This window comes from Panthera tigris, chromosome A2 (genome assembly GCF_018350195.1).
Source record: "Panthera tigris isolate Pti1 chromosome A2, P.tigris_Pti1_mat1.1, whole genome shotgun sequence".
In the NCBI taxonomy this organism is placed as follows: Eukaryota; Metazoa; Chordata; class Mammalia; order Carnivora; family Felidae; genus Panthera; species Panthera tigris.
The window spans coordinates 155,344,722-155,466,617 of NC_056661.1; the positions used below are offsets into that span (position 1 = coordinate 155,344,722).

At 48.7% G+C, this 121,896-nt stretch overlaps 5 protein-coding genes across 7 annotated transcripts; 2 read left to right on the forward strand and 3 right to left on the reverse strand.

Moving 5' to 3' along the window:
* Window positions 1-2,867: 2,867 nt before the first annotated feature.
* Window positions 2,868-18,705, forward strand: EPHB6 (EPH receptor B6). Of its 3 annotated transcripts, none has more exons than XM_042974081.1 (18): window positions 2,868-2,945; window positions 10,866-10,937; window positions 11,234-11,433; window positions 11,708-11,772; window positions 11,960-12,713; window positions 13,445-13,600; window positions 13,977-14,333; window positions 14,450-14,574; window positions 14,702-14,864; window positions 15,133-15,247; window positions 15,495-15,547; window positions 15,761-15,880; window positions 15,996-16,243; window positions 16,509-16,682; window positions 16,912-17,061; window positions 17,326-17,519; window positions 17,640-17,795; window positions 17,904-18,705. In XM_042974081.1, exons 3-18 carry the CDS (start codon window positions 11,334-11,336, stop codon window positions 18,010-18,012), a joined length of 3,039 nt encoding a protein of 1,012 aa, XP_042830015.1. In that variant the 5' UTR covers window positions 2,868-2,945; window positions 10,866-10,937; window positions 11,234-11,333; the 3' UTR covers window positions 18,013-18,705. The 3 variants fall into 3 exon arrangements, with proteins under 3 accessions (XP_042830015.1, XP_042830009.1, XP_042830023.1); XM_042974075.1 differs by lacking the exon at window positions 2,868-2,945 and adding an exon at window positions 3,993-4,108; XM_042974089.1 differs by lacking the exon at window positions 2,868-2,945 and adding an exon at window positions 3,993-4,108 and having other exon boundaries at window positions 14,462-14,574.
* A 101-nt stretch (window positions 18,706-18,806) lies between these two features.
* Window positions 18,807-32,712, reverse strand: TRPV6 (transient receptor potential cation channel subfamily V member 6). The gene is made up of 15 exons (XM_042974098.1): window positions 32,464-32,712; window positions 24,780-24,877; window positions 24,508-24,630; window positions 24,055-24,192; window positions 23,659-23,757; window positions 23,381-23,556; window positions 22,863-23,009; window positions 22,568-22,780; window positions 22,167-22,253; window positions 21,991-22,067; window positions 21,613-21,778; window positions 21,171-21,237; window positions 20,530-20,798; window positions 19,425-19,531; window positions 18,807-19,132 (listed from the first exon to the last, which is right to left on the reverse strand). The coding sequence occupies exons 1-15, from the start codon at window positions 32,589-32,591 to the stop codon at window positions 18,853-18,855; spliced, it is 2,175 nt and encodes a 724-aa protein (XP_042830032.1). The 5' UTR covers window positions 32,592-32,712; the 3' UTR covers window positions 18,807-18,852.
* Window positions 32,713-47,399: 14,687 nt separating this feature from the next.
* On the reverse strand, window positions 47,400-79,433 carry TRPV5 (transient receptor potential cation channel subfamily V member 5). The gene is made up of 17 exons (XM_007090837.3): window positions 79,348-79,433; window positions 75,468-76,275; window positions 74,922-75,131; window positions 72,602-72,699; window positions 72,325-72,447; window positions 69,660-69,797; window positions 69,264-69,362; window positions 68,986-69,161; window positions 68,468-68,614; window positions 66,407-66,619; window positions 55,380-55,466; window positions 55,205-55,281; window positions 54,794-54,959; window positions 54,568-54,634; window positions 52,216-52,484; window positions 48,675-48,781; window positions 47,400-47,991 (listed from the first exon to the last, which is right to left on the reverse strand). The coding sequence occupies exons 3-17, from the start codon at window positions 75,047-75,049 to the stop codon at window positions 47,685-47,687; spliced, it is 2,202 nt and encodes a 733-aa protein (XP_007090899.2). The 5' UTR covers window positions 75,050-75,131; window positions 75,468-76,275; window positions 79,348-79,433; the 3' UTR covers window positions 47,400-47,684.
* A 402-nt stretch (window positions 79,434-79,835) lies between these two features.
* LLCFC1 (LLLL and CFNLAS motif containing 1) lies at window positions 79,836-81,379 on the forward strand. Its single transcript, XM_007090889.3, has 3 exons — window positions 79,836-79,964; window positions 80,080-80,200; window positions 80,785-81,379. The coding sequence occupies exons 1-3, from the start codon at window positions 79,929-79,931 to the stop codon at window positions 80,961-80,963; spliced, it is 336 nt and encodes a 111-aa protein (XP_007090951.1). The 5' UTR covers window positions 79,836-79,928; the 3' UTR covers window positions 80,964-81,379.
* A 218-nt stretch (window positions 81,380-81,597) lies between these two features.
* On the reverse strand, window positions 81,598-99,731 carry KEL (Kell metallo-endopeptidase (Kell blood group)). Its single transcript, XM_007090838.3, is given in 19 exon segments — window positions 81,598-81,836; window positions 82,959-83,054; window positions 83,395-83,564; window positions 83,777-83,844; window positions 83,987-84,097; window positions 84,284-84,384; window positions 84,825-84,902; window positions 85,139-85,237; window positions 86,408-86,518; window positions 92,434-92,563; window positions 93,664-93,812; window positions 94,055-94,243; window positions 94,330-94,392; window positions 96,250-96,396; window positions 96,741-96,865; window positions 98,343-98,519; window positions 98,797-98,959; window positions 99,229-99,301; window positions 99,303-99,731. Coding segments are annotated over 19 exon segments (2,271 nt in total). The 5' UTR covers window positions 99,362-99,731; the 3' UTR covers window positions 81,598-81,674.
* Window positions 99,732-121,896: the final 22,165 nt, after the last annotated feature.

The following is a 121,896-nucleotide window of genomic DNA, read 5'->3' on the forward strand; positions in this document are numbered from 1 at the left end:
GGAAATCGTATGAAACTGTGATCATCTTTGCTCATTCGTAGCAGAGGCTGCTGGTCGCCTAAACTTCTCTCTCTTCTCCTCTCTCACAAACAGAACTTGAGTTTTATTTGGTGAAGCACACACTTCCCTGTCCCTTTCAGGTAGGGGTGGTCATGCAACACAACCCTGGCCAATAACATACAAGGACAGGTCAGCGGGTGGGCCTTCCGGAAAGGTTCTTTAAAGGTGCTAACGCAGCCGAAGCTCTGCTCTTGGTTCTGGGTCCATCCTCTTCTTGACCAGAGCTCACAGGCATTATAGCTGGAGCAGTGCTGACATGCTGAGAACCCGGAGAACGAGGCATCGCCTGAAAGATGGAAGGCAGGAGCCTAAGTCTTGCTGACCAGGAGCTGCCCCCGTATTCCTGAATCACTCCATTTGTTTAAACCACCGCCCTGCGACTTTGCACTTGTTCGGTGCAACACTGCTGCCGTGTCATGCAGCTGAAGTCAGTCTCTAAGTGAGAAAACATTCTGTTGTGAGACAAGAGCCCTCCTTTTTCTCTCTGCGCACTGATACTTCTGAATGTCTTTTGATTATTGCTTGGTTAAAGTAATGTCATAGTGTAAGGCTCTCATGGGGAAACTTTGAAGATCACTCACTTTCAGTGAGCATCCAGGATATCAATCACCATTGGTCTAAAAGTCAGTTGCAAACTGGGTTTGTCCTTCAAACAAACCTGTACTGTAGGAAAACCCTAGAACACTCTAGAAGTTTCTGAACGGGGAGAAAAAGTATGAGTTGTATAAATGGGCACTTGGCATTTTTATGGGGCACAATATTTAGAGACCAGACACCAGCTTTTGGCAAATAAGACTGTATTTAGAAGCCACAGGACCTTGGGGCACCTGCCTGGGTGGCTCAGTCAGTTAAGCATCTGACTTCAGCTCAGGTCATGATCTAACAGTTCGTGGGTTCGAGCCCACATCGGGCTCTGTGCTGACAGCTCAGAGCCTAGAGTCTGCTTCAGATTCTGTGTCTTCCTCTCTCTCTGTCCCTCCCCTGCTCGCACTCTGTCTCTCTCTCTCTCTCTCTCTCTCTCTCTCCCCAAAAATAAATGAACATTAAAAATTTTTTTTTTAAAAAGCCACAGGACCTCGGGACAGGTCAGGGAAGTGACTGGGCCCCTGTAGGGTTTTGTATCTGGAACCGTAACTAAATAACTAATGTCTTGGTATGAGAGATCTGGGGGCTCTGCAAATTCCTTTATTGATTTTTACTAGAATGCTTATCCCAGAAGTTACTTATAAAGCTGTCTGTAATAACATAGGCTGCATCCATCATCCTAAAGGGAAATAAGGAAGAAGGAAGAAATTGAGCATCCTTGGGTACTGAAAGCCTGAGAAGGAGGCAAAAACAGAAAAAGAAAAGAGGCAGAATCAAAGATCCATCCCAAGCCACCTGGAGTTTTGTAATCTGGCTCCAGATTTACATGATAGAGGGCTGTGTCCCAAGATAATGAATTCTGTGAGCCACAAACGTTAGTAGGTCCTGCCCCCAGTGCAGAACAAGTTTAAATACTATTATGTTTGATTCACTTATTCTAAAACACTTCGGAGCACCCAATGTGTGCCAGGCACTGAACAAATTATGGCAAAGATTTATGTTCAACTTTAAAAAGAGATTCATTACGTTGCTTTTTAATAGCTGCAGATGGCAGCATAACTTAACAATGCATTCTGTGCTCTCCACCTACCTTTAAAACGTGGTTTAACACACAGATGATGATACAGGGCCAATCGGAATCACCTCTTTGCTTGCAGAGTACAAGGGTGCTTTCTCTGAAGATTGGACCCCTCGCAAATGTTATCAACAAGAGAAAAAATACTCATTACATAAGCCTCACACAACAAAAACTTAATTTCAGATCATAGGCACCTAATGGGCAGTGTTAACAATGGGATATATCAGGCAATAGAAAAGAACAGATATTTTTACTATGCTGTCAGCATATACCATGCATTGCAAATTACTACTGGAATTTCTGGGTTTTATAAAGTAACTTCTGTTTTTGTTTTGTTGCTGCTTTTAACATAATTTAATCCTGCGCTTTAAAGAAAAAAACAAAAGTTTCCACTGCACCCAGAGCTTTCTGGCAGTCATGTTGTTACTGTAACTAGGATAATGAGTTATATAATATCACATACAATGTAAATTCAGGTTTCTTCACAAAAGTGTTTCCAGGCCTCGGAGATGCCTGGTTTGGAAAGGAAATGAAAGCAGCTCTCTACCAACTGGATTTCAGAGCAAGGGGAAGAAACAAGATCTGGTGAGGCTCACCGGTGCAAGAGGACTTATCCAAGCTGCCCAAATGCAGAATCATTCAACATCATTAGGCTTATTAATTGACTGCAGATATCGAGAGGGAACAACCCCCTTGCCAAGTGGGGACTAGTTCAGTCGCCTTTCAGTTTCCATCACTCATTCAGCCAATTCATTAAAGCCGGTTTGTTTCTCCCAGGTGCCTTCTAATGAGTTGCATTGTTTCCTTTATTGTGCTTGTTGGCTCACAGATCTCTTTCACAATTTTCCTCAGTTTCTGAATGCTCCTTAAGTACCACTTTTGTGATCAGCCCGTTTGCAGCTAGCTAGCGCTTTCCCTCGTCTTGGATAAACGAAGTAAGTAAGTGGGAGAACTGAGATGCCACCCGGTGATACGGGAAGGAGGGGGGAAAGGCCAGAGGGACTTCCACCAGTCGCCTGTGTTCCTTGAAAGAACCAGCAGGTGGTAGCAGCACTTCGTGGGAAAGCCCCGGCTCAGCGCTGCAGGACCGGAACAATAGACCCCCCAAATCCTGTCCCCGGTCGGAGGAGAGGCTCGGGGTGGGCGGAAACATTTTTCCTCGCGGCGCCCCCTCGGTTCCTCCAACCTTCCAGGCACCTCCCAACGCCTCAGATCCCTGTGGGTAGGTTCTCCCTGGGGAGCGGGCAGAGGTGGAGCCACCCAGGGGTGCACGACTTGCCCGGGCAATGCAAAGCCAGGCACCTACATCTGGACTTCCCCTTTCAGACCCAGGCTTCCCAGCCCTTTGGGGAGGGTGGAGTCAGCAGCCCCAACGTTGACCAAGATCCAGGGTCACGAAGAGGCGGAAGAGTTTAAGGCTAGATCACAGACACTTTCATAACCCAGATGCGCCCCCCCCCCCGCCACCGCTCCACTGCTGCCTACCCATCCCCACCCCACCCCCGTACCCTCCGAGATTTCTCAGTTTGTCTTTCCCTCCACCCCCTTCTTTTCCTTCTTTCTCTTCTTCGCAGCTCACGCCCACCTTAGTTTAAACCTGAGTAGGAACTAAAACAGCGGGTTTAGTTCCTAGAGTTGAAGCCGAAAAGCAGGGGTGGGGAGAGGGCGCGGGCGTTCGGGCCGGCTGCCGCGCTGCCCTGCCCTGCCCCGCCGTGCCCCGCGGTGCCCCGGGCGTCGGCCGGCCGCCCGTGCGCTTCGCTCCCGGGGACCCGAGCCCGCGCCCGGCCCGGGGGTCTAAACACCTCGGCCCGCCGCCCGCGCCCTCCGGGCCCCGCGCGCGCGCCTCCCCCGGCGCCCCGGTCCCCCCGCCGCGCGCGGCCGGGAGGAGGAGGCGCCCCCGCCCCGGCGCACAGGCGGGCCCAGGGCGAGCCCCGCGCCTCCACCCCGCTCTCCCCCGCGCATCGCCGCCCAGGCCGGGAGGGCGGGCTCGGCTCCCCGGAAGAGGGGAGAAGGAGGGCGGCCGCAGGGGCCGGAGAGGGGCGGGCCGGGCTGGGAGGGACGCGGAGGGGGCGGGCCGGGCTGCGCTCGCCCCTGCCGCCGCTCCAGAGCCGAGCAGCGGGCGGCGGGACCCGCGACCGAGCGCGGCGACGGCCAGCGCGACGCGGGCCCCGCGCGATCCCCGGGCGCCCCGCCTCCAGAGCAGCCCCCGCCGCCGGCCACCGCCCCCCGGCCGCCCCGGAACCCCGGAGACGCGCGGCGGCGAGCGGACCCGGGCCGCGGGCAGCGGGGTCCCCGCACCCGAGCGGAGACGCGGGCGCCGCGGCTCCACCGCGGGGCCTCGGAGGGTGGGGGGCGCAGACCTGCGGAGCCTGCGGCCGGCGGAAGGTGAGCCCCGGGGTGCCAGGCGGCGTTGAGGGGGTGGGGGGGGGGCGGTGTGCCTGGGGACAGAGGCGTCCAGGTTTGCAAAAGTAGAGGGGCCCTCCAGACCGGGCCTCTGCAGATCCTGGGGGGCCCCCTGGGGGAGTGCTGAGTGTCCTTCCCCAAGGCGAAGGTGGGTTCGTGAGGGGTGCGAAACTGTCCACGCTGGCTGCCCGACCTCTGACCAGCCATCATTGACACCACTGTCACCCTCGCTGCTGCGATCCCCCACTGTGTCTCCCGAGGCGCTGCTCTGGCTCTGGCTTGGGGGTCCTGAAGTAGGGGTCCTCGCCAAGCCGGGCCCCCAGCGTTCCGAAGAGGATCGCCCACCCTTCTGACTCCCGTGGCATCTCTCCAATCCCCACGGAGCTGGGAGGGGCGAGGACGTTGATCCCACGCCTGCCCCCGGCTCCCCCACCCCCATTCCCACCCGTAAGCCGTGGAGCGGAGAGAAGGCTCCGTTCGTGCTCCCCGTAACCCCCAAGTTGCAACCAAAGTCTGCTGCTTGCTTCTGCCCCAGCTCCACCCCCTCGCTTTGCATCTGGGTGCTTGGCCCTACCTGCCCCCCACCCCCACCCTCCAATCTTGGCTGTCTGGCACCCTCGCTCCTCCCATCCCTGGGGGAGCTGGCCTGGGCCCAGCATAGCTGATGTTGTAATGTCCCTGGCGGTGCCGGTGGAGAGAAGCGGCTGGGCCTGTTCCCAATAAGTTAAACCGGGGCCAGGCCCTCCACCCGCCAGGAGAACTTGACTCAGGTTCTAGAAGGGGAGATGCTGGCTGGGTGGGAAGGTGCTGTGGAACTGTTGGCAGTGCGGGGAGATGTCCAGGTAATGGGCATTGCCTGATTGCCACTTGTCGTTTGTTGAGGGTGCTGTTCTGAGGGGCTGCTTGGTTCTTTCAGAGCAGTGGCCCTTTTTCCTTGCAGGAAGGCGAGGGTGGGGGCTTCTGTGTACCTACCTAGTGGCCTAGAGAGGGGACTCCTTGGGAGTCTGTTGGTTCATTCAGGGCTCAAGAAGATGGCTGGCAGTGACGATTATGACACCAGAGTGCCTAGGAGCAACAGGCACCAGCGGTCTGAGCATGTGAAGGGCTGGAACATTCCTCTTCTCTGCCGGCCGCTTTTCCAGCTCCTCACCTTCTCCTGAGCTAGGCCCCAGGTCCCATGTCCCGCACTCCCTCCCACTAGGTGGAGGCAGGTTGGCGGGGTTGGGGAGTTGAGGCAGCCTTGGTTTCCCTTTCTCTTCTTTCCTGTTCAGCTCGCACTCTCCCAGCCCAGATGTTTCGGCAACAGCGACTCCTGGGGTAGAGAGCAGTTGACAGGCCCACTGGGGGTAGAGTGGGGACAGACCCAGGGTGAGGAGAAGGGCTCGTGGGCATCAGTATGAGGAGCACTCTGGATCTGCTCTGATGTGCATGCTCACACACACACGCACACACACGCACACGCACTCCTCCCAGCACGCGTGCTGCCCTGCACCCATCTCGCCTCACACACATTGCCTCACACGCTCTCGCACTTGCTCCCACGGGCACTAGTCCTGGCTCTTGGGGACTTCTACACTCTTCCATGTACTCATCTCCCGCGGACACGTACTGACAGCACCAACATCCTCCCTTCCGCCCTTTTCCAAAGCCATGCGTGTGTCCATGGTCCCTGCACAGCCAGAGTGGCTCAGTCTAAGTGGCTGTCTGCCACTCCCAGACACTGCCTGCATCTTAAAAGCCTCCCCCAGCTCCACAGCCTGGGAGTGGGAGGCACATTCGTCTGCATCTGCGTGCTCTGGGGGACATTCTTGGAGGCTGGAGGCCTCAAGGGACACAGGACTCTCCTCTGCTAGGTAATCCACAAATTGGCTTCTCTCAGCAGGGCAGCAGGGGCCAGAAGCGCCAGAGGAGAGCCACGTCCTCACTGTGTGCTCTGGATGCCGCTGTAAGGGCTGAGGGGATCCTTTTCAAGGCCGGCAGCCAGAGCTCCAAGAGACAACGACTGAGACCATGTCCAAGGTGGAGATTAAAGGGTAGAGGCAGCAGCATTAAGCTGAGCAAGGATTATCCTGGAATTTCCTGGGCGTTTAACAGCTGCAGAACAGGACGAGGACAGGGACTGTGCTTCTGACCCCTCCCACGCTGACCCTGTGGCTAACAGGTGTGAGGACCTGTCACACCACACATTAACCATTGGCCCCTTTGCCCTTGGGACCTCCCTCGCCCTGCTGGGCCCCGCAGCCTGCTTTGCCTCTCCGAATGTTCCCGTCTGGGCTCACTTAGTGACGATGATGCCCTTGTCTTGTGCTTGAGTGTCCAGCCACCTTGGTCCCCCCTTGAAAGCTGCAGTCCTTTGCCTAGGACCGAGTAAGAGAAGCATGGTACTATCAGTGGGGCAATTTGAACTTCTTCGGAGAGAAGCTTAAAGAAAATTCAGGGATAAAGTTATTTTGCTCATTTATTCCCAACTCCTACTGCCTCTTTCTCTCTGCTTTCTTCTTATAGATGAAAATCTCTAGATTATTTTGAAACCCAGAGAGAAAAAGGGGGTGGGGGGAGGATCAAATGTAAACATACGCTAGGTTAGTCTGGGTTTTGAAAATCTTTTCCTTTTTTTTTTTTGTTTCGATGGTCATGATGAGATTTTGTTTTAATTGTAAAAATGAGATATGCTCGTTGTAACAAGGAAACCCATTGGAATATACGTAAGACAAAGTTAATAACCCCCCACCTACCATCGTTCATTTCTCCCTCCTACAGGAACCAGTCTTAACGGCTCAGTGTATTTTCTGCCATACCTTCCTTCAAGCTTATTCATAAGGTTTATATCACTTAATGTTTTTAAGACTCATTTTGTGGATTGAGGTGCACAAACTATATTAAGCCATCTCAGTTTGTTCATAAAATTACCGTATTTAACATTTCAATTCGAGGACAGTTAATTTGTTAAATTCTTACAGATGTACTCATTTAATGTATTTTTAAGTCTCTCATTTTTAAAGATAACAGAACTCAGAAGCTATGATTTATAAGCTAAGAGTCTACACATCTTTCGTCTTTGCCAGTTTCTGGAAACAAAACACAATTCTGATGCCTACGAACTGTCCTATTTTTATAAACCAAAGAAATGTAGCAGGCTTGTGGATGCAGTGTGTCTGCTATAGCAAAACGATGTAAAGTGATATATGTAGAAAAGAAGCTGAGAAAAAAAAATGTGAAGTCATAGAATGCAATTTTTGTCATATGAAATTTTGTCTAATCAGTCTTCTTTTCTGAGCTACCATTGTCCATCCACATTTCTGCTGCTTCTGGGGTTCTGTTTTTCAAACCATACACACATCTGAAATGTGAATGTTTCCCTGATTGAGAGAAGTTTTCTGCTCTTTCATGGCTTAAAGGGTTGCTCAACATGGACCAGTTCCCTTCACAAGCTCAAGAAGTTAGAGGGATCCAAAGCAGGCCCACCCTCACACCACCCCGCCCCCCTCCCGCCCACCCCCCCCCCCACCCTCACACCACCCCAACCCCCTACCCCCCCCACCCCCCCACCCCCGCCTGTGTTGCAACAGGGATGCCCTTGACTGCTTCTAGGACACACTCCTAGACTAAATGCGGAAAGATGTCCTAGTCCTCAGCCACTGAAGGCACCTTTGAAAATCAAGTTCTAAGTCCTGCTTGTTTAGTATTCCAGGCAGGTGGATGGAGCGCGTGTTCTTGTCACTTACATTTCTGCCTTTGAAACTTCTTTCAAAAGAATCTGCGGTGGTAGGAATTAGCTGACAGCAGTTTCTTCCATATCTTAAAGTTTCCTCTTTCCTAATTTTTATTCTTGCCATAGAGATACACCCAAGTTCTTTTTATATATTAAAAAGGAAAAGACTTGAATTTATCTGTCTTTTTTTTTGATAAGCAAGAATTGACCTAACCTCCTAGTCTCACTCAACCAGTTTTTGTTTTCTGAAGGAACTCATTTATAACCTTCAGCCTTCTGGATCCACATCGAAAAGAGGTCCCTTCGGACAGCAAGGGACACTTCTGGGTACTTGAAGATCCTCAACCATTTTTTAATGAATATCTTTGTTCTTGGCAAAAAATCTGTACAAAATTTGGAAAGTGGCAATCCACACGCAATGTCTCCATTTAATTCTTTTCTTCCTGATGCCTCTTGAGGACAGAAGCTGAGTGGCTTTAACGTGTTCTCTAATTGCTTTGCTTTTGCTCTTTTCTGGATCCTCTGGAGACAGGCCAGCTTCATGTTGTCATTAAGATGCACGCTGAGGCTGTGCATACACGCCCTATTGTAGCCACAAGCGACTGTGTTGCTTGTATTGTGGGTCATCAAAGCAAATACTTTGCCATCCCTCATCTTCTAGAATGTTCCATATTGCGCAGCTGATATGATCTGCAGTATATCTCTTCCCTCTTGTTGTCTCCCCCACCCCCCCCCAAAAAATTCATTGAGATGCATCCAAAGTGTTTATTATTCCTTCTCCATGATTATTTGTCTAGTTATAAGTTGAAGAAGACACAGTGCTTACAGTTTTTTCTTTGTTACATATTCCAAAATCCATCCATCTTCTGCCTGAAAGAGGCTATTTTGGAGAATATCTGCTGGGCAAATGATATAATAGCTTTCCTTGTTTAAAGACATTTTGCTGGCATTTTCGGTTCTTGATAACAGCATTCCTAAAGACCCTATAGCTCTGGACAGAGTCTGGTCTGCCTTGGTGTGACAAGCATGTCTCCAAATTAAGCCACAGAGAGTTTGGGTGATGCAGCCACAACATGAGTTCCTTCAGGATATTTATTGAGCAGCCATTGGTGGTGGGGCCCTGCTTTTTTACTTCACGGTCTCCCTGTTCTTTGAAACATTTAGTCTGTGAATGATTCTAGCAGCATTGAGGACAGTATTTGCAAAGAACCTCTGTTTCTCAGGAATCATTTGCCGTATGGCAATGCTTCCTTTTTTTTCTGGGTTTATTGAGAGACCATTGACGTATACCGTCGTGTAAGTTTAAGGTGTACAACCAGGTGATTTGGAAATGCTTCTTACTTGCTATATGCTCTAAGTTAAACTCTATCTCACAAGTAGGGTTCTAGTGTCATGAAAGGGAAATTTCAGTGGCTGATGGGCAGATACCCATTATGCACCAGCCCACACAGCTGCAAAAGCTGTGCCCTTTCATGACAACCACATGGGGGTGACACTGAAGGCTTCATCTTGCAAGACAGCCAGCGTTGCCAGGAGAAATTAGATTAGCAGGAATCAAATTATGACTTTCTTATTTATCGAAGTTAAATAGTGCAGTAGTTTGATTTTGACCTCATTATGAAATGTACAGTTTTCAATGATGGTGTGGATCACCTGGCCACGACTGTCCTGGAGGAAATAGGTTCCAGTTTCCAATGGCTTTCTTTTTGCTCTCTCAGTTTGATGGCTTTGAACAACCTGCCTCTTATTTTCTTCTTCACAGAAATAAATGGAATGTACCGCTCTGGTCCATGCAACTTGCAGACTTTTGAGACTCAGTCACAAGGAGAGAAATGGGTCCCCACTAATCTCTAGACCAATGAGCAAAGGCAGGTCTGAGCCCACTGGTCTTCATCGTGACCCTGGAGGCAGCCATGCCCCCTCGTCATGTGCTTGTGAGCCGTGGGGGTGTGCTTGTACAGGGATGGCCTTTTTAGGTTCCCAATTGGGAACACACTTTATACCATTCTGCACGTACTACTTACCCTTAGAAATTATTTTTGTAATCAGTGCATAAACTGTTGTCCTTATTCTTTTTTAAGGTTGCGCCATAATTTATTAACCATCTTTCTCTTGATGAACAGTTACTTTACAGGTTTTTCCCTTCCAAACAATTCTGCAATAAATATCCGTGTTTGAACTTCTGTGCAACCAGATCCAAGGATAGAGTACCGGGGCGCCTGGGGGGCTCAGTCACTTGAGCATCCCACTTCAGCTCAGGTCACTATCTCACGGTTCACAAGTTTGAGCCCCACGTCGGGCTCTGTGCTGACAGCTCAGAGCCTGGAGCCTGCTTCAGATTCTGTGTCTCCCTCTCTCTCTGTTCCTTCCCTGCTTGTACTCTGTCTCTCTCTCTCTCAAAAATAAATAAAGGTTGAAAAAAAAAAAAAAAGGATACAGTACCTGAAGGACAAACTCTCAGAAGTGAAGCTGCTAGCTAGACATTGCCAAGTGTCCTTCCAAGAGAAAACACCAGTTTGAACTTACAAGCGCCGTGAATCTAGAGAGCCTGTTTCTCACATTTCCTTCAACCCAGGGCACTTTTCATCTCCTAGGACAAGATGGCATGCTACTGTTGTTTCCCCATTCTGTCCTCTCATTGTGAGCGTGCTAGAAGCATTTTTTCCTATATGTGGCATACATTTATTTTTCCGCAAGCCATAGAAGCGTACCCCTTGTGGACAGGAGACCTCTGTTCACAAATGTAGGCATGCCAGTCCCCCAGAGCTCAACCCCTTCTCCACTCCTCAGACGGCATCTTTATGCCTGTGTTCTTCTCATGTCTGTTCCCCCACCCTCCCTCCCATCATACCCCACAGCTCTTTCCTGTGTTCCCTCTTGCTTCACTGCCTCTTTGCAATGTCTAGAGTGTCCAGGTCTTATGTGGGTCAGGAGGTGCTGGCGAGGGGGAGTCGTGTGTCCTTAGGGAAGGAGCAGCTTTCTACTCTGCTTGTTTTAATGAGAAGAATCTTCTGACTTCCAACGCAGGGTGGCCGTAGGAGGAGGAGAGGAGAGGAAATGAAGAGAAAGAACTGAAATAGCTCCTTCCAGAAGAAAAGGGTAAGACTGGCCCAGAATTACCCTGTGCTCTAAGGGAGGGCCATAAGAGATGCTCAGAGATGGGTCACCTGTGGGAAGTAGGGAGGGAGTGACCCATCACAGGGCCCTCTAAGATGGCAGACTTAGCGCAAGTCAGGAGAAAGTCGGCTTCCTACAGGCCTTTACCCCTCGGTTGGTGCTGGGGTGGTTTGAGAGCTATCGGACAAGACACAGAGTCAGGTTTTGGGGTCTGGGCCATCTGTGTAGCCGTGGAGTTCCCTGCCACCTGCCTCTTCTGGTCCCATGTGTCTCCCTAGGAAACAAGTTCGGCAGCAGACCCCCAGTCTTACAAAGCAGCAGCCCCGCCTGGGAGCAGGGTGGTGGCCAGGGCAATGGTGGGAGCCCTGAAGATGCCCCATGGCTGCTGAGGGGGCCGCCCGGTCAGGGAGCGGAGTGGCGGGCATGGTGTGCAGTCTCTGGGTCCTGGGGCTGGCGTCCTCAGTTCTGGCTCTGGAAGGTAAGAGGGAGGGGAGACTGGAGAATTCCCTACCTGCCACCATGGGTGGGAAATGGGAAAGATTCAGAAAAGGCAGAAAAGAGTGAAGACGTCAAGAAGGGGAAAAGGATGGGGAAGCTTTCTGAGAAAGGCTCCCGGCAGACAGCTGTGCCCCTGCTGGTGGATTCAAAGGACCAGGGAGGAGAATTCTTGTTTTCCTCATGGGAATGTGGTGAGGGTTAGCAGCACCGGCTGGAGGCTTGGCCGTTGAGTGTCCCTTCTTATCTCTGGGCAGAGGTACTTCTGGACACCACTGGAGAGACATCCGAGATTGGCTGGCTCACCTACCCACCAGGCGGGGTGAGTGGCATTCCTGACCCCAGTGCACCTCCCCCACCCTGCTCCTAGAGTGTGGAACTTGGGAGGGAGGCCCTGGGTAGAGACCAATGGGGTAAGACTCATTCTCCTGAGAGGAACAGGACTTCCGCGTGTTCTTACCCTGCTCTGCATGCAGCTAACAGTGTCTCCCCGGCCACCCTCCCTACAGTGGGATGAAGTGAGCGTTCTGGACGACCAGCGACGCCTGACTCGGACCTTCGAGGCATGCCATGTGGCAGGGGCCCCTCCGGGCACCGGGCAAGACAACTGGCTGCAGACACACTTTGTGGAGCGACGAGGAGCGCAGAGGGCACACATCAGACTCCACTTCTCCGTGCGGGCGTGTGCCAGCCTGGGCGTGGCCGGAGGCACCTGCCGGGAGACCTTCACGCTTTACTACCGCCAGGCGGAGGAGCCCGATGGCCCCGACAGCATTTCCTCCTGGCACCTCAAACGCTGGACCAAGGTGGACACGATCGCAGCGGACGAGAGCTTCCCTGCCTCCTCCGCCTGGGCCGTGGGCCCGCGCGGCGCTGGGCAGCGGGCCGGGCTGCAGCTGAATGTCAAAGAGAGGAGCTTTGGCCCCCTCACCCAGCGCGGCTTCTACGTGGCCTTCCAGGACACGGGGGCCTGCCTGGCCCTAGTGGCGGTCAAGCTCTTCTCCTACACCTGCCCCTCCGTTCTCCGCGCCTTCGCCTCCTTCCCTGAGACGCAGGCCAGTGGGGCCGGAGGCGCCTCCCTGGTGGCCGCCGTGGGCACCTGTGTGGCTCACGCAGAGCCAGAGGAGGATGGAGGTGGGGGACAGGCGGGGGGGAGCCCCCCCAGGCTGCACTGCAATGGGGAGGGCAAGTGGATGGTAGCTGTTGGGGGCTGCCGCTGCCAACCAGGGCACCAGCCCACCCGCGGAGACAAGGCCTGCCAAGGTGAGATTCTGCCCCTGTGCACGTGCCCAAGATCTCCCCACCTGTCTCCCGACCTTTGGGCGCCTCTGCTGAATACCCCAAACTTTACTTTGTCCTCCAAAAGTTCAGGAATAAGCTATTTTAGGAAAGGACTCTTGTTTTCTCCAGACTTATTTTCTAAAGCACACAAATGTGGTGTCATAGGCTCATCTCAAATTTCTAGAACCTTCTGGAGACTTCCACATTGCTGAGCCTCCTGGGGCTGCAGGCCTGGGAAGTGATGGAGATCACACTCCTAGGTTATCTTGGGGTGGGTCCTTTGTCCCTATATGCCATGTAATTCGGAAGTGATCCTCACAGGGCCAGGTGACCAGGATGCAGGTAGGAGAAGGCAGTGGATACCAGCCAAGGGGGATGCTTCTGTTGCAGGGTAGAGGCTGCGGAAGGCCTCTGCAGAGGGAGGTTACACGGTCGAGCCAGACACCTATATCAGGGGCTTGTCCTGCCCATAGTCCCCCACTGCACCTCACTTTTTCCACCCAAGGAAATGCAGTTCCCACCCCAGTCACCTGGTGGAAGTAATCTGCCTGAGTGAGGGAAACAGGGAACAGGGGTGGGGGGTAGGTCTCAGGAGGAAAGGAGAGACCTCCCTGGGGAGTAGAAGGCTGGGAGGATGCCTGTGTGACGCACGTGGGGCTCCGGAGGCGGTGAGTGGAGTGAGCCTGAAGTCCTCACCCGGTTCTGCCCCTCAGCCTGCCCCGAGGGCTCCTACAAGGCCATGGCTGGGAACGCCCCCTGCTTGCCCTGCCCAGCCCGCAGCCACGCCCCCGACCCTGCGGCGCCTGTTTGCCCCTGCCTTGAGGGCTTCTACAGGGCCGGTTCCGACCCCCCAGAGGCCCCCTGCACTGGTGAGTCTCCCACCAGCCTAGGGGGTGGAAATGGACTGGGGGCGGCAGAGAAGGGGAGCCTGAGAGCTACACATGGGGTTGGTGTGCATTTGCAGTGACTTTTCTCCTGTTCCCTCATTTTCTCCCTCCCTGCTACACACCTCCTTCTCACCTTGACTCCATCTGCACTGGCCCACCTCCTACCCCTCCTCCCACCCACCTCCGCTTTCTGGTCCCCACCCCATGCTCTTGGTCTCCTCCCCTCTGGGCCACCTGCTGTCCCCTGCTTCCTAACTTCCTCCATCATGCCCACCCCTCCTCCCCCACCTCTACCCCAACCCCAACGACTCCTTTCCCTGGCCCTCCTCGCTGCCCCCACCCCCGCCGGCCTCCCCAGGCCCGCCTTCGGCTCCCCGGGAGCTTTGGTTCGAGGTGCAAGGCTCAGTGCTCATGCTGCACTGGCGCCTGCCTCAGGAGCTGGGGGGACGCGGGGACCTGCTCTTCAATGTCGTGTGCAAGGAATGCGGAGGCCACCAGGAGCCTGGCACGGGCACCCCGGGCGCCTGTCGCCGCTGCAGGGATGAGGTGCACTTCGACCCCCGCCAGAGGGGCCTGACTGAGAGCCGAGTGTTAGTTGGGGGGCTCCGGGCACATGTGCCCTACATCCTGGAGGTGCAGGCTGTGAATGGGGTGTCAGAGCTCAGCCCCGACCCTCCCCAGGCTGCCGCCATCAATGTCAGCACCAGCCACGCAGGTGAGCCTTTTACTCTGCCTGACACCTGGCCTGGCCTCCTTACAGCCCCCTCCCCCACTCCTGCTGCCAGCGGGGGGCGGCCCTGGAGACCCTCCTACTAACCCCCCACACCCCAGTTCCCTCTGCAGTCCCTGCATTGCACCAGGTGAGCCGGGCATCCAACAGCATCACGGTGTCCTGGCCACAGCCAGACCAGACTAACGGGAATATCCTGGACTATCAGCTCCGCTACTATGACCAGGTGGGGAGGAGAGGGGGTGACCCACAGTGGGGCCAGGGGTGGGGGAGAGGTGCCAGGAAGCCTGGGGGTGGGAGCAGGGCTGAGGGGCCAGACTGGGCAGCAGGGAGTGAACGGCTGTCACCCCCAGGCAGAAGATGAATCCCACTCCTTCACCCTGACCAGCGAGACCAACACGGCCACCGTGACCCAGCTGAGCCCTGGCCACATCTATGGCTTCCAGGTGCGGGCGCGGACTGCTGCAGGCCACGGCCCCTACGGGGGCAAGGTCTATTTCCAGACGCTGCCTCAAGGTGAGACGAAGCCTGGATGGGGAGGGGGCAGCACCAGGGAATGGTGAGGAGAGGCCCGGGGGCCCTCCAGGCCTTGACCCCTCACCCAGCACCCTCCAGACTAGAGATCGTGTGGGCCAGGAGGCTGAGGATAGTCTCATGGCTGAGCGCCTGGCCTTTGGGTCTGTGGGTGGGTCTGAGCAGGTGCACGGTGGGGGGCAGGGGGTATGTAGGTGTGCGTGCAGGGAAGGCCTTACCCACGAGTGATCCTGGGTGGCTGCTTCCTCAGGTGAGCTGTCCACCCAGCTGCCAGAGAGACTCTCCTTGGTAATTGGGTCCATCCTGGGGGCCTTGGCCTTCCTCCTGCTGGCGGCCATCACCGTGCTGGCTGTCGTGTTCCGGAGGTGAGCCCCTTCCGGCCGTGTCCGAGCACTGCTCACCCCGCAGCACAGCCCCACGTCCTGCAGCCCCGCAGCCCACCGCAGAAACCCCCACCGGCGCCCACCTCCCGCCACCCGGCCCCTTCCCTTGGGGTCCGTGCCCAGGTGGGAAGGAGGGATCACAGACCCCCGGCCGGAGGGTGGCCGGCGTGGGGGCCGAAACGGGGACAGAACGGGAGGGAGTCATTCCAGGACTCTGGTTTGTCCTCAGGAAGCGGCGTGGGACGGGCTACACAGAGCAGCTGCAGCAGTACAGCAGTCCAGGTGTGGGGTGGGGAGGGGCGGGGCCAGGAAGGGGGGGGCTCCCAGACCAAGAGCTGGGGGCTGAGCACAGCAGGCAAGGCTAGCTTCCCCCGAGGCTGAGGGGAAGCCCTTGACCCTGCCTTTGTAGGTAAGAGGGCACGCCCCCCCCCCCCACCGTGTGCGGGCAGCCTGGCCTTGCACCGCGCCCTCATGACGCGCCCCATTTGCCCACAGGACTTGGGGTGAAGTATTACATCGACCCCTCCACGTACGAGGACCCCTGCCAGGCCATCCGGGAGTTTACCAGGGAGGTGGATCCCGCGTATATCAAGATCGAGGAGGTCATTGGGGCAGGTGTGCAGGGGCAGAGGAAGGGGATGGGAGGGACGGGATCCCTTCAAAGTGGGGCAGGACACCGTGAGCCTGCAGTCCTTCCTCCATACTCCCCGACCTGCCCCTGTCCTCCCAGGCTCCTTTGGTGAAGTACGCAGGGGCCGCCTGCAGCCCCGGGGACGGCGGGAACAGGCTGTGGCCATCCAGGCCCTGTGGGCTGGAGGCACCGAGAGCCTCCAGATGACCTTTCTGGGCCAGGCTGCAGTCCTGGGCCAGTTCCAGCACCCCAACATCCTGCGGCTGGAGGGCGTGGTCACCAAGAGCCGGCCCCTCATGGTGCTGACGGAACTCATGGAGCTGGGTCCCCTGGACAGCTTCCTCAGGGTCAGTCCAGCCTGGGGGCCGGGAGGCGCGGCTGGGGAAGCCTGGGGTCCGGGGAGGTTTACAATTCTCAGCTGTCCCGGAGACAGGAGACAGAGCCCTATATCTTTGCTCCCCCACCCCCGCTGGTCTTCATCCTTCGTTCCCAGGCCATTTTCTGATTCCTTAATCCCCGCTCCCTCTCATGCTGATACCTGCTGGGCTGTGCAGCGGGTCAAGGCTTCCCACCCCGCTGCTGGAGGCTGAACTCTGCCCCCCTGCCCCTCAGCAGCGGGAGGGCCAGTTCAGCAGCCTGCAGCTGGTGGCCATGCAGCGAGGAGTGGCCGCAGCCATGCAGTACCTGTCCAGCTTCGCCTTCGTGCACCGTGCCCTCTCTGCCCACAGCGTGCTGGTGAATAGCCACCTGGTGTGCAAAGTGGCTCGTCTTGGCCACAGTCCTCAGGTGAGAGCACTGCCTGGGGGGCTCAGGCTTTTCCAGAGGGCGCTGGAGGCCCAGCTGGGACCCAGGGTTGAACCACCCGTGGCATATCACAGTGTCTGAAGGGATGGGGCTCACCAGGGCTCCATCCAGGAGAGAACGCTGGGCAGACATGTGAGCACATAGCAGTCGCTCAATAAATGCGGCCACTGAGATCATTATTGCTGCTGTGATTTCTAACCCCACCCCTCAGGGCCCAAGTTGTATGCTTCGGTGGGCAGCCCCAGAGGTCATCGCTCACGGAAAACATACAACGTCCAGTGACATCTGGAGCTTTGGGATAGTGATGTGGGAAGTGATGAGTTATGGAGAGCGACCCTACTGGGATATGAGTGACCAGGAGGTGAGCTCTTGACCTAGACACTGCTGATCCCCCGCCCCCATCCTTCCAATCCACCAGCCTCACAGACTCATAGGTTCTATGAGAAGCCTCTAGTCTCTAATCCGCTCACACCGGAAGTTCTTTTGGCTTCCATATCGTTAAGTCCCTTCCCCGCTCCAGCTTCATGCTCCGCCTGATCCCAGCCCACCCGCTGACCTAACCAACAAGATACTCCTTTCCACTAGCAGTAGCTTCTCATCACCACGGTCTTCCTCCAACCCCCAGGTGCTAAATGCAATAGAACAGGAGTTCCGGCTTCCCCCACCTCCAGGCTGTCCTCCTGGACTACATCTGCTCATGCTAGACACTTGGCAGAAGGACCGTACCCAGCGGCCCCATTTTGACCAGCTGGTGGCTGCGTTTGACAAGATGATCCGAAAGCCAGACACTCTACAGGCTGACGGTGGCCCTGGGGACAGGTCTGCAGATTGGGGCTGGAGCCTGGGACAACCAGGGAGGGTAGATACAAACTGAAAACAAACTGAGGCGAGGGGGCTAAGATGAAGGGGAGACTTTGACACCCACCTCCCCTCACTTAGACCTTCCCAGGCCCTTCTGAACCCTGTGGCCCTGGACTTTCCTTCTCTGGACTCACCCCAGGCCTGGCTTTTGGCCATTGGACTGGAGTGCTACCAAGAAAACTTCTCCAAGTTTGGCCTCTGCACCTTCAGTGATGTGGTCCAGCTCGGCCTGGAGTAAGCAGGGAGAGAGGTGGGGTGGGGATTCCTCTGGGCCCAGGCCAGGGGTCATGCCTGGGATCTTAGAGAAGCGGGCCCAGACTTGATCCACTCCTTCCCCACCAGAGACCTGCCTGCCCTGGGCATCACCCTGGCTGGCCACCAGAAGAAACTGCTGCACAACATCCAACTCCTTCAGCAGCACCTGACGCAGCCGGGCTCAGTGGAGGTCTGAGGCCTGGGCTCCAGCTGTGCGTGGGCGATGCCCTGGACAGCCCCGGCCGTAGGTCCCAGGAGCGATATGCGAGACCAGAGCCAGTCTCCGTCCTGGCCTCCTCGAGAGGCGCCTGCCTCACTACACCCAACCCCCTGGACGCTTCGCTCCCTAGTCCTCCTCTGCCCTCCTCCGCCCTCCCCCGCATTAAAGGGAAAGAAGAAACTTTGCAAGTTGGAAGTGTGGTGAGAGCTGAGTCTGCGAGGAAGGGCTGGGAAGGCCTCGGAGAAGGAGCGCAGGGCCATTGCCGGAAGGGGACACGGCAGAGCCAAATGCACAAGGAAGCAGAGCAGGGAACGGCTTTATTGGAAGGTAGAAGGTGGCAAGACTCAAGCAGCTTTACCCCACCCCCAAAGCGGTTCCTGTCCCCCTCACTCCTGTTCTCCACGTGCCTCCCCCCACCCAGCTGTCTGGAGCACCCTGGGAAGGACTGTCCCCTTCCCACCATGACCCTGGGACAGAGGCGGCAAGCCTGTCCTTAAAGTGCTTTGCTCTGACAGTGCAGAGTACTTCAGTAAGGCCGAAGAGCCCACAGCCTCGTCCTCACTGGCACCAGCCCTGTGCTGGGGGTGAGGCGAGGGCCACCTCCCCCCTTGCTTTCTATTGGCCCCCTGAGCCTAACGAGTAGTGGGGACCTGGGGCAGCGATTCCCCCGCTGCATTCCTCAAGGGGGCGGGGGGGGGGTGCCTTCTGCCTTCCTCCCCCACTGGGGAGAGGTGTTTGGGTTTTGCGTGTTGATGTCCCCCCCCCCCCCCCCGGGGAAAATGAGAGCAGCTGCTGGGGCCAGACGGCAGAGTGGGCTCAGATCTGATACTCCCAGCCTTCCCCGTCTTCCAGACCCCTGTTGACCAACCCCCTCAGTTCCCTCCTCAGGGTGCCTTGCCGAAGCCTCTCCCAGTTGGCGCTGCTGCGGGAGGTACTTCGGGACACCGAGGGGGTGGACGGACACAGGTGGGGGCCAGAGGGGTGGTCCAGCCGCAGTTTCTCCGAGGCTTTGTCCGAGTCCTCGGAGCCCGGGATGTGGAAGGCATGTGCGTAGCGCCGCATCCGCTGCCGGTTGAGATCCTGTCTGTCTTCCACCCTGTGGAGCGCAAGGCCGTGAGAGGCAGCCGACGACGAACGGGCTGGCCCGGACCCGCGCCCGCGTCGTGTCCTCCGCTCACCCCATCCCACCGTGACCGGCCTTTTCCCACCACTGCGGCTAGTGCGCACACGGGGGCTGCCGGCATCTCAGCGGCGGCTTTCGGGGGCCCGAGCATCTAGCGGGGCCCCTCCCTTAACAGCAGGGATCCCTTAAGGGACCCCCGGGCAACGCGGGTCAACGGGCGCAGGGCCCCGGGAGCACGAGGCCGTCCAGCCCGGCGGGAACTCACCGCAGGAACCAGCGGTCCCCCAGCCCATACTCGCGCCCGCAGATCCCTGAGCGAGGCCACAGGCAGCGAGGCAGCTTCCGCTCCAGCATCACCGTGGTGGCCACCACCTGCGTGTGGGGGCCGAAGGGGCCATCAGAGGTGGGGTGCTGACCGAGAAATCGACTGAGGAGGGCGGGAAGAGGAGAGGGCGTCGGGCGGAGGAAGGACAGTGTAGCAGTAGCTAGGAAACGCAGGAGCTCATGGCCTCCAAGAGGGGACAACACCCCCAAGCTGGGGGGTGCGGGGTGTCAGCTTGGCTGACCCTCTTCTGTGGGACAGAGTCCATGGGACATGAGCCCACAGCTCTTTACCCCGGGACCCGACATCCGCGCAGATCCTGCAGGAGGTTGAGGGACCCCGCCCCAAGGAGACAGGAAGGAGGGCAAAGCAGACAGAAAGGGATCCTCAGGGCCACAGGATATTTTGACCCTACAGACGTAAAGGCCACTTATAAATGCTACCACCCTACTGAGAAATCGAATATCAGGACATGTGCATGGGAACCTATTTTCCCGAGCAAACCCCATTTAGCCAACCTAGGGCCTTTTAACTCTGTTTTCTACACAGCACAGCAAAGTGCCATTCAATTTGGGGGGGTTGCATTTTTATTTTTGTGGAGAGAAATTATTTTCTAAGTATATTTTTAAGCGGTGCTTTGACTCATTTAATGGTCTTCTGTCTCCATCGTGATGATCTGACCGAAGATGACTTCCGCTCCTCTGGGAAGTTTTTGTAGCATTTTTTTAAACCTGTCCAAGTTTTCGGCGTCAGGTTTTACAGACTGATTTCCTAAATGCACTTTCAGCCACCATTAGTTGTATTTCTTGTTGATTCTTCTAGAAAAGCCTGAGGTTTGACTTTTTGGGAAAATGATGAGGAATTCTTTTCAGCTGTTCAGATATTAGTCCGTTGTATTGCGAATACTCTGCGTTATTTTGTGTCCTGCGCAGTAAAACCGTCTAAACCTACGTGGGGTCAAAATATCCTGCTTCTGTCTGAGTTCAGCTTGCTCCTTGGCTTGGGGGGAATGGCCTGCACTAGCCCTCCCGGCCACCAGGGGGCTCACCTGCGCCCTCCAGAGCTCATCCCGCTCGTGGGCCACCCGCCAGTGAGTGTCACCCATCATGGCGATAAGGAGGTTGAGCATGAGCAGCGTGGCGATGATGGCGAAGGCAGCGTAGGTGATGCTGTACATGAAGGGCAAATCCACATCATAGTTGGCAGGCCCGTCGATGACGGTGAGGAACAGCTCGAAGGTGCTGAACAGCGCCATGGGGTAGTCGTAGAAATGGCCCAGCTCGTCGGGGTCCTCTGTCTGGAAGATGATATAGAAGGCTGCTCCACCCAAGGGGGTGAGAGTTACCATGGCAACCACATACCAGACTGGACCACGGCCAGCTCTTTGCTGCCCATTCCAGCCCTGTTTCTCTCTTCTCCATCCAGTGTCCCCATCCAGCCCTCCATGCTCCATGCTTTGGGTTCTTATATTCCCTTATTTTCAGTATGGCTTATCCTGATCCCAAGAGGCACGTCTGAAAGCACTCCCAGTTTTGTCTCACCTCCAGGCATGTTCCATCCTCAGACCTGACAGCCTCCTATCCCTGTCTTCCCTCCCAGCTTCCCCCACATTTATCCGCAGGCATTCTGGGCTCTCCAGCCTCCTCCAATCTCCCCTTCCCACGGCCCCTTCCCGGCCAGATGATTTACCTGAGGCAAAGCCCAGGATGACCACAGCCATCAGCCAGCAGAATCGCATCAGGTCGCCAAAAATCATCTAAAGGGAGGAGAGGAAGGAAAATACCTCCACATGGGTCCCCTGAGCAACTGCCCCTTGCAGCCTCTCACTGGACTCGCCCCGAGAAGTCCCACAGTTCTGCCCTCCAGGGGTTAGCAAGCTGTGGCTGCATGGCAAATCTCCTTGGACTGTTTGGGTATGGCCCTTGAACTAAGAATGCTTTTCACATTTTTCAAGGATTGAGAAAACAAAAAGAAGGAGGAGGAGGAGGAAAAGGAACGAAAATGCAATAGAGACCCACATGTGGCTGCAAAATCTTCCATCTATTATCTGGTCTTTCAGAAAAATGTTTGCCACAGCCCCCACTCCAGGACCTTTCTCTAGAAAGCTTGGGGGGGGGTTGGGGGCACGGACCTTCTGGATCATGATGGTGAAAGGGCCCAACATCTGGAATCCTCGGGCGAAGTACATGACATTGCACCAGCCCAGCACCAGGGCGAAGGACATGGGCACCACCTCCCCATTGGCGTTCGTGAGCCGCATCACCATGGTCACCAGCACCATGCAGGCGTAGGTGATGCTGGGGGTGGGGAGCAGAGGGGGAATGAGAAGAGACCAGGATTGTCCTGGGGACTGCACCCACACACTCACATTTGGCCTCCCCAAGTTCAGTACACAAGGGCACACAATCACTGGAGAAGGATCTCTGGAGTTAATTTTCTCCAGTGATTGTCCAGGGGTCGGGAAACCAGGGAGTGAGTGGGGGCATTGGTGGAGAGCAAGGAGACTCACATGAGGACGTGGAATGGCCCCCCGAGGATGGTCTGTCCAAAGAAGCGAGTGACCCCCACCCTGAAGATGTCTGGAATCTGGAGAGAGGCCAGGAAGACACAAAGGCACTTGTAGACTGGGGCTCGGGCTGGATCCCTGGGGCCAACAGCCTCACCCTAGATCCTGACCATCCTCACCTCTGCAAGCAGAATGAGCACAGCTCCGATGACGGTCACCAGCTCCCCCACCAGGCGGAGGTCATCCTGGGGGCTCACATAGGCCTCCTGAAGGGGAAACAGGGTCAGAACACTCAGGGACCCCGTGCATCCTGCCTGTCTGTCCCTGGGCACGAGTCCGTGTCTCCTGTATAAAGTCACCAGCCCTGTAGGATTGTTTTTAACCTGGTAGGCTGGGATCTCTCAAACTGCTCTTTGAGCATATGTGTGTTTCTGTGTGCCTGTACTTTGAGTTTGTGCCTACGTAATTGAGAGCTGGGTGAGGGGAGAAACGGGGGCTGGAGAGCAGGTAAGCGATGCGGGGCTGAGGAAGGACAGAGAGCTGAATCCTGCCCTGAGCTCAGCCGCCCCTAGGGCGTCACCTGAAGTAGCTTCTGCTGTAGGAGCGTGTTGTCCCGGGGACCAGTGTGGTTATTGGTCCTGGGCTTGAGGGGGCGGTAGACGCAGCACATGGTGAAACAGATGATGTACAGCAGGTATATGGTGCCCAGCACGCAGAAGTACGGCCGCCCGTATTTCTTCCACTTGAGGCTCACCAGCTCTTTCACCGGGGTCTGGTCCAGGATCTGGCGAGCCTGCGGCAGAAAGAAAATAGAGCGGGCACCTCGGAGACCCTGACTTCCCTCGCCAGCTGCTTTCTGACCCTACGACCCGTACCTCCCGCTTCTTGGTGGTAACAATAAGTTCCAGGAGAGACTGCTCATCCCCTGAGGAGTCAATCTCAGTGAGGTCATAGAGAGTGGAGGTCAGCGGCCCGTAGGTCCACTGGATGTGCTTCCGCTTCTGCATCAGGTGCTGGAACATCTGAGAAGACACGGTGGTGAGTCGGAGGGTCAGCGTGAGAAGCTGGGCCGGGGGGTCTCCACCGCTGACGAGGGCTACGGCCCGCTCCTTGCGACTGATGGACAGTTAGTTGCGTGAGCCTCCTTTTTTCTGGTTGTCTTTCTTTCCCACACACCCTATAAGGATCTGAAAGAGGAGGACGGGCAAAGGGAACAGAACACCGGGCTCCCAGAGCAGATGTCCTAAAGCGACATTCTCAAAGCCTCCCGCCCAGGGGTCCCTGAGGCTGAGCATTTAGCGAGGGAGTATGGAGGAAGGGGCCCCACCCTCCGGGCAGTTGGGCACCAAGGGTCTTTGAAAGGCCGCCATGGGGCCAGGGGAGTGTCCCTCACCACGGTGTTGCCCTCCACTCCGGCCAGCTTGAAGGGGGTGAGACCCTGGTGATTGGGCACGAGGTCCAGGGACTGCAGGTGGTCCCTGCGCCCATCATAGGACAGCAGCAGGTTGTACATCTGGCAGGCAAAGGTCTTGTTGGGCTGCAGGACGAGGATGTGCAACACGGTGTTTCCTGGGGGAGGACGCGGGCGTCACGAGGCCGTTGCGCTGAAGTCCCCGCTGATGCCCTGCCCGACCTGGGGTGGCCCCTGCCCTCCCGGCCCCCAGCTCTTACCCAGGGAGTCCTGGGCCCGGATGTCAGCTCCATGCTCAATGAGCAGCCTCACCATCTCCTCACTGCCCACGCAGGCAGCAAAGGACAAGGGGTGCTCCCCTGTGGACACAGAAGGCTCGCTGCCGTGAGGGCCCGATGGGCTGGGGGATGGGCAGCGTCCCCGAGTGACTGCCTCCTTGCCCTCGCGTGGCAGCTCTGGGCTCGGGGACGCTCGTCAGCAGAAGCAGAGGCAGGGATGGAGCACGCGGCGCGGGGAGGCTTGGCTCTGGCCTGAAACCCTGGAAGGCCCGGCCGCTTCCGGCTTTTCCGGGGGCCGAAGCGCTCCTCGGCCCGCCCTCCCTTTGCTCTTGCCCACCTCCCCATGTCCCTTCCTCCCAGCCCCGGCCCCGCTCTCACCAAAGTAGATGAGGTTGCGGGGGCTGCGGCGGAACGCCGTGCCTGTGGCTCTCGCAGACACGCTGGCCCCGTGGGCAAGCAGGGCTCTCACCAAGTTCACGTTCTGGTTCACGATGGCTATGTGCAGGGCGGTCTGACCTGGCCCAGAGAGAGCCTCAGTCATGGGGTCTGTCCCCAGGATCCTGCAAGGGTCCCTCCCATATCTACACCCAGTCCTCCTCACTCCCGCAGCCTGAGGTGGCAGGGGAGTGTGACGGAGCCCCCGGTCTGGCAGGGTACCCAGGGAAACCAGCTGCTGCCTCTTCTCCCCTTGCATTTTGGGGGGTTGGTGTTCTAACGGTGCGCGGTGAGGATGACAAGAACACAGGGAGAGGGGGGGAGGAACGAAGCCCTCTTTGGTCGTCCCGAGTTAATCCACTGCAGAGACTGGCTTAAAACACCCAGCACCCTCACCCTCGTACAGCTCCGATGTCATGGGCTCAAAGACCAGCTCCGGGGCAGCCTCCATCAGCACCACGGCGGCCTCCAGGTTGTCATAGAGGGCCGCTATGTGCAGTGCTGTCTCCCCCATGGCTCCTGGTGTTGACAGAAAGAAGAGTCGTATGGCTTCCATGGGGCAGGGGCATGGTGACCATAGGCATTTAGGGGCCCACCACAGAAGGTCCTGGGCTATACTGGGAGCCACATGTGTAGCTCTGACGGGTGTTGAGGGCTCTGCCCCTTACCTCTCTGGTGCACCTCACAGGCCTCATACTTGAGTAGCTTGTTGAGAACCTGGACGTTGTTCTCCTTGGCAGCTAGAAGGAGAGGAGACTCCCAGATCCTAGAAGGGAATGGGATCAGAAAGGTGGCGATGGTGAGCGTGCCCAGTGGCGCAGTGAGGGCTGATGGCTTGGCTCCTTCATATACAGACACGTGCACCTCATGACCCTGAACTTGATCCAGGGAATTGAGGTCAGCAGCGTCCGGAGGGTTGCCGGATTTTTTCTTGACCGGTTAGCTACCCCAAACCAACTGTTCCCCCTTTCAGCTTGTGTGGGAGAAGCATCAGTGACTGGTTTCCCATCCCCTGAGTGCTGGGACCAGAATACGTGTGTGTGTGTGTGTGTGTGTGTGTGTGTGTGTGTGTGTGTGTTATCTGTGCATATCGGGTATGGAGGGGAGGAGTTAAAGTACTCATTCACCTCCTGACCTACTGACCTCTGGGGCAACCCTGTTTAGCTTCACTAAGTGCCCTGTGATTACCCCCGAGATAAGCCTTGTTTTCATGGACTAAGGGTACAAGGAATTCCTCCCTCATATTTGTGAAGAAAGTCAACATGCAGAGGCTAGATTTCCCCAGCGGCATGATGCTTGCCTTTCCAGACCTTCTCAGCAAAGCCCGTTGATCCTGGCACTTCCTTTCCAACAACAGCATCCTCAGAGCTCAGTCAGAGAGCAACAGTGGATCCTTTTTGTTCTGACCCCTAAGCAGAGTATAGTTTCTTTCTACTTCTGTCTGCTTCTCACTTGTTTCAGGCACACACACACACACACACACACACACAAATCATCTTCTCTGATTCACCAAACCCTTTTGACTTTTATTCCTACAATGATCTAAAAACCTGTATTACTATAAAAACTTAGCCCAACTAAGACCCATGGGCCCCCCTTTGTTCAATTTCTCTCTTGGCCCAGAGCCATTTGGTCTTTCTATGGGATCTAAATGAAATAACGCCACTTACCCATAGATGGCCAACTATGTGAATGGAAGATCACACACTGGTGCTGGCAGGAAATCAACTCCAAGAGCTGGGACGGAAGGGTGATCGGGAGAGGAGGAAGGACCACAAGACTCACATCCCCCAGAGTGTTGGCCCCAGCTTCCCCGCCCCCGTTTCCATGCCACCTGGATGGCCATCAGGCTTTGTCAATTCAACATTCAATCCCTACATCCTCGTGCCTACCTACCCTCATCGTTCATGTCTTCATTCTCTATTCTGCCCCTCGTTTGCAAAATATTCTAGCTAGTTTCCCGTGCCCTATTTACCCCCAATCCGTCCTTCTCCATGCTGCCAAGGTACACCCTCTAAATGGCATTGCCATCACCGTTTAGAAAAGTCTGATGGGAGGGGCGCCTAGGTGGCTCAGTCGGTTGAGCGTCCGACTTCGGCTCGGGTCATGATCTCACGGTCTGTGAGTTCGAGCCCTGCGTCGGGCTCTGTGCCAACAGCTCAGAGCCTGGAGCCTCCTTCGGATTCTGTGTCTCCTTCTCTCTCTGCCCCTCCCCTACTTGTGCCCCGTCTCTCAAAAATAAATAAATGTAAAAAGAAAAGAAAAGAAAGGTCTGATGGGTCCTTAAATGCCCACGGAGAAGGAATACAGAGATCCTTTCTAGCTTCGGTGACCTTATTTTCCCCTCTTTCCTCCTCCCATTCACTCCTTATCCCAGCTATTCTGGCCCCACCACTGCCACCCCCCGCCCCCGAACACTCCATTCTCCGGAGGCTTGTGCCATATGTAACTTCCACCTGGAATCCAGAGCGTCTGCCTCACCCTGTTCGTTTCTGTTCTGTAGCCCCAATGCCTAGGGATGTGCTCTGCATATGGTAGACACTCCACCACCATCTGCAGAATGAATGAATTTGTAGCAGTACCAGAAGGTAGTGTGGCCTCACTGCCCCTGCTTATTATCTCCATTGGCCACCCTTTAAGCCAACCTTAGGCGAACATATAATCTAAGTAAAAAACAGTATGCTTAATATACAAACACAGCTGCAAAGCAAATTTTCCACACCCCCTTCACCACCACCACTGCCTTTCCAACAATTTGCCCAAACCCCTCCTCTGTAAATATTCTAGAGCCAGCCCTATTCCCCAACACACATACACACCCTCCCAGGAAGTTTTCCACACTGTATAGTCTGGCCCTTTATTTTTGCATCTTTCACTGTGTGTTGTGATTAGTACTGTCTTTCCTCTACACAAGGGACACTTAAGGGCGGAGGTCAGCCGCTTTCTCCTGTCTGTTTCCTTTCCCTGCTCTCTTTCAATTAGCTTCTGGCTCTATGGCCTATTTTGACTAAAGTTAATGGCAAAGTTACAAATGGACCCAAGGGAGCTTCTTACCCAAGTGCAGGGTTCTGCTCCCTACTTCCTAAAATATGAGTGGGGAGGCTAGTTGGTGGAAGGCCTACAGACACCCCTTTGGGTCCCTACATGTCTCTGAAGGCCACAAATGTTCCCCACAAGCCTCCATTCCTATGTGCTCTTTTTCTTGCCTTGCCGACTACCCTAGTGGGCTGGAAAACAACAAGGAGTTACTGTCCATTGGGGCTTGCCAGATTTACCAAATAAAAATGCAGGATGCTCCTTTAGATTTTAATTTTAGATTTCCAACCAATACTTTTTTAATATAACTATGTCCCATGTGACATTTGGGACATACTAACAACTTGTTAATCATTTATATGAAATTCGAATTTAACTCCATGTCCCATATCTTATCTGGCAAAGTTTGTAGAGAACTGGTCTCTTTTGGGTGGCAAACTCCAGAATTCAGCGAAAAAGGGGGCAGTGTATGAATGGTTCGGAGGGGATCAGATAAAGCAATTACTTGCAGTGGCACCATAGGGCCACAAGGGGACAGCAGAGAAAGCCCTCAGTCAGGATCTTGGCAGTCAGCCGGAACCCCAAAACCTGACTACCCTTGGGACCCAGAAAAAAGGCACAAGAGCAGACCCATCCAACAATTTTTGTGCCTGAGACACGAGTGTTTTCTACCAGAGCAACCCAGCACAGACGTTTAGATCTGGAGCAAAATCTACACGTCTTTACTAGGTCTCTACCAGGCACCTCCCCAAGACAGGAAGAGGAGATACTGATAACATACCTTCTGGTTTGAATGGTTACATTATACTTGGTCCCTTCCAGGAGGAAATTTTACTTTATTTAGTAGATTAGTTAACATCGCTACCAGAATCTCTTATTTACAAATGGTGGTTGAGAGCTGTAGCTCTCAACCAGGGGTGAACCCCCACCCCCGCCCCCCCCCCCCACCAAGGAATTTGGCAACACCTGGAGACATTTTTGGTTGTCACAACTGGTGTAGGGTGGAGAGGTGCCACTGGCATCTAGCGGGTAGAAGGCAGGGATACTGTTCAGGAGGATCTTATGCAGGCCAGTCTCCTACAACGAAGAATTATTCTGTCCAAAATGTCCATCTGCAAGGTAGGGAATTCCTGACCTATAGCTTGAATTGTTCATAAACGATTTTTTTTTAAAGAGGACTCTTCGCATTAAAAAGAATGAGAAACTCCCTATACGTGTTTTCTTACAGATTGTTAAATATTTAAGAGAGAAACAAAAAGGTAAAGCCTTTGGAGCACTTGCTGATTAAGTAGCAAAAAGAAATTACAGACAAAATCTGAACTTATAGCAGTATGAAACCTGTTTTCAGAATTTAGCATGCTTTATTTTGCTGAACAATAATTATAAAATTGAAAGGTTTTGCTCAATATTAGACTGGTGAAAACCATATTACAAAACCTACCCATTTTTTACATAGTCAACAAATCACTGATCTCCTCCTTAAGATTCCCTCTGGGCCAGCAGAAAGGATCTCTCACTCCCTTTCTCCCTGTTTCCTGCACTCTGTCCTCCCCTCCTCTTCCTTCTTTGTTTTTGTTTTTGTTTTTGTTTTTGTTTTACTTATTTTTGAGAGAGAGACAGAGTGAAAGTGGGGGAAGGGCAGAGAAAGAGGGAGGCACAGAATCTGAAGCAGGCTCTGAGCTGTCAGCACAGAGCCCCATGTGGGGACACGGGGCTTGAACCCATGAAATATGAGATCATGACCTGAGCTGAAGTCCCACACTCAACCTCTTCCTTCTTGAGAATGTGTCCATGCCTACGTGCACATGAGCAAAGTTCTGCATTTGGTTGCTGGAAACGAGACAAGATCCAGAGCGCCTTTGGAGGAGAATTCAAACCAAAATTTTAGAGCTAGAAAGTTGCTAGAAATCTAACCTATCTGTCCATGTCCCAGATGGAGAAAGAAGCCTGGAGTCCCGAGGTGACTTGTCCAAACAAGTCAGAGGCAGAGCTGGGACTGGGACCCCACTGGCCATTTCCCCATCCCTCTTCTCTGTGGATCAGGCTTTGGAGAGGGCTTAGAGGCACAGGAGCCATGTCCACAGACATGGGTCCCACTGGTCTGTCTCCAAGCACCCTGTCACACGAGCACGCCATTTGGGAAAGGGAGGGCACACGCGACGTGGAGCTCAGCGTACAGGTTCCCAGGAGGATACAGCCCTGATAGAAAGGAGGTGCCCAGCCCCTCGAACTCCTGCCAATGTTGGGTGTTGCCTTTGACTGTTGTATTTTTGGTTTTTTTCATCACAGTAATCCCATTTGTTAAATGTGCTTTTCAGCTTCCAAAAGGGTATAGAGGTCGTAAGGATATGATCACGTTTGCTCCTTACAACCTTGTGGCATGGGCTGAATGAGTCTTTCACTTGTCAGAAAAGGAAACTGAGGCAGCACAACCAGATTGTGGCTAGATCACACAGAGTTAAAAGCAGAACGGTTGACCAAGAACCTAGCCCCAGGCTCTCACCGCTAAATTATGTGGTTCTTCTAGTTTTATGGCTCTTCCTGATTTCTCTCAGGGGGAGGGGGTCAGCCCAGAGCAGTGACCACAGATGAAGGCAGTCGTGTGTGGGGAGGAAGCATGCGTGCATACGCTGGCCACTTGTGGGCTGTCTCCCTCCCGCTCAGGTTCTTGGCGAGTGGATGAGGAAGCCAAAGCTGGGAGAAAAGTGGTTATTTGCAGACTTGGAATCGGTCCGCCCCTCCAAGTCCTGCAGCTTTAGCACAAGTGCCTGCAACATGCATGTCTGCTGTGCTTCCTGAGGCAGGGAGTCCCAACACACTGGAGAGGCCCAGTTTACTTTTCACAGACCCATGGCTTCACGTGTTTATACAGCTATCTATTTAAGCAGAGGAGAACCTTCCGTGTTCACTGCCTTGCCACCATCTAGTGGGAGGGAGAAAGTGCCAGCAACGGGGTCATGTGAGAGCCTCTGGGAGCTGCCCAGCATACCGACACCAGGCAGAATCAGATACCGCAGTGTCGTCCTCTCTGCTCCCATGACACGTGCTTATGCCCTTCTTAGGACACTCACCAAGCTCACTTGTCACCCAAGTAGCGGCATCCTGAGGCATTTTGACCATGAGAACGTGAGCTCCTCGAGGGCAGGGAGGTCATGTTCATTTTCTACAAGTCTGGCAGAGTGCTTTATGCTCCATAAGGGTTTAGTATGTTGAATCTCAGGAAACAAGACAAGTCAAGGTCCAGGGAGAGATGACGAAGAAGAAACGGGAGAAAGGTAATGGTTCAGCTTGGGTCCAGCATTGTGGATTTAAGCAGAGGGGGCAGTGGGACCAAGACCCAAGACACATCTGCTAGAGAGAGAGGAATGCTGGGTTCCTGGTCATCCTGGGGAGACCACGGAGCCTTTCCCTCTCACTGAACTACGCTCCACTCCCTGGAATCCGCCAGCCCCACCCAGAGGCCCCTCTGAGCTGTTGGCACCAAGCTGACTTCACCACTTGCTCGCTTTGGGCCAGCCTCACTCCCAAGGGGATACCGGCACTGCCCCCCACAGGTTTGGGGTTATAGAAGACAAGATAGGTACTCATTACATCGTCTGCTGCTTTCTGCCATCAGCCCACCTCCTCACCTGTCATATTGTCCCCACTTACATGGTCATCTCCTAATTGCCCAGTTATGGGCAGGTCTCCCCTAAGGCCGGTTGACTGCAAAACCTAGGACGCTTCCCTTTCCGGCAATTTCAGTGTCCTTCCTGGAAGTGCCCACCCAGAGGGGAATCAATACTCCAGGCTCTGGGTGGGAAGGAGAGGGCTGAGAAACTATGGAACCAGGCAGGGAGATCAGGAAAGGAGGGGATCCCTCAAAGTGACATCAGGCCCTCCTGGCCCAAGGCTGCAAGAGGAGGCCCACCAATGGTCTTCAGAAGAAATAGAGGCCGAAAAGATGAGTGGAAGCAGCCAGACTGTGGTCCCTGCCTCTGCTTTGCCCTGTTGGCACGCAGAACGACTCTGCCACCCCTTCCAAGCCCCAGGCCTTTCTGTGATCTGTGTCTGGCTCCCCCAGCCCCGGGGTCCTGAGTGGGTAGGGAAGAGTGGAACCAGTGACGGCCTATTCTCCAACAACAATGCCATTCTGTGCCTCAAGATGTCATCAGTCAAACATGCGCTCAGCCCCTACTCTCCCAGGCCCGGGGGGAGAGAAGTGGGCGGCTGGTGTGAGAGAGGGGAAGCCAAAGCTCAAAAAGGAAAACACCCCCAGCCCAGAATCCTGGGGCAAAGGAAGAAAAACCACAGGCGCTCCCTGGCAGGCTCAGGCAGGCCTCTGCTCTTGGAGATGGAGAAAGACCCTCAGATACAAAACGTTTGGGCTTTCCTCTGTGAAGAGACATGTGCTAACTGCCTTCTCAGGGACCCTGAGAAGGTGCTCCTTCTGGTGGGGTGCTCCACCCCACCAGAAGGACTCCCTTCTAGGGCATCAGCACCTGGGTAGGGAGACCCACGGACACTTTAGAGAGGACATCTCACGCAGGGATGTCTCCTCTCCTCTCTCTCCTAGGGGGTGGGGACATCAGAGTTTAGGGAAGTTTTCAGGGACTCAAACTTTAGAGCCTCTCAGGTGAGCATGGGTCCTACGCACATCTGGTATGTGGCCAAGCATCCACACCCCTCTCCCCCGTAGAGGGTAAGGAAGTCCAGGGCTGGGTCCCAGCTCTGGTTATAAATCATCCCCGTGTCTGGCATTCAGCCTTGGTCAATGCCTGCTGGTGGCGATAATGCATAGGAACGGCAGCCGTGACCACCTCTTGTCTTCTGTGGTCACTGATGCCTGCAGTTCCTTGTCTGCCTCATTCATTCAATCATTCATCCATCCACTCCCCGCGTGTGTATGTGCCTGCGTTACGTGTTTCTGCAGGACAGACTGCTCTGGGGCCAGGGAATACAGCCATCCGGCATTGTCCCGACCTACCAGCACCTCTGTGCTGGCGGCTCCATGATGCCACATCTTCCCAGGGCCCAGCAAGGTGGCCCGGGCCTTTAGGGAAGTGCGAAGGGCTTGCATAATTAGACTGGATCTTAAAGCCGGTGGTACCTGCGCCCATGCCAGCTCCCTCCCCTTCCACCTGGCGTCCAGGGGAGCTAGCCCCACCGGCTAAGACCTTTGAGACACAATGCTCCCCAGGAGCCAGGCCTGGAAGCACAGTTTGTACAAATAGAGGTGCCAAACAAAGACTGAGAGGGGAAGGGGGAGAGGGGGAGGAAGGGGGGGTGGGGGGGCAGGGAGGGCTGGGAGGGGCGAGGGAGCAGACTGAGGCTTACCTCTTCTGTTGCTGCAGGTTCTGCTCATCTCGGCTCTGGGCCCATGACTCCCGTCTCTGGAACCAACTACAGAATTTTCTCCACAGGCAGAGAATGAACCCCTTGTCCTTGGGTAGCGGCAACCCCATGGAGTGTGGGGCCGGCTCCTTGGGGGGCCGAGGCCGAGGCCAGACCCCCAGAGGACTCAGCCTTGGGGCCACATCAGCACCCCCAAGGGCCGGCCTGCCCTCGCCCTGTAGAGGTCCCGTCTCCTACCTCCCTGGTCCCTACCTCCCTGAGGAGTCTCCCCGAGGCTCCAGAGCCCGACTCCAGAGGGCTCTGAGGTTCTTACACCTGGCAGAGCTGGGACTCCCTCGGCCGGGTTCCTCCCCGGGAGCTCCTCCTGGGAGCCAGCGAGCCTGCAGACACTCCCACCCTCCTCCCAAATTACCTGAGATTTAAAGAGACAGGCCAGCCGACCTGCCTTCCATCTGCGGCCTTGGCCTTGCGTAAACTCCCTCCCTGCCCGCCTGGGTCTCTCTCCCTGCCCCCAGGCCAGTCCAGGAAGGGGAGGCCTTCAAAGAATGGAGAGGCCTCCCTTGGACTTTGGGACACCTGGTGACCTTTTATAGAAAGGCCTGGACAGGTCAGACTAGCCTGAGAGACTAGGCCTGAGGGAGGAGGGGAGGAGTCGCAGGCCTTGGGGACTGACGGGCCCCACAGGGAATGAGTAGCGCCCACCTCTCTCCCAGGGTCTTTTCTGTGTCTTTCCCTCCTGGAGACTCAGCTTTTTCTCACTCTTCCACTTTAATCTCTAGCCTGGCCCCAAATAGGTATGTAAACATGAAAACCAAGTGTGGGCCGGCAAACTTTTCCCGTAAAGGGCCGGATAGTACATGTAAGCATTTTCAGGGTGGCAAAACCACATACAAACATGTAGCCTCTGACACCCATGTTTTGTTTTGTTCCGATAGCCCCTCAGAGATGGGTAATCCATCCTGAGCTCCCAGGCCAGGGCAAAAAAGTGGGCAGCCGTGGGCAGGATTTGGCCCCCCTGGACTGCATAGACTCCTACTCTGGAGTCCTAGAACCCATCCCCAACACATGTATTGGGTTACCAAATAAATACAGGACGCCCCCATTAAATTGGAATTTCAGGTAAACAATGAAGGTTTTTTTTGTTTTGTTTTGTTTAGCCCCCAGTATTGCAAGCCTGTTCTCTGGCCACCTCTGGTAGAGGCAGCCTCTATCCACTGTGACTGCCTTCTGGGCCCACAGAAACTCACATCAAACCTGTGGGGCAGGTATTCTTGTCCACATCTTACAGATTAAAAAACAAAAACAAAGATAAACCTCAAGGTGGCAAAGTAAATCACCCAAGATCCCATAGCCAATTGGTGGCAGTGGCCAGATTGAGACCCATTCCCACACCCCCATGGGCGGATGGAGGCCCAGGGCAGTGAGGTGTTTTGCAGCAGGGAAGATAGATGACAGAGAGCGCAGCCCATCCCTGTCGCACTGCCCAGGAGCAAGCCGGGAGCCACCGCGGGCATTTAGTTCAACCCTCTGCTGGAAAGAGACCAGAGTCCCAGCTTATGCAAAGTCCAGGGGCAAAGCAGGGACCTGATGGCCTGGGGCATGGGTGTCTGGGCACTTAGAGCCACTGGTATGTGTGGGTCACTCCCTAGCTTCAGAATCTGTTTTTTCCTACGTGTCTCTGATTCAGCGAGGAGTGTGTGTGTGTGTGTGTGTGGTATGCGCCTGTGTGCGCGTGTGTGCATGGGTTTGTATGTGTGGGGGCGGGGGGGGGGAAGCGTAGGCGCAGGGGTGGGGTGTCTCTGTGGGCAGGGGGTAGGAGGGCCACCCTCAAATCTGAAGGGAAAGCTGCACTCCTGTCCCTACTGTCGGGCGCAAGGCCAGGACATAGAGCCCTGAGCAAACAGCACAGTCTGATTAGCCGCCTTCCCCACCCACCCAGGGGTCAGTGGGTTCGGGTTGGGTCGGGGGGAGGCGCTAGGACCCAAACCTTCAACCAGGACCTTTGTGCCCATTAAGCCAGTGCGTCTGCCGGCGGACCCACCCACCTTCTCTTTACTGCTGGGCTCCAGGCAAAGACCCCAGTCCAGCCGCTGGTGGGAAACAGAGGGGTGTTTGTCCTGTGGAGGCTGCAGGAGGACACCGTCATTCCTGACTTTCTTTGCCTTCCGCCGCTTTCTCCACCTGCTACTGCCTTTTTGCATTGGGTCACCACGACTCCTCAGGGAGAACAGACTCACAAGGGCACGCAGGGCAGGGAGACGAGGGGGCAGATGGCCGAGTGCAAGCTTCTGCCAACAGTGTTCTCTCGGTTCTTGGACGCAGCACCGTGGGCTTGGACCGTGGGGACGGTGGGCCGAGGGTTGAGTGCCGCTGCCCACGCTGGCCCACTCACATCTTGAAGCCACGCTGCCTGTTCCTCCCAGGGATTGCGGCTCTGAGGGGGCAGTGAGGTCGCCCTGGAACTCCTCCATGAGGACGCGGTTGGTTCCACAGCCCAGAATCCCTGACTCAAGTGTCCGAATACCGGAGGCTATAGATGCAGGGGCTGAGGGGGTGAGAGGGAGACTAGAGCTCACGGGAGAGTGGTCACAGCCGCTGGCCTCGTTTGGTGAGATTTGCCATCACATCTTCTCAAATCCTTTTGCCTACACTCCAAATTTAGGGAGACTTTTATGACCCCAGCAAGTCATTGTCCCTTTCAATGGTCCCATGTGAGGATGAGCATATGGACTTCCAGTCTGCCTTCGGCCTCACGGCAGTTGGTCTGCAACCTCGCCAGGGTGTTGGGGGTGGTGGCGTGGGGGGGGGGGGTGGGTACTGAAGAGGCCAAGGCCCATGGCGGGGGGATGGGGTGGGAGAGACGAGGACAGACAGGAAGGAGGCTCCACTTGGCCTGTGACAACATGCCAAGGGTTTCCAGCCAGTTCTCCCGCCTCAGGCCGAGCTTGAACTCGAAGCCGTGTTAGGTCCTCAGGATTCAACAGAGGGACAGTGGTGAAGCAGGGGATGACCAGCCCCCTCCGAGGGCCACACTGGCAGGGCTGGAGGTGGCCAGGGAGATGACGTGTGCTTCAGTACGTGCAGGACTGGAGCAGAGCCCTGTCTGGGACCGTAGCCACCGCATGCCGCCAATGTGTGCATTTCAGGAATGCTTTCTCAACCTGCAAATACTGATGTGTTGGAACAAATAATTCTTTAGTATGGGTCTGTCCCACACGTTGCAGGATGTTTAGCTGCCACTTATTGGGTGACCGTAGCATCCCCTTCCCTCAGCTGTGACAGCCAAAGTCTCTGGACACTGCTGGAATTTCCTTGGGGGAGGCAAGATCACTCTCCATCAAGAACCACTAATTGAGGGCCAAAAATATACATTTAATTTTTTCCGGTTTTGTCCCTCTTTTTGTTTGTTCTGCCTTCCTGTGTTTCCCTCTGTTTTTCCTCTCCTGTTGGCTCTCTTTGCAGTTGTATCTGCTCCCTTGGTCTTAGACTGTGTGCTAATGTGTGGCATTTGTGTGCATGTGTATGTAAGGTGTCCGTGTGTGTGTGCATGTGTGTGTGGTGTATGGTGTGGGGTGTGTGTGTGTGTGACCATGACTCTGAGTGGTCTCTCTGTGGAACCCTGGGTTTCTTTTCCTTCTGTCTCTTGATCTCTGCTCTTTGTTTCCTGGCCCAGCTGACTGCGTCACCCCATCCCTGCTCCCGGTGCCCTTTGGGAGGGTGTCTCCCGGGCTCTGCTGCCGTGTGCAGGGCTGGCCACAAGGGACAAACAGGTGAGAGGCTGGGGATAGAGCCAGCACAGGGCAGCGGGGTCAAAGCCGCTGCTCACTCAGCTTGGAGTTTGTTCCAGTCACTGGGTTCACAAGCCCTGTGTGCCAGCTCATAAATCCTGCACAGAGCGAGGGCAGGTCAGCAGGTGCACACGCGCGCGCGCACACACACACACACACACAAACACACACGCACACACACACGCACACACAGAGCCATGCACCACAAAGCACCACCCAGGGACTTGGCGGGTGTGGAGGACGGGCTGTCGAGCCGCCTGCCCCTCTAGGAGCACTGGGTTCTGGTTCTGGATGGGGGGCTGCCTGGGCAGCGATTTGGGCTTGAAACCCTCCAAAGTCCTTTTCAACTCAAAAGTCCTGTGATTCTGCACGAAGTGGAGTCACATGTGGTTCTGTGGGTGCACAGTCCCTTCAGCTTTCATAGGTCAGGAGGTCATACTTTCGCCCAAAGTGTGGCCTTCGTCCCCAGCCCCCTTCCCCCACCCCCATTGCTAAGTGGGGCCCCAACCCTTTGCCTTTGTTTCCTACACCCTCCAGCCTCGGCTGGCCTAAACGCTCACACCACGGGGGACCCTGCACAGGACCCCCAGCCTCTGTCTGCTGCTCCAAGACATCTGGTTGGAGCCCAGAGGAACACGGTCGAGGACGACAGAGCTGGTGGTAGAAAGGGGGCCCCGGGAGAGGGCAGAGGCCAGGACCAACGGGATGGCGCCACCAGCCCCACCCCCTCAGACAGGCATTTGCACGGTATTGCACATGTAGTTCTGCACGGAATATTTATGTCACATGAACCAATATGTCATAGCAAGATTCTAGAGCAGTCATAGTGTGTGCATATATGTTCTGACCATCTCCTACAAGTCTGCAGGTTTTCAAATTCAAAGGCATTGGTTCTCCTGGATGCTAACCCCTTTGCAGAAAGTGCCCAAAGGGCAAAGGTGGGCATATGGGCTGTGGGCTGTGGGGAAGCAGCCTCCTCGACCCCCGAGCATGTGCCTCCATGGCCAGCCATTCTCCCCTCCCCTCCCACCCTGCCTCGAATGGAAGATTTTCTGAGCCAGCCCCGAGAGGTCTCCCTGGTTGACAGCCCCTCCCCCACCCATCAGAGCATCTGGTTTCCTAACCCCCCATCTGGAAGGTGAAGCTTTAAAAGGAGCCCCACCAAGCTCTGACCTGCCTCTTTTTCTTGAGGCCTCTACAGGCTGGAGTCCTGTGGCCCATGGCCTGGGCCAGATGCTCCGGAGATAGGGCTCTGTGAAGGAGGGTGTCAAAGTCCACAGCCCTCCCGCTGACCACACTGCCCCAGCCTCCTGCTCCTTCTTCCCCAGATCCCGAGGCCTCTCCCTCCCAAAGCCAGACCCCTCTGCTCAGCCACCTGCCCCGCCCTCTGTCACCCCACCTTACCTGGCCCCGGACTCCTCTCTAGCAGGTACTAAAGACAACCATGAAAGAGGCTGAAGGGTATACAGCCCTCAAAGACCTTTCCAAATATGACGAATGTGCCATGAGGCTGGTTTCTGGAAAAGGTGAAAGAGAGCAAGACGGGTAACCAGGATGGCTGCGTTCCAACCCCACTTGGACCAGAAATCACTGTGAGACCTTGGCCAAGTCACTTACCTTTGCATTTCCCGATGTGCAAAAAGGACTCTTAAGTTCTCAGGTTTTCCTGTTGCCTTCAACACTCTGCTCCCCCAGACAGCTCCCCGTCAGCTTCCAGGTGCAGAAAGCGTGGCGCTCAGAGCAACCTCCTATCTCTCAGGAAGAACGTGTCCGTCTTTGTCTCTGAATCACTAGGGCAGAAGCTCCACCAGGCAGAGAAGAGAGAGGAGGTCAGCAGGCAGAACGTGGGGCCACTTGGCTTCCGATCACCCTCTAGCCTTACAAATGGCAGGATCCTGGGATCCCCAACGTTCTAGGTGGGGAGAGGGCCAAGCTCCCCCACCACGACAACTTCCTGAGCGCCGACAGCCAGAGAGGAGGCTGAGGTCCTCTGCCAAGGTGGGGCGGGGCTGGCTCTCTCCACCACTTTGTTGCATTCTGGGTGATGTTCCCCATACTGGGCTCGGGGCGTGCTGGGGGTGGGAGAGCTGTGGGGCCACTAGGCCCAGAGTAAACAGCATCGGTTTAGGGCTCAGGAGAAAGGGTCTAGCCATTATCCCAAATCGGATCACTGTTACGAAAAGCCCAAACCCAAAGCCTGGGTTCAACCTGGAAGCCATAGCAGGTTTCTCCAGCAGCAGCCCTCAGGGGTAGCCCTTTATCAGCAAACTTCTCCCGATTTGTCCCCACCTGCACCTCTTATTCTTCTGTCCCCACCCCAACACACTCAGTGAAAGGGCAACAGGCCGTGATAAGAGCTCTTTCAAATTCTATTTATTTAGCTCCAGCGCTCACGCAGACGCCCCAGCGCCTCCGTCATAAAAACCAAGCAAAATGCCAGACTTGTTCGAAAAGTCGGGACGATTGTTGAATGCATACAGGCACGCGCACACCGGGAGGGGAGCAAGCTGGCTGCTTCCTGCCTCCCGAGGGCCGGTCTGAGAGCCCAGGACAGAGGACTCAAGGAGCAGCTGGGAAGGAGCAGAAATGTGCTGACGTTCGGGGACAGGACACTGGGAGGCACACCTGGGCAGGAACTGGGGCTTCTCTTCCCAAAGCTGGGCTTGGATGGATGGCGACAGGGACGGGCGCGGGGGGAGGCCTCCCCTCATGGCAAGGCAGATTCTGGGGCAGATACCTGGACAGGGTGCGGTGGGAGGCTGGGAGCAAGGTGGGGACGTGGGGGCCAGGGGCCAGCAGGTACAAGGGAGGGACTGAAGCCAAACAGAACATTCTCCAGAAGGCTGTTGGGCAATACTGGACCTGCCTAGGCACCAAGAGCCTGAGGTCACTGGTCAGCCAGCCACTACAATAAGAGAGACTGGCAAATAAAATGATCTTAGCTGTTGTGTACCCCCCCAGCCCCCACCGGGGCCCACAAGGCACAGGCTTCCCCCCACATGGTGCCCTCTGTGTGTAGGACCCTGTGCACGTGGGAGTGTGGGAGTTATTTACACGCGAGTGCACTGGTAACTGGCACGTGTACGGGGGCACTTGGTGGAATCTCCTGATAGGGAGCTGCTCACTGGCCCAGGGGAATCAGCAAGGGATCCAGCCTCACACTGTGCCCTGGGGGCCCTTCTCAGATCACTGGCTCCCCTCCCTCACCCGTCCCTCTTCTCAGGCCTGGCTGAGGTTCCCAACTCCCAAGAGCTGACTCTGATGTGTCCCCAAGCTACAGAGAAGTCCAGGAACTATCACCCAGACAGGGCTGGGCCCCAAATCCTTACACACAGACCAGAGTGCAGGAGACGGCAGAGCACAGGGCTGCCTGTCGAGTCTATGACGAAGGTGCTAGCGTGTTCTTCAAGGTTGTGCGCACATTGTCAAGGGGGGCTAATGGAGGTACTAAACGTTTATTGTCATAGGTATGCAAGTGCCATGAGCTAGCATCACACCCGGGTAACTCTGAGTTCTACCCTCTGAGTCAGCCCTTGCTGCAGACCGGGTGTAGAGGGTGGTGCCCCGCCCCCCCCCCCCCCCCCCCCGGTCTGGATTTGCCCATCTCTCCATACAGGTGAGCCAGGGAGCTATCGTGAGGACAGCTCTCTCCAAAAGCCCAGAAGCCCAAGTTATTGTCCTGTTCTGCATTGGTGAGATCCGTGACCTCAATCATACAATCTCTCTGAGAATCGGCTTCCTTATCTGTAAAATGAGGATAGTAATTCTGCCCTATTTACTCTACAGGGGTTGTTATTTGGGTTAGAGAAGATAATGGGCGCAAAGGACTTTATGTGCCCTACGGTGTCGCATGAATGCAAGTCATTTGCTTTATCATCTTGGCTTGGGTGGGAGCATTTGATATCAAAACTTCCAGGAAATAACTTTCCAGTAGAAAACGGTCGACTCTCTCGTTTCAGGGGCTCTGGATCTCCTAGCGGAAGGAGCATAGGACTTGAGATCAGATACGTCTGGACTCGAAGTCAGACTGCTAATTACCAGTCGGTCTTGGGTAAATTAGTCCACCCCTCTGAGCTTCGGTCTCCTGTCCACAAAGTGAGCACAGTCATACTCATGTGATCTTAGGTGAGGAGCTCACCCTCTCTGGGCCCCAGCTGCCTGTCTGTAACAAGCTGACAAGAGCTGGCATGCAGGCTCCCTGTGAGCACAGGGTGAGCCCGGTGGGGCTCCCGGCCACGGCGAATGCATGGTGATAGCCTCCGTTCCTGATCCTTCGTCCCTCTCTTCTGCTGTTTTTGTGTCAAGGAGCCCTTTCAGTCTCCAGCCTATCCTCTCGTGGGCAAATCCCACCCCCCTCCACCTGGGGCCCCGGAGCAGATCCAACCTCAGGCTGTTGCCATCTGCACAGGGTGGGTTTCTGTGCTGTTCATCCCATGGGCCTCACCCCACACCCCCCGGCCCTCCCAAAGAGACGGTTCCGTGGAACTCCTTTGCTCACCGTTGAACTGAGTAGGGAGGAAACAGGGTCTGTGGCATCTCCCTTATACCAGGCCTTGTCACCGCATCAGTCCTGCCCCAGCTGGGGAAGACGCTTCCCGTTAATTATCCGGCTCATGGGTTCCTGCTCATCCCTTGAAGCTCAACTCAAAATCACATTCTCTTGTCCTCGCTCTGCGCCTGTCCCCACTCTCCCAGGGCCGGTCCCACCTCCACTCCATCTCCGGCCTTCATGCCCTTGTGTAAAGCATGGTGCTGCATCCACGCGGCCCCTCACCTGCCCGTCTCCCCTGTGGGCAGAGCCCACAGGATGAGGTTAAAGCACAAGGTGTCTTCTTTCTCCCCATCGGAGTACCTGGGGTACAATATATGCTGAATTGTGTCTTATGGAGAATGATCTGTGCCAAGGAAATTGCAAGCTATTTAGTGGGTACACTTCCTATCTTAGGTCCCCAAGGCAGAGGTGGGTCCGTGTGCAGAAAGGGGCCGGGGAGGTGACCAGGGAACAAGGAGATGTGGCAGGGAACCCTGTGTGTGTATGTGTGTGTCCCGGGAGGAGGGAGGGCGTTTGTTAAACCCCAGCCCCCACACACACACACACAAAGAGAAAATGACTTCCGCCCTTGGAAGATTCATTAGCCTGCAAAAGGTGGGGAGTCAGCAGCTGGGGTGAAGGGGAGGGTGTGGTGTGTATTGGGAAGCCCTTCCCTCCGACCCTGAGCACCCCCTCCCGGCTGGCCGGGGACTCAGGGGGAGCCGGTGACCCCTGACCTAAGGTCTAGAGGGTGCTGGGACAGAGGCCACTGGGACCCCGGGGGGCTGTCTTCTTGCCCACCAGGCTCACGCTTGGAGGGAGGGAGAAGGTGAGGAGGCAGACACTTCCTCGTCCTGCCAGCAAAGGAAGAACAATTTGCCACTGTCCTCTCTGCACCTGGTTGATGCGGAAAGAGCAGGTGTTGGAGTCCGGGAGTCCCTGGGAGGAGAGGCCCAGCCACCCATCTGGGGGTGATGCCCTCTGACCCAGGGTGGAGAGAACCTCTAAGGACCCGGTCACGGGTCACCTCATGGAGCCACAGTCACTGGTTTATCTGCCTCTTTCCCTGACCTTGTTATCTCTTAATCGGAAGGAGGTGCTCAGTTAGGGTGGAGGAACAGCAGAGGGAGCGAGAGCCTAGGAGAAGCAAACTAGGGGAAGGCAGGGATACTGCCGTGACAACCCGTGACAGCAGTAAGATCTTAGTGAGCCACGCGCTCTCCTGTGTGGTGCTGATATTACTGTCAGGGACATGGCAGGTGGACATGGCATAAGTCATCAGCTAATACTCCAGCAGCGGGGCGGGGGGCGGGGAGGGGGAACTGAAATCAGGTTTCACCTGCCCATGTCATCCCTAAAGGGCTCCACAGCCTGGTCGTGAAGCAGTTAGGGGAGCATGTCCAGCAGAAGGGCTGGAAGGGACGAAAAACTCCTGGTAGAGAGTGGTGCTTTGAGAGCCATGCCCGCGCATGTGCATGCCCACAGACGCACGGATCCCCCCTCCAAGGAGCCCAGCAGGGCACTGACCCTAGCGGGGACCCACAGTCACTCCCTCCAGCTGCAGCCTGGCCTTGCACAAGCCTCTTTCCCTGGGGCCTCATGGCCATAACTGCCGCCTCCCCAGTGCCAGGGTTAACAAAGAGGTGGCACAGACAAAGGCGGGTGTGTCCAGTCCTGCCCCAGGTGGCTCCTGTCTGGCTGCACCCCCCTGCCCCCAGCAGAGAGGGGCCACGTTACCCAGCCTCTCCTGTCGGTGTGACAGCACTCAGTGTACTGGTCAAAGTATTCCTTTCCTTGCACATTTCTCATTTTTCCTTCATTAGCCTCTGACAATGACCGTTGACACCCCGTCCACTGAGAGGTCTCGGATGTGCCAGGGCCCATAGTGTGCCCTTCGTCCAGCTCCATCTCTCTGCGCGTCTCTGCCCAGACACCTACAGAGCCAGCGCTAACTACCCTCATCTCTCCGTTCTGCTGCCCCCTCTCCTGGGTCTCTGTCCCAGACCTTATCTTGCATTTCCCCAGCGCGGCGCGAGGGAGGGACACCGACCTCTGCCCTTCCTTCCCAAGGCTGCAGGCAGGCCAACCCTCAGGGGCTACACCACCATTCTTTACCAGAACCCAGAAACTTGTCAGAAAAACACTTTGCCAACGGCTGGGTGGGGACATAGTTTTGAAGTCCAGTGATCCCTGGGAGCACAAAACCTCCCGTGCCTCCCTGCCTCTGGTCTGTGAGGCGCACACAGGAGCAAGAGTTTTCTGCTTTCTGTCTTTTAAAGTAGCCAGCGGGGAGGAGACGGGAAGGAGAACGGTCACGATTCGGGGGATATCCAAAGAACTCCTGAGGCAGGAACATCAGTGTTCCTTTCGCCCCATTCCCCGTCCCTGTCTCTGGATCCCCGTAAATAAAGCTGGCATCTGCCTGGCGGCACAAAACATCCACCAACTATTTTAACCCTTCAGCACACAGTTCTAGTGCTGCATCTGCTGGTATGGCGATGTCTGTGTGTGTTTCTTTTCCTTTCTCATCTGGGCTCTGGAGGGCAGGAGTGGGATCTTGTCTGTTACCTCGAATGCTCCTTTACAGGGTACCACACACGAGAGGTTCAGGAAGATCTGTTCCAGAGCTTTGCTGCTGGGGTTCTTCCCTCCTTTCTCTCTTCCTTATGATATTCCGCATCTCTTCTTCCTCCTCCTCCTCCTCCAGCCTTCTCCTCCTTCCCTCTCTCTTCTCTGTCTCTCACGCTGTCTCTCTCCCTCTCTCCCTCTCACACACACACACACACACATACATGCAAAGTATATTTAACCTGAAAAAATTTCCCAATGATCACTTAACATTTGCATTGTTTTCTTTTTCCTTTCCAAAGCATTTCTACCCATATTATGTGCTTATCTTTAATTCTTACAACCCCACTGAAAGGCAAGTATTTTTGTGCCACCTTTGACAGGTGAAAAAAGACTCCAGTGTGGCCAGTGAGAGAGCTTAGAATAAAAACAGGTCAATCATTCATAGATCTAGTTAATGAATATTTATTGCATACTACATTGTACTAGGAATTACACCAGACACTGGGAACACAATGATGAATAAAATAGACACCATCTTTGTCTTTGTGGCACTTACAGTCTACTAAAGAAGACAGACATTGAACAAATAAGTACAATAATGTGCAGGGTGTGTAATTAAAAAGAAAACATAGGTAGTCTGGAAACATAGAGTAGATGGACTTTAACCTTGCCCACGGGTCAGCATCCCCACAATTACACATACAACCAATGTATGACCGTTAGGCTGAGACCAACAAATGAATAGAAGTTACAAAGATGGAAGGGAGAGTGCAAGGAGGTAGAAAGCTCTAGAGACTGTGAAGGCCAAGAAGAAGAAGAACTCAGCCTTATCCAGGAACTGATAGAAATCCAGCTTGGTGAAATAGAGCCTGAGAGAAGAGAGGTGTGAGGAGGCTGGAGGGTTGCCCAGCGTTGGCTTATGGAAGGCTTCCAGAAGGACCATACTTAGGGGTAGGACTTGCATCTTACAAAGATCATTCTGGCCATAGTGTGGGTGATGGATTGAAGAAGACCAAGACTACATACAAACAGAGCAGTTAGGAACCTCCTTCTGTACAGTAGGGTCCTGAGAGGCAGGGACAACTGGAAGGTTTTATATTGGTATAGAATAATCTTCAAATTGTATTAAGTGAAAAAAGCAAAAACTTTTTTCTAATAAACTGTGCCATTATATGTCTTTTTAAGAGGAATATGTACATACATACGCTTGGATATACAGAGTATTCTTGGAAAGATAAATACACTTTTATTAGTGAATGTCCCTGGAAAGAACAACAAAGGGGCCAGCACAGAAGTAGGAAAGCTTTTTGTCTCTGTATTTCTTGTGTGCTCTTTGAATTTTGTGCTATGTGTTACATTATCTAACCAAAATTAATTCTTTGCGAAGCAGATGTTTTAGGGAACAGAATCCATAAGATTTGAGATTTGCTGGATTTAAGAGTCAACAGAAACATGTTGAAGATGACGCCCAGGTTCTGGCTTAGGCAACTTTGCCTATTATTTGGTCAGGAACTCTGGCAGAGGAGCAGGTTTGGTGAGGAAAAAAAGCTGTTCAGTTTTCAGTTTGGGACATGTTGAGTTTGAGGTGTCTGTAAAATATCCAGGTTCAGCTGTCTGATAGATAGGCATCCAAGCTGTTCATGCCTGGAGCTCAGGAGACAGATGTGAACCGAAGATAGGGAATGGGGAGTCATGAACATGTGCATGTTAATACAATCTACAGAAGCAGGTGAGACTGCCCAGGTGGTGAGGAAAACAGAGAGGCTTGTGGACCGAAAATGTTTAAGAGATTTGTAGAAGAGAAGCAACCAGCATGACAAGAGTGTATGGCACTGACATGCTGAGAGATAGCGAGTGGTCGACAGTAGTCTGAAGGCTACCGACAGTTCAAGCAAGACTGAGACTGTTCAGTGGGCTTAGCCAAAGGTAGATAACCTCCCTCATAGATGTCAGTAGCTTGGAGAGGCAAGGTCAAATCACAATGGGTTGAGGACTCAGCATGAGATCAATAGACAATAAAGCCTTCTCTAAGAAGTTTGGCCCTGAATAGGGAGTAGAAAAGATAGGGCAGTAGCTGAAAGGAGGAAGGGTTGAGGGAGGGTGTTTTCCATTTCTTTGGAGATGGGAAAGAATAGAGCATCCTTATTTGCTGATCCCCGGAACTAGTGGAGAGGGAGGAGAAGAGATATACAAATGAGAAGTATAGAGAGAACAGCGATGGATATGGCTGTCTGAAAAGACAGAAAGGAAATGGAATCTGGGACTCAGATGAGAGTTTAGCTTTACACAAGAGAGGAAGTGCTTCCATTGTAAGGAAAATAAGAGGAGTCATGATGACTAAGCACTTTTAGAAATCATGCCACTGGTGGTCAAGTGTGTAGGACCCTGTGCCTGTACCTTCGTGTGATTCCTCCCCGTTCCACACTCATCTATGCTTTGTATGAGTATCTGGATGAACCTGCCTGTGGTTTCACAAATCCGACTTACCTCTTTGCTATTCCAGACCACAGTCCTCTTAAAAGTTATTATGGCTTTTGGGTGAGGGTGATATTAGGGTTGAGGTGAGACGTAAAGGACTGGAGACAAGAGGGAGGTTGTCAAGAGCCTGGTACTGGGTGCCCTGGACACCTAGCTCCCACTTTCCTCCCTGGAGAGGGATGGCCCATCCTGCTTTGTTGCTGTCCATCCCAAAACTCAGCACAGGGGAAGAGGGAGGTGGGGGCAAAAGATGGCTGCTGCAGGAGACACAGCCAGAAATCTGCTACCCCCAGGCACAAGGGTGATTAGCTGCTAATGAGCCACCTGAGGGACAGACCGGGAAGAGTCCCATAAAGAAATGATTGAGCTGTTCAAGCACAAAAGGCATAATTTACCACTTATTTAAACATACATGTAGACACAAATGAGATACAAACCCTTTAGACTCTGAGTCTCAAAAAGCAAGGATAAGACAATTCAAAAACAACAAAAAACAAACAGAATCCAAAATATAGATGAAGGATTTGATAGATATTTCTCCAAATACAAATGGCCAATAAGCATATGAAAAGCTGTTCATTGTCATTAGTCATTGGGGAAATACAAATCAAAACCACAATGAGATACCACTTCATATCCATTAGGATGGCTATTATCAAAAAGAAGGAGAAGGAGAAAGAAAGAAAGAAAGAAAGAAAGAAAGAAAGAAAGAAAGAAAGAAAGAAAAAACAACAAAGTGTGGCAGTTCCTCAAAAAATTAAATAATAATTGCCATAAGTCCAAGCCATTCCACAGCTAAGGATACACCCAAAGAAATCGAAAGCAAGAACTTGAAGAGAATTATATGCCAATGTTCATAGCAGTATTACTCATAATAGCCAAAAGGTGGAAACAACCCTAATACCCATCAGTGGATGAATGGATAAATAAAATGTGATATATCCATACAATGAAATATTATTTGACCCTTAAAAGGAATAAAATTCTGATGCCTGCTACAACAAGGATGAATCTTGAAACTATTATGCTAAGTGAAATAAGCCAGACACAATAGGATTAATATTGAATGATTCCACCTGTATGAGGTACCTAGAGTAGTCAAATTCATAGACGTGGAGTGGAATATTGGTTATGAGGGACTGTGTGGAGGGGACAGTAGGGAGTTAATGTTTAATGAGTGCCAGAGTTTTGGTTTGAGATGATGAGAGCATCCTGTGGATGAATAGTAGTTATCATTATGCAACAGTGTAAATGTACCTAATGCCACTGAATTGTATACCTACATATGGTTAAGATAGTAAATTTATGTGATGTGTATCTTCCCACAATAAAATTTCTGAAAAATAAAGCAAGGATAAAGAACCTTTCTTATTGCAGTTTTCTAGTTGGGGGTTGGTTGCGGGGTGAGAGAGAGTCCTACAGGGGAAAAGGGAAGGGCCATAACCTCAGTGCCATGCCTGGATCTTCCCACATTAAGCCTTGTGGAACCAAGCAGGCTTCACCGCTCACTACTTTCTAGTGCCTGCATGAGGCAGAAAGAAAGATGATCCAGATGTTAGTCTAGCATCCCTAGTTCATGTCTTTGATGGCTAAATCCAACTTTGCTCTAAGAGACACCTTCTTTTCTCAAGATGTGGGACTTTCAGGAAACCAGAAGATATGTGGGACAACAGACGTCCATTGCCCATCTCCAGAAATGCTGATGTGAAGGATGAGACATGACCTTGAAGAATTATTCTGCCTATCCCCTCTCATGATTAACAGGCAAAACAATCAGATACTTCCCTCCATTTAGGCCCACCTGTTTGTCAGGCCAATAGTAACAGGGGTCCTCATCACAAATGATAGATATTTTCCTCTCCATCTCCCTCGCCAAGGTCCAGCCCAAGATTCACGTGTCCTAATGTGTTGCGACGCAGGATCTCCCAGCCCCGGTGGCTGCTGCTGCTGTGAGATGTGGTCCGGGATAGGGAAGGCGTTGGAGGGGCCAGAGAGGCTCTGGCTGGGGTCCCACTTTCGATCACAGAAACAGAGGGCTGTTTCTCAGAAAGCTGCTCTTGTCCATCCTCCTTGTCTGAGCCCTTGAAAGCTTCCACGTAGCGAAGCACTCGCAAAGGATTTTGATCATGGTGGTTCTCAACTCTGAGGAGGGCAAAGGGGAAGGAACTCAGGTGAGGTGAAGGAAAAAGGGCCATGAGGAGAAGGAGAGGGGGGAAGAGCACTTGTAGGAAACAGGACCAAGAGGACAGGGCAAGGAAGGGACCAGAGTCCTAGGATGAAATGAAGGGAAGAGCAGTGGAATGAAGGGTAAAGTGGGATAGAGACCGAAGAGGTAAGCAATCAGGATTTGGAGGGTAGTGGTGTGTGTGTGTGTGTGTGTGTGTGTGTGTGTGGTTGTGAATATGAAAGAGAAAACCAAGAGAGAAGAAAAGCCAAGTCAGGAGCTGAAGGTAGAGTATGGAGAAGGTTAGGTTCAAGGCAAGAATTTACTAGAAATGGGGGTCAGATAGGAACAAGACTAGAACAAGTTGGGTATCCCATGCCCACATCTGAGCATGGACACGTATATAACCTCACACACATTACTACCCTGATGTACTCACAGCCTGGCATCAGTTATCAGCCATCTTGTCGCTCTCCCTGTTGGCTCCACCCCCCTCCCCTAAACAGGCTAATGCAGTCTCACTTTATAGAGTGATGATGTCTCCTTTGGGTCCAGTTGGGGATCTCAGGAATGGAAATATGTGTGATAAATGTGAAACTGGGCACCCTACTCCCATGGCTTCATGCTTGTTAGCAGTTTATACATATTCACAGTCACTCACCGCAGGAACCAGCGGTCCCCCAGCCCATACTGGCAACCGCAGATCCCAGAGCGAGGCCACAGGAAGCGAGGCAGCTTCCGCTCCAGCATCACTGTGGTGGCCACCACCTGGGAGGAGTGAGAGATAGAGGAAACTCAGGAAGAGTGATGAGGTCTCAGGGAACACTAGAAGCCACCAACATGGGAACAAAGAGGAATCTGTCAGATGGGGACACCAGAAATTGGGGAGATGACAGCCATTGAGCCATGCCCTAGCTTGTGCCAGGCATCATGCTATCTGCTTTACTCACTCATCATAAAAGGAGAGAGAATATTATATGAGTGTTTTGAATAAGACTGTGACCCCTACATTACTATTCACATTCATAGAAAATGAGTCAGTCCAAACTAATCTCATTCGCTTTTTCATAGGAAAGCCAGACTAGTTATCTTGATTTAAATAAAATGATTAAATAGAATCTCTATGATTGTGGGATGAAATGACGCTGCTAGTGTTCAGGGAATTTGCAGCAAATTAAATACCCATATCCTCCAAAGAAAAAGAGTGGGTTAATGACTGCAAACTTGGCAAGGAAAATTCTAGTGGCATGTCACATGTTCTGTCCTTTGCCCAGCCCTCATTAATTACTTAAATGAAACATAGAAGACAAGCTTATCAAATATGACTGTGACACAAAACTGGGAGGGATATGTAATAATGTGAGGTGACAAAAGCCATATAAAAATGATCTCACCAGACTGGAATGCTAGTCAAATACCAATAATGTGAAATTTAAGAGAACCAAATGTAAGGTACTACACTTATATTTAAGAACAAAGAATCTGGGTAAGTACAGGAAGTGGTAAAGGGGCTTTACTAATTAAGTTGAATAACAAAGATGCATGGGTTCTAGTAGATCATGACCTTCATAAGGGCCAGATGTATATTTCTTTAAAGACCTGGCTCAATTTTTTTTTAAGTTTCTTTCTTTCTTTCTTTCAAGAGTGGGGGAGGGGCAGGGAGGGGGTGGAGAGAATCCCAAACAGGTTCTTCACTCTCAGTGCAGAACCCAATGTGGGGCTTGAACCCACAAACCATGAGATCATGACCTGAGCTGAAGTCAAGAGTTGGACACTTATATGACTGAGCCACCCAGGTGCCCCAAGACCTGGCTCAATTTGAGGTGCTATTTCTACTACAGTGTCCAAAGCAAGGGAAGGCATGACCCCTCTTTATATTGTATTACTCCAATCCTATCAGGAACACTCTACTTTTGAAAGGACCATGATCTCTTAGGCATGAACAAGTGCAGAAAGCTTGGTTAGTTGAAGAAACTAGCAATTCTTAAAGTAGCCCAATTCCCAATGTTGTATTTTTCTACTTGATTTCTTAGTTGGACCAAGTTCCCTCCAACATCAGGACTTTTTTTTTTTTGAAAGTTTATCTTTTTTGAGAGAGAGAGAAAGAGAGCACATGAGCAGGGGAGGGACAGAGAGAGAGGAGAGAGAATCCCAAGCAGGCTTTGCACTGTCAGTGCACAGCCCAATGCGGGGCTTGAACCCACAAACTGTGAGATTATGACCTGAGCCAAAATCAAGAGTCCAGCACTTAACCGACTGAGCCACCCAGGTGCCCCTAACCTCAGGACTTTTAATCATGTGTTCCCTTTCCCTATATAGAAGCTCTCCTTTATCTTGAAAAGGACATTTATGTGTCCTGTTGTGCCATCAGTAGGCCCCCACCTTGTTCTGGTAATAGACCCCTTTTGCTTGGACCATTGTCACTTCACCAATCTGTCTATCAGTTAGGGTAGACTGGACTGCACCCCAGCTGATTAGCTGATTCTCCCCTAAATTCCACTACCACCATCACCACTCCTTGGCCTTAACCTCAAATTCAAGGATGCACCTATAGCTCAAACCTGTTGCAGTGAGATGGAACTTAGACTGGCTTCTTGGGGGAAAAGATGCTCTTTGAGGGGTTACACCTCGCACAGTATCAGAAGGCATAGCGAATACAACAGATGGGGCCCTTGGAATTGTGCAATACAGTACACCTGCTCATTCCTTTGGGAATTTGGAGCTTCTAGAAGACATTTCACCAACGTGATGGGAGAGACTGACTTAGGAGAGCAGACTGGATAGGAGAGCAGAACAGAGAAACTGATGTAGTTACTGAAATGGAAATACACACTTTGGCCAGATATACTTAAAGATAGTTTAGTTCTTTAAACTTTCCAGTTACGAGGACCAACACATCTTGCTTCCAATGCCATTTATTTCTTTTTCTTTTTCTTTTTCTTTTTCTTTTCTTTTCTTTTTCTTTTCTTTCTTTCTTTTTTTTTTTTTAAGTATGTTTGCATTTGGTTCTCTGTCCCTATAGCCAAGAGTCCTGACTGATATAAATCCTAACCTCTATCCTTTTCTGTCATTCTCCTTAACTGGATAATTCTTACCCATGTCTAGGAGTTCACCTTAAATGTCACTCCATCAGGAAAGCATTTCCTAACTTTGCAATCAGACTCCTCTGTTGTGTCCTGTTCTTAGCATCTTCTACTTCTGTGTGATAGTTTTACTACTGTAGTTTTACAGACTTCCATGAAGTCCTTTATTTAATGGCAGTCTTCCCAACCAGACTGTGGGCTCCATGATACGCAGATGGCATCTGTTGCGTTCATGCTGGTGTCCCCAGCTCCCAGACATTTCCCAACACATAACAGGCTCTACATAATTATTGTTAAGTGAATGGAAAGTCTGAGTGGATAAATTATAGCTGTATTCAAATTTTTGGATGGTGTTCATACAGAAGAGTGTGTTCTGTGTATATTAAAAGAAAAGACTGGGGCCAAAGAATGGAATTGTAGAAAGATAGATTTCAGCTCCATGCAACATGGACATTTCTAATAACAAAAAGTTTTGAAATATGAAAAAGCTCTCTTCTTCCCAACCACTACCCAAATCCATATGATAATAAGAAGGTCCTAATCAGCATTAAAGAAGATATTAAATGACCTTTTGACCAATGAATAACTAATCACTGAGTAAGAACTCAACTACAGGACCACTAAAGATACTTCCAACTCTAAAATTATATTATCTTCACTGATATATAGAAAAAATCATAGAGAAACAGGGAGAAGCAAATAGAAGATAAGATTAAAAATTAAAATTTAAAACTAGAATATATAGCTGATGCCTGGCTTGCTTAGTCAGTTAAGCACCCATACTGGGTATAGAGATTACTTGAAATTAAAAATCTTAAAAAAAATAAGTAAAATTACAAAAATAAAAAAAACCCACTAGAATATATAAGACAGTCTCTAGTTCTCACTGGGCTCGAGGTTGACTATTGTATCTACTTTTCCCCTGTGATCAACACCTCAGCTCTTGGGTGTTAAACTACCCCTCCTTTTATCTCCTCCTCTGTCCAAATGTACCTTTGTTGAGGTGACAACACTGGATTGTTCTGTGACTCTCTTAAGAGTCGTGTAGCATAACATTTTCCACTTTGATTTTTCTCTCCATTCTCTTCCCCTTAGTAAGACTAACACTAGTAAACTCACCTGGGCCCTCCAGAGTTCATCCCGCTCATGGGCCACCCGCCAGTGTGTATCACCCATCATGGCGATGAACAGGTTGAGCATGAGCAGCGTGGCAATGATGGTGAAGGCAAAGTAGACAATGCCAAACATGAAGGGCAAGTTCACTTCGTAGTTGGCAGGCCCATCAATGACGGTGAGGAAAAGCTCAAAGGTGCTGAACAGTGCCATGGGATAGTCATAGAATTGCCCCAGGTTGGATGGGTCCTCTGTCTGGAAAATGACATAGAACGCTGCTCCGCCCAGGAAGTGGGCATGGAGATGGGGAAATAGGGAATTATCACAATAAGCATGGGCCCGGTTATATCTCCATACATTTGCACACTTGCAGACACACATACACGCCCATAAATGTACATATATGACTGTGTACATGTAAGTCACACTTTATGTGTGGACCCGGCTAGCCTTAAGATGTCTTATGACCAAGTTCATTACTCTGGACAATGGTAACACCCAGCCATTTAGTAAAATGTGTACACACATAAAATGTGTGTGTGTGTATTATATATATGATAGATATACACAAAATAAGTCACCTAACTGCTTTTAACATCTTAGAAAATTGAATATTTAAAAGATAATTTGTACATAAGAGACTCAAATATACAGAACAAACAGAGGGTTGCTGGAGGGGTTGTGGGAGGGGGGATAGGCTAAATGAGCAATGGGCATTAAGGAATCTACTCCTGAAATCATTGTTGCACTATATGCTAACTAACTTGGATGGAAATTTAAAAATTAATTAATTAATTAATTAAAAAATAAATAAAAGGTAATTTGTTACAAGAATGCATGGAATCTCCAACAATTTTAAAGAACTGACCATATGAAATGGCCAAAAGAAAAGCACCTTTAAAAAAAAATCTCAGTGGCCCCTAGATGACCATCCATCATTCTGAGGTTCCTGGGTGAGCTTGGATCATCATGGAAAAGGTCTGCTCAGTGTGTAGCCTACTGGATGATACTGGGCATCCTGGAACATTAGTACACCATTAGAACCTTTAAGAGACTTCTCTCTGTGTGGGGAACTGAAATATAAACTAAATGATCTCAAGAATGGAAATAGTATCTATGACAAAACATCACTTTTTTATTTACTGATGGACAAGGCAAGCACAACAACCAAGAAGAGACAATTTAGGAGATCCTGGGTATAGGACATCTATAGAAAACTACTCTGTCATTATGACTTCAATTGGCAGGTCATGATACTATGTACTGTATAACATACATATACTATATATAACATATGCTTACTGAGTAACTATATGCACACATGTTGTGAGCAGTAATTCATGATGTGTGCAGATGGGGTAGAGGGTGGGAAGAAAGAATATGTAAGGAATACTCCAAACAGGCAAGACTACCACAGTTTTACCCTTTCATAAGCTCAGATCTTGGGGTATTTTTTTTTTTTTTGGTCTGTTTGGTGGGAATTCCTGTTAAATGAGAATTCCTAGGACAGGAATAGTGCCTTTTGTTCTAAAAGGCCATCGTCTTTTAGAGTTGAGAGGTCTTCAAATAGCGCCTAGGGCATCCCCTTGTCTTACGGATGTTTGGTTGCAGACACAGAAGACTAGATTTGAGTTGCCATATCTCACTGTTCTTCCTTCCTCTTAGTGCCTTTCCATAAGAACTTTCTCCTACTTTCTCACTGCCTTCATCCTATCCTGGCTGTTATTTTCTCACTGTGTTCCTCTCTCTACCCTGACATTCCACGTGTGCCTTGGGCTGCGACTAAGTCCCTGCTCCCTCTTTCCCCAATCTCTCTTTACAGGTTTTTTTCTTCTGTTTTCCTCTCTCATCCTCAAACTCTCCAAAATAATTTTCTGTACTTCCTTTTTGATTTCTTTCTTTTTCTCCCAATTTTAAATGCACATAGGAAAAAAAAAAGGATGCTATGTGTTATTGAATTCTCTGTGTTTCTTCTTTTGAAGTGTAGAGACAGAAAGAGTTAAATATTGCACTGACTCTGTTTGCCCACATAGTTTTCTGAGATCCACAACTGGCCAGTCTTTCCTGTTTAATGGTGCTGTCTCTCCAAAGCCCTTTATCTATCTCTTCTTTAAAAATCTTCCTGGGCTGTTAGTCAACATGAATGTTACTAGCCCATAAATTCAGAGCATATCATCTACCTTCTAGGTCGTCTTAAGTGACCCTGATCCTATGGATACGAGTGTGCTTTTTGACTCAATATCCACCGGGGGGAAATAAGCAAAAGAGAGTATAAATGAGAACGGAGAGCAAGAGTGAGTGAACTTTCTGGAGAACTGGATCACATGACCTAGTAGTGTGGGGGGACAGTGCTCTTACCTGAGGCAAATCCCAGAATAACCACAGCCATCAGCCAGCAGAAGCGCATTAAGTCTCCAAAAATCATCTACAGGAAAGGGAAGGGGAGGGAGGTTGGAATGACCCTTCTCTACCTGCTTCTCTGCAGCTATCCTGCTAAACTGGAGGCCACCTAGCTCCATCTCCTCCCTTTGTCTGGAAAGGACTTATTGCTGAAGCCAGAGGAATCTTTGGGGAAGGCACTGACCTTCTGTATCATGATGGTGAAGGGACCAAGCATCTGGAATCCTCGAGCGAAGTACATAACACTGCACCAACCCAGCACCAGGGCAATGGACATGGGCACCATCTCCCCGTTCATGTTGGAGAGCCGCATCACCATGGTCACCAGCACCATGCAGGCATAGGTGATGCTTGGGGGAGGGGGCAGGGAACAAGGAGTGAGAGAGGAAATATTCCAGGTCTCCTCTAGCATGGTGATGAATTGGGTGGTACCCACTCAGGCTTAGTCCTTACACCCAAAACACACATATGAGCCCACTGGGCAAAAAATCCCTAGAAGTGAGAGTCAGCTGAAGTCTAGGTCCCAAAGAGTGAATAGAGACCTGGAACAATTCTGGCAAGGGAAGACATGGGACTGAAAGGAAGAGACACTCACATGATGACATGGAACGGTCCCCCGAGGATAGTCTGTCCAAAATAGCGAGAAGCACCAACCCTGAAGATGTCCGGGATCTGGGAAAAGGCCAGTAAAACAAAAAGACAATGTGGACTGCAGTTCAGTCTGGGGCCCCAGGTGGATGGCCTCAGCTTGGACCCTGGTTGTACTTCACCTCCAGGAGCAGGATGATCACAGCCCCCGTGATGGTCACCAGTTCCCCCACCAGACGGATCTTATCCTGCTGAGTCACATAGGCCTCCTGTGGGAGTAAATTCGGAGTAAGAAGTATTTTTTGATGGATTGAGAATCAAGTCTTTTGGGGCAGGTGGTCTAAAGCAACTAAAGTCCATCCCAGATGAAGCAAATTTCCCCTCACCACCACCATTACCCTCCTCCCCTGCCACTGTATTTGTCAATTGTGCTTAAATCTATGACCAGGCCATTAACCTATGTATTCAAGGCTTAATATACATTCTAAATAACTTGAGCCACCCCCTAGCAAATCACTATAATATATATTATGAGTGGTAATTTATGATGTGTGTACCAAGGGGCTGAAATCACATTTCACAGCATCAAGTTAAGAAGACTAAACCAACAGGAAGAGGCATTATTGGCTTGGGATGGTTTTGGCTATGTTGAAAGCCCAACTTTTCCAATCTCATGTGGTCTTTGGAAGGTAGACTACTCTATAAACACCTCACAGAATTCAGATTCCAGAATAGGCCCAGAATCTACCAGTTTTAGCAGAACCTTGAATAAGGCACTAAACCTCTCTGAGTTTGAGGTTTCTCATCTGTAAAAATGGAGACTCTAATGCTTATTCCTAGTGTTATTGTAGATATTAAATTAGAGGATGTATCTGGATATACTTTATAAGCCATAAATCACTATAGATATAGTTATGATTATATTATGATGTGGTAATATAGAAAAGGTCAGAAAAGAGGGTTAGAGACACTGAATGGATTTTAGTTTTGAGGAAGGGTCCCCATCTTATCCTGAGCAGTAGGTGTAGAAGGTACAACCCTAAGGTCAAGATAAAAGAAGACCATCCTTCTTCTGGGCATGTTGTTTCACAGTAAAAGGCTTACAACATTACACACATGTAGTGAAAGAATGCTGCAATACTGATCCTCAACTTTTGGAGGGTTATGGAGAATATCATTAAGACTGTGGACCCTCTTACCAGAAAACTGTGTTCGTATATATGTCATCCCCACATGAAATGTACAAATAATTTCAACACATTCAGGTATACTTCAAAATTTTAGGAAATCTCTTCTCTAAGGTCACCTCTCTGAGTAGTGCACCCAAGAACGGAGTTGAGAGTCCCTGAGGCCAGTGGGAAAGTTGATGATCTAAACTAGGAAGGATGTGATCCCTCATTAGGCATAAGGAATGCTAATCATCTCTGCTCTGCTGATAAACTGGAACCTCTGAGCATCCCTCAGCAGGCTACTTGGAGTGTGTATTCACTGGTCCAGTGAGAGGCATAGTTTTGAAATAGGAAGAGATGCTATGTAGTAGGAGGTGATCTATGATATAAAGAAGGTACCCACCAGGAGCCCCACAGATATTCAGAAACTGACAGCTCAGTAGAAGACAAGGATATAACCTTTATGGAAGAGTAGAACCAGACTTACCAACAGAGGGTGAAAATGTTTCAGGTAAATCATATGGGACCAGGAGAGATCAAAAAAATAGCTGATGTCTATGTGGTTGGTGAGCAATGTGATCTAACAAACTTGGCTAGACTTCAGTTACTTTATTGTTGATGTTGCTGCTGTTGTTGCTGTTATTGTTGTTTAGAGAATTGATGTTCTCTTGACAAACTGGTCAATTTTATTTTATCATCTAATGGGAAATTTCCCTTTTGCTTTGCTTCCAAGGAAGCTCAGAGGTTGGTTTTATTTTGTTTTGTTTTGTGTTTTGTTTAAATCCTCAGCTCTAACTGAATACCCCCTCTTCTGTCCTGAAATTCACTTCACGGGCCTCCTTCTTTTTCTTTATCTTAATGTTCCTATAGCATCTCTCTTTAATTGTAAAACATTCCAACTCCTTTTGGAGAATTAGGTAGTAAGTAGTGGAATAACTGGTAAGTATATTATATACAGAAACAAAATAATATTAAATGTAGAAATAAAATAACCTCATATGTGTTTGTACAAAAACTTTGAATCCTTTTTAAAACTTTGTATCTTGGTTTAGTAGTCTGAAGAACTGCCACCGACCTTTTTTTCCTTGGCTCATCTATATAAAGGAACTGTCCATCAATAGATGAGTGGATAAAGAAGATATGGGGGATATATATATATATATATTATTCAACCACAAAAAAGAAGGAAATGCTGCCATTTGCAACAACATGGATGGGCCTTGAGGGCATTATGTTAAGTAAAATAAGCCCAACAGAGAAGAGAGACACTGCATGGTACCACTTATATGTGGAATCTTAAAAAAAAAAAAAAGAAAGAAAGAAAGAAAGAAAGAAAGAAAGAAAGAAAAAAAGTCAAAATTCCAGAAACAGAGTGTAGAAAAGGGACGGTGGGGTGAAAGAAATAGGGAGAAGTTGGTAAAAAGGCACAAACTCTCAGCTATAACATGAATAGGCTCCAAGAATCTAATGTAAAACATGACTGTAGTTAATTACACTGCATTATATAATTGAAATTTGCTAAGAGAATGGAACTTAATTGTTCTCATCAAAAGCAAAGAACGAAGATAAATATGTGAGGTGATGAGTGTGTTAATGAACTAGATGGTGGGGATCCTTTAATGGTGTGTACGTATTCCAAATAACCGCAATGTATACTTTAGGAAACTTGCAATTTTCTTTGTCAATTATACATCAATAAAGATGAAAAAATAAAGGAACTATTCGGCTTTTAAAACACTTTGTTTTTCTTTTGATTTTAAAGGAATTCTAGTGTTTCACACCATGTGTTTAACGTAGGCTCTCGGTTCGGAATAGATACTCTTTTGTTTATAAAATCTTTCAGAAAGATTTTAGTGGTTTAAAAATGGACAGGAGTGGGGCACCTGGGTGGCTCAGTTGGTTAAGCGTCCAACTCTTGATTTCAGCTCAGGTCATGATCTCATGGTTTGTGAGGTCAGGCTCTGCGCTGACAGTGCAGAGCCTGCTTGGGTTTCTCTCTCTCTCTCTCTCTCTCTCTCTCTCTCTCTCTCTCTGCCTCTCCCTCTCTCTCAAAATAAATAAATAAACATTTAAAAAACAGACAGGAACATTGAATTTTATAAATGACTTACTGGTGTCTATTGAACTGATAATAAGAATTTCCTCTTAATTAACTACCTTTGTGAATTGAACCCTAAACTTAAACTGGTAAATGAGTTTTCCCTTAAATTTTGAGAATTTTACTCTCTGGAGATTGTATTCGAGATTTTCTGTCCCTGTTGAAAGGCTGATCCACAGCTTTTGGGATGTGTGGTCTTTCTGAAAGGATTTTGGAATCAAGGTCATGTTCGACAAAATAAAGTAGAAGAGGCACTCATTCTCAAGGTCCTATACATTCAGTCTCTCAATTCTCTCTCAAAGGCTTCCCCCGTCCATTCTCAAGTCACAGCACTACTCTCTTAATGCAAACCTGCAGCATCTGTCATCTGGTTTACCATGAAACCATTTCCCCTCGTTCAACCCACCATCCACCATGCTTCTGGACTGGTCTTTCTAAAATGCAAGTAGCATCACATGGCTGAGCTGCTCACTACCATTCCTAGTTCCCTGAAGTCTTCAGAATAGAAATGAAGGGGAGATAAGATTGGAGGGCACTCTCTAGATCTTTACCATAGCAGAAATTCCAAATATTCCAACAATAATCCCATTATATTCCAATAATGTATAGATTTAATTAATGAATAAAGATGGAAGCATATTATTCAGTAGCGTGGAGACAGCAACAGGAATGAAAACTTGAAGAGGTAAAACCTGGGTTACCTCCAGGGAATAAGACATTGGGTCAGGAGAGGCCCCCACACTGCTGCTCTTCATTATACCTGCCATGTGATTTTCAAGTCATGTGCATGTGTTCTTCTAATTCTTTTGATTAGATGAGAATAAAGAACAATAAGAGCCAGACTAGCAAACGTGATGTACAGAAGCCTTGCTGGTCTGGCTTCTCCTCTGTGTCCCCATATTCTGTGTGATGCTCCGGGCACATCGAACTATTGGGGTTCTCGGTTGTTAAGTCAGGCCTTTGCATGGACTGTGCCCTTTTCTTAGGATGTCTTCCTCCATAAGTTTACTGGCTCACATCTACTTAAGCCTTAAGACTCAGGTCACAGCATTCCTCCTGGGCCTCCTTTCCTGCCCCTCCACACCCCGCTCAGGGGCTCTCCCATTGGCACATGGCACCACTCTGCTTACATACCTCACCCAGCACACTGCAATCTTTTCATAAAGACCACAAATGCCTCGCCGGTAATCTCAGAGTCCCCCGAGAGCAGGGACGTACTACTCCTTTTTACCCACAATGCACCATGTAGTGGATGTTCCATTGATTTGAAAGAAAGAAGGAAGAAAAAGAGGGGATAAGAAGGCAGGTGCAAGCTGAGCATGATCAGAAAGTTGCAAAGGGGAGATAAAGACAGAATCGGGAAGTGGGACTGGGAAACCTCTCTGGAGGCATATGGGGAAAAGGTCACAATGAATTAGGCCTTTTCAGGATTTCCATATTCGTAGCTCAAGGTCACCTAAGCAAGCCTGGCTAATAATGCACTGAGAAAATACTCCACCCCACTCTAAAAATAAATGTCTTTCAATAATGACTGGAATTCTTTACATCATCATATGGCTTGGAATTTTCAGAGTTGTCAACAGCCAAATCCCCTGAGGAGGCTGATCATTCATACTTCATTGTGAGCCTAATGGCCTTGCTCTCATTTACCAGCTGACTGAGCTCATTGCCTTGAAGGAAATGCCCAGAGCGGGTGGGCATAGCAGAGTCAAAGTCACCTGAACCACTCAGAGACAGGCAGGGAGCATGGGCCACCCAGAGGAGGTGGGAAGACAGCAGAAACAGTGGTCAAATTCCAGTCCTAGACCTTCTCTACCTCCCCAAGACCCCAGCTTGCAAAGGAATGAAGTGCCCAGAAAGAGTCCTGCTGGCTAATAATGAGGAGTTTCAGGGATTTTCTAACCAGGCTGCCCCTCACACTCCATGTCCCTTGTCTTGCAGGGACAGATCAATTGTAGCTGGACACAGGTGAGTGTGGGTAGCCCTCAAAGCCTGGGGACACGAGTTTCTCACGCAGTGGGTCCACTAAGAAAGAACACTGGTGTTCGGCACATCGCTCTGGACAGAGAAATGACCTCAGTTGGTATTTAAAGGTGAAGTTCTGAAATAAAGCTGACCAAAATCCCAATTCCAGTGATGCTCTTACTAGCTGAGTGTCTTTGCCAAAGTACTTAAGCTCTCTGGCTTCAGATTCACTGTCTTTAAAGTGGTGATGATTTTCTTTAGTTATTAGGATATCTATATGGATTAAATGATCTAATGCTTTGTCATCCAAAATGTGGTTCATAGAATTACAACATCAGCATTCTCCCAAAGCTAGTTAGGAATCTCAGGTCTCACTGGAGCTTTATTGTCAGAATCTGCGGAAATAAAATTTATTTATAAAAAATAAATCTATTTTTTATTTTACTTATTTTAATATTTATTTATTTATTTTTGAGAGAGAGAGAGAGAGAGAGAGAGAGAGCGAGCAGGGAGGGGAAGAGAGAGGAGACAGAGAATCACAAGCAGGCTCCATGCTGTCAGCACAGATCCCAAGACAGAGCTCAAACTCACAATCTGTGAGATCACGACATGAGGTGAAATCAAGAGTCAGGTGCACAACTGACTGAGCCACCCAGGTGCCCCTTTATTTTCTATTTTAGAGAGAATGGGAGCACTCACACAAGCAGAAGAGAGGGGCAGAGGGTGAGAGAGAGAGTGCAAGTAGGGGAGAGGGGCAGAGGGAGACATGAGAGAGCATCTTAAGCAGGCTCCATGCTCAGCATGGAGCCCGACACGGGGCTCCATCCCACAACCCTGGAATAATGATCTGAGCCAAATCAAGAGTTGGACACTCAACTAAGCAGCCCAGGAACCTCCTAGAATCTGCATTTTAACCAGCTCCCCCAAGCACTGATAAATGCATGTAAAGTGCACAAAGCAAGCACTAAGTTTGATGCTCAGTTAGATGCTATTTTCACCTACCAGGCTCCCTACTTCTCCTCGCCTCTTTTCTTCTTTAATTTGCTGTGCTTGTCTCACAGTAAGTTGGTTAGGAACGCTGAACAAAGTTGTGTAGAGCTGGAGGTCAGTTGGGTTTTTCAAATAGCTGTGGTGCTTTGGGTTTTTCAGAGCTTGTGAGGAGTAACAATGTGAAAAGATCAATCCCACTGACCATGACAGGTAGAGGACAATTTCTTTTTTTTCACACAAAGCAAATATTTAATAAATTATTTCTGAATTATTCAATTTGTTTGCTGTCTTCTTAGTTATTCTTTCTTATGGCAGGGTTACTTTCTATTCTTCGTCTTTTAAAACATTTTAATTCTAGTTTAGTTAATATATAGTGTTAAATCAGTTGCAGGAGTACAATATGGTGATTCGACAATTCTATACATCACCCAGGGCTCATCAAGATAGATGAACTCTTATTTCCCCATTTTACCCATCCCATCTGCTAACTATCTGTTTGTCTTCTGTAGTTAAGAGTGGGTTTTTTTCTTTTCTTTTTGGTTTATCTCTTTTTTTCTTTTGTTTTGTTTCTTAAATTCCACCTTTGAGTGACATCACAAGGTATTTGTCTTTCTCTGACTGGCTTATTTCTCTTGGCATGATACTCTCAAGCTCCATCCACGTCATTGCAAATGGCAAGATTTCATGCTTTTAAATGAACAGAAACCTATGAGTCATTCCTGCCACAGTCTTCTCCTTTCTTCCCTGCACCAAATCCATTGTACAGTAGTGATGCCAACCCCCCAGCACATCCCCAGGCCAACCCACCATTATCTCTTACTTGCTGAACTAGAACAGCCTCTTTACTAGTCTCCCCACATCCACCTGGCCCCTTCAAATCTATTCTCCATCCTACACAGACATTTTTCTAAACCAGAAGTCCTGTCAAGTCCCTCCCCGAGTTAAAGTCCTTCTGAGGGGCACCTAGGAGGCTCAGTTGGTTGGGTGACTGACTGCAGCTTGGTCATGATCTCACAGTTTGTGAGTTTGAGCCCTACATCAGGCTCTGTGCTGACAGCTCAGAGCCTGGAGCCTGCTTCGGGTTCTGTGTCTTCCTCTCTCTTCTCCTTCCCCTGCCTTGTGTTCTATCAAAAATAAATAAACACCAAAAAAATTTTTTAAATCCTTCTCAGCTTCCCATTATCTTTGGGATAGAGAGAAAAATCTTCAATATGGCCTACAAGGCACTTCACGATTTGAGAAGGATCCACGTGGACAATCTCATCTGGAGGCCCTCACCGCGGCTCCTGTGTTCTAGCTCTTCTTTCAGTCCTCAGATGTTGTCAAAGTTCTTCCTGCCTCAGGGCTTTTGTGTGTCCATTCTTTCTGCCTAGGACTAACTTTTCACCTCTAACTGGTATCCAGCTCTCTCAGCTTAGGTGTCTTCCTCAGGGAAACCTTCTCTGGCTTTTCAGCATGCCCAGGCGCCTGCTGTAAGCTCTCTTAGCATCCTGTCCTTTTCCTTACCAGAGGAAAAAATACTGTGAATTGTAACAATGATGGATTGTAATGAAATATCTATTCTTTTAATTAATGTACACCAGTCTGTAGACTGCAAAAGGGCAGAGAGATCGTGTGTATTTTGCTCAGACCATGTTGAATTTCTAACATCTATAACAATGTCTAGGTTCGGTAGGCAGAGGAAAGATGGAGGAAATCTTCAGGAGACAAAAAGGAAATTTGATGAGAGAGCAATGCCCTTTTGCTAAACAGCACATCAGGAATCTAAAGGACCAGAGTGACTGACTTAAGACTGGAAAGTTAGAGACGAATAGATACCCGAAATGGAAGCCAGTAGTTCTCAGCCTTGGCTGAATATTACGATCACTCAGAGAGTTCTTAAAAATACCATCAATGGACATTCTGATTTATTAGGTGTGGTGTAGCTTAGGAACCAGTGTTTTCACCAGCTTCCCTTCTTGGTGAAAAGTCACTGATCTAGTAAGAGGTAGGATCTGTGCAGGGTCAAATAACTATTTGGTTTCAAAGTCAGGACTAAAATCCAAGCCACCTGACTCCCACACTTTGAACTTTCTGCTCCCCTGGAAACCCAAGAGAACTAGGACTGCAATGCATGTCATTCTGCCTAAACCAACTAGACGCTGAATGGAGGTAGGAGATCAATCCAGTTAATTAATAGCGTGCTTAGGAAACTCTGGAAAAGCACAACTTTAATGGCTGAACAATGAGGCATCTTAGAGTGAAGTAACCCCTTAAGATAGCCCCAAAACTGGATAGAGACACACTAACTCCATCCTCGTGGATGTCTGCTTTTGTGTAGTTTGTTTTGTTGCATATAAATAGATGAGTTTTTCATTTTTCCATTCATTTCAACTGTCCTGAGAAGGTGAGGCTGGGTGGCTCTCATGGAGCACAGTGACTTCTCTGGATCCCATGAGATCCACAGAGAAAATTCTTCTGTGACTGAGAGCCCTGTGCGTCCAATTTATTAGTATAATTGGATATTAAAGTATTCATTTGTCTAAGATAAATCCCCATGGGCCAACTAACATGTCAACAACTGTATGAATCAAGTTAAGGGGTGTCTGGGTGGCTCAGTCAGTTAAGTACAACCTTGGCTCAGGTCATGATTTCATGGTTTGTGAGTTTGAGCCCCACATCAGGCTCTGCGCTGACAGTGTGGAGCCTGCTTGGGATTTTCTGTCTCCTCTCTCTCTGCCCCTCCCCCAGCTCACATGCTCGCTCTCTCTCTCTCTCTCTCAAAATAAATAAATAAACATTTTTTTAAATCCTGCCTGGGATTCTCTCTCTCCCTTTCTCTCCCTGCCCCTCCCCACTCATGCTCCCATGCTCTTTCTCTCTCAAAACAAATAAACTTTAAAAAATCAAACCAAGGCACACTTGGTGCATTTTCATTGCTCTAAGACTCTCAAGTAATATAAAGTAGGAAAAAAAGAGAATTTCCTATTATTTAATAAGCCCAGTACATCATGAAATCAGGATCTTTCAGATCATGGTGATCAGCTGAGAAGCCCCTGATATTATCCAGGTTGATTTATTTACTGAATAAGAGGACCCAGATATTCCATAAATTCAGGACAAGGCTCAAGGGGTAACACCAAACAACAGGGACCTTCCATTGGTGGTCTTTGCTACCCGATCCTCTTATAAGACCATTTGTAACCCTTAGCCTCTCTCCCCTGACCAAGAAAAGAATATTTGAAAGTCAATAGTCTCCTATTTGGGCTAAAGTAGCTATTATCTAAGTGAAAGACAAAAGGGTAAAAGTGGTACCAGGGAAGAAAGGAAGGAAAGAGGAAAGAAAAGAGAAGGATAGGGAGGTTGTCTTAGCTAAAACTATGCTTCACCTAGTCCTGAGGCAAGGGGAGGGGATCTTCTAAATATAGACTATCTGGGTCAAAAAACATGTTAGTCCTGTCCTAAAGAGAAAGGGGCACATAGGGAGGAGACTTGGAGTACTCAATTGCTCAGTTATCACCCAATTCTCAGGCCAGAACGTTATCTACAATCTAAATCCAGAAAATCCCTAGGTAAGCTTGAGACAAAGGGGGACTGGGAGAACAACACATCTGGGAAATAGGGCCTAGAATGTTGGAAAAGCCCAGTCACCCTCAGCTCATTCATGGGTGTGCATTTTCCCCATTTCTAGTTTCTCACCCATCTCACTTGGCCATCTTCTCAATGTCCTTACTTCCCCCTGTGTGGGTTCCACACCAGGGCCAGCCTTTGTGCCCAATTTGAGATGCATGGAATAAAACCTCCCCCCAGCACACTGGTGCCCGCCGTAACAGGACAGCCACTCCACACTCAGGACCATCCTCTCTGGGCAGCAAACCCTCCTTTGTCAGAGACAGGCTCTGGATACACGAGCACGCTGAATATATACTGAGAGGCAGTTACAGGAGCAAGCGAGGTGGAGTGTTGTGACCAACTCTGCGGTTTAATGAGGCTCTGCCTTGTTGTTTCTCTGTGTATCCCACTCTCTCTGGCCTAACTTGACTCGGGGTTTTTGTTCCTAGACGAAGCAAGCAACTTATGTTCTCTTTCTGACCCGAACTACCCCTCTTCCTAGCCGAGGCTGCGCCATACTTGTGGCTGGCCCATCCTCCATGGAACATAAATCTCCAGTCACCTAGCTCTTACTCGCCTGGCAAAATTCTTCTTCCCCTGTCTTTTGCCTTCTGCCCACATACCTGCACCCACCTTTGGCTATTTCAGGTCCCCGGGACAAAAACTGTGGTTAGCCACGAACTGTAAACCAACCCAAAGTAGCCACACTCGTTGACTGTAGATGCTCAGGGGCTCCCATTAGAGCCTACTAATGTTGTCACCCGAGAGGGAGAGTTTGCTCCCATCAACAGCAGACTCTTACAGCTACTCTACACCTCTGCCCAGCCATCCTTAACACCCTGGGTCTCTGAACAACACTACAGAATGGCAAGCCCACAGGCATAAAAGGAGCCTCAGAAATTATTTACTTCAACCTGCTACTTAATCCAGGGACCTTGTGCAGGGGACCTGACAGGTGGTCCGACAGCTGACACAGGATTGCCAATGCCCTCATGTTGACAGCACACAGAAGAGAGGGCAGGCCAGAAGGGACGTCTGTGTTGCCCTAACAGACCAGAAATGGACTCAGAAATGTACTTGGAGTATGATTTTCCTCCCTTTTGAACAATAGGGCTTACAAATTATAAGGAAGTTCACAAATGTATGGTGTTCGTAACAGCAAGTATTCTTTCAGGGTTAGCGAGAAAAACCACAGGTCCCTGGGTAAGTGTGTTTTTTACTCATTAAGCTCCCTTTTTGGTCGGCTATCTCATGCCGAATTTCTGTCTGCGTGACCAGGAGCCTGTAGCCGCTGGAGCCCAGTGAGTAGTGCCTTTCCTGGGTAGGTATCCTTCAGGCATCCAGCACCAGCACCCCGCGCTCCCACTCCCTTCCATCCCCTTCCAGGAAGAGTCACCTGCAGCAGTTTCTGCTGGAGGACTGTGTTGTCCCGGGGATCTGTGCGGTTGCCCAAGCGGAACTTGAGGGGGCGGTAGATGCAGCAGGCGGTGAAACAGATCATATAGAGCATGTACAGGGCACCCAGAATGTGAAAGTACCGCCGTCCGTATCTCTTCCACTTGAGGCTCACCAGCTCTTTCACTGGGGTCTGGTCCAGGATCTGGCGAGCCTACCATGGAAGCAGTGCATAGGTTGGGGGGCAGGGGGTGACTGGCACGGTGAGGAGTGCTGGATTTCCCGCCAGGTCCCAGAGGGCAGCGCAACAACAGCATCATCACTATTCATTCTGTTAAAGAAGTAAGCACGAGACGCCAGAACCCCAATGAGGCTTTGAGGGATGAGCAGTAGTTAGTAGAAAGAAGGGGGAGTTAGAGATCGGTCCACAAGCAGCAGCAGTCGCCAAGGCAGCCAGGTGAGAGAGGTGGTCATCTGCAAACAAGGTGCATCTGGGGACATGAGAAGACCCGTGGGGAGTGGCGGGCAGGAGTTGTAAGGGGTGACGTAGATAAGAGGCAGACCATCAGGTATTGGGAGCACAGTGGGGAGTTTGAATTATCTTTCCGAATGCAATAGGGAGCACAGAGGGTTCAAGCAAGGAAGTGGTCCTATTTTCTCTGCAAGTCTTAGGCACTGGAGGGGAGCAGTAGAGGCACGGAAAGTTGGATGAGGCAACCATCTAAGCCTCCGCGGCAGGCTGGAGTCTGATAGAAGTACACAGCAAGGGGTTAAGCACAAATGAGAGTGGGGGGTGGAGGGGATGAGGCGTCTGAGAAAGTAAGAAAAGGCAAAAGTCAAACCATAGCTGTAGGAATGAACCATCAGCCAACAGAATACCTTTTCTGCTGAACCCAGAGGGAAGGAGAGATGGTGGACAGTTTCTCATATATTTGGCAGCTCAAGGCAGGAAGTAGGAGGAGCCCGATTTTTGCAGAGAGCCTCAATTTTTGCCATAATGTAGGAGTCTGGGCTTCGAGGGAACTAAGGGGGGAAGGCTATGAGAGATGTAAAAGGGGCTAGGAATTTTGAAGGAAAGGAAAAGTAGCTGACTAAGACAAGAATAAAACCTGGAGGAGAACACCGAGAGCTCACTGAAACCAGACATCAAGGATTTATGTCGGCACAATTCACACAGCGGGATTGGCGTTCTAATTCCTAAGAAATCCTGATAGAAGTTTATCTGCTTCCAGGAATATTCTCTGAATAAGATCACACTAAGTGACCTTTCAAGTTCTCTCTTACTAACGATTGCCTGCATTTTATGGCCTTAGAAAGGTTCTTAGGAAATTGCCAGGTTGCAGATAAACAACAGAAATTCTATCTTGCCACTATTTTGGAAGTTCCCGAGGACCCGAAGCATTTGTTCCTTGCTCCTAGAGTCTTTGACAAATTTTCCCTTCCTACTGTTCACTCAGTTCAGTACTATCAGAATGGCGCACGTGTTTCCCGCTCTCTGGGGAGCTCTTTCCCCTCCTCTTCCTGGTGAATTCCAGCTCCCCTAGAAGACCCAGCTGAAGCCCTTCCTCTGTGACATCTTCCCTGGCCCATCCAGGACAAGTCACTTGACCTCAGTGTTGCTGCCACTGTGCATGGTGCAGACTCCTATGGTGGCATACATTGTACTCCATTGCACTTACTGAGGACAGGGAGTAGGGTGTGAGGAAGCAGACAGGAACTATGATTGATTTCTGTACTCTCAGTTCCTTATACAGCAGCTGGGACTCAGAAGGTCCTCAGTGTGCTGAATGAATGAATGAATGAATGAATGAATACTACGAAGTGGCTTCCATTTGGAGACTCCCTCAGCTAAAAGGTTAGTATGAGAAAGGTAAGCAGAAAGGGCTGGAGCTGGGCAGAGGGAGAATGCAGTCAGACTGGACTTTTCTCCCAAAGGCTCCATGGTTCGGTTCTCATCTCCATTTATTATAAATCAGGGAAGTGTCTGGAGCCCAGGATGTAAGCAAATGGACAGGCTTTGCTCAGACACTTGACAGCCCCTGGTCATCTGTGGCACCCATACCTCTCGCTTCTTGGAGGAAATCACCAGCTCTAGAAAGGACACGTCCTCCCCCCAGGAGTCGATCTCGGTGAGGTCATAGAGAGTGGAGGTCAGCGGCCCGTAGGTCCACTGGATGTGCTTCCGCTTCTGCATCAGGTGCTGGAACATCTGAGAAGACACGGTGGTGAGTCGGAGGGTCAGCGTGAGAAGCTGGGCCGGGGGGTCTCCACCGCTGACGAGGGCTACGGCCCGCTCCTTGCGACTGATAGACAGTTAGTTGCATGAGCCTCCTTTTTTCTGGTTGTCTTTCTTTCCCACACACCCTATAAGGATCTGAAAGAGGAGGACGGGCAAAGGGAACAGAACGCCGGGCTCCCAGAGCAGATGTCCTAAAGCGACATTCTCAAAGCCTCCCGCCCAGGGGTCCCTGAGGCTGAGCATTTAGCGACGGAATATGGAGGAAGGGGCCCCACCCTCCGGGCAGTTGGGCACCAAGGGTCTTTGAAAGGCTGCCATGGGGCCAGGGGAGTGTCCCTCACCACGGTGTTGCCCTCCACTCCGGCCAGCTTGAAGGGGGTGAGACCCTGGTGATTGGGCACGAGGTCCAGGGACTGCAGGTGGTCCCTGCGCCCATCATAGGACAGCAGCAGGTTGTACATCTGGCAGGCAAAGGTCTTGTTGGGCTGCAGGACGAGGATGTGCAACACGGTGTTTCCTGGGGGAGGACGCGGGCGTCACGTGGCCGTTGCGCTGAAGTCCCCGCTGATGCCTTGCCCGACCTGGGGTGGCCCCTGCCCTCCCGGCCCCCAGCTCTTACCCAGGGAGTCCTGGGCCCGGATGTCAGCTCCATGCTCAATGAGCAGCCTCACCATCTCCTCACTGCCCACGCAGGCAGCAAAGGACAAGGGGTGCTCCCCTGTGGACACAGAAGGCTCGCTGCCGTGAGGGCCCGATGGGCTGGGGGATGGGCAGCGTCCCCGAGTGACTGCCTCCTTGCCCTCGCGTGGCAGCTCTGGGCTCGGGGACGCTCGTCAGCAGAAGCAGAGGCAGGGATGGAGCACGCGGCGCGGGGAGGCTTGGCTCTGGCCTGAAACCCTGGAAGGCCCGGCCGCTTCCGGCTTTTCCGGGGGCCGGAGCCCTCCTCGGCCCGCCCTCCCTTTGCTCTTGCCCACCTCCCCATGTCCCTTCCTCCCAGCCCCGGCCCCGCTCTCACCAAAGTAGATGAGGTTGCGGGGGCTGCGGCGGAACGCCGTGCCTGTGGCTCTCGCAGACACGCTGGCCCCGTGGGCAAGCAGGGCTCTCACCAAGTTCACGTTCTGGTTCACGATGGCTATGTGCAGGGCGGTCTGACCTGGCCCAGAGAGAGAAAGAGAGACGTCTCAGTGATGGGGCTGTCCCCAATTCTTCCAAGGACACAACATCTCACTGGCAGGCAGGAGGTCCCTGACAGGTCCTGGCATAGATTTCTGCCCTTGGCTTAGCACAGTGGCCTGAGACTCAGGGCAATTTGTCTCATAGGCTGTCCACCTCACTGTCCCCACCTCTTGACTGTTGTGGGTAGGGTGTACATGGGATCACTGTAATGTTGCTATAAGAGAAAGAAACAGAGTTTTGTCCTACAGGGAACATGAGAGGAGTTGAAAGGAAAGGAAACAGTGAATGGCTAAATAAAGTCACATATGCTTGCAATCCCAGACTTCAAGCTGTATTACAAAGTTATAATCATCAAGACAGTATGGTCCTGGTACACGAACAGACACATAGATCAATGGAACAGAATAGAGAACCCGGAAATGAACCCACAAATGTATGGCCAACTAATCTTTGACAAAGCAGGAAAGAATATCCAATGGTAAAAAGACAGTGTCTTCAGCAAATGGTGTTGGGAAAACTGGACAGCAACACGCAGAAGAATGAACCTTGACCACTTTCTTACACCATACACAAAAATAAACTCAAAACAGATGAAAGACCTAAACATAAGACAGGAAGCCATCAAAATCCTAGTGGAGAAAACAGGCGACAACCTCTTTGACCTCAGCTGCAGCAACTTCTTACTCGACATGTCTTGGGAAACAAAAGCAAACATGAACTATTGGGACCTCACCAAGATAAAAACCTTCTGCACAGTGAAGGAAACAATCAGCAAAACTAAAAGGTAACCAACAGAATGGGAGAAGATATTTGCAAATGACATCTCAGATAAAGGGTTAGTATCCAAAATCTATAAAGAACTTATCAAACTCAACACCCAAAAAACAAATAATCCAGTGAAGAAAGGGGCAAAAGACATGAATAGACACTTTTTCAAAGAAGACATCCAGATGGCTAACAGACACATGAAAAAATGCTCAATATCACTCATCATCAGGGAAATACAAATCAAAACCACAATGAGATACCACCTCACACCAGTCAGAATGGCTAACATTAACAACTCAGGCAACAACAGATGTTGGCGAGGATGGGGAGAAAGAGAAACCTTTTTTTTTTAATGTTTATTCATTTCTGAGAGACAGAGCACTAGAAGTGGAGGGGCAGAGACAGAGGGAGACACAGAATCTGAAGCAGGTTCTTGGCTCTGAGCTGTAAGCACAGACCCCGATGTGGGACTCGGACTCACCAGCCGCGAGATCATGACCTGAGCTGAAGTTGGACACTTAATCAACTGAACCACCCACGTGCCCCAAATAGGAATCGTTTTGCACTGCTGGTGGGATTGCAGACTGGTGCAGCCACTCTGGAAAACAGTGTGAAGGTTCTTCAAAAAATTAAAAATAGAACTACCTTATGACCCAGCAATTGCACTACTAGGTATTTATCCAAAGGATGCAGGAGCACTGATTCAAAGAGGCACATGTACCCCAATGTTTATAGCAGCACTATCAACAATAACCAAAGTATGGAAAGGACCCAAATGTCCATCGACTGATGAATGGATAAAGAAGATGTGGTACCGGGGCACCTGGGTGGCTCAGTCAGTTAAGCGGCCGACTTCGGCCCAGGTCATGATCTTGCGGTCCATGAGTTCGAGCCCCGCGTCGGGCTCTGTGCTGACAGCTTGGAGCCTGGAGCCTGTTTCAGATTCTGTGTCTCCCTCTTTCTGACCCTTCCCCGTTCATGCTCTGTCTCTCTGTCTCAAAAATAAAATAAACGTTAAAAAAATTAAAAAAAAAAAAGAAGATGTGGTGTATATATATATACAATGGAATATTATTCAGTGATCAAAAAGAAAGAAATCTTGCCATTTGTAACAATGTGGTTGGAACTAGAGGGTATTATACTAAGAGAAATAAGAGAAAAACAAATATGTGACTTCACTCATATGCGGAATTTAAAATACAAAACATAAGGGATGGGAGGCAAAAATAACATAAAAACAGAGATGGAGACAAACCATAAGAGACTCTTAAATACAGAGAACACACTGAGGGTTGCTGGTGGGGAGTTGGGTGGGGGGATGGGCTAAATGGGTGATGGGCATGAAGGAGGGCATTTGTCGGAATGAGCATTGGGTGTTACGTGTAAGTGATGAATCACTAAATTCTATTCCTAAAGTCATTATTACACTATATGTTAACTAACTTGGATTTAAATTATAAATTAATTAATTAATTAATTAATAAAGGGCAGCTGCGTTTGGAGCCCTCTATGAAGAGATGAATCTCAAAAAAAAAAAAAAAGAAAGAAAGAAAGAAAGAAAGTCACGGATGCTAAAGGCCAAGACTGGGATGTCTGCATGCCTTCCAACTCAAGGGCAACCTTCCTGAACCCTCTAGCACCTCTTCCCAGGCCACCCTTCGGAGACCCATTTTAAGAGGTGACATCAGACTCTCCCACACCTGTCTCCACCTTGAACTACTGTGTGGGCTCCTCACCTACAAATGGCTCACACAAGGTGGGCTCCTTGACCAGCTCCGGGGCAGCCTCTATCAGCACCACGGCGGCCTCGAGATTGTCATAGAGGGCCGCTATATGCAGCGCGGTCTCCCCCAAGGCTCCTGGAGGGGAGTAAGATAGGAGTGTCAAACGCCTCCAAGAGCATCTTGAGGAAGGGGCTCTGGCTCAAGGCTCTCTCCCCGCTTCCTCGCAGAAATCCTCAGCGTCCGGGGGCGAGGCAGGGCAGGTGGCCTGGCTCCATCACACCCAACCCACCTCTCTGTCGGAAATCACAGCTTCGGTCCAGCAGAAGTTTCTTGAGGGCACACAGGTCATTTTCCTTGGCTGCCTGAAGCAGTGGAGACTCTCGGATCCTGGGAGAAGATGAACGTGAGTCCAGTAGAGACAGAATCACTGAGAGGCCAAAGGCAGAGAGAGGATCAGAGACCTTCTCTACGTGGAACAGATACGAGTCACACAAAGTGTGCAGTGACACATTGCAAAGAGTCGTTAACTGGACTCTAGCTGAGGGTCAGACTGGGGTGAGAGTTTCCCCCGTGGTTGTGTCATTGCCAGCTCTGCCCAAGTCTGGTGGGGGTGGTTGGTGGGGGGGAGGCCTCAAGGCTCCGGTGGGCAGAAGACTTGTGGGGGCAGAAGGGGCCCATGCTGCAGAGCTGGTGGCCCTGATGACCCTGACAGGAGGCCATCGGGCCTAGCTGAATCCACCTAAGCTGAGTAAATGTTTTCACCCCTGCTCCCAGGCCTGCTGAGCTAGCTCTCCTTAGGCTAAGGGAGTTAGAGAGACCAGAGGAGCAGAGAGGCAGAGAGGGGCCAGCTGTTGGAACTTAGGTGATTTACAAGCTGCCAAAATTCCAAATACCCCTCAGGGCTGCTCAGAGTCAGATCCACGCTGTGTGTGTGTGTGGGGGGGGGGTGCGGAGGACGGATTCCTTCCGTGTTTTACCCCATTCATAACTGAGGAGGATCATAGCCTTGGGCTCCTCTGGGAACCTAGCAGCTAGGAGCAGAAGCCCTGTGGTATCCGTCCTAAGGCACCTCTTGTCAGTTCATCTTTGTTTCTTCCCTGCCTGGATGAACCAAACAAAAGCTAAAGCTGCAGGCACAAATCAGATCCCAGGGTGAATACAAGGCAGGGGAGGGTCACGAGGGGAGAAATGAGAGGCAAACAGACCGACCAGTGCTTCCCCTGCTGTCCCCAGGTCCCCCATCCTCTCTTCCAATCGCTCTGTGAGCCAGGGGGAAGAACATTTTTATTTAAAGAAGAAGCTTTTTATCTTGAGGTGGAGCTCAGGTCTGCCCATTAGAAAAGTACTCTCAGGAGGGACCAGCAGAGTAAGGGCCAGCGCCCTCCCCACCTCACCTAGACCCTCAGGGTGAATAGTCCCAGCTCAGGGTAACCAGGGCTAACCTGGTTTCACCCCCTGTGCTGGACGCACCGCACACAGCCTTAGCAACCAGGCCTCCAGCGCACCGCCCTCTTCGGAGGGCAGGTCCAGAACCCAGCTCTCTCTCCAAGACTGCTCTGGCCTCACCCTGAAGTTTCGAGGGAGGTGGGGAGGCCAAAGGTTCCCTCACAGGGCCTGGGGTGGGGGTTGGTGAGCAAGCAGAGAGCCTTTCCCAAATGAGGGCTCCGACTGCAGCCACAGCCAGCTGTACCGTTTGTGAAGCCCAGCGCGAAAGAAAAATGTAGGACTCCCTGTTCGAAAATTAAGAATTTCAAGTTGACCACAGCAGCGCATTAAACCAAGTGCAGGGGTTTTCTGCAACATGGGATCCTGTGCCACTGTAGAGGCCACCTGCCCACGAGGCCAGCCCTGGCTGGACCGCAGGCCTGCTACTGTCTGCTCACCCCATCCCCAGGCAGCTCTCAGATGGGTGACAGGTTCCCCAGATGCTCTGAGGCAGAGGCCCACCTCTGGGAGGATATAGGTCCCCGCCCTGGCCGCTGCTTTTCCGTGAAACACATCAGCCCCACCTGACCTGCAGGCATCCCCCGGGCAGACACAGGCCTCATTCAATCTACCGATGATCCTCCTGACCCAGCATTCTGCTGCACAAAGTAGACACTCAATAAAAGGTAGATAAGCTGAGTTTCCCTCATCAGCTGGTCAGCTCCAGAAGTTCTACAGAACACAGCTCTCCTCCTCTTTTTCACACAAGCAATTTTCCTTCACGCTAATGGGAATGCTTCGCTCTTTCTCCAGGCAACAAGTCTTCCAAAACCTGCAGGATCTCGTGCCTTCCCACCAGCCTTCACCTGCCTGTCCTCCCCCTCCCCCAATCTGCTTTCTTCTATCCTTCTTCTGTTCCCGTCCCTTTCTGTCCCCCAGCCCCCTCCTCCACCAGCCAGGCAGGTTGGAGCTGTAGTGTCACTTTGTCCCGGGCTTCGAATCTACACCGAGTCTCCTCCTGCCCACTGACAGAGACAGCTGGGGTTTGGAAGGAGTGGGTTGGGTGCACCCAACCACCTGACACTGGATGCTGGGCCGCTGCAAGCAGAGATACAGCAGCGGAGTGGATCAGAGGGTTGGGGGATCAGGGGGAGGTGGGACGTGGCACGACTGGGGCAGCCTACCTCTTCTGTTGCAGCATGTGGGCCTCGTCCAGATGCTGATCCCAGTCCTGCTCTCTGAGCAGCCAGGAGGCCAGAAGTTTCTGGAGTTGGACCCTGGGCCCCTCTGCCTTAGGTGGAGGAGCCCCCATATCGTCTTCTTTCAGGCACTGGCAGGTTAGGGAATGTGGTAAAAGGAGCCGGTCTAGGAGTCCACAGAGGAGGAGGCGGGGTCTGTTTGGGGTTGGGACTGAGAGTGAGTATATCTCCAGTGTGACTTGTGTATACAGCGTGCAGTTTGTGGGTGGAGTGTGTGTGTATGCAGTGAGGCGACTGGGGGCCCTGCCAGGAGAATGTGGCTTTACCTGGAGGGGAGGAGCTCTCTCTAGAGAGCCCCCGGGCACAGAACCTGCTCTAGAGCTGGGAGGGGAGGTGGAGGAGGGAACTTCCTTCCCAGCAGTGGGCTGGGGCTGCAGGGGAGACAGGGGAAGGCTAGGAGACTGTGGGATGTAGAGGGGGAGCAAGGATGAAGCCCAGAATGTGGGCCCCACATGCAAGGTGAGCACTTACTGGGATACAGGAAAGCAGAAAAGTGAAAGCCCTCCAGCTTGACAATCAGGCAGGTTCTGGCTTGAACGCTGGCTCTTGTCCCCTTACAGATCACTTAAGTGAGCTTCCCAGGCCTCAGTCTTCCAATCTGTAGAACGGGGCCAATAATTGTTCTGTCTCATGTGTCTGTAAAGCCTGAGCGTAAGAGTTCAGTGACTACTGGTTCTCCTTCCGCAGATGGGCTCCAAGCCCTGAGCGCTGCTTGTCTGCATTGCGGTCTTTGTGGTTGTCTCTGTTCTCAACCTTGCAGCCAGCCTCCCGAAGGCTTCCAGGCCACGTCCTCAGTGAAACTTCTCTTCCTTCCCAGCTTTGTGGAGCCTCAGTCAGGGGAGACCCCAGAACTGGAACAGCAGGAGCTGAGCCGAGGTGGTGGACAGAGAAATCTGGGGACTCTCTTCAGGAATGATGAGGCAGGACTGAGGACACATCACCTTTTGTGTTATTTTCTAATAGGGTGGTTTCTATTTCTCTTCTGATTGGAAATGCTTGTTACTGAATTCGAGTCACCCGGGAGACAGATGCGGTACCTGGGAATAGGCTGAGGGCTCTCCTAATTTTCTAAAGAGAAGGGCAGAGCACAGAGAGGGAGGGTGATGGCCCATGGCTAGTAACAAAACTAGACTGGCTTTAAAGTTGGAAACTTAGCTCCAAATCATCCGCCATAACTTGCTTTTTCTTCTGAATCTTCGGCCTGTACAGATATGAGAGACTTGGGGGGACACAGGACCTTGGGGGGTCTTCAGGAGCAGGGGACTCCCCTCTTCTTTTACTACAAGATTGAAGGATGGACAAAGTGACCTTTATAGAAGGGGAATTGAAAGGAAAACAAATAAGGAAAGGGAGAGGGGATGCCAGAGACCAGGAGGAACCATGCTCTCACCCAGGTGGTAGGGAGATGCCAGCTGGGAAAGGGGAGGGGGGTCACCTTGTAGGGCAACTTTCTGCTTTGCTGGGGGTTGGGGCTGTGTGGGATGGTAATGGCCTCTGCAGCCTTGGGACTTCCAGTCTAAGGAGATGGACTGAGTGATAAGGTTGAGGTGGGGGTTGTAGATGCTCTGATAAGCAGGGACTGGCAGAGGAAGGAGGCCCGCCTAAGAAATACTCAACCCATAAAGCTAATCCTGGAGGCGGTGGGGGCGGGGAGGGGCCGGCCCAGTCAGAGCCGCACAGAGCAGGTACAGGGGGGCTCGCCACCAAGGGCCCCGTCCTTGGGGCTGGGGTTGGGGAGAGAGGGGGGCTCGGGAACAGGTGCCCCGCTCTGGGTCTTCACCCTCTCACTGGCCCAGGCTGGCTGCACAGGTCCAATTCTAAATTTTTTTTTTAATGTCTTTATTTATCTTTGAAGGAGAGAGAGACAGAGCATGAGCAGGGGAGGAGCGGGAAGAGAGAGAGACACAGAATTTGAAGCAGGCTCTAGGCTCTAAGCCGTCAGCACAGAGCCCGATGCTCGAACTCACGAACCGTGAGATAGTGACCTGAGCTGAAGTCGGACACCCAACCGACTGAGCCACCCAGGTGCCCCATTCACAAGTGCACCTCTATGAGGATAGTTTTTGATAAATACAGTACAATACTGTAAACGTATTTTCTCTTCCATATGATTTTCTTAACAATGTATTTCCTCTAGTGTACTTTGTTATAAAAATACAATATATAATACATATAGCATACAAAATATGTGCCAGTCGATAGTTTGCTATCGGTAAGGCTTGTAGTCAACAGTAGACCATTAGTAGTTAGGTTTGGGGGAGTCAAAAGTATATACTTGGACTTTTGACTGCTCGGGGGGTTAGTGCCCCTAACCTCGTGTTGTTCCAGGGTCAGCCGTACCCCTGATCTTTAAGGAGTTGCCTGCTCTCCGCTGGCTTTCTCCCCTCACTCCTTCTCCTTTGTCATACCCCCCATACCACCTTATTTCTCCCTCGTCCCTTCTCATGCTCCCTCAGCCTTCTGTGGACAAGAACACCTAGGACCCCTCTCCCCCCAGGTAGCAGCTTCCCTCAGTCTCAGGAGAGTCCCTGATGTCCCCTAGGGGACCAGGAGCCCCTCACTACACTTTCAGGTCCCAGAGCCTCTTGGTGTCAAAGCAGTCACAACTCTTATTTGGATGTGATGTAGGGACAGGGAAATGCATCATGCCTGGATTTTATCTTTTTAGGAAATACACTCCCACCCCACATACCCACAGCCATGTAAGGAAAGGATTTGAATACACTTTAAAACATTAATAGTGATTAGCAGTGAATAGTGGAATCACTGACCCTTTTTGTTTTCCAGACTTCTTAAATTGCTTTTATACTAAAACAAATTAAATTCCTGCTCGAATTATCTCTCCCAACACAGGGAACCAGCAGCAGGTGGTGAGGAAACGCAAGGAACGGTGGTCAGTACAACCCAGTTCTTTTCACGCCTGCCTGTCCCACCCCCAGCGGCCCTCCCCATCCACACGCACTGAGCCTGGGTTGGCTTCTCTTTTTGCCTGGAACCAAGAAGCTCCTCCCCCAAAGTAACCACATTAGTGACTTTTTTCCACCCAAGCATTGTTTCCTGGACATGAAGGTCAACGAGTGCACGGTAGGGGTGAACAGGGTCACCTGCTTACTTGAATCTTTCTTCCTCCACCGTCCAGTGACCTCGTGTACCACTCCCCAGTCACCTGGCCTGGGTGGGCGGGAAGTATACAAGAGGTTGCAGCTGTCCCAGGGGGGCCTCCTGGTGAGCACTCTGCTAGCAGAGGTACAGCTGTACTCCACACCTACAATTCCGTCTTCCAGAAAGGGTACACGTTCCTACACATGCACTTGGTGGTTCACTCAGGCGTGGGATGCATGGGCTCCACGAGTGGTGTGAGAGGGTTGTGATAGCTCAAGTGTGCCCACAATCTCCTCCCACCTGCCCCAGCACCTGCCCTGTAGCTTCTGGCCTGCATTGCTTTCTGGTTTACCAGGGCAGGACTCCATCCTATCTCCCCAATCCCACCTGCCCCATCCCCAGCCATCTCTGCTCTGGGAAGCAGATAATTAGCCACCGCCCATTACTGCCAGCAGGTCTGTGCTCACCAGCTTCACGGGCCTGGCAGGCATTGGGGCTTTGAGGCAAGTTTCTGGAAATCTGTTATTTGGGATCCTGGCCTCGATGCCATGCTGCTGCTTCTTTAAAGACTCTAACTACAGGGCACCTAGGTGGCTCAGTCAGTTGAGTGTCCAACTCTTGATTCCATTCAGGTCATGATCTCACAGCTCGTGAGTTCAAGAGCCCGCATTGGGCTCTGTGCTGACAGCGCAAAGCCTGCTTGGGATTCTCTCTCTCTCTCTCTCTCTCTCTCTCCCCATTCTCTTTCTGTGTCTCTCTCTGCCCCTCCCCTGCTCATATGCATGCTCTCTCTCTCTCTCAAAATAAATAAATAAAACTTAAAAAAAAAAGACTCTGCTTCCATCAAGCAAGGAGTTTGGAGAATGAGCCTCTAACAACTTTTTCTTTGTGTCTGAGAGTATGAGGGGTTGTAAAATGAGAGAAGAGGGGTTTGTCTACCAGTTCAAGAGGCCAAAGGCTTAGGGAGAGGAAAGTCTAGGGGAGGGTGAAGAATGAGGGAATGATTTCTGCTTGGGCACAGGGTACCCCATTCTCTGTCTCTCTCTATGTACACATGCATGTGTGTGTGTGTGTGTGTGTGTGTGTGTGTACGCACACGCACACACACCGTGTACTCTTTTCTCCCCCAACACCTATGCCTCTCTACCTTCCTCTGTTTTGGTGGACCTGAGTTTCAGGTACAGCCCAGGACTTGAGGATCCGATATTTCCACATCTGCTCTGGGCCACATTCTATACAAGCCACTTACCTTAGAGAATGGCTGCATGGAAGAGAGGAAGCTGTGATGTTTGAAATCAAAAGAGGTGGTCAAGGGGCACCTGGGTGGTTCAGTTGGTTAAGTGCCTGACTCTTAATTTTGGCTCAGGTTATGATCTTGAGGTTTGAGCCCTGTGTTACACTCTGCACTGACAGCATGGAGTCTACTTGGGATTCTCTCTCCCTCCCTCTCTCTCAAAATAAATAAATAAACACTAAAACAAAAAGAGGTGGTCGAGAGTCCTGCTCTGCCCTTTATTGTCTGTGTGATGTTAAGCAGAAGAGTCATTTCTTTTGTGAACCTCAGTTTCCTCATCTATATGATGGGTATGATGACACTACTACTTTGAGTCCCAGTTGCTATATCGATGTCATGATGTAATGGATGTGAAAGTACTTCACAAACTCTGAAGTCATTTTGTTGCCCTCCACAAGATGATGCAGTAGGATCATCCTAGAAGCCTCTGCTGGCCACTCACCACTCTCTTGCCTGGCAAGGGAACTCTCTAGTGACCTGAATGAGGGACAGGCCCATGGCTGTGATGTCACAAAGCTCATGAAATCAGAGGTCCTATGGAAGGGAAGGGAAGAAAACGGTGCAGGGAAGTGGTAAGGGCTGGGACAGGGACAGGAGAGGGAGGTGGGGGGAGCCGACTGGGCATAGGGGAGTAGGGAAGACCAAAGGTGGTGGATGGGCAGGCCCATGACTTCCCCGGGCTCCCAGCTCTGCAGGGCAGCATTCCTGGCTGCCATCTTGCTGCTGCTGCGGGTCAAGGGAGTGAAGCTTCAGAAAGGCAGCCTGGATCCCAACGAGAGGAGTCAGAACGAGAAAACACCCTCCACAGGTAGGACAACAGTGTCTGGAGCCAGGGATCGGACCTCTTTGGAGTCAGCCCCCCAGTTCCTATCAGGCTAGAATGAAACCTGAGATAGGTCGGGTTGTGGGGAGAGAAATCCAGTCCCTTATTATTGTAGCGTGAGAGAGTCAGGTAAAGGGTTTAGAGCAGGGTTCTTAGTGGGGGACGTATTCAGAGACACACCACGGGCTGGCTAGAGCACCACACAGGTGGCTTTCGTGTGTATGGGCAGGGGTGCATTTATCTTGGAAGAGGTTGTAGTTTCCATCCCTTCCCTGGGGTGGTCCCTCCAACCCCAAGTGTTGTAATGCTTTGGAGGAGGCCGTTTGAGGTAGAAATGGGGTATGTGCGCACCTCAGTTGGGGCTGTGATTGAATACAGACCAGAGGAGACCTCCAGATGGAGCACCGCCTCCCTGGCCAAGGATAAGGGGATGCACAATTGGGCCAAAAGCCCCAGGCCCTAACTTCTCAGACTCTCTAACTTCATCACCTTTCTGGTATAGGCCAGGATCGGGGCGGGGGCAGGTTAGGATCGGCCCTTTCAGTGCCTCCCCCTCTCCACGGTTGCAGACCAGGATCAAGAGAACTTTGAAGAGCACTTTGTGGCCTCCTCCGTGGGGGAGATGTGGCAGGTTGTGGACATGGCCCAACAAGAGGATGACGGGACATCAGACACAGCAGCCCTTCGTGACCACCTATTTAACCTAGCCTTCTGCTTCAATCTGGCCAGCATCATGGTTTTTTTATGAGGGACATTGAGGCTGAGGTGGTAGCCTGGCTCCTGGATGAGGACCTTGCTATCTACTTCCGCTTCATGATAGCTTACTGACCCCCTCTTCCCTACCGGGCTCCAGGTCACTACTCCCAAGGGGAGGTGTACACACAGTTTCCTGCCTCTCATCAGTGGCTCGTCACCTCAGGATGCAGCATCTGAGAGATCCTGGTGCTGGCCTTTCAACTGTCCATTGCCCCAGCCTGACCGCCTCGCCACGCTCTGACCACCTTCTCCCAGGGCCGGAGACACCAGACCCACAGCCTTCTCTTTCCCACACCTTTCCTGGCTCTGCTCTGGACAGCACATTAGGGGAAAGAGACAGCAACAATAAAAGTAATAGCAGTAAAGTCCTGAAAACATTTGGGGACAGCTTTCTGAGACTTAACCAAAGCCCTTTTGTCTCTAACTGGTCTGTTTAATTGCCCAACCTTTGGCCCACTGACCTTTAGACCCATTGGTTTCTTCGCTTTTCTTGTGTCTACAGAATTCTCTTGGCATTGTCTCCTCTTATCTTCTCTGACTTCTAGGCATAGAACATATTAGGAAAGAGTCATTAATGGACAGTAAGAAGCCAAGTGCCAGCTTTTATTTTTGGAAGGGAAAGGGAAAGGAGATAGCGTCTGATTCCATGGATGGGGCAGGGAGGTGTTGTTACATCTAAGTTGGAGTCTCTGTGGTAGCCAGGTTACCAGAGCTGGCAGCGGCTGGAGGGGTTCATGAGGGCACCACGCGGACAGTGGAAGTGTCTGGCAAAGGCTTGCATGTTGCTGAGGGGCCCATGTACTCGAAGCATGGGAGGGCTGTGAGGATCCTGGGGTTCCCAGGTGCTGGGCTCCCTACACATCACCTGTGGAGAAAGAGAGGTCCACGCAGGGTAAGGAGAAGAGCAGAATAGTAGCGTCCATCAGGGGCAGGAGGACGAGGCAGACCTGGTGCCAATGTAGTGAGTAGGGACAGCAGACAGAGATGAGAGCAGAGATAGGGCCACACATTTGTATGTAATTTATTGTTTTATAAGTTTATTTATTTATTTTGAGAGAGAGAGAAAAAGAACGTGACAGGGGCAAAGAGAGAGATGGAGAGAGAGAATCTCAAGCAGGCTCCACACTGTCTAGTGCAGAGCCCGATGTGGGGCTCGAACTCACAAACTGCAAGATCATGACCTAAGCTGAAGTCTGATGCTTAACCAACTGAGCCACCCAGATGCCCCTGTAGGTCATTTATCTGGCAGGATGTGTGTGAGGGAGGGCATGGGCTGTGTAATCAGATCATTCGTAAGTGACAGAAAGGTGGGGAGGTGGGATTTATTGTAAAAACTCCGTGAGGGAGTCTTTTTTATTTTTATTTTTTAGAGAGGATGAGGGAGAGAGAGAGAGAGAGAGAGAGTGAGTGAGAGAGAGAGAGAGAGAGAGAGAGAGAGAGAGAGAGAGAATCTTAAGCAGGCTCTGCGCTGGGTCTCAATCTCATGACCCTGGGATCATGACCAGAGCTGAAATCAAGAGTCAGACACTCAACTGACTGAACCACCCAAGCACCCTGAGGGGTCTTTAAGTATACTGAGGAACTGGGGACAGTGTCTGTTGAGGGAGCATGTGGTACTCATGTGGGGACCTGGGGGTGGGGGGGTGAGGTCTCCAACAAGGAATATGGTCTATAGACAGTCTGTCGAAGGTTCATTTTTTAGGAGAAATGAAAGAAGAAAAAGTTGGGCTCATCTCAGAGAGGGATTTGGCAGTAGAATTTTTTTCTGTTTTTGAAGAGGGTGATGAGTTTGGTAGAAGAATTTATAGAAATATGAAAAGATGGTCCCAAGGATCATGTATGAAAAGATGACAGCGGGGACATCTGTGGCAGAGGGTTGGGGCTGTTTGGGGGAAGGTGTTTCAGGGAGGCACCCCTCTTCAAGCATTGCCAATAAGGTACTTATCTGACATGGAGCGAGCTGCGGAGGGAGGTGGCCGCTGCCTACCTGGGCATAGCTTCGGAAGAAGAGCTGTAGAGGGCTGAGGTCCAGGTTGGGCAGGATAGTCTCTCCGTAGTACCTTAACAGCCTCCTGCTGTACGCCTGGATATGGGGGTGGGATGGCAAGTAACCCTTAGACTCTAGACCCATGGCCACTTAGAAGTCTGATGCCCCACCCACAATGCCGAAAACCAGTTCACGGCCCTTTTCCACAGACACACTGGTCTGAGCCAGGAAAAAAAATGTACTTGTGAGATCTATAGATAACCTAGAAAAGAGGGATCTGTGGGGTCAGAGGGGGATTCCCAAACTGCCATCTGCTCAGCGAGGGTGTGAAGGGCAGGAGGCTTTACAACTATGTTTGCACAAGGGATGGTAGAAGGAAAAACCTGTGAAGACAGAATGGCTCTCAATAGATCCTGGCCCTTGGGATTGGAGTTACCTGCAGTGCAATGGCCACCCCCCCGATGTCGGCGGCATTCTCCAGTAGTGTCCAAGAGCCATTGAAGGAGAGTCCGCTGGGTAACGGAATGGATTGGTAGTGGCGTTTCAGGCACAGCAGCGCCCCCTGTAGGGCATGGGTGTCACAGGCTGGGCAGCCCCCAGGGAGTACTGTTGAAAATGGGGCAAGGGAAAGAAATGGTGAGATATGGAGTAAGGATGAGGACCAGGGGGTACCACAGACTGGGCTAGCCCCCCAAAGCATTGCTAAAGATTCTTAACTGTGCCACCTGGAGCCCTCCCTTTCTCTTCCTTTGGCCTCGTTTAGGGCCTTCACCTGGATTCCCAATGGTCCCACCTCCCAATGGCCCACTGTTACCCACACAGCTGGGAGAAGATGTGCAGCAGCTCATGGGCCATAATGCTGCCAGCAGCGCCAAAGTTCACGGCTCTGGGAAGACAAAGGTTTATCTTACTCCGAGAGTCCTTCAAAGTTTTTGACCCCAGTTCGCCAACCATGAATCCTATACATCATAATGTCTGTCCATCGCCCTTGGGAAATTCCCTGCCCACCCTCATAGAACGGCCCCTACCTGGGGTAGCCAGGGTGGAAGAATGGAGGTTGGAGGAGTCCGGCTGGGAAGACCACCACATGGTCAGATATTGAATAGTAAGCACTGACCCCCCAGGTGGACACCTGCCACCTATGGGAAGAGCACGTATTAACACCAGCTCCGTCATGTATGGCCCTGCCCACCAGACATATGGGAGGCCCCACCCTCCCAACTACTGTCACTGTTCCTGTTCCCTCAGGCCCCCAGCTTTCTTTCCTGCTAATCTTGAATAGGCATTTCTGGGATGCAGTGTCTATGTCTCCCTTGCTCCTATACCTGTGCTGGGGGAAAGACTGCAAGAAGTTCTGGACAATTCTAGCTCGGAGAGATCGGACACAGCTCAGGAAGGACTGCAGGTAGCTGGGTCCAAGCTGTATCTGGGAGGAGGCAGGAGGTGACTCAGATACACAGAGACAAATACGGATGCACACTGATATACGCCGATGGGTACATCTGAACACAGACGGTAAGCCCCGACATACAGACATCCGCAGTACAGTAGAAAGCAGCACAATGACACCACGTCGACGCAGACAGGCTTCACACAAATCAGCGCACAGATAAACACACTCAGGCAAGTCCCAAGAATGTATGCATGCATGTGTGCACACACACTTATTGTGACCTGAAAAGGTTCCTTTCTTCTGCTGGCAAGACCCACAGTGTGGATATTCACCCATAAAACCCAGCCAACACCAGGGCAAGGAAGGGGTCAGTTAGGATAGCCCAGGGCAAACAGATTTTCTGCCATTTGGGCGAGTCAGAAGGTGAGGAGAAGCTGAGGACTAATGAGGAGCTGGCAAGGGCAGGGACCCACATCGTTGTATTCCTCCCTGGCCAGTGATGGCTTCAGGGCCCATTCTGGGCCCCCCATCTTCACCTGCAGTTGGATGACCTGGGGAGAGACACAAAAGGTAGAAGAAACCTAGCTACCCCAAGTCTATCGGAGGGAATTTCTTGTGTTCACTGCCCCGGTCCCACCTTTTATATTGTCACCAGGATGTGTGTATGGCATACTGGTGTTTACATTGCCATGTGTTCTTGTGCCTTTGCATTGTCTTTCTGTCACTGTGATCTCTGGGCCCAAAACTCAATTCCACCCTTACTTCTGTCTCTCACTCCTGGACTTACCCTATCCTGGGCCTCTTTCCGGGTCTTCTCATCCATCCAGGGAACCCTCCTGAGGCGAGCGATGAGGGTGTCCTTGATTGCAGTGAATAGTTCCATGGCCTGTGTAGGGGCCCGGATAGAGACACAGGATCAGGGTCAGCCTTGGTCTGGGTTCCTGCCCCCTGGGCCTCTAGGAAGGGCCTTGGCCCCAGGGAGCTACCAGAGAAGGGGGAAGAACTCCAAAGAGAAAGCAGAAAGTAATATTTACTAGGTGACTGGAAACCCAGGGCATAGAGATCTGTGGAGACAGAAAGGTGGTACCAAGAACATAAAGGGAAGGTGGGAGCTGGTCAGTCCTGAGGGTCGATAGGGGAGATAGTTCCTTTCTGTGGGAAGATCTCAGCCTGCCAGGGGAGGGAGATGCTGTCCTTACCCTTGGTCAACAATCCACTCAGAAAGCAAAGGAAGAGGACCATCATTCCCTTCTCTGTTCTTGAGAGCCCTTGTCCTCACACTCTTTTTATTAAGGCATGCATTTCCTCTCTCCATCTTTCTGGGCTCTTCAGCTTTCCAACAAGCTGAAGTTTTCCCAGCTTCACAACTGACTGTGTAGTTACTGCTTTCCCAGCCGTCTACCATCTTGTTTGTATCCTTTCTTGATAGAGGAAAATGGATGACAATATTTGAAGCCTGAATTCAAATCCTGACTCTACTTTTTGGTAGTTGTGTGACCTTGGACAAGTTATCTAACCTCTCTGTGCTTCAGTTCTCTCTTCTCTAACATTAGGATAATACTAGCAATTAAAGTAGTTCATGCCAAGTGCTAACAAGAGTGTTAGCCACATAGTAGGCACGCAAAGACTACTCAGTACTCATTTACTTGCACTTCTTAAGATGATATCATTCCATTCTCATACCATTTCCTGTGTTGTTAAAAAATCATAGATAAACAGGGAGTAGCCATAGAGGCCACGGAGTTCAATTTTCTCATTTTATGGTTGAAGAAGCATAAGAGCAGGGAAGTTGGGAAACTTATCCAAATTCGTGCATGTTGTATACACTTGTGTCTCATAGCAAAACTAGGCAAACCCTAGGGACACAGCATGGCCTGGCCTCCTTTGGCATCCCTCACATAGTTCACTCTTTCTCTCTGTGACTGGCTGACACCCCCACCCCCCACCACCCCCAACCACGCAGACCATCAAGAAGGGCACAGTGAATAGAATTAGGAGAGAATGGTTGGGTAGAAAGGGGTAGAGAGACATGGGCTGGGGAAGAGCCCTCACATACAGCACTTTGGGTTTTCGGACTGAAGGCCTCATGAATAAACAAGGCTGCCAGGGTAGGCTCGAAGAAGGCTCCTGTCTCCTCTACGCACTTCATCCATCGAGGGCTGGTGGGCTGCAGAGACAAAGCTCGAATGAATGGCTCCTGTCAAGGGTTCTTTCTCATCCATCTCTCCAGGTCAATCTTGTCTACATCTTGACCCCCAGAGGATGCTCTCTTTCCTGGTCTTTCTGGGTTTGTCCCACTTTACTTCATTTTCCCTTTTGGTGATACACATGGGCTATTGCTGCTTGGTAAAAAGGGGTTTATGTCCTCCAGGATTAGTCTCGTGAGCCTGGATTGGGCAAATCATCCTTATTTATTGACTATTGAATTGAAAGCAAGTCCTCTCTGAGGTATTCTTCTGGAGAACAGAAAGGCTCCTGGATAGGAGAGGACTACATACCAAACCTCTTACCATAGAAGGTCTGTTGGCCACTCCATCCCCACCCGCCACATGCACCACACTGGTAGCCCAGCCAAGGCAGCCACCCTTCCATGTTTCTTTATCTAAAATGGAAACTGGAGAAGGTAATTCTGCTCTTCTTTTCTGCCCCTCTCCCTGCCTCTCCAAATGGTTACCGTGGATCATATGATAGGACCTTGTCTTATAAAGAAGAAAACTGTCAGAGTGAAAATGGGTTTTAGACCCCATACTGTTTGGTAGGAGAAGGGGACAAAAGAAAAGACTAAACATGAATTCAGAGACCTAAGAAACTTTGGATCAAATCAGGGAAAATAGGATGAGATGAGGGACATTATCAACTTCAAAGGCAGAAAGATGGTTAGACAAAAACTCAGTAGAGTCTTGGGCAACTGGGGTGTTTTTAGCACAGGGACAGAAAAAATAAGCAACATAAGAGAGAGATGCTCGGTGGAGGGCGGTGGGGGGGATGTTTGTGGTGGGCTTGGATGGCTTTGAGGAGCTGACCATGAAGGGGGCCCAGAGATGACACAAGACAAACAGAGAAACATGCCCAAGGGGCTTAGGGTGAGAGCACCAGCCTGGGGGAGAGCTGAGCTGGGACTTTGAAAACACAGCTAACATGCCAGTTTGGGTTAAGTGGGATGAAGTCACAAGACTCCATTCCTGTAACTTATTTACTCTTCGCAGATCTCCTCACAGGGAAGATGGTTAGGCTGCTACCATGCTTTCTGGTGCCAAAATTAGAGAGAGAGTTTGTGGGGCTTCCCACAAGAGAGGAAACAGAAATGGAAGACCAGTATTGTTACGGAAGAAGGAGCTCCTGGGCCTCTGCCTGTTAGGACATTTACCATTTTGGAGGCCGCTCCAGACCTGGTTGCCCACATTTTTTGTTCTTGTCCCCTTACTGTGAGGTCTGTTAAGGACTTCTCCTCTTGTGAGGATAAGGAGCCAGATGCTTTCTATAGTGTATTAGTGGCAGCTCTAAAACACAACTGTGAAAAGCAAAGATGAAGTGAAAGGAAACATGGATCTGATACCCATGACTGGGTCAAGGGCAGGATCTGTGGGCCACCTTCAGTGTCTGTCCATCTCCCACAGCCCTCCTGACAAAGGGCTTGGATTGGAGACTGCCTTTCATCAGGCTGTTGGTGTGGGAGGTAGGCTCTACTGCTGGAGCAGCAGCAAACGCATCAACCTTCAGCTTGGTAGTGTGATCTACCTGCCCTTTTCACAACTCCTGGTTCTTGAGCTGTTTCCTGATCCCTTCTGCTAATGCCCACCCATTTCTCCAAAAGCTTTTGCCTCTTCCATGCCTGTGCCCATAGCTTGGGCCACAGCAGACTCTGACCTGGTTCCTGGAGAACACAGATGCCACCTCAGACTACCCATTGCTAACTCCTGTGAAACTCTGAGATTCTTTTCATCACTGTTGTGCTGGGTCACATCTCCCATGAGCAGGAAAATGACTTCCAGAATCTCTAAATAAATGTCGGTCTCAGGGATGGAGGTTGACAGGTTAAATATTCATCTACTGGGGGTTATGAGTATCCACGCTGTCTCTCAAGACATGGAATGACACAGCATACCATATGTATTAAAAATATATGAGACAAAGAGAAATATAGGGAACAATCATTGCCATAATATAAAAAAATGAAAGAAATACTTCAGATCCAAGATATTGACATCCAGTAGATTAATTTTAGGGAACAAAAGAAAAGTTGCAGATATAAGCTTAGAACCATAAGTAATAACACTTTAAGAAATAACGGAAATCAGAAAAAATTCCAGGAGTCTGGAGGAAACAAAAATTTTCTTAAGTTGCCATAGAGGGAAAGAGATTTTGGAGATTACAGGCCAGCCAGGAATCCTTAATGCTAATTTCTAAAGGAAATTCTAGAATGAGACATTGGACTGATCATTTTTGAATACTTGGAAAATAGTATGTAACTACTAAGGGATTTCTGGGGATCACTGAGGACAAATAATGCCAAAATAATAACAATTTTTCTGGTTCAAAGCTTCATCAAACCAGGATAACCTAAGAGAGCCAGAGTTATGAACTCAGGTAGGGGCCATGTGGTGATGTAACTGAGAAGCAGCCAGCATCAGGCCCATGGGGCATGGAGGGGCCAGGGCGATGGGTACAGCACAGCCGGGCTGAAGAGAGCTGCACCACTCAGCCCCAGTCACTCGTGACCCCTGGAGAAGCCTAGTCTGGTGCTGCTCAAGCTTCCCATGTACCCCCCCCCCCCACACACACACACACAGACAAATGCTGGAAATGTGACTATTAACACACCATCTCCTAATTTTTGACTTCTGGTGATTAACTAAAAGTTTGTAAAAAGCTTTAAGGCCAAGAAAACACATGTATTGGCCAGATTCATCCTCAAGGAGCTACCAAATACTACCTCTGAACAGAGAATTCAGCATTTACCAAATGTGGGTTATTAACTTACACCCCTGCACTTCAGCTACTCGAACTGTCACCATGAGAGTACTACCTGTTCTACCTCCCTGGCAGCACCGCTCAGGAGATCAGGTGAAGCAACACATCAAAATCATTCTGTAAATCTTAATGTACTCCCTCACTGTGTTGGCACTGGTTTCATGGAGGCTTTTGGTAAAACCGCAAATTGAGTCCTTGTGAATTAGATGGAGAACTCTGTGTTGGAAGATAGTGTAATTTGTGTGGCTTCATAACTGGCTGAACCATAAAGAAACATTAGTGATTAATGACTCCAAGTCTGCATGAGCTTGCCTGACCCACTCGTACACACTCCCCACCTAGCACACCATGTCTCTGGAGTGTTTCTCCGTAACACTAATCACGCCCTAATATATTTTATTTACTTAGTTTATTGTCTTCCTTCCTTCATCAGTGCATAAGTGTCTGAGGGCAGGGACCTCTGTCTTTTGTTCATGTGGTGGTCTGAGCTGATAGCTCAGAACCCAACTCAGGGCTCAAACCCACGGACCACAAGATCAAGACCTGGGCCAAAGTCAGACACTCAACTGACTGAGCCACCCAGACACCCCACCAGAAAAACCTTTAAACTCTCTAGGCAACTGCCTCTGTCCCACCTCCTGCATGGAGATCCACCACTGCCATTCAAACCCTCCCTCATGTGTCCCTCTTGGGAACTCTGAGCATTTGTTGTGTGAGCCAGAGTCTTTGGGGAACGCAGCTACACCCATTCATTCACTCCACATGCAGCTGCTGTTGTGCTACAAGGACAGGGCTGGGTGGTTGCAACACAGACTGTAATGGGCCACAAAACCAAAAGTATTTACTATCTTGACCTTTGTAGAAAGAATTCTCAAACTCATTTTCTGTTTTCCTACCCACTCATTCCTCAATCCTGCATAGTATGTGATTAACAACATGTCCTCATGAGCAGGAGTGATCTGTTTTGAAACCTGTTCCTTCACTTATGAGCTGTGTGGTCTGGGGAAAGTCACTTGCCCTTTCTGAGGACCTCGGAGTGTTTCTGGAGAATTAAATAAAATCATCCACGTTAAAGTGTTCCATGCAGTGCCTGATACACAGTAACCCTCATATCAACTGTTATTCTATTTGTTGGTAGAACTTGACTCAATTTTCAAGCCCAAGGACAACTATAAATCCTAATGGGTATAATGAGGATGGACATAATAGATATAACAGATGTATAGAAGTATACAAAAGATGGCAGCTTCCGCAATTTATAAGACTTTCCTGTCCTTTAAATGTGATTTCAATATTGGCCCATTTACGTCCTTCAAGAAGTGCCATCAGACCATGGTTCTGGGATTGACAGGAAGCTATTGGTTGACAGGGATTTTGTAGCAATGTTAACTAAGAGGAGCTGGAGCCCTGTCAGCCTCATCCGTGTCAAGAGAAAGGCTGGGCAGAAGCTTCTTGGGCACTTACCAACCTGAGAAAAGTCCCAAAAAGGAGTGTTTTACTGTTGTTTTGTTTGTTTGTTTGTTTGTTTGTTTGTTTGTTTCTTAGCCAAAGGATTAAGCACACAGACCCTGGAGCCAGACTGCCAGAATTCAAATCCTAGATCTACCAACTTACTAGGTGTAATACCTTGAGCAAGTTCCTTAGCTTTTGTGCCTCAATTTCCCTGTCACAAAACAGGAATAAAATGATGTGCCTGCCTCACGGGATTCTTCTGAGGATTAATTCAGTTCATATCTATCTAAAGGGTTTAGAAAAATGTCTCACTCCTGGAGCATCTGGATGGCTTAGTCAGTTAAGCATCTGACTCTGGATTTTGTCTCTGGTCATGATCTCATGGGTCGTGAGTTCGAGCCCCAGTGAGTTCAAGCCCCATGTCAGGCTCTTCACTGACAGCAAGGAGCCTGCTTGGAATTCTCTCTCTCCCTCTCTCTTTGCCCCTCCCCCCCAAATAAATAAATAAACATTAAAAAAAGGAACTTTGGGGTGCCTGGGTCGGTTAAGTTTCCCATTCTTGGTTTTGGCTCAGGTCATGATCTCACGGTTCATGAGTTCAAGCCCTGTGTCAGGCTCTGTGCTGGCAGTGCAGAGCTTGCTTGGGTTTCTCTCTCCCTTCCTCCCTCCCTCACTCTCTGCCCCTCCCCTCCTCATGCTCTCTCTTTATCTCTCTCAAAATAAATAAATAAATTTTTTAAATCATTAAAAAATTTGATTTAATTTAATTTGAAAAGGAACCTATTAAAAAAAAGAAAGATGTCTCACTCCTGATACTCAATAACTACATGCCAGTCCCTGTGCACCCATTTACCCTCTTTGAATTCCACGGGTATTTCAAGTTGTCAAAGCAGTGAGTTTCTCCAAGACACAGAAATGGTCCACAAATTATGAAGGAAAAAAAAACCCGTGCTTTTCAAGACTACACTGAGGCCTGTACTCAGGTTAGAACGTATCTAACATTCTGGATACCTTCACTTGCATCTGGATGTGTCCGACCTAGGATTTCAAAGTTCTTGGTAAAGGAGTGTCTCCACATCTTATGCAACACAGGAGACTTTGGTTAGTGTGTTTGGCACAGAACTACCACCTCAGATATATCAGGCTCTGCACTGTGAAGCCCATGCTATGACCCCACAGATCCCACTGGATGTCAGAGATGAACTCTTTGGGAAGCACCCTTGAACATCAAACACTGGAAGCACCTAAACATAGGAGAGGCCACTTGCTGGTCATGTCTTGCATCCCAACGAATCCCAAGCTTTAAGTCCACGTCCTTAAATCACAGAGTTCTGGATAACTAACTAGGCAAATAGTTTAAAGGTCATTGAAAGGAAAAGCAATTGCTGATAATTTTAAAGTTTTATATTTAAACTTTAATGTTCAGCAAAAGGCTGTAAAAGTAGCCAGATGTGTGCCAAAAGTTCTGGTACCTGGCATGTCAGTTCTCAACATAAGCACTGTATGCACAGCCTGTCTGCTTCTATGGAAAATCCAGACATTGAATGGCATCTGCCCCCATGCCGTCTCCATGGGAGAGATACACCAACAATTATCCCTCAAAATGACAGATGCTCCATTAGCCCCCAATCTGGGAAAATTCCTCCCTTCTCTCCTCACCATGGGTGGTCGTTGGGTCAGCTCCCGCAGTTTCTGGATCAGTGATCTGCGTGCCTCCTGGAACTTACTGTCCAGGGCTGGAGAGAGGGTCCCCACCAGCCCCAAGATCATGTGGCTCTGCAGAAAGTCTCTGTGGAGGGAAAAGAGACCCACACATACACTCAGGGCTCTCGAGGTGCCTCAAGAACAGCCTCCCCTTGTGTAGTCACCTGGTACTCCTGAAGGAAGCCCCTTCTCTTCTGTATCTATAGAAAATAGTGGCTTGACCTTCGAACAAGTCAAGAAGAGCTTTTCTTGGTGTGAGTTGGAAAATGGTCATAGAAGGAACTAGATGCAGAAGTGACTTCTCAAATTGCAGGGAGTGAAGCGTCTGGGCTAGATGAAGACTAGACTTAAAAAAATGTAACAAAACAGATTCATCTACTTCCCCAACCAAGAAATCTCAGCTCACCTTAAGATGTATCTTCTAAGCACAGCAAAGCTGGGACCTGAGACCTTCCTCTGCCCTGCTGTCAACTCTCTCCAGGTCTGATTTATAGCTTTACATAAACCTGCTCACACCCACAAGAATGGTCCTTCACTTCCTTAAAAAGAATCTCTAGATGTTGCTGCCACTGAGGTACTATGAAGAAGGGCCCTGAGCCCAAGTCCCTGGAAGGAAGCCCCTGTCTTCAGGCAGTGGCCATGTAGTTACTGGGGATGGCAGACAGCCCAACAGAGTCTCACATGCAAGGGCCTCTGGATCCTCTCACAGCTGAGAAATGGCCTCTCCCCCAGCCCTCCCCCAAGAGAACCCCCAGCCTTCACCACCTCCATCCACTGGCCCCATGGGCCTCCACCTCCTACCCCTACCTCCTAGCTGCTGATAAGACATGCATGCCTGAGCTGTCCCTAGTGACTGGCCTTCCAGCATCTCCTATAGCTTAGAGGCTCTTCAAAGACTGGGTTCTACTCCCAGCAAACCCAGGTGCTGGGCACATGAATGCCTCATTTCATGTGTGTTTTCCCTTCCCTGTGCCCCTCAAGCCTCTCATGCTTCCTGTTGCCTCGATTTTCTCTTGGGCCATTCACCCCAACACTTCTCTGCTCTCACATATCCGTGGATCCCTTCCATCTTCCTGGGAAGACCTTACCAGCATGCAGTTTCCACAATCTCCTTTGTCCCTGAGGCCTCCAGGTCCTCGGACTCTTCATCGCCCTCATACTCCCCCAGTCCCACCTGAGGCAAACCTGTATTTCAACAGCTGCTCTTCCACCAGCTGAGACATGTTTTTCAAATACTCCAGGTCATGGACTACGAGGAGCTGGGAGGGTCTCAGGGACATTGGCGTGAATGTCGCTTGCAAGCAGGACAACCAGTCGATGGCAGGGGCCATTTCCTTAGAGGAGGGACACAAGGCTGAGGGGGACAGAAAAGGAGGAGAGGAGGCAGGAGAGGGGGGTCCTCTCCCTCAGGGTTTGAGAGGGGGTGGGGAAGGGGATGGTTGGGGAAAGGGATGGGCCTGGGAAAGTTAGGGATGGAAAGGAATTAAGGAATGAGGAGAAAGGATTTCAGGAGATCCAGAAAGTTTAGGAGAGAAACCCTCCTGCCCATCCTCCTCCAGTCCCTGGTTCAAGGCACCTGCAGTTGGTCAATAGTGACCAGCTGGAAGAGCTTCTTCTGTGCCTGCTGCTCCTCCAGGGGCCTCAGAAACTGAAACAGCTGTGAGGTAATGGAGATGGACAGGAAGGCATGTTGTTGCACCTTGTCTGGGTCTCCTCCTAGCAAGGCTCCCAGCCGACTCAGATAAGCCAGGTATTCCCGCACAATCTGGGGGAGGGGCAACATCAGTCACAGCCACCAGAGGCTGAGCATCAGAGATCAGGGCCTGACCTTTGTCCATGGAGGCATCTTACCTGAGCATAGATCTTCTGTTCCTGCTCTTGCTTGAGGGGAAGATCAAACTCTGGCTGGTCTATCTGGACACAAGAGATACTGGAGAGAAGTAGGGAGCGTGGAGGGAGGAGAGGACAGGTGTGGGAGGATGGGGAAGGTGCTACAGGAGACAGCCTCAGGACACAGAGAAGGTGTGAGAGAGGACAGCAAGAGAGGGAGGGATTGGGGTCGGGGGCAAGGGGGAAAGGATACTCTTTATATTATACAGACATGGAAAATGTGAGGACAGGGCGGTGCTTCAACCAGTTTTGGGGTGTTTGTCAAGGGAGAAGCCCACTAATCCATGTCCTGAAGGGGGCCAGCCCCTGTGCTGGGTCCAAGTCCAGGGTTAAGGGAGGGGGAAACCATCTCAGGTGCAAAATTTAAGAGGTACTGAAAACAGTAATGAAGATCAATGTCTTAACCGATATTTTTCAAATAAAAATCAAAGCTAAAATCCATGCTGACTAAAATAGCAAAACTTTGTTCATCACAGATTTTTTTTTCTGAAAATCTAGACTGTATCTTTTATCCATTTTGAAGAAAAATTATAGATTTTTTTTTAAGTCTGCAATAAAATTTTAGTAATTTTTTAGTAATTTTTTTAGTAAAATTTTTAGGAATAATGAGGCCCAACCTCATGTCTTCAGCCTTACTCTTCTCTTATCTCCCACTGCACCTCACCCCTACCCCAAATCCTCTGTTCAATAAACCAGGCTTCTCATTGACCCCACAGAAGAGTCATACCATTCCAGCCTTAGCTCAGGACTTTCCCGAAGTCCTTTTCATGCCCTTAACTTCACCTTCACCTGCGTGATTCAACCATGTTTCAAGGCTCAGCTCACGTTCTCCCCTCTCTGAGCCATTCCTTAACTATTTCAGATCTTAGGTACTCCCTAAAGACCACATCCGAAGCTCCTGAACATACCCTTTAGAGCATCTCATACTGATTAACAGCTTTTCTTGTATATTCATCCCCATATAATTTTGTGGAATTTTTGAGGGCAGGGGCCAAATAGATGGCATTGCATTATCTACAACAATACCGATGCCTTCAACATTTATATTTATTTACTTGCTCAACAAACATCTTCCATGGGCCTCTAGATGCCTGGCCCTGTGCTAGGTCCTGAGGAACAGAGGTGAGTAAGGTATGGTCCTATTCTTAAGGGGCTCACAGTCTTTAACACGGTCTTCAATGATGAGAGCTTGGGAAGCTGGGAGGACAGAGGGGTCTACCTAACACATAGCTAGGGTGTCAGTGAAGAATTCCTGGAAGAGATAATAATCAAACCCCAAATCTGAAAAACATGTAAGAGTTTTCCAGGCTGAGTGTGGGAATAGCGTTGGGGAGTAGTGTTGTAAGCAAAGAGAAACGTGGATGAAAAGCACTGAGGAATATTCTTGAAGCTAGAAGTGACAGAGCATGGCTTGAGGTTTAAGGGGGAAAGGGATGTGGCAGGAGATAAAGCTGGAGACTAGGGGGTTAAGAACTAGATCCTGACGACCTGGACCTGGCGAGGTCACTGGAGGCATTTAGAGACAATAGCATAATTAGCTCTCGGTTTAGAAAGGTCCCTCCAGCAAAACTCAAGAGTGATAAGAGGAGGACAATACTGGAGATGAGGGGTCTAATTAAAAGGCTGTTGGGGGGGGGTGATCCAGATAAGCAGTCAGGAAGATAGGAACTAGTTCAATCTTCACAGGACTGGCTCTCCTGCTCCCTTCTCTGATCTCACCTAGTATCCCTGACTGTCACATTGATAATTTTCCCTCAAGATAAATATCTTATCTATGTTGCCCATTTGTCCTATCTGTCCAGTCCGCAACCTTCCTCTAGGAGATGCTAGGCTAGAAGTTGAGGCAGGCCCGGTCCTGCTGTGTGCTGGTGCGCCCCTCACCTGAATGACTGGCGTGTGTGGAAGGGTAGGATGAGGTCGCAGGTAGGCTCTGAAGAATGGGAAATAACCATACTGACTCATCAGAAGGCTCAGGGTTCGGTTAAAGTCTAAGGAAGTCCAATTACCGGAGATTCGCCAGCCTCCAAGCTGGGGAGCAGAGAGACAGGGCTCAGCAGTGGGGGGTGGCCTGGGAGACCTGTCCCCCCCCCCACCCCTCCCCTTCCTGAGCCAGCTGCTACTTCCTGACTGCTACTCTGGGTGCTTGGAGCCCTCCAGGGCTGGCTCCATCTCTATCCTTCTTTCTCTGCCCTCACCCAGGGTCCTCATGCTTCCAGAGGGTACTGCCATTTCCATCTCCCTCCTGGAACTTAGAGATGCCTAGGAAAGAGACACCCCCCTCTCTTTCTAGAAAAAAAGGGGGAAAGGCAGCCCTGAGCATGCATGGGTCCCACGTGTTATGTATCTAGAAACCTTACTGCCCTGGGTCTCACCTCCTCAATGACTTGTCTGAGGGGGGCAGCCCCTTCGGCTTCGATGGCACCTGTGTCCACACAGGAGCTGTAGAACTGGAAAGCTTTGTCCTCCCCAGTGCCCAGGTGCCGGGAACCTGGCTCTTCTAGAAAGGAAGCATAGGAGAATTAGAGGAGAAAAGCCAAGCAGGGAAGGTGGGACAGAAGGGGAAGACTCCCAGGGAAATGGAAAGAAGGGGGGAAATACGGGGTTGAGGACAGGTCAGAAGGTGGGAGGGCTGGGTCAGCTCGATGGGAGAGTGAGGGCAGGGAGGAAGACAGAGGGGAACAAAGGAGACACGAAAGAGAAATGGGGAGGAAAAGACACGGGAGAAAAGGAAGAGATGGGAGCACCTACCAACACCTATGGGTCCAAATGGAAGGCAGGACGGAGATGAGTAAAGAAATTAGAAACATTTGGCAAACCAGAGAACTTTGGGGGGCCAGAGACAGGAAAACTCATCCAGACAGGTTTAGCAAGAAGAAACAAGGTCCAGACCCTGGCTGGTGACCCAGGAAACACACACACACACACACACACACACACACACACACACGGCAGTAACCCGCATGCCTGTGCATTGCAATCACCTACCCTGTGGCACCTCCCACCCACTCAGTCACCATACCTTTCACTCTGTAGTGAGCAACAGTTTTTATCCTAAACGTACATTTTCTTTTCATATCTTGGCCTTAACTGGAAGCATGGCCCCTCCAGAGAATGCCTGCCTGCAGTTCTTTTGTCCATCAAAAAGAGGGCAGAGGGATACATTCACTCCTCCCAAATTCCAGTGAATCCCATCACACGTCCTGGGCTCCCTTACACTGGAAATGTGTGCCTATCATACCTGTTCTTGTTCCCTTTCCTCACACCCTCACACCATCCTCCAACTTCCTGGGGCCCGCTTCCAACCTCCCAGATGGCCTCGGTTGCTCCCTCAGAGATGAACTCAATTCTTCGGTCTTCTGCACAGTCACTGCCTACAGGCGACTTCTGCGCCCCCAGGGCTTTAGGTTGGTCCTCTCCTCTTCCGGCAAGCCCTCTGTGGCTGGATCCATTCCCTGGCACACAGCCAGATGCCTCCCCTTCTCACCGCGTGGCCACGTCCTCCCAGCCAGCCCCAGCACCCCACTTCTTCCCCTAGAGCTTGCACACCAGCGTCTGAGGGAGGGGGTGGGGAAGTGACTGCAGGGAGAGGCTAACAGTGACCCCAGAGATAGCAGACAGGCGGGGCTGGGGGCAACCGACACACCTGGACTTTAGTGCAGCAGGTGCTGAGGGCCACTGGCATGGGAGGTCCCAGGCGCGGGAGAGAAATGGAAGATTTAGGCGCAGCAACAGAGAAGGGGCAGATCGGTGAAATGTGGGGGGCTTGAAGAGAGGACAGTAGTCGTAGGCAAGTGGCAAAGGAAAGATGAAAACAGGGACAGAGAGGAGAAGGGAGGAGGTACTGAGGTGGTAGCTACTGAGACGGAGCAGCAAACCAGCAGCTGTGCCACAAACCACACAGGTTTGGGACAGCAAGATAGTTATAGGCTCAGGGCCACCCACTTGCAGAGACGCTTCCACCCAGCGAGCCTCACCCAGTATTTTCCGAAGTCTCCTCTTGTTCTCCTCTGCAAGAGCCTGAAAAGAGCTCTTGGTGCCTTTGGCGTCTCCACAGGCAAAGCTGAAGAAGTCGGTGCAGGGGGCCACACTGGTGTTCCCAGAGGCCAGGTAATGAGCCTGAAGATCATGACACTCGGGCGTCCTGCAGGGCCCTGCCAGGTGGGGGGGGGGGGAGCTCAGAGCTGGGAGAGGGAGAAAGAAATGGCCAGGGGTCCCCCGAGGTGCTGGGCAAAGGACAGCCTGGTGGGGAAAAGGGAAGGGCCCCCCAGGAGATGGACAGGGCCTGACCGAGCCCAGCGGGGCCAGATTGGGAGGGAGAGGGCGAGAGGGTGAGGCAGGAGGGGAGGTGAACGAGTCAGTGGGCACAAAGCCACAGAGGCCCTGATGAGGAGGGCTGGCTCGGTTGGGGGATTCCAGGATTGTGCTCACTAGGGCCACAGCTCCTGAAGATGTAGACCAAAAGCACAGAAGAACCAAGGAGCAGACTGAAAAGCAGGCCAGCCACTAGCACCCGCCGGACCATGAACCCCACCGTTATGTGGCGTTCCTGGGGCCACTCTACTTGAGACACTGGAGATCGCTGTGCAGGGAACTAGGAAGTGGAAAGCCACAAGAGAGAGGGGGTTGGCAGAGAGGGGTGGGGGAGAGAGGGAGAGAGGGGAAAGAAAAAGTTAGTGCCAGGGCCCCCTCGTAGAGAGATGATTCTCCTCATTCTCCCTAAACCCAACCCGTTTCGGACCCCTGGGAGATGCACAAACATGCTAAGGACCAGGCAGACTGTGAGGGGTGAGAGTCTGTGGGGTGTTAGAGCTGGAAGGGAGGTCACACGTCTGCCCCGCAAAGGTCAGGGACCGCACTTACCTCCTGCCTTAAGAAAGGCCCCCTTCCCCATGCCCGGCTCATTCCCCCCGGCCGGGTTCTTCCCCACTCTGGTCCACCCTCTTGAACTGAGGAGGAGAGAAGGGAGAGAAGCTGGGTCAGGAAGGGGGTGCATTAAAGAGAGTTATATCAGGTCTATCAGGTGGTTTTGACGCTTCCCTTCACGCGCCCGCTATCATCCCAGGGCAGTGTTCCTAGACCGGCTTCAGAACGGCCCCTCCCCTGGATGCACCCCGACTTTTCTCCCCCTCCTGACACCTCCCTTTCCTTTCCTGTTTCTGCTCTCCAAGCCTCACATTTCCTCCTCTCCCATGGGGCAGGGCACTCACACACAGTGGCCATCCACCCCCACCCTAGTCACCTGACCCCAGAGGGAACAGTTTTCTCTAGGGGACTTGCCGTCTGTCAGTCCTCTCTGGCTCCCAGAATCCTTCCTGGTTCTGCTCTAGGTGCTGAATCTGAGAAGTGGGGTTGAGGAAATGGCCTCCCTCCTACCGCCCCCCCCCCAGTTCCTCTGTACTGGAGAAGGGGAACTTCTGTCACTTGACCCTCCTGTCCCCATATACCCATGCTATTGGCCTCTGGGTGGAGTCTGTTTATCAGTCCAGAGACACCCAGACCTCTCCTCCTCCTTTATCTCAGACTCTCAGGGGAGGCAAAGGGAGGGAGTCTTCACTTCTCAAGTAATTTTGCCCTTGGGTGGCTCTTCTTGTCCTGCTTTGTGCCTTTGCTCATGGAGTTTCTTTATTTCTGGAATATTCTTTCTTCCCTTCTTTCTTCTCTGATTGAAATCTTCCGGATCCTTCGATTCTCAGGTAAATGCCACCTTCCCCCAGGAGCTCTCACAGCTCGGAGTCCATTCCCCCTGCTCCTGGGAATGCTCAATGGCTCTCAGGGTGTCATAACCCTGCTGTTTGCAGGCAGAGCAGAGCAGCGCAAAGAAAATCCAACAAACCAGGAGACCCAGATGAGCTAATTATTAGCCCTGTGATAATACATAAGCCATTTAAACTCTCAGGCAGGTAAGAAAGTTTCATCATCTAGAAAATGAGTCTAATGTTTGCCTTGCCCCTGCCCTGGGGTCTGATACCTTCTACAAAAGAAGGAGGCATTACCATGCCTTTCATTCAGCACTCTCTTCCAAGGGCATCTTCACCTCCCTAGTGATGGCAAATCTTTAGTGGCCGGGAGTGTCCCTTTTTCTTTCGTGTCCACTTGAGATGCTTTATAAATATTTGTAGGAATGACTTGCGTTCCAAGCCAGAAATTCTCCTTCCCACACCACACTGAGGTCTCACCTGGGGTCCCAGTGAGCACGTTTCTGAGAGAAGGCATTTCACGTCTGTCCCTTGTCTTCCTGTCCCAGGTAAAATAGGACAGTCACACTCAAGACCCCTCGGCAGTGTTTCCTGACACTGTGCTATGGTGGCTTTGTCGGGATGGAGGCAAGGATGGGTCCATGGTTGGTGAAGAAGAACAAAGGTCACATGCCTATGGAGGCCATACTATGGGGTATCATGAAAGTCATGAAGAAAAGCCAGGGCTTTTCAAAAGGAGGAACTGAAGTCTTCTGAGGAGGAGTTTCACATGATGAACCTAGTAGCTGTGAAAAGCTGGTGTGGTACTGGATCTGGATTGCTTAGATGAAAGACAAGAGACACAGTGGTACTTCGGTGGTGCAGGGGTGATGAGGGAAGGCTTGGTCCAGGGTGACGGCAGAAGGGATGTAAATACTTGGAAGGAAAAATCTTATGGGAGGAAATAAAGTCATGGAAACTGATAGAGTCAGGGAGGAGACAGCGAGTGTAACAGTCACAGATGAGCTGCATAGTTTATTTCTGGATGACAAGGAGCATGGTGATGGCGGTGGCAGAAAGTGGGACCTTGGTTAAGGGTGTCTGTAGGAATCATCTTGACACCAAAATGATGATTCGGGATTTTAGAGGTTTTCGGTCTGTTTGCATACAAATCAACTGTGCCTTGTCTGTTACCTCCCCTTCCCCCAGATACTCAGCCTTGAACTTCTAGCTCCCTCCCCACTCCTTTTGTACCAGTGGAGCCCTCTGGGATGATGTTTCTCTAGGAAAATGGTAATGGGGGCAATTCAGGTTAGATAAGAGCTGGTTAAGGCACAGGTGTGCTGTGTTACATCAGTGACTGCGAACATCCACCGAGGCCTGGACTTAGTGTCTCTCTGTCCTGGAGAAGCTGAGCCAGTCATGGACCTGCGGCAACACGGGTGCTGTCCACCCTGCCCGCCCTGCCGCCTCTGTTCTGGGAGCTGCCTCAGAAGCACAACCCCTTTATCTCCCTCATCCCCCTGTGCAGTGAGTCATTACCACCGCCACCACCGCCAGCCCGGAGCCCCACACACCAGTGCCATCATCATTAGCCGTAAGCACCGAGAGAGCCCCAGCTAGCAACCACAGGCTCGCACGGCAGCCAGACACTGCCTCCTGGTCTCTTTCACTGTTCCATCCGGTCTACTTGAATTCCAGGATCTTTTGTTTGATACCAGAATAATATTAACTAGTAATAACAGTAGCAATAGTATCTTAATTTTTACTGAGCACTTCCTATGTGCCGGAACTCCAATAAAAATGCTTTGCTTATGTACATATTTTCCATTCAGTCTTCAATTCTATGAGGGCGATGAGAACTGTTCTCCCCATTCTACAGATGAGAAGACAGATGCATGAAGTGCAGTACACTTGCCCCAAGTTATAAAGTCAGCAATCATCAGAGCTGAGAACTGAAGGAAAGCCTTCACTACTGAGACCCTCAGTCATTAAGTTTCTATTTTTCGAAGTCTCTTCCTTGGCAGAATCTTTTGTCTAAACTCTTTCAACTACCCTTTACTATGATCTTGTTATGACTGCCTTGGGGGCTGTTACTCCCCAGACTCTCAAACATCCATTTCACGTTTTGAAGATCGTGTCTTTATTGTTGTCCATAACCAGCCAACATGGACAGTGCTTAAAGCATCAAAATTAAGGATGGGACATTTATCTACACTCTCAGGGATGTATGTCAGTGACAGTTTACCTCTCAGATCACTTGATTTCAGTGATAACAATGAAGAAGCTTCTTCCTAAGGAGCAATAAATCCCATCCTGGATGACCCAGAGTAAGCTTCGATGTCATAGACAATGCTGAGGACACTGACAAGAGGAGGAAAAACCAGATCACTGGGTCAGGGTTGGGGGCATTCTAATTGCTTTTTCAAAGGAAGCCATATTGAAAGTTGCAGATTACCTCTGGGAAGAAAAACTTATGTTTTTGAAACACTTTAAGTGACAAGTCTAGATGGAATGCTTTTAATATTTCAATTTCCATATATACTTTTTCTTTTATAGATACAAGACTAGAATACATAAGGCCTGTTTAATTAAATTAGTAAATTAATGGGGGCACCTAGGTGGCTCTGTCAGTTAAGTCTCCACCTTTGGCTCAGGTCATGATCTCGCAGTTCGGGACTTTGAGCCCCACATCGGGCTCTGTGCTGACAGTGCAGAGCCTGCTTGGGATACTCTCTCTCTCCCTTTCTCCTTCTCTCTGCTCCTCCCTCATCTACAAGTGTATGCATGCATGTGTGCTCTCTCTCTCAAAAGAAAAATAAATAAAAACTTTTTTAAAAATTAGCAAATTAATAAAAAATATGGATTGGTGGTGAACATGGCAAAAACTTGAAAGTAATGCCCCGAAGACTGAAGTTTGAAATGTGTACATGTCAATAATGTCTCAAAAGGAAGATCCTTGTCCTTAATTTTTTAGTATTCTTTCATGCCACCTTCTCTTCTCTTTATATGTGTAGTAAATCATCACCTTAAACTTACACAATGCTGTATGTCAATTATATCCCAAGAGCATCCTTACCAAGAATGGTCATCCTTACCATGGTGGGTAAACACCATCAAATGTGCCACATGCCCAAATAGAACAAAAAGGTAGAGGAAGGACAAATTTTCTGCTTTTGCTTGATCTGGGATATCTGGGATATCCTGCCTTTGGACACTGGTGTTCCTGCTTTGCAGGTCTTTGGACCAAAAGCACAGTCTGTAAAAGGAAGAAATAACAAGTTGGACTTCATCAAAATTAACAATTTTTGCTGTGCAGGGCATCTGGGTGGCTCAGTCAGTTGGGCATCCGACTTCGGCTCAGGTCATGATCTCAGGGTTTGTGAATTCGAGCCCCACTTAGGGCTCTGTGCTGACAGCTCAGAGCCTGGAGCATGCTTCAGATTCTGGGTCTCCTTCACTCTCTGCCCCTCCCCCATTTGCTCTCTGTCTCTGTCTCTTTCTCTCTCTCAAAAATAAACATTAAAAGAATTTTTGTAAACGTTTGCTGTTCGAAAAATCATGTTAAGAGGATGAAAAGACAGACTAAGACTGGGAAAAAAATACTTGCAAACTACATATCCAACAAAAGACTAGTATCTGGAACATACATTTTTAAAAACCTCTCAAAACTCCACATTTAAAAGACAAACAATCCACTTAGAATGTGGGCAGCAGACATTAAGAGGTATTTCTCCAAAATGGATATAAAGACAGCAAATAAGCACCTTGAAAGATGTTCAACATCATTAGCCATTAGAGAAACGCAAATTAAAATTTTAATGAGATATCACCAGTATGTATCAGAATGGGTAAGATAAATATTGGCAACCAAGTGCTAGGGCATACACAGAGAAACCAGATCACTCATCCAGTGTTCATGGGAATGTAAAATGGTACAGCCATTCTGGAAAACAAGTTGACAGTTTCTTAAAAACTAAATAAGCTGCTACTATTTTATACATTAACTATACTCCCAGCGTGAGTCCCAAAGAAAAGTCATGTTCACATAAAACCTGTACACAAATGTCTGTAGCAGATCTATTCATAGTAAACTTGAAACAACTCAGATGTCCTTCAGTGGGTAGACAGTTAAACAAACCATGGTAACCCATACCCTGGAATACTACTCAGCAACAAAAAGGAACAAAGTAACAATACCTGGATGAATCAAACCCTGAGTGAAAAAAAAGTCAATCCCTCAAAATTACATACTTACCGATTCTATTTATATAACAAAGTTTACATGCCAAAATTATAGTAATGGAGAACAAATTAGTGGTTGCCAGTGGTTAGGAAAAGGTAGAGATGGGATAGAAGTAGGCATGGCTATAAAAAGGGAACACAAAGTATCCTTGGTGGTGAAGGAAATATTCTTGATTCTATCAATGTCATATCAATATTCTATCAATGTCTGGTTGTGAAATTGTACTACAGTTTTGCAAGATTTTACCATTGGGGGAAACTGAGTAAAGGGTACATGGGCCTCTCATGTCATTCCTTACAACTGCCTGTGAATCTTCAAGTATCTCAAAAAAAAAATTTTTTTTAATGATAGTTAAGTTGCAAGATAGGTTCTATAATTGTCCCATAGAATTAACTGGACAATGTATCAGTCTGATTCTTTTTTTATTGTTAAACATTTAAAAAAATTTTTTTACATTTATTTATTTTTGAGAAACAGAGTGAGACAAAGCATGAGCGGGTGAGGGGCAGAGAGAGAAGGAGACACAGAATCTGAAGCAGGTTCCAGGCTCTGAGCAAGATGATGCGAGGCTCGAACCCACAAACTGTGAGATCATGACTGAGCCGAAGTCGGACGCTCAACCAACTGAGCCACCCAGGTGCCCCTCAATCTGATTCTTTATTGCAAGTAACAGAATCTATTCTGGATAATTTAGTCAGTAAGAGAATCTATTCAATGATATTTGGAATTTCACAAATTCCAATCGGTTGGGCAGAGAGACAGAATCAAAGGCTATGCAGAAAAAAAAAAAAAAAAAAAAAAAAAAAAAAAAAAAAAAAAAAAAAAAAAAAAAACAAAAAACGAATCACACCATGCTCTGTCCATATACCTCTCCTGCAGGCCGCTGCTGCCCAGGCCCTGTGGTTCCCATCGGTGAACAGACAGCAGAATCTCTGGCACCACATTTGCCCCAGGATGACCCACATCATGTACTCTTTCTCCTATTTTTCACTTTGCAAATGATGTCCAGTGCAGGTGTCTCTGGTTGGTAAAACCTAGATCACTGCCTCTGCCTGACTACAAGAGAGTCTGAGAGAGCACGTCCTGGCTTCTATCCTGGAGAAGTGGGATTTATAAAATGGGAAGTTCCCCAGTTCTAGAAAGGTTTCCAAAAGATACTTGTCAGTCACAAACATGACAAATGTCCACCATAAGTATAATAACATGTTTTGCAATCAAGAGATGATTTACTTTTTGAAAATTTAAAGAAACATTTCAAATTCTGATGAATATGGTAGATAGAGGAAGTATGCCTCTTTGATAACTTACCCATTTTCCCCTTCAGTTCTTGTGAGTTTCTATTTTTTAGTCCAATGATGATATATTGTATTTTATTAAAAAGTCATACATTTGGGCACCTGGATGGCTCAGTTGGTTAAGCGTCCGACTCTTGATTTTGGCTCAGGTCATGATCTCACGGTTCCTGAGTTCGAACCCCGCAAGACTCTGTCTCCCTCTCTCTCTGCCCCTCCCCTGCTTGCTCTCTATTTCTCTTTCTCAAAATAAATAAACATTAAAAATCTTTTTGAAAAATTCATACATTTCACTTGTCTTTTTGATTTTACTGTGCCTAACATTTTAAAATTAGTTTTAACATTTTCTCCATTGTTATATATTCTGTTTCTAATCTTATTTTATTTTGTATTGCATTCTCTTTTTTATTACAAAATACATGTTCCTTATAGCAAATTTGAAAATCAACCCCCCCAACCCTCCCTCCCCCAAAAAAACCCACACAAAAAAGAAAACAAAAATCATTTGAAATCAAGGACCTGGTAATAACTCCAATGATCTCTCCAACAGCCATTCCATTCATATGCCACTGGAAATGCAGTTTAGGTGGGTTGACTCCACCACCATACTTGGGGATGGGTCCCATTTGACCTAAAGCAATCAGAGTCATTTCACACACACACACACTGCCTCACCAATGCAAATAGCTCAGTTATAATCAATCAGTGCCTGGCATCCTACTGCCCACGGTGATTGGTTCAAGCGTGGGCACATGACCTATGTCAGTCCGATTTAAAAACATCCAAGGCTCCTACCTGTTAGGAGAAGAGAATCTCCCACCCCCACCCCAATTCAGGTCAGACTAGCATAAAGGAGGAAGCTCTAGCCCCAGAGCTGCTGGAAACCTGTGAGGAAGTAGAGCTTATATTCAAGAGTTGGAGTTAACAATAGAGAGGGAGAAACCATATCCTCATCCCATCATTTGGTTCCTAAAATCAGATTCTCCTAAGTCTAGTCCCCGGCTTTTTTCTCTTCAATTGAACAAGATGAGATTGCCAGATTTAGGAAAATGTGTATTTTGCCTCTATCCCAGCTCTAGATCTATTTGTGTGGTTGTCTTGGTAAGGGGCCTCCAGGACAATTCTCTTTCGGGGGCTGGAGTTTCCCAAGCAAACCCTATTTCGAACTGAAATTTTCTTACTGTGCCTTCCAGATTGTCTTGTACATTTTCTAAAGCCTGTGGTCCATAAATATAGAGCTGGAGGATGCCACTTGATTTTAGTATAGCAGTTTGAGTTTTGATGCCAATGCTGTGTATGAAACGTAAGGATGTTATGGGAATTGTACTATCTATGTTTAAAAGACTGGTGGGTCATTTGAGCCTGAAATGCCTAATCACTCTTGAGAAGGCTCAGAACCACCCTTTGTGGTTCTCCAAAAAAGAGGTGATGCAGATGCTGGCTGACTGTGAATGTCTGCAACTACAAGACACACACACCTGTCTGAGCTACTACTCCTGAGCTTACTGAAACCCACGTGCAAGTGCTGTTCCTCCACTGACTGAACCTGGGAGCAACACATTTCCTTGAGGGCTCACAGACTGTCAAGAGACCCCCCTGCCCCCAACTTTTCTCACAGCACTTCCATACTCATTGTACTTGGAGTAGTGAGAAGCAATAATATAACTCTTTAATCCTTTCTTTGATTTAAGATTCTTCTGAGAGGTGGATGAAAGCTAGCGTGCTTTGTTTATATCTTGAGACTCACTTAAAAAATAAAGAATCCATTCTGGTTCCACCCCAGAATCCCCATTCTCCTATTTATTGATGGCAGGTAGTACTTTCAGGCCTTGTCTACATTTCTAGCAGGCATGAATCAATACAGCTAGTCTCTACTGAGGTCATAGCTTCTCCATTTTGTGTGAAAACTCTAATTCCTAGCATGCATTGAAACTACTGTGTTCATTGTAGTTGCCTCTGACCATGACACATGGGAGCTTCCACAGCCTCAGAGAATGCACTACCTTCTCCAAACCTCCCATCCACCTTCTTGCTTAGATATTTTTTGGAATTGCTGATTCTGAATAGATCTAAAAAAAAAAAAAAAAAAGTAATAGAGGTGGAGCAGAGCAAATCTGTATGAAGTATTCTGGCATTCAGGGGGAGAGATAAGCAAACAAAACAATTATATACAAAGAAATACTACAATTTTAGGTAGTGAGAAAAAATAAAGCAGAAACAGGGGTAGAGAGAGATGAAGGATAGTGGTAATGTAGCACCATTTTTGATAATGTGATCTGTCATTTGTGCCAAAGGAGTGATAGAGTCAACCAAGTGAGCTGAGGGAAGACTTTGAACTTTCCTTTATGTGTGATGGGAATTCATGGGGCATTTTTAAAGGATCAGCCAGCCTCCTGGGAAGGTGTTTTTGAAAAGCAGAAAGGCTGGTTAGGAGGCTGTCGGAATCATTGCAAAATCCAGGTAAGAGATGAACATATGAATTAAAGCAATAGCAATAGAGGTGGTAAGAAGCAGCTGAATTCTAGATTTATTCAAAGACAGTGCCAGTAAGACACTAGTTGATGGGTTTCATATGAGATAAGATGAGATGAGATGAGAGAGAGATAGCAAGCAAGCATAATGCCTAGATTTGATACCTGTAGACCTCTATGAATTCTGGTGCCATTTCCTAAGGGAAAGAAAATTGAGAGAGGATGAGTGGATGTGCATAGAGCGTTCTGTTTAGGTATTTAAATCAAAGGATACTTTTTATTTTTTTTTAACGTGTATTTATTTTTGAGACACAGAGAGACAGAGCATGAACAGGGGAGGGGCAGAGAGAGAGGGAGACACAGAATCTGAAACAGGCTCCAGGCTCTGAGCTGTCAGCACAGAGCCCGACGCAGGGCTCGAGCTCACGGACTGTGAGATCATGACCTGAGCCGAAGTCAGACACTTAACCAACCAAGCCACCCAGGCGCCCCAAAGGATACTTTTTAGACACCGAAGGAGAAATGCTGTGTAGGTAATTAAATATAAACATCTAGAGATCAACAGAAAGGTCAAGAATAGATATAATAAATTGGACATTTGAATTTAAGTAGATTATCTTCAAAGCCAAGGGACCAGAAGAGATCATGTACGGATGAGTCTAAGAGATTGGAACACAGGCCATTCTAACATTTGATGGTCAGAAAGAGAAGAAGCCAGAAAAAAAGATTAATTTGGGGAATGTTAGGGTTGTGTGTGTGTGTGTGTGTGTGTGTGTGTGTGTGTGTTGATGTTATTTCACTGATAGATGTTGCAGATATCCAAGAGATATATAGATGCATGGGTATCCATTCAGATCTCTTTATGCACTGGAAGTATTCTGTGTCTTTTAAATTATATTTAACAGAGATTTATCAGTTTTCTTCTCTTCAAATAACCAGCTCTTAATTTTATGTTTGATTTATACCAGTTATTTTCCATGTTATTAATTTATGCTTTTATATTATTTTCCTATTTTGCTTTAGATTAATACTTTGCTCTATTTTAGAATTTTACAGTATAATAGTTTTTTCATTAATATCCTTTTTAAATTTCTTCTTATTAAAGACTTTTAAATGAGTACATTTTTTTCTAAACACTGTTTTGGCCACATTTCAACACATTTTGCTATACAGACTTGTGTTTGTTATTACTTTAAAATAGATTTTTTATTGAATTATTAATTTTTCCTAAGCTAGTTTTTACTTTAAAAAAGTGTTTTTTAATATCACAAGAAATTAAGCAATTTGCTAATATTTTCATTATTTATTTCTTCTTTAAATGTGTTATGATTAGAGGATGTGCTGGGCAGAATTCTTTCTATTAGGTTGGTGGTTGGTATTTTTAAAATACTTTTATGGCCTATTTATGATTTTTTTTTTTTTGGTGACAGCTATACACAGGAATATTCTTAAATTCTCTCATTAAAGTTCCCAATAATTTGTTAAAATTGTCGAATAAAGCCCAAGACAGCCCTAGACTGACCAACAAACACCACAAGGACCAAACACTGCCCACAAGAGGAAAAGAGAGCCACTTGCAGATGACTGGACTGAAGTAAAAAGTGGCTCAGCCACAATAGCAGGGTTAAAGCAGAGAGAGAAAACAGTTATACACAAGGGAAGCCCCATGAGGCTATCAGCTGATTTTTTCAGCAGAAACTTTGCAGGCCCAAAGGGAGCGGCATGATATATTCAAAGTGCTAAAAGGAAAAAATCTACAGCCAAGAGTACTCTATCCAGCAAGACTATCATTCAGGATGCAAGCAGAGATAAAGTTTCCCAGACAAACAAAAGTTAAAGGAATTCATGACCACTAAACCAGCCCTACAAGAAATGGGTTTTTTAATGTTTTTTAATGTTTATTTATTTTTGAGAGAGACAGAGACAGAATGCAAGTGGTTAGGGGCAGAGAGAGAGGGAGACACAGAATCAGAAGCAGGCTCCAGGCTCCGAACTGTCAGCACAGAGCCCCACATGGGGCTTGAACTCACGGAGAGTGAGATCATGACCTGAGCTGAAGTCAGACACTCAACTGACTGAGCCACCCAAGTGCCCCAAGAAATGTTAAAGGGGACTCTTTGAATGGAAAGGAAAGACCAAAATCTAAAGTAAGAAAAGCAGGAAGCACAGAAGCTGTAAAAATAAATGTATTTGTAAAACTCAGTCAAGGGGCTTAGAAAATAAACGGATATAAAGTATGACATTATATACTTAAAACACTGGAGAGGAGAGAAGTAAAGAATGGGTTCAAACTTAAGCAACCATGAACTTAATACAGACTGCTTTATGTAGAAGATGCTATATACAAACCTAATGGTTACCTAATGGTAACCACAAATCAAAGCCAGTAATAAATACACAAAAAATAAGGAGAAAGGTATTAAAGTATATCACTAAAGAAAGCCAACTAATCTTGAGAGAAGAGAGCAAAGATAGAAAGGAACAGAGATGAACTACAAAAACAATCATAAAACAAGTAACAAAATGGCAGTAAGTACATACCTATTAATAATTCCTTTGAATGTAAATGGACTATATGCTCCAATAAAAAAGTTATAGGGTGAGAGAATGGATAAATAATAAGAAATGCATGCCAGAGACTCACTTCAGACATAAAGACACATGCAAAAAAAAAAAAAAAAAAAACCTGAAAATGAAGGGGTGGAGAAGCATTTATCATACAAATGGAAGTGAAAAGAAAGTCAGGGTAGCAATACTTATATCAGACAAAATAGACATTGAAACAAAGACTGTAAAGAGAGACAAAGAAGGACACTATATAATCATAAACAGAACAACCCAATAAGAAGATATAAATTGTAAATATTTATGCTTCTAATATGGGAGCACCCAAATACATAAAGCAGCTATTAACAAACATACAGGATGTGATCAATAGTAATACAATAATAGTAAGGAACCTTAACACCCCACTTACATCAGTGGATTGATCATCCAAACAGAAAATCGACAAGAAAAGAGTGGCTTTGAATGACATTGGACCAGATGGATCTAACAGATATATTCAGAACATTCCATCCTAAAACAGCAGAATTCACATTCTTCTCAAGTGCATATGAAACATTCTCCCAAACAGATCACTTATTAGACCACAAAACAAGTCTCAACAAATTTAAAAAGACTGAAGTCACAACATGCATCTTTTCCAACCCAATGCTATGAAACTAGAAATCAAACAGATAAGGAAAAAAAATCTGGAAAGACCACAAACACATGGAAGTTAATAAAATGCTACCAAACAATGAAAGGGTCAACCAAGAAAACAAAGAGGAAATCAAAAAATACACGGAGACAAACAAAAATGAAAACACAATAGTTCAAAAATCTTTGGGATGCAGTAAACGCTGTTCTAAGAGGGAAGTTACTAGCAATACAAGTCTACCTCAAAAGCAAGAAAAATCTCAAATAAACAACTTAACCTTACACCTAAAGGAGCTAGAAAAAGGACATACAAAACCCAAAACCAGTAAAAGGAAGGAAATAATAAAGACTGGAGCAGAAATAAATGAAATAGAAACTTAAAAAACAAAAGCAAAACAAAACAAAATAACAAAGCAAAGCAAGAAAAAAAACACAATAGAACATATCAATGAAATCAAGAGCTGGTTCTTTAAAAAGACCAACAAAATTGATAAATTTTTATCCAGATTTACCAAAAGAGAGAGAGAGAGAGAGAGAGAGAGAGAGAGAGAGAGGGAGAGAGGATTCAAATAAACAAAATGAGAAATGAAAGAGGAGAAATGGCAATCAACACCATAAAAATACAAGGGATTGTAAGAGAATATTATGAAAAATTATATGCCAACAAACTGGACAACTGAGAGGAAATGGATAAATACCTAGGGTCTTATAATTTCCCAAAACTGAATCAGGAAGAAATAGAAAATTTGAACAGACAAATTAACAGCAATGAAAGTGAATGAGAAATAAAAAACTCCCAAGAAACAAAAGTCCAGGACCATATGGCTTCACAGATGAATTCTGTCACTTAAAGAAAAGTTAATACCTGTTCCTTTCAAACTATTCTGAAAAGTAGAAGAGGATGTAAAACTTCCAAATTCATTCTATGAGGCCAGCATTACCCTGATACCCAAACCAGATAAAGATGAGAGAGGGAGAGGGAGGGAGGGAGGGAGAGAGATAGGAGAGAGAGAGAGAGAGAGAGAGAGAGAGAGAGATACAGGCCAATATCTCTAGCGAACATAGATGCAAAAATCCTCAAAAAAAAAAAATCAGCAAACTTAATCCAACAATACATTAAAAAAATCATCCACCACAATCAAGTGCAATTTATTCCCAGGATGCAAGAGTGGTTCAATATTCACAAATCAGTCAATGTGATACATCACATCAATAACAGAAAGAATAAAAACTATATGATCGTTTCAATAGATGCAGAAAAAGCATTTGACAAAATACAACATAACTATTCATGATAAAAACCCTCAACAAAGTAGGTATGGAGGGAAGACACCTCAACATAATAAAGGCCATATATGAAAAATCCACAGATAACATCATACTCTATGGTGAAAAACTAAGAACTTTTCCCCTGTGATCAGGAACAAGACAAGGATGTCAATTCTTAATTAGTTTTATTCAACATAGTTCTACAAGTTCTAGCCACAGCAATCAGAGAAGAAAATGGAATAAAAGGCATCCAAATTGGCAAGGAAGAAATCAAACTTTCACTATTTGCAGATAATATGATACTATATGTAGAAAGCCCTGAAGATTCCACCAAAAAACTACTAGAACTGATAAATGAATTCAGTAAAGTTTCAGGATACAAAATCAATGTACAGAAAATTGTTGTGTCTCTATACACTAAAAATGAAGCAGTAGAAAGAGAAATTAAGAAAACAATCTCATTTTCAATTGCACCAAAAAGAATAAAACACCTACCAATAAACTTAACCAAGGAGGTGAAAGACCTATACTCTGAAAATTATAAAGCATTGATGAAAGAAATTGAAGACAACAAAAATAAATGGAAGGATATTCCATGCTCATGGATTGAGAGAACAAATATTGTTAAAATGTCCATACTACCCAAAGCAATCTACATATTAATGCAATCTCTATCAAAATACCAACAGCAGTTTTCACAGAACGAGAACAAACAATTCTAAAATTTGTATGAAACCACAAAGACCCCCAATAGCCAAAGAAATCTTCATAAAGAAAAACAAAGCTAGAGGTATCACAGTTCCAGATATCAAGTTATATTACAAAGCTGTAGTAACCCAAACAATAATAAAAAAAATAGATGCATAGATCAGTGGAAGTTCTTAGAAAGCCCAGAAATAAACTCATGACTATATGGTTAATTAATCTTCAACAAAAGAAGCAAGAATATGCCATGGGAAAAAGACAGCCTCTTCAACAAATGGTGTTGGGAAAACTGGACAGCTACATGCAAAAGAATGACACTGGGCCACTCTCTTATACCACACGCAGGAAAGAAAAAAAAACCTCAAAAGGTAAGACTTAAATGTGAGATGGGAAACCATGATAATCCTAGAAAACAAGCAATAATTTCTGTAATATGGGCCATAACAACATTTTCTTTTAATTCTTTTTTAAAAATTAATTTATTGCCACATTAGCTAACATACAGTGTATACAGTGTAGTCTTGGCTTTGGGAGTAGATTCCCATGACTCATCACTTACAAACAACATCCGGTGCTCATCCCAACAAGTGCCCCCCTCAATGCCTATCTCCTATTTTCCTCGTCCCCCTCCCAAACCCCAACCCTATCAACCCTCAGTTTGTTCTCTGTATTTAGGAGTCTTTTATAGTTTGCCTCCCACTTGTTGATAACTTATTTTTCCTTCTCTTCCCTTATGGTCTTCTGTTAAGTTTCTCAAATTCCACATATGAGTGAGAACATGATATCTGTCTTTTTCAGACTGTCTAATTTCACTTAGCATAACACCATCCAGTTCCACCCATATTGTTGCAAAAGGCAAGAGTGCATTATTTTTCATTGCTGAGTAGTATTCCATTGTGTGTGTGAGTGTACATACCTATATCTATATCTATCTATCTATAATCTATCTATATCTATATCTATATCTATATCTATATCTATATCTATATCTATACCTATATCTATCTATCTATCTATCTATCTATCTATCTATCTATCTACCACGTCTTCTTTATCCATTCATCAGTTGATGGACATTTGGTCTCTTTCCATAATTTGGCTATCACTAACAGCACTGCTATAAACATTGGGGTACATGTGACCCTATGAATCAGCACTCCTGTATCCTTTGGGTAAATTCCTAGTAGTGTTATTGCTCGGTCATAGGGTAGTTCTATTTTTAATTTTTTGAGGAAATTCCACACTGTTTGCGAGTGGCTGCACCAGCTTTCATTCCCACCAACAGTGTAAGAGGGGACCCCTTTCTCCACATCCTTGCTAACCTCTGTTGTTGCCTGAGCTGTTAATTTTAACCACTCTGACCAGTGTGAAGTTGTATTTCAATGTGGTTTTGATTTGTATTTCCCTGATGATGAGTAATGTTGAGCATTTTTTCGTGTGTCTGTTAGCCAACTGGATGTCTTTTTTGGAGAAGTGTATATTCATGTCTTCTGCCCATTTCTTCACTAGATTATTTGTTTTTCAGGTGTTGAGTTTGGTAAATTCTTTATAGATTTTGGATACTAACTCTTCATCAGACTTTTAGTCTTTTAGTTGAATTTTACTTTTGTTGATTGTTTCCTTTGCTGTGCAGAAGCTTTTTATCTTGATGAGGCCCCAACAGTTCATTTTTCCTTTTATTCGCCTTGCCTCCAGAGACATGTCAAATAAGAAATTGCTGCAGCCGAAGTCAAAGAGGTTGTTGCCTGTTTCCTCCTCTAGAATTTATAGTTTCCTGTCTCACATTTAGGTCTTTCTTCCATTTTGAATTTATTTTTATGTATGGTGTAAGAAAGTGGTCCAGTTTCATTCTTCTGCATGTCGCTGTCCACTTCTCCCAGCACCATTTGCTAAAGAGACTGTCTTTTTTCCATTTGGATACTCTTTCCTGCTTTGCTGAAGATTAGTTGGCCATACATTTGTGGGTCCATTTATGAGTTCTCTGTTCTACTCCATTGGTCTATGTGTCTGTTTTTGTGCCAATACCGTACTGTCTTGATGATTACAGCTTTGTAGTACAGGCTAAAGTCCAGGATTGTGATGCCTCCAGCTTTGCTTTTCTTTTTCGACATTACTTTGGCTATTCAGGGTCTCTTGTGATTCCATACAAATTTTAGGATTCTTTGTTCTAGCTCTGAGAAGAATGCTGGTGCTATCTTGATTGGGATTGCATTGAATGTGTATATTGCTTTGGGTAGTATCGACATTTTAATGATATTTGTTCTTCCTATCCAGGAGCATGGAATGTTTTTCCATTTCTTTGTGTCTTCTTCAATTACTTTCATACTTTTCTATAGTTTTCAGCATACATACCTTTTACCTCTTTGGTTAGGTTTATTCCTAGGTATTTTATGGTTCTTGGTGCAATTGTAAATGGGATTGATTCCTTGATATCTCTTTCTGTTGCTTCATTATTGGTGTATAGAAATGCAACTGATTCCTGTACATTGATTTTGTATCCAGTGACTTTGCTGAATTCATGTATCAGTTATAGCAGTTTTTTGGTGGAGTATTTAGGTTTTCCATGTAGAGTATCATGTCATCTGTGAAAAGTGAAAGTTTGACTTCTTCTTTGACAATTTGGATGTCTTTTATTACATTTTGTTGTCTGCTGAAGCTAGGACTTCCAACATTCTGTTAAACAATAGTGGTGAGAGTGGACATCCCTGTGGTGTTCCTGATCTCAGTGGGAAAACTCTCAGCTTTTCCCCATTGAGGATGATATTGGCTGTGGACCTTTCATATATGGCTTTTATGATGTTAAGGTATATTCCTTCTTCCCCAACTTTCTTGAGGGTTTTTATTAAGAAACAATGCTGTATTTTGTCAAATGCATTTTCTGCATCTATTGACAGGATCATATGATTCTTATCCTTTCTTCAATTAATATGATGTATCACACTGATTGATTTGTGGATATTGAACCAGCCCTGCAGCCCAGGAATGAATCCCACTTGATCATGGTGAATAATCCTTTTAATATGTTGTTTAATTCGGTTTGCCAGTATCTTGTTGAGAATTTTTGCATTCATGTTCATCAGGGATATTGGCCTGTAATTCTCCTTTTTAGTGGGGTCTTTGGTTTGGGAATCATGGTAATGCTGGCTTCACAGAATGAGTCTGGAAGCTCTCCTTCCATTTCTATTTTTTGGAACAGCTTGAGAAAAATAGGTATTAACTCTGCTTTAAATGTCTGGTAGAATTCCCCTGGGAATCCATCTGGCCAAAGACTCCTATTTGTTGGGAGATTTTGGATAACTGACTCAATTTCTTCGCTGGTTATGGGTCTGTTCAAATTTTCTATTTCTTCTCATTTGATTTTTGATAGTGTGTGGGTGTCTAGGAATTTGTCCATTTCTTCTAGATTGTCCAGTTTGTTGGCATATAATTTTTCATAGTATTCTCTGATAATTGTTTCTATTTCTGTGTTGTTGGTTGTTATCTCTCCTCTTTCATTCATGATTTTATCTGTTTGGGTCCTCTCTCTCTTCTTTTTGAGAAATCTGGCTAGGGGGTTATCAATTTTGTTTATTCCTTCAAAAACCAGCTCTTAGATTCATTGATCTGAACTACTGTTTTTGGATTCTATATTGTTTATTTTCGCTCTCATCTTTATTATTTCTCTTCTTCTGCTGGCTTTGGGCTTTCTTTGCTGCTCTCTTTCTAGTTCCTCTAGGCATGAGGTTAGGTTCTGTATTTGGGATCTTTCTTGCTTCTTGAGATAAGCCTGGGTTGCAATCTATTTTCCTCTTAGGACTGCCTTTGCTGTATCCCAAAGGGTTTGGACTCTCATATTTTCATTTTCATTTGTTTCCATATATTTTTTAATTTCTTATTTAATTTCCTGGTTGGCCCATTCATTCTTTTTTTTTAAATGTTTTTATTTATTTTTGAGACAGAGAGAGACAGAGCATGAGCAGGGGAGGGGCAGAGAGAGAGGGAGACACAGAATCCAAAGCAGGCTCCAGGCTCTATCAGCACAGAGCCTGACACGGGGTTCAAACTCACAGACTGTGAGATCATGACCTGAGCTGAAGTCGGATGCTTAACCGACTGAGCCACCCAGGCGCCCCTACCCATTCATTCTTTAGTAGGATGTTCTTTAACTTCCATGTATTTAGAGGCTTTCCAGTTTTTTTCTTGTGGCTGATTTAAAGTTTCATAGCATTGTGATCTGGACATATGCATGGTATGATCTCAATCCTTTTATATTTGTTGAAGGCTGTTTTGTGACCCAGTATGTGATCTATTTTAGAGAATATTCCATGTGCACTCAAGAAGAATGTGTATTCTGCAGCTTTTGGATGAAAAGTTCTGAATATATCTGTTAAGTCCATCTGGTCCAGTTTATCATTCAAGGCCATTGCTTCCTTATTGATTTTCTGTCTAGATGATCTGTGCAATGATATAAGTGGAGTATTAAGTCATCTATAATTACAGTATTATTATCAATAAGTTTGTGATTAATTGATTCATATATTTGGGTGCTCTCATGTTGGGGGCATAAACATTTACAATTGTTAGCTGTTCTTGATGGATAGAACCCTTAATTATGATATAATGCCCTTTTTCATGTCTTCGTACAGTCTTTGGTTTAAAATTTAATTTGTCTGATATAAGTATGGCTACTTCAGCTTTCTTTTGACATCCAGTAGCATGATAGATGGTTCTCCATTCCCTCACTTTCAATCTGAAGGTGTCCTCAGGTCTAAAATGAGTCTCTTGTAGGCAGCATATAGATGGATCTTGTTTTCTATCTATTCTGATACCCCAAGTCTTTTGATTGGGGCATTTAGTCCATTTACATTCAGAGTGATTATTGAACGATATGGATTTAGTGTCATTGTGTTACCTGTAGGTTTCATGCTTGTGGTGATGTCTCTGGTCCTTTGTAGTCTTTGCTGCTTTTCACTCACGGAATCCCCTTAGGATCTCCTGTAGGGCTGGTTTAGTGGTCATGAACTCCTTTAGCTTTTGTTTGTCTGGGAAAGCCTTTATCTCTCCTATTCTATCCAGCTTTGCTGGATAAAGGATTCTTGGCTGCATATTTTTCCTATTCAGCACATTGAATACGTCCTGCCACTCCCTGCTGGCCTGCCAAGTTTCAGTGGACAGGTCTGCTACTACCCTTATGTGTCTACCCTTGTAGGTTAAGGCCCAATTGTCCCAGCTGCCTTCAGAATTCTCTCTTTTTGTATTTTGCCAGTTTCACTATGATATTTTGTGGTGTTGATCTGTTTCTGTTGATTTTGAAGGAAGTTCTCTGTGCCTCCTGGAGTTGGATGTCTTCTTCCTTCCCCAGATTAGGGAAGTTCTCAGCTATAATTTGTTCAAATAAACCTTCTGTCCCTTTCTCCCTCTCTTCTTCTTCTGGAACTTCTATGATATGGATATTATTATGTTTCATTGAATCACTTAGGTCTCTAATTCTCCCCTCATGATCTAGTAATTTCCTATCCCTCTTTTTCTCAGCTTCATCATTTTCCATAAATTTATCTTTGATTTCACCTGTTCTCCCCTCTGCTTCTTCCATCCTTGCTGTCACTGCATCTAGTTTATTCTGCATCTCATTACAACATATCTTTTTTTAAAGATTTTTTAAATGTTTATTTATTTTTGAGAGAGAGAGAGAAAGAGAGCAGGAGAATGGGAGGGGCAGAGAGAGAGGGAGACACAGAACCCAAAGCTGGCTCCAGGCTCTGAGCTGTCAGAACAAAGACTGACGCAGGCCTTGAACTTACCAAACATCAGATCATGACCTGAGCTGAAGTCAAACACTTAACCAACTAAGCCACCCAGGCACCCCTCATTTACAACACTTATTTTTTTTTAATTTTTTAAATGTTTATTTATTTTTGAGAGAGAGGGAGACAAAGCATGAGTGGGGGGGGGGAGGGGAAGAATCCAAAACAGGCTCCAGGCTCTGAGCTGTCAGCACAGAGCCTGATGTGGGGCTCAAACTCATGGAACATGAGATCATGACCTGAGCCAAAGTCGGATGCTTAAGTGACTGAGCCATCCAAGTGCACCTCATTTACAGCATTTCTTAATTCATTGTAAGTATTTCTTAGGTCCTTGATCTCTGCAGCAATATATTCTCAGCTGTCTTCTATGCTTTTTTCAAGCCCAGCTACTAGTCTTATGACTATTATACTAAATTCATGTTCATATATATTGTTTATATCTCTTTTGAGCAATTCTCTGGCTGTCATTTCTTCCTGAAATTTCTTTTGAGGAGAATTCTTCCATTTTGTCATTTTGGCTAGTTTTCTGTATTTTACATACTTTAATAGCTTGTTATGGGTCCTGTACCTGCAAGTATTACTATATTAACAAGGGATCATACATTTCCCAGGGCCTGGCACCTCAGGAAATGTTTTTGGAGTGTGTTGCGTGCACTCTGTTGTTTTGTCTCTGGTTGCTTTATCTCCCTACTCATAGTGGTGGTTTGGACCTTCGACCAGGTGTGCTGTGATGTGTTCATTGAAGTAACCCTGGAAAAAGTGAAAAAGGGGGAGGTGGAAGAAGCCTTATCTCATTCAAACAGAGAAATGACTGGGGCAGGAAAAAAAAGACTAGGCAGAGAATCAAAGAAACTGTAAGGCTTAATCTAGAGAGACTGGGAGGAAAATAAAGCAAAGGGAGATACAGAAAGGTGTAAAAAGAATAGAGTAAAAATGCCTGATTAAACAAACAACCAGAACAGAGAAAGAAAGAAGGAAAGAAAGAAAGAAAGAGAGAGAAAGAAAGAAAGAAAGAAAGAAAGAAAAAAAAAATATATATATATACATATATATATATATATGAATTAACCAAAACTCAAATCAGAAAATGCAAAACCACAGGGCAGTTGTCTGTTGGTGCCTGGGACCAGTGACTGTGTTGGTCTGGAGGAGAGGCCATCTGATTCGGTCAGTGTCAATCTCACTCTGGTAGATAAACAGTTACTAGGGTGGGGATAAGCAGATGGGTGGGGTTTGGTATAAGCAGGTCTTGCCTCCACTGGTGGCTGCTGTCCTATTCCCTGAAGTCCCACTGTGTGCTTGATAGGGAGAAAAATGGTGACATCCCAATATCTCCTCCTTGGACCAGGTGTCTCAAGCCATGCTGTTCAGGCAGACCTCACAGAGCAGGGATGGCAGGCTGGCTTTTCCTGCTCATAGTCTCCCACACCTCCCAGGTGCTGGGCTGGGATTCAAAACCCAGTGTATTAAAGGATCCTACTCCCCACAGACCTGGTTCTGGAATAGTGCCACTTGGCCCAAAGGGCCTCTGGCTGGCACCTGCAGGGTCTTTTGTCCTTGTACGGGCAATATACCCTCTTCCCACAGTACTGTAGGGAGGGAACTGCTCTCTCCCAGTGTGCCCCCAAGATCACTACCAAGCCCTGGAGCTGGCTCCCCTCTCCAAGGCACACACACACTGCCAGCTCCAGTCCAGAGAAAGTCATGCAACCCTGAAAACTCATCTTCAGTCCTAAGGTTGTTTGCAAGGTAGAAACTGGTTCTGTCTGTATTTTTCATTCCCCAGACCATGGTCTGGAGAGATTTTTCTCTTGTCTAAATACAATCCCACACTTCCACAGCCTCTTTTTCTTCCATTTGTCTCCCCACTGAAGGGATCCTCTCCCCTCTGTGCCTACACCACCCATTTTATCTCTCCTAATTCACAAACACACACCTCAGTCCCACCAAGCTGTCTCCGTACACCCATGGAGATGTTTCTGTCACTCTGTAGCCTGGACACCTGGAAATCCAAGTGCTTTGATCTCGATACTGCTGTGTTTGAGGGATGAGGGAAATTCTGGTTCCCCTACTTCTCTGCCATCTTGACTCTCTGACCACAACATTTTTCTAGATATGTCTCCTGAGGCAAGGGAAACAAAAGTGAAAATAAACTATTAGGATTACATCAAAATAAATTCCTCTGCAACAGCAAAGGAAACTATCAAACAAACCTAAAAGACAAGCTACTGAATGGGAGAAGATATTTGCAAATGACGTGTCTGATAAGGGGTTATTTAAAAAAAATTTTTTTTAATGTTTATTTTTTGTGACAGAGAGACAGAGTGCGAGTAGGGTGGGGGCAGAAAGGGGGAGACAGAATCCAAAAACAGCTTCCAGGCTCTGAGCTGTCAGCACAGACCCCAACTCAGGGCTCAAATTCATGAACCATGAGATCATGACCTGAGCTGAAGTCAGACACTTAACCGACTGAGCCACCCAGGCATCCCAATAAGGAGTTATTTTTAAGGAACTTCTACAACCCAACACACACACACACACACACACACACACACACACAAATAAAAATAGGCAGAATATATGAAGAGACATTTCTCCAAAGAAGACCTACAGATGGCCAATGGACACATGAACAAGATGCTCAACATCACTCATCAACAGGGAAATGTAAATCAAAATTACAATGAGATATCACCTCACACCTATCAAAATGGATAAAATCAAAAACACAAGAAACAAGTGTTGGTGAAGATATGAAGAAACAGGAACTACCATGTGATTCAGTAATTTCACTACTATTTACCCAAAGAATACAAGAACATTAATTTGAAAAGATATACGCATCCTTATGTTCATTGCAGCATTATTTACAATAGCGAAATTATG

Coding starts and splice junctions, on each gene's coding strand:
- LLCFC1 (XM_007090889.3), top strand. CDS start 79,929: ATGGAAGGGAAGGGAAGAAAACGGTGCAGGGAAGTG. Junction 79,965..80,079: donor GAAAACGGTGCAGGGAAGTG/GTAAGGGCTGGG, acceptor CCGGGCTCCCAG/CTCTGCAGGGCAGCATTCCT. Junction 80,201..80,784: donor CGAGAAAACACCCTCCACAG/GTAGGACAACAG, acceptor CCACGGTTGCAG/ACCAGGATCAAGAGAACTTT.
- TRPV6 (XM_042974098.1), bottom strand. CDS start 32,591: ATGGGGTTGCCGCTACCCAAGGACAAGGGGTTCATTCTCTGCCTGTGG. Junction 24,631..24,779: donor CTGTGAGGTGCACCAGAGAG/GTAAGGGGCAGA, acceptor TGTCAACACCAG/GAGCCATGGGGGAGACAGCA. Junction 21,238..21,612: donor TCACCATCATGATCCAGAAG/GTCCGTGCCCCC, acceptor TCCTCCCTTTAG/ATGATTTTTGGCGACCTGAT.
- TRPV5 (XM_007090837.3), bottom strand. CDS start 75,049: ATGGGGGCTCCTCCACCTAAGGCAGAGGGGCCCAGGGTCCAACTCCAG. Junction 69,162..69,263: donor CCGGGCCCAGGACTCCCTGG/GTAAGAGCTGGG, acceptor GTCCTCCCCCAG/GAAACACCGTGTTGCACATC. Junction 47,992..48,674: donor GGGGACCGCTGGTTCCTGCG/GTGAGTGACTGT, acceptor TGCCCTCCTCAG/AGTTGAGAACCACCATGATC.
- EPHB6 (XM_042974081.1), top strand. CDS start 11,334: ATGGCTGCTGAGGGGGCCGCCCGGTCAGGGAGCGGAGTGGCGGGCATG. Junction 16,244..16,508: donor CCCTGGACAGCTTCCTCAGG/GTCAGTCCAGCC, acceptor CCTGCCCCTCAG/CAGCGGGAGGGCCAGTTCAG. Junction 17,062..17,325: donor GGGATATGAGTGACCAGGAG/GTGAGCTCTTGA, acceptor TCCAACCCCCAG/GTGCTAAATGCAATAGAACA.